This window comes from Agelaius tricolor, unplaced genomic scaffold, assembly GCF_023055355.1.
Source record: "Agelaius tricolor isolate 1412-34295 unplaced genomic scaffold, bAgeTri1.0.p SCAF_14, whole genome shotgun sequence".
Classification (NCBI taxonomy): Eukaryota; Metazoa; Chordata; class Aves; order Passeriformes; family Icteridae; genus Agelaius; species Agelaius tricolor.
The window spans coordinates 11,892,547-12,024,587 of record NW_027269274.1 but is presented as its reverse complement, the minus strand read 5'-3'; the positions used below and the strand labels follow the sequence as shown (position 1 = coordinate 12,024,587).

Genomic DNA, 132,041 nt, shown 5'->3' with positions numbered 1-132,041 from the left:
GAAAATCATTACATGTTTGACTCAAGTCGCCCTGAGAGAAGCAAGCACAGCCTGGTCCCCACTGAGCAGCACAGCAGGGAGGTGATATCACATCTGTTGGGATCACGAGCCTGTGTGGGACACCATTGCCTCCCAGCACAGTGGGATATCTCATAAACCACAATTAAATGGGTCCCTGCTTAGCTCGGGGCATGCAGGACCCCACGCTGGGTGGAGCTGTGGGTGTGCTGGGACAGAGAGTTTGGGGTTTGCTCTCTGCGTCACCAGCCCAGGGGGGTGACTTGTCTGTGGTTTCTGCCCAGAACATTGGCAGCTGACAGCTACTTTTGTGTGTTCCCCCTCCCTGCTGTGCCCTGGGTGCTGTGAGGGTGTGGTATGTGTCCTGGGGGCCCAGGCTGTGGGCCTTGCTCCCCTACAGATTTCTTCCCCTGTGTTTTCTGCAGAGGGCTGGAGGCTTTGAATTGCTGAAACTGGCACAGCTGAACCCAGAACTTGTTCCTGCCCAGTTGTGTATACATGAGAATACTGGTGTGGGGACGTGGGCAGTTGCCTCCTCTCCCCTGCAAGAGCCCTTGCCACTGGGCTGGGAAAGGTGTATTTCCTCAGGCATATTCTAACCCATTAATTATGTAATGGACACTGTGGGTTGAGGCTTTGGTTTCACCCACTGTGATATCAAATGGAGATCAGGCTCTTGGCTCATGCCCTGCCCTCATTTAAGGGCTGTGCTGGCTGTGGCTGTTGTGAGGCCAGAAGGGCACCTCTGCTGCATGCCCTGTGCTTGGCATGGGCAGGTGCTGGGGCGTGGGACTGCCGTGCATGGTGTGGTTGTTTGTGCTGCAGCAGCTGCTCCTGGGCTCTCGAGGATGCTGAAAGAACACAGAGGGTCTCCAGGACATCCCCCAGCATTCCAGTTCAAGGCATGGGGGGCTGTGCAGAGGTTGGGGTGACCCCATGCTCAGGGTGTCCCATTTTTGCCAGATGAGGGAGGTGGCACATGCTGTTAGCTGGCACAGCAGCAGGATGGCAGCACTGGCTGCAACCCCTCCCTGATCCCAGCAGGCCTACAGCTGTTTGTGCAGCCCAGAAACATTGCAAACATTGCATTCCCTATGCCACAGGTTAGCAAAAGCTCAGGCATTAACTAGAGCATCTTCCTCATGACCTGGAAAGGTGCAAGGAGCCAAGGGCTGGTGCTCATTAGTTCTTGGGGACCCAGACTTTTCCCTGGGATGCAACCATGCATAGCCACCCTAGCCTGGATGGAGGAGATCCATCTGCCCTGTGAAGGCTCATTGCATTGCTGCCAGTGTATCCACTCACCCTGCAGCTCTCCTTCTCATTTTAACATGCTTTTCTCATCTGCTACACTGTTATTTTGTTCTGAAAGAACTTCAGGGGATTGCTTTGTGTCCATCCTGCTGGGAAGAAGCAGAGCCACCCCTCTGCTCTCCTTGCTCCCCGGGGTAAGGAGGCCTTTTCTTTTTCTTATTTTATTTTAGCACTTTGATGTCACCATAATTTATTTTTGCAGCAGAGTTGTTTTCATGATAAAATGGAAATGTTTCTCATGGGTGGCTTTAGAATGAAAGGCTGAGTGAAGAGGCTAAAAATAGCATCACTCTAGCAGTGTGAGTGACTAGGCTGGGCAGGGGCTGCTTGCTGAGCTGGTGAGGGGACCTGGTGGTCCCCACGGCTGTGCCCAAGGAGACCCCTGCCAATGGTTAACCCTTGCTTCACTGGAGCATGTGGCTGGTTCACCAGCCAAGCTCAGGATTGCTTTTCTCTGGAGCTAACCTTGGTCATGCTGCATTAGGGGCAGAGATCCCCTCTCCTGAAATGTGATCCTCCTGAAATGTCCCTTCTCCTTGCGTGAGCTCTTGATGGCTGCATGAGGACACAGAATCCCCACAGGAACGTTGCAAATGGCATGGGTGCACAAGGCAGGGCTAGCCAGGGGATGCTGGAGCCCCCACCTTCTCTCCACCTCCAGAAAGGAGAAAGTCAGGAGCTGATGAGCAGGAGGAAGCTAAAGAACCATAACTGAATAGCTGGGTCTTCCCAGCTCCTGCCTCTCTCTCCAGAGGTGCATCAGGGGCTGCCTCTGTGGGAGCTGGATGTGTCCTGAGCAGGATGTGGCTGTCAGCCTTTATCCACTGGGAGTAATGCTGCTGGGGAGAGCTCTCCCAGTAATGTCTCTCATTACATGATCTGACTGCCCCGCTAGCAGGAAAGTTCATTCCTGTTTACCCTGTTGACTCATCTTGCCTTTCATCTTCTCTCTCAGATGTAACTTGTTATATAGTGCTATAAATAGGGTTTGCTCCTGATTACAAGTGCCCAGCTCTTGCCATTTCTTGCCCTGGTGTGACGTCTGCAGAGAGCCTCCCGGCATGGTTGTGTAACGTTTTGTTAGGGTTCTGGGAATGGGAGTGGGTGGGTGAGCTTGTCTGGGGCTGTCTCCTCCTTTTATTTTGGATGATAATAGCTCTGAGGGTGCCTCTGACCAAATCTCATCACAGCATCCCTTTCTGTTGCTCACTCATCTCTTCTGACCTCCAAAGGCTGACCCCAAAATCCCATTGCTGTGTGCCAGGCCCCACTATCCTGGAATTGCAGAGCAGAACCATTCAGGCTGCTCCACAGTAGCTGAGAGCAGCTGGGCACCATGGCAGATCCCTGTCCTGGTGGACAGAGCCAATGCAGTCACTTGGTGTCCCATGCTTCAGCTGCATATTAGCAGAATCCAGCATATTTCCTGAGTGTGGCTTCAGAGCCTTGTAAGCGTGTCGTGGATGGCAGGAAAACCATCCCAGGAGCTTTTTTTGCTGTGTAGGTGCACTGAGTCACCCTGCAGCCATCTCTGATGAGGAGGTGCCAGGCTGGCTGGCCTGGCACAGCAACACTCCCAGGAAGCGTCAGCACATTGCTCAAAGGCGTTTGATATAAATAGCTGGGCGGCTCAAAGCGAAAGCTGCAATCAGGACGTGCCAGCACGAGACAGGAGTGGGTAAACACAGGTGGCTGCTGTGCCCGCCAAACGCAGCTCAGTGACACCACCAGCATCTCACAAGTGTGGCCCAGTGACATAAATATCCTCAGCATGGCTGCGAGATGGGGAGCAGGAGGAGCAAAGCCCACAGCTCTGATAGGATGGCAGAGTCAGCAGAGATTATTTGGCCTCCTTTTACTCCATACAAATCCACACCTGGGAAGTTAAGGACATTGAAAATGATGGCATGGATTGAGCTGACCTTGAGAGTGAGCACCATGGTGCCAGGATATCTGCTTGGTAGCAGTGTCTGCAGAGTTTGGGGGCTGGTGGTGCAGCTCCCAGCCTGAGGCACAGTGAAGTCAGCTTTTTACTGAGAAATTACTTTCAGCTGCATGCAGGCAGGGTTAAATTGCAGATGAAAGTCAAATATTTACAGCATTCAAATTAGCCCAGTGATCTTCCGGGTTGGGAAACCTTGAGCACCGATTCCTGGATTCCTGTGTTGAACAGAAATGTTGGCTAGCTGGTGGCTTTGCCCTGCTCTGGTCTTGCCGTGGACAGTGTGGACCAGCTAGCATTGTTTCCCAGTGCTGTCCTTGAGGGATATCAGTTCCCTGTGTGTTTTTGATGCCAGTCTCAGTGGGTGAAAGTTCTGGGGTGTTCTGCCAGGTTTTTAAGGCCAGGAAGAACAATGGTCTCCATTAAGTGGATGTGTTCCATAATGGGGGCTATTGTGACTCTAGCATTCCTTGGTCACCATTTGGGTGGTTAATTACCCTTGCTCTTAAGTAAACAGATAATTGTGCCTTATTGAAGAGAGGATGCTTAAGAGACAAAAGATGGGGTATGGGCTCTGCTTATCTCAACTGCAGTAGCTCCTCATGGACCTGTCTGCCAGGCATGAGGGCAGATGGCTGATATAACAGGAATGAATTATGCTGCATCTCCAGGTCATGGGCCGCCCCTGAAGCTCTGCCTTGAACCTCCTACGACACTTTGAGGAGCCTGTCTCTATGGATCTGGGGTGATTTTTGATGAATTTGCATGACTCAGTGAATAGGGAATTGATCGCTTGCCAGCAGGGCTGGCGTCACCAGCCAGTGTGAGAGAAATTTGATGGGAACAACCAGTATTTATTGAGGTGGTGGCACTGGAAGGGAAGCACCCTGGTGAGACCCCTGGGGAAGAGGCTAGGACTGGAGAGCCTGGGTTTCCCAGCAGATTTAGGCAGCAGGATCTGGGCAGCCTCAAGCTGGTAGAAGCAGAAAACCTTATTGCCCTTATGACTGCTGTGCCATTGTTCCTAGTTTTGCTTTGCATTGATGGTCACAGAGTACTGGTTTTAACTGAGATGCTGGAAACTGCTCCAGTGATAGGGAGTCTGTCAGGGCAGAGATGTGTGAGCTCATGCTGTGATGTCCCCACTTTGCCTTTTCCAAAGCCCTCAGTGATAAGAAAGGCAGGAAAATGAAGAACCACAAATTCACACTTTGAAGAACTTCTCTGTTCACCTAAAATAAGGGGCAAAAAAGCCTGAGTGTGTTTTCCCATCCTCTCCAGGGCAGCCCACAAGAGCGAGGCTGCCTTGAAGCTGCCCCAGTAGAGATGCAGGATTTGGGACTCTGCAGGGGGTTAAGGAAAACTCTCCTGTGTGGGTACCTGCACAGGACACAGATGCTCTGTCTGTGATGTTGATTGGCTGTGGATTGCTTCTGTGGTACCAGTCATGGCAGGGTGGCACAAGCTGTGCTCCAAAAGCTTGGAGATAGGGCAAATAGGACTGGAGCTGCTCCAAGAGGGCTGCAGCCCTGACAGAGCCACACAAACTGTGTCCCTGTGGGGTGACAGTGACAACAGGTGACAACAATCCCTGCCAGTTATCAGCAGAGGTGTGCCGCAGGCTTCACAAGCAATCTTGAAGTGAGCCTCTTGTCAGCTTCCCAGGGATGGGAAAGCCAGTGTCAGCCCCTTTGGCTCCCCGTGGCTCCCGCACGTGTGCACGCCATAGGCCTTGTGCCTCCCCATGGCACAGAGCCAAGCTGCTTGCAATGAGGGAACCAAAACACAGCAGCCAGGAGGATTTTGCAGGCTCTTTCATTAACCTTGGCCCAGATAGAGTTTGATTTAATAATCCATGCACAGATTGCCCAGATCAGGGCAGCATTTGCCTCATCTCTGAGATGAGAGACAGAGAAAATCATCAGGAATGTTTTTTTCGGAAAACTTCATCATCTCCATGACCCATCTGACAGATTGGCCTAGGAAGGGGGGCAGCTGCCTTGCTCCATGCCAGACACAGCTCACATTCCTCCCATCTCCAGCACAGCTGCTGCGCTCACTCAGCTTATGAGGCCTGCCCTACTTTGGATCAGCCCACAGCATCTTTGATTTTGAGGTCAGTGACAGCTGCTGGCTTGCCTGCACGCCCTTATGCTGTGTTTGCTTTTGAAGCAGCTCAATGTAAATTCAGAACTCACAGCTTCCTTGGGCTGTTTAACTGTTTCAGTATTCCTGCAGAGGAACTTGTTGTGAATTGGGATGGGGTTCAAGCCTTCATATAGCTTTGGTTTTGCACTGAATGAGGCTTCAGTTCTTCTGCTTAATTTTGGGTTTGATTATTGATCCCTCAGTAATAACTGAAGAGGAGACTGGGGGGCTTCATTGTGATCTACAGCTTCCTCTCTAGGGGAGGCAGAGGGGCAGGCACTGATCTCTTCTCTGTGATGACCAGTGACAGAACCCAAGGGAATGGCATGGAACTGTGTCAGGTGAGGTTTAGGTTGGATATTAGGAAAAGGTTCTTCACCCAGAGGGTGATTGGGCACTGGAACAGGCTCCCCAGGAAAGTGGTAAGGGCACCACAGCTGCCAGAGATCACAAAGTTCCCAATCCAATGCTCTCAGGCACATAGTGTGACTCTCTGGAGTTGTCCTGTGCAGGATCAGGAGTTGGACTCAATGATCCTTGTGGGTCCCTTCCTCAGGGATAGTCTATTATTCTATGAATTTGTGATAATTGCTTTATGTTGGGCTCACAAATAATCTGTAATCTCCTATTACTCCTCTGGGAAATGGAGAGGATCTTTGCAGTTTTCTGATGACTTTGTACAGCCTCTCCCCTTTGGGAGATGTTGAGCTTTTCTGGTGAGGTGTTTGCTCCAGTCCTTCTCCACTGGCCAAGCCCTCCTGCTGCCTCACTGGGAGAGCCTTAGCCCCGTGGTGACAGCAGCTGGAGAGCAGCAGGAGGCCAGCAAGTTGTCATCTCTGTTCTGGGAGAACATGCTGTTCCCTTCTGCAAATGACTCGGGAGGAAGGAATTTAACTCAGAATTTCCTCCTTAAGAGCTCCAGCCCTTGTTCTGGCCAGATGCTTCTGGGAAAGGGATTTTGGCCAGCTGGGATGCAGGAGGAGGGCAGAGAGGGATTTTAGGGACGGGATGTCCCTGGCTAAGGGTGCTGAGAACTTGAATCCCTTTATTTCCTAATTTCTGCTGATGGCTCTGGCACAGATTTCTGTAGCTGGCTACCAGGGAAGTTCTGAGATGGGGAGGAGAGATGTTAAAACCTGTTGTGGCTCAGGCATCCCCTGCAGGGCCCCAGAGGTGCTGGTACACACAGTGACAGTGTCAGCATGCCTGGGAAGGCACGCCAAGCATTTGCAGCCGCTCTGGCATGCCAAGGGCTCATGGAGATCCCCTGCCCCTCCTTGCTGCCCCAGGCCTGTATCGCTTGCCCTGGGCAAGCTGCCCACAGCTGTCCACGCAGGGGCTGCAGGGACCTCCATGTCCTCTTTGCAAAGAGGTGCCAGCTGAAGCTTCCTCTATGCCACGTGGCTGCTTGTGCCACCTTACAAGCTGAGGCACCCTTCCACGTGGCCGGTCAGCACGTGAACTGCTCTTGCCCAAAAGCATGAGCCAGCTGCCAGGCTGGAAATCACGACTTCCCTGTCGTAGCAGCTCTCTCTTTTACTTGCTCCAGCGCCATGATGTTCTTGTTTTGGCTCAGCAGTGGTCTGGGTTCTGTGAACAGCTGGCATAATTAGTGCTTTTGGTGCCACTTGCTCATCATGGGCATTGAAACCCTTTGCAAATTTCTCTGTAAGAAGTAGGTCAACATAAACGCTGTCTTTGGAAAGAGGAGAAGCACAGAGAATTAATTAACTTGCTTGGTGTTGCAGAGCTAGGCAATGGCAGTGCTGTCAGAAAGCATCCCCTGGTCCTGAGGGAAGCAGGGGCTCTTGTGGCAGGGGGCAGGCTGCTCCTCCTCCCTGCTGGACACGATGGAGAGGCTCCATCCAGCAGCTGGCTGGTGCAGTCTGCAGTCTCTCAGTCTGCTGCCCGAGTGATAAAGCTCCCATCCTTACAACCTTACAGCTCGCTGTTGCTGATGCCTGGATGTTTGCAGCCACTGCCTGTTTCAAAGCAGCAGATGCTGGCAGTGATGTAACCAGGTACTAAAAATAGCCTTAGGAAGAGTTCCTGAAACAGCATGAGAAACTGCAGGGAAGGGATAGATGGGAGGACTGAATTCACGAGAAATTACGTTCCCAATCAGTGCTGATTCAGTCTATCCACTTGGCATTCCTTGGAGTGCTGCTGCAGCAGGGGCCATGGGCCAGGAGCACTTGCTGCTGCCAGCTCCCTGGGTCCTGCAGACCTGATGGAGCTTGTTCATCTCAGCTGGGAAACAGCTCTGCTCGTCCCCATCCTTCCCAACTCTCATATGGGTCTTCTGGCTTGCATTCTTATCCATGGAGAGCTGGTGGGGAAAGCTGGTGGAGAAAACCATAGCTGGGTGGTAGGGAAGGACTGAGAGTCTTCAGCAAGGGACGGGAAGCTGTGAGGCACAGCCATGGACACACACATTACAGGATTTTTTGGGACTGGTCTGCTAGTGAAGTGAGTGAAGCAATCTGCTTGGGAAGCCCCCATGAACTAACTGTGGGACCTGCAGTAGTTCAGCCCATTCTTCCATGGTGCCCATCACATGAGGCTGAGCTTCCCTCCATGGCCATGGCCCCAGGGGGACTCATAGCCCTGGAGCTCACAGGCACTGCCAGCCTGCCCTGCAGTACTGTGGGCTCTGCCTTTGGCACCATCACCTCTTCAGAGGGAGCAAATCCATTGAAGGGAAGGATTGTGGTCTTCCATGACTAAAGAGATTTAGTTGTGGTTTTTTTATATGAGCTAGACCTCCTTGTTTAGGACATCCTGGCAGAGCTTTCCCCTTCAAGGTGGGATGAAAATGCTTATCTGCAAAGTTCAAAGGGACATGTTGATGTTCTGACTTCAACAGCATCATTTCCTCCTTGATGGCTGCAGTAACATGCATGACTGCTCAGGGGGAAACCAACTGGAAGAGCAGGCAAGGGGAAGGAACAGGAGGAAACCCACATCCAAGCTCCTCCACAGGAGATAAAATGTGAGAGCAATGTGGGGAGTGCCTCTGGGGCACACTGAAAGGTGGATGGGAAGAGGAGAGAGGCTTTGGTTCCTGCAGTGGGGCATTAGTGCCAGAGTGTCTGCACATGAGCCTGTGGTTATTTGGTTCTGTGGACTTGGTGGGCGGGGACAGAGCTGCTGATGAGTCTGTGCTGTCACAAACTGGAGCCACACTTGATTTCTGTGAGGAAGGAGGCACTGCAGACAGCACCTGGCCCATCTGCAGCAAGATAGATTGTGGTGAGTGAGGTCAGAAGCACCTTCCTTCCTGCACGAAAGGTGCCCTGTGACGTGTGAAATACAGACAGTCCCCTCTCAATTGCTATTTCTACCAGCTTTTATTTCTCTCATTTGACTTACTGGTGCAAAATCTTGCAAGCATTAAGTCTGTTGAATGGGGATGAGAAGTTTTAACCCGTTCTTCACCTGAGGGACTCAATGAGGGATGTCTGCAGCTGCTGAGACAAAGCTTTTGACCTTCTCTTGCCTGCAGACACCTCCCAAAAGGTCTGCTGAGACCAGCTCTGATCCCACAAAAGTGGGAGCAGGATTTGTAGTTTATGTCTGGGCAAAACCAGGCTGTGCAAAGTGGCTGCAGAAGTGAAAATGGCGTTCAAAGGCCAGGGGTGGCAAGTTTAAAGCAGCTTAAGGACAAACTTATCTTGATTGATGTTTATATCTGAACTAACTTAGCCCTGCCCTAAATAGCCTGCACTGCTGTGCTGCACTGAGCAGTGCTGGTGACATTTTGGCAGTACCAGGTGGGTAGGTGTGGTGTGGTGAGGCGTGTGTCTGCGGGACACCAGCCAAAGCCCAGTATCACCCAGCTTGGGAAGTTCCCAAAATGTTCACTGGAGGAGTTTCAGCTCTTAGTCATGCTGCTGTGCATGCTGGGGAGGTGGGCCTGTTTTGCTGAAGGCAAAATCATGAAATTGTGACTCTATAGAGGGCAGGGAGCAGTGCTGCAGGGCGAGGTCTGGGTGCCCCAACCAAGATTGAGGTCTCTGGCCAAAGGCTGGAGCAGAAAGTGCAATCCCAGACACAGGGATCTGGCCTTAAGCACACCCATTATAAACATTAGTATTCCACAAATAATAATACAAATGGAGACAATTAGTCTGGCCTGCTCAAACAGCCTTGCACCACTGCCTGGCCCTGTGGGATGGAGAAAGGAGCAGAGGGACTTATTCACCAAGGAGTGCCTAAGGGAGGCTCAGAAGAAGGAGAATCAGCCAGTGAAGCTGCAGGAGATCAGGCACTGGGGGACAGGGCCACTGCAGCCTACAAGCACAAGAAGAAACTGAAACTGCCAGTTCTTTCTGTGTTCAGCTGAGATGGTCACCCACGGAGCACCACAGCACTGACACGGGAGGCAGGAGTAAGGAGCTGAGCCAAACCTTTGTGTATTTGGGTTTTCATTCTGGCTGCAGTCTGCTGCCCCAAACACAGCCCCCCATCCTGACAGATTCCCAGTACAGCCTCCCAATAGTGCTGGAAGACCATGTGTGGGTGATGTCACTGTGCCAGGGAGGCCGTGGCTGTGCACCTCCAGTGTTACCAGTGCCCACCAGGAGCTGGGGTCCTGTCTGTGCATTTAAAAGCTTTGCCTTGCCCAGCAGGAAAACTTAGAAAAGATTGTATGGAAAAAACCCTCTGCCCTCTCCTAACCTTTGGGAACTTGCTATCTCTGTATTGTTCTTTTCATGTGTTTTTTGGCAAGTTGTTTTATCCTACAATAGCACATGAATTCTGCCGTGACAGCAGATCACTAGGTAGGAGTCCCACTGGAGAGTTACAGCCTGGGCAGGCAGGACTGGTGAAGGGAGGGCAGTGAAGGGGCACAGCTGTAACTGGCATTTTGTTGTCAGGAGACCAAGACAGATCTCTGTTGGCAGCCCATGGACACTGTTTCCAGAGTGATGTACAGCAGATGGGCAAGACAAGCTTTCTGAGGCTGGGGATCTCATCTGAAACCCACAGGAGTGGATTTGAGAGTGGATCTGTCAAGGGTCCTTGCTCTCAGAAGAGGCTGAAGATCTCCTGTGTCAGGCCAGGTAGTGGTTTGCATGTGTTGCTGGCTCAGAGGCAGCTCTCTGTTGCTGCCCTCTTTTCTGATTGCACTCTTTCCTCTTCCCTAGGAGCAGAGCAGGCTGCAGCAGGACGTGGGCACAAACAGGCAGTTCAGACTCCTGCAGAAAGCCAGCAAGCACATCTCCTGGGCTGTGACACTCAGTCCCTTGCCAGCAGGGCACTGCTGCTGGCCCCATTACCAACACAGGTGGCTCACAGGTGCTCCCTGCTTGCCTGAAGCACAGCCAACAAATTAAACCTTAAACCATAAATTACAGACGGTTTTGGCCTGTGGTTCCTGGGTCTGTTTAGATCAGCTGAAAGGAACTTGGGGTGAAGAAAACCCTTTGCTTTTTCAGGAAAGCACTGTTCCTTCGCCTGCAATCCCTCACGCCCTGCCTGGTGGAACAGCTGCTGTCAGCTCTCCATCCCTGTAGCTCTTGAGAAATTGCAGAGCTGTGCTCTGTGCCAGTAAACAAAGTCCAGTTGTGTTTTTCTTATGTGACCCATCCATCAACATGTAACTGCTCAGGAGTAACAGAAAGTGCCTGGCAAAGGACGGGGTTGCCCAGAGGATGACTGAACTGCTGGGGCTTTGCTGGCTTTGCTGCTGCCCCATGCCAAAAACCCAACCCACTCCTATCCTTCTTCTCCTAGCTCCATTCTCATAATTACTATTTTTGACCTTGGGAGGACTGAGGACTGAGCATGGAATCTATTTCCATGCAAGACACCTTTAAAGCATGATGTTTCCCTGCTACTTCATTAAGCACTGTCCTCCTTTAGTGGCCTGGCTTTTTCAATCCTGAATCAGACACATCCTCTGATGAAATGTTTTGCAAGTAAATAATAACTAGAACCATGTGCATTAATTTCAGCTACCACAGGCACATAAAATAGCACAGACCACACCATGCAGACAAAGCATGGATTAAGATTGTTGGTGAGGAATATGCGTTAGAGTTAGAACATTGTAAGGGGTTGAAACTGGGTTGGTAAGAAGTGGTTGAATTTTGGGAGATTTATAATTATTTGATTCAGGGTCTTTGTTTTCATATAAATGAAATTTTGCAAACCTCACATGGTAAGAATAATATTGAATTAGGGAATTTTACACCAATCCAGTGCTCCTTGTAAAAGGTTCAACTCTTAAATCCTTAGCAAGAGAGATGAAAAACTAAAAATGCATTAACTTTATGCTTGAAGGTGTGTCCTCTGGATTGTGAATGTGACAACCCAAGAGGGAGAAGCTTACTCCGCTGCTTCCTGTACTGTACCAGTTCAGTAAATAACAGGAAGTGCTTGTTCTTTTAAACTGTCTGGCACTTAATTGTACATATGTGTATATTTACACAGTGTACACAAGGAGAGGAAGGTGGAACATTTGTTGCCTGTTTTGTGAATGCTTTAGGCAGTGGGAGAAACTGCCTGCATGAGCAGATCCTCACAGGCTTAAATGCATCTCCTTTGTCCCGGGGATGAGGAGGAGGGCTGAGTTGCATTGTTATTGCAGTGACTCCTGCAGCTAAAGCTCCTTATGTTGGCCTCACGCCATTGCACGCCAGGGGAAAATGCTCAAGAAGCGCTGTGGGGTCACCTGGACTGTCATGCAGCCAAAGGATCAGCCCTCCTCGTGTGTCTAGGAGCACAGCTAGCTGGATGCTCATCCTGGACCTGATGGGATGGGGGGCTGGAAGTTTAGGAAGTGACTCTAGGACGTGTGCAGGCAAGGGCAGTGTGGGAATGAAAGGCTTGCCAAGCTAAACTGAATGCTGACATCTTATTACAGGCATGAACTGTATCAGGGAAGCTGATCGTGGAGGAGGTAGGAGATGCCAAGTAACTCGAATAGCCTGGAATTACTCCCCCGCTAATTAAGAGGAACGCAAAGAAGTGCAGCGAGGAGCGAGGCTTGAGGAAACCTATTGCTGCTGCTGATGTGAGCGTGGGGGAGTGTTCCAGCCTCTGGAGGGCTCATGAGCCACCCACTGGGGAAGGGTCCCACGGTCACCTCAGATCCCCTCTCCCTGTGGCAAGGGAACATAAATCAGATGTGAGCCTGGGCTAGCTCTGGACTTGCAAACACAGATTACAGCTAGTAGCATGTGTCAATACCCTCCAGTCATAACTGCCAGTCAGATTTCTTCAGTAAATTACAGACCTGCCCTCTCAAGACCAGCTTCAGCCCAAAGAGGCATAGATTTGGAAAAAAAAATATAAATATCTAAGGGAAGTCATCAGGTTTAAATGGTGAGAGACACACACAAAACCAGATTTTTATATTAAGCTAATCATGATGGCACCAGCCAGATAAATGAGAACACTCTCACCAAGCAGGCCTGCTTGGCTTTGACTGTCAGTCTGATGAACAAGAGGCGTATTTAATGCAGTGAGAACCAAGGGGTATAATTGTCTCTTACACAAGACTCTAGCCATGCTTTTACTTTAGAACAATTAGAAACCAGAGATCTGTTGCCCTCTAAACCTCTTTGGTGAACCAGTGCTCACCTCTCCAAACCAAGGAGCTATTCCTGAGCCAGAGAAGCCCGAGGCCCACACAGGCAGGCAGTTGGGAAGCAGAAGTGGAAGGCTTGAGCAAGATGCCCTACGCAGCCCTGCCTTGGCAGCTCAGAGCTAGAAAGGCTGGGTCCCCTCCAGAAAAAAAGGATGCCTGTTGCTGGGTGTGTTGTGCAGCAGAAGTGTGGTGGCTTGTGTGGCTTTTAGCTCTCTGACCTCTATTTAAATGAAATGCAGAATAATTTGTATCTAAGTGGAGTCGTTCTGTCTCATTAGTGTGATTAAGTAGATGGCAGAGCGTTACTAAGTTCATTGTCAGAGAGACTGTTGCTTAGTAATTTAAACTGCTATTATCTCATTATTCTTTTTTCCTTACAATGATGGTGGCTGTTGTTACCCGCAGTTCACTTTGCATTCAAACCTTGACGACTGTGATTGCATTTTGAGCATCAGCCACTGGGCCGAAAAAGTCATCCAGGGTAAAGCTGAGTGGGGAGAGCCTCCAGGACCTTCAGCCGCGTTCGCCTGAGATTTTTGGTGAATAGAAACAGAAGCACAGGATGCGCAGTGAGCTCAAGCAGACAGCCCTCAGCGCCTCCTCAGCGGGCGAGCTGTGCTGGAGCCCCGCAGCCGTGCCCTGGGGCCGTCCCAACTGAGGGCAGTGTCGCACACCAGGGGACAAATGGTTTTCTAGCAGGCACTGAGGGCAAGTGACGGAGAGCCCTGTCCATGGCTGCGGAGGTGGAATCGACAGGTCAGGGAGGCGAACGGGACAGGCCCCAGCCTGGGAGTGCCTGGCTGCTGCCTCACAGCTCGGGGCCACGACCGGCTGCCCAGCACCGGCCCAGACACCCAGCCCTGTGTGTGCCTCGCGGAGCGTTGGCAGGGCCCGCTGGCAGACCCGGAGGGGTCGCTTGTGCCGCGGCCCCGCTCCCCCGCGTTCCCCCTGGAAGGGAAGGCGGCCGGCCCAGGGTGTGGAGGAAGGCTACGGCCCAGGCCGCCCCTTCCTCGACTCCCCTGGCAACAGCGGCGCTGGCAGCGCCCAATCAGCGCGCGGCGGTGCGCGCCCAGCCAATGGAGAGGCGGGCGGGAGGGCGGGGCGCGCCGGAGCGAGGAGGGCCGGCCACGCGCCGCGCCGCCATCTTGACGTCTGAGGAACAAAAGCGCTGAGGCCGCCGCCGGCGCCGGCCCAGCACCAGGTAATGGGCGCGCCCCGCTCTCCCCGCCGCCGCTCCTGCCCCGGGGGCGGTCGTCGCTGAGGGAACAGCTGCAGTTCCGCCCGCCCGCAGATCGGTGCCTGGCCCGGCGAGGTGGGGATGGGCGGCTGCCCGCAGGGGATGCTCGGTGGCGGCCTCGGGGCATCGCCGGGCTCGGCGGGCTGGGAGGGGGGCGCTGGCCTGGAGCCACCCTGGGGATGCGGGTGCGGCCGGGGTGGGGACAGCGTTCGCGGAGCATCCCCGGCCGCTCAGCGCTTCCTGCGCTCCCTGCGGGGCTTGCGGTGCGGGGGCTGCCGGGCCGGGCTGGGCGCGGGGGGGCCGCGGTGCCGCTGCCGGGGCTGCTGAGCCCGGGGCTGGTGCTCGGCTCACGCTGTTACTCAGCAGTTCTGGGAATCGGCAGACGTTGTCTGTCCGTTTTGTCCGGGTGATGGGTGTGCTGCTGCTGCTGTTCTGACGGCTGCTTGGTACGCTCGGTAATAGTTCTAAATGAAAAACGGGTGCTGCGGGATGCGTTGCATAAGTGGATGTGATGCTCAAGAATACCCGTTTTCTCTGTAAACTGGAAGTTCTGGGTGATGCCTTGTTAAGAACTATTTGGAGGATGACGATTTTGTAATACCTTTTTAACGTGGCTTGGGAGCTGCAGACGGTTTAAACAAAAACACGGTTGAGGCTTTGGAAATAGTCATCCAGCTTAAAAAAATAAATGTTATCGTTGTTGATAGAATAACAACTTCTTGGTAGTTACACCCTGATATGCCCTTGGACTTAATTCCACTGTGAAAACTACGCATGTTTAAGACTGATATCTTTCCTGATATATGCTGGCATTTAATTGCCCTCTACTTCTAGGCTGTCTTTTTTTTTTTCCCTCTTTTTTTTGACACAGTGCCTTATGTGTCCCATATACTCGGGTGTTTTAGAAATGCATCCAGTGCCCCTGTGCTTTTCATGAACATCGAAGGGGACAATTTTGTTTCAAATAATTAGAATTTTGCTTTAATACTTGGTTCTGGAATATTAATGTTTGGTTTAACTTCTTAGTCAGGTGACATATTATTGGTCATTACTCAACGTGCAGCACTGAAATGGTAGTAGAACAGATCTGACACTTGGGCATAACAAGGTCAGGGTTGTTTTGGCCAAGAATTGGCCTCTTTGCTCATAATTTTTCTCATATATAAGACAAAACCAGCTTGCAAAGTTTTCTTTAAGTTGAATGAATTTGTGTGTTTTCAGGACTTATTGGTAACATTTAGGAATGGAAACTGGCTTTATACACATGCATCCACACATAAATATGTGTGTTTTAAAAATGAACTGATTCATTTGTTTATTATTGCTGATTTAGCATCTTCTAGATTCCTGTTATATTTTTTTCTTTAGTAAATAAGGAAGAAACTAGTGATTTAACGGCCAGAATTCAGGAAAATTTATTTTTTAAAAAATTCTTAAGTGTTCAGAAGTTAAGGATCATGGGAAGGATTACAGCCATTCACATGTACCTGTTTCTAAGAAATTCCAGACATTAAACTTGGCTGTGTAGCTTTTCATAAATTTACATTCATTTAATTGAAAAACTGTTCTTCTGCCTTTCCTGTCTTTGATGTTTATACTTTTCTGAATTAACAGTTTGTACTTCATTTATACAAGCTTTATGTTGCTATTCCTTTGGAGGAAAGGTGGATCAGAGCTGTCACAGCCATGTGGTGGTGGTGGAAGTTTGGAAGCAGCTGGAAAACTGGACAGTGGTCAATCATATGAATCATGGGCTTTGTACTTACAAAAATTCTTTCCCTACCAGTTGCTTTGAAGGAAGATTTAACATTTGTCAGTCATGAGGTTTTGAAAAAACAGGATAGGAAAAGATGTTAAAGAACCTCTTTGCTGCCTGTCAGTGGTTGGGCTTCCATCCAGATCAGTGGTGTTGGTGTTGCTTTAGTTGTTCTCCAGTCAGCTGGGTGTGTGAGGGTATTTTGGGGATGTTTTTAATTTTGAAGGCTAGAGGAAGGATGCAAACCTCGAGGCACTGGGGGTGTCTCAGTCTGTCAGCAGTGGTGACACACAAATGTCTGCCCTTTTAGGTTAGCTGGAGGCAGGGAAATGTCTGCTGTCAGGTTGGTGGTGAAAGATCTACTTCACTAGTGACGTGGGATATCTTTGTGGAATTTACCTACAGGGATAAATTAAATAGAAACCATTCTTTAGAAAGCTCTAGTTCTTTACTGTCTGAGTATTTTGAGTGAATTGAACTAGATAAGATCTAAGGAAATTCTGGAGTGACTGGTATTAAGTGTCAGTTCTTTTCAATGAAGCTTAATTTGATGGTCTTTAGAAATTGGGAGATAGCTGGGGTGTTTCTGAGGTCGGGAGTGCTGCTCCTGCAGCTTGGTTAACACCTGCCTGAGCTTGAGAGCAGGTCCAGGACCAGAATAGGCAAAATAAGTGTCTCCTCTCTGACATCCCTGATGCTGGCCTTCCTGGCCTTCCTTCTCACTTCCAGTGCTGCAAGTGAGAAAGGCTGGGGGCAAAGGCTGCTTTAGAAGTGAACCAAGATTTGATGTGGGTTTTGGTGCTAAGCTGGGGTATAGGTTCTTCCTTTTTGATGAAATTCACTGGTTTCCTTAATGTTTCTGCACCCTTGCTTAAACACAGAACTTGTTTAATGGGTAGGAACATGTTCCAAAAGTTCACATACCACATCCAAAGATTGAAAGGGCAGAAACTGAGGTGCAGCTAAAATTTTTATCTTGTGTGTGGTATTTACTGCTCTAGTTGTACCCAAAGTGTGGGGGAAAGAGCCAAATATAGAGCAGTTTGAAGTTTTCTTAAGCTGACATTTTACATTCATAATAATTCTTATTTATCTAGTGAGCATGGGCTAGAACCATTAGCTGAAAGCTGTCAGGTTTTTACACTGACGTGTGGAAAAACCTTGCCGCCTCTCATTCAGTTCATCCACTTATCAGCTGTTGAGTTTGCTGATGCTTGGCTCCTCCTGTTGGCAAGAAGCTGCCGTTGGTCTCCAGGCAACGCAGGTCCGGCTGAGCATCTCTGCCTTGCTTGAAGAGATGAAAATTTTCCATTGCAGGGAGAGGATTTTTCCTCTTGCTAATTCTTTTATCTGGCTTGCTGTCTTGCCCAAGGTCGTTGCATCTTTGAAACAATACAGGGATAGTTCACAAATATCCAGAAGTTATATTTTAGGGATTTTAAGGGATAGCTGCAGATAGATGTTTCTGTAACTTTTGTTAGAAATATCTCATTAGAATGTTAATTTTGGGCCTTTCATAGTAATTTATTTTATTGCAAAGCAGTTGTTTCTTTCCTGTTTCTGTAAAAAGCTGTATGACAGTATATCACTTGCTGCAAGCAACTAGAAATTTCTCCTGCAAAATCTCAAATACTGGAAGGCATAATGGAAACAAAATTGTTCAAATGAAGGTCTGTCATTGGTTGTGTTTAATCAGATGTTCAGAGCTTGAAATCTGAAATCTTCTGCAAATTCTTGGCTTGTGTGGCACAAAGCCATTGCAGCCCTGCCTGTGTCTCTGAAAGACAGGCTGTGTCAGAATAAGGGAATGATAATCTTCATAATAGGTACAGCCTGTACCACTCTGCTGTTATCAGCTATCAACGTGCAGCCTTTGACCCTCTGCCTGCATTGCTCCTGCATGTGCAGGATTCTGTATCGGAGACAGCTGGAACCAGTTACTGCCCACTTTTGCCTTTTTACTGGAAAAAGAAAGGCTTGCTCATAAAATGGATTTGAGCACTGAGAGTCTTGCTTTGTGTGTGTGCCATGGTGGATGGTAGGGCAAGAGGTGGCACAGGCAGTGCCTGGTTTGGAGCTGGGCGCGTGCTCACCAGCCAGTTAAGGGCACAAACAGATGAAGGAACTGCTGAATTCATACAGGAGCCATTCAGCTGTACTGCCTCTCTTGGTCCCTGTCTTCTCTCCTGCTGTGCTGGCCTCCAGAAGGTTGGAAGGAAGGGGGAAAAAAATAAAATTGGATGACTTGTTTAAGCTGGTTAATAGCATCCCAGGTTGTTGAGACTTAAAATGAACGGACTCAAGGACAGAAGATACAAATGTTGAGGTTATTTTTCATTAGAAAAAGCAAGGGTTTGGGGGGTTTATGCCAAAGTCTGTATTGGAATGAGTACAGCAAAAATGGTTTTACTTTCTTGAAGTGCAGAGGGCTTTAAGCATACCCAAATAGCTGTGCAGTGCTGTGATGCAGAAATTTTCTACACTGCCTGAAACCTTATCAGGAATTTTGGGTGCTGCTTAATTTCATGCTTATTGAAGATGACCTCTTTTCTTTTGACATTTGCTCTTTTCCCTTTTCATATATTTTTCCAGAAAAATGGCAATTTATTTGCCTTGTGCTTTGGATATATGGAGACAGTGTGATGGCAATGGATTTTTTTTTAATGACATAATTTAGTATCATGAGGTTACAGAAATGAGAAGTGAAACTGCCTGACATGATAGGCATAATCTTTACCTTTCTGAGGTGTTACCACTTTCAGAAGGTTGATTCAATTTAATGGAAGATAGAAGGTTAAATTGATGGGTAGGTGTGTTCCTACTAATATAACTGTCATTGCAACTGGGAATCCGTTCAAGATACCTTAGGAAAATTGGTTCTGGCTTAATAGAGCCAGTCAGTTTTCTGAAGAGACATCTGTGAGTATTAAAGTTGAGGGTATAGTTCTCGATAACCCTGACCAAAGTTACATAAGAAAAATTCAAAAGTTGTGGCATTTCCAACAAGGAGGGAACAAAAAGGTTGGAACAAAATTTGGAATTTGTGGAGATAGATAAGTAGTCCCTTGAGTGTGAAGGTAGATGAAGTAAATGCTGGTGGAGCTGCAGTGAATTGCCTGGTGAGATGATGACCGACTTCAAGTTGTTCCATTAAACAAAGCCTCTGACGTATTTAAACATAAGTGCTGAATCATAATTATGTCTTAAAGTGCAAATAATGTTTTAACATAACTTTGTGCAGCGTTTGCTTTCAAAAAATAAAGTGCTTTTTTCATAAGCTTGACTTCTTGAAATATTTTCTCCCCCTCATAATGTGCTGTTTTTTGGAAATGCAGAGTTGGAACATCAGCACACTCTGGATGGTGGTGCTATGTTGTGGAATTTTGAAGACAAAATAGTTTTTTGGCAGTCGTCCAGTCTGCTTCTTCCCTTTTTGGTGAGTGATGATTTCTCTTTGAAGACAGTTGTGCAGTGCACACTTGGTGGCTGCTATAAAAATTGCCTCTAAAGCAACAGATATTTTTAAAGGAATAAGACATCCTCCAGCTGTATCCCATTGCCTGGGCTGCTTAAACTAGCTAGCTCTTGTGTATCAATAAATGTATTTCAGCCTGCTTCAAGGATAGGAGCAATACAGCCAAGCTCCTGATGAAGCTTCCTTTTCTAGATTACTGAAATTGATAAGATTTTTTTCAAGTGGTTTTGTATTGCTGTTTGAATATGTAAACTGTATGAGATTAAAATGGATTAATTCTTTGTCAGTGATTATTATGCTAAGCCTGTAATTGGCCCCAGATGGTGTAAGGGGAGGTCACTGAACAATGAAACATGAAATACATAAATAATTTTTAAAGCATTTTTAAAGTATTGTGCAGGTGTACTTGCAGAAAAGGTCCTTTTCATGGGAAGAAACTGTTCTTGGAGTGAGTTGCATTTACTAGGGGAAACAGTCTAGATTTTTTCCCTTGGTTTTGTTGTGCCTGTGAGAGTCTGTCTTGTAAGACTTCTCTCCTGTCTTTACTTGCTCTCATCCAATCTGCTGCAGTTAAACAAGAAGAACATGGAAATTATTCTACTGTATCTTTTGCATTTGAACGTTGGTAATTGCACTGGCAGCCCTGCAGGGAGTTGTGTTCAAGGTCTTAGGTCCCAGTTACTTTCAGCTCTTTAGGGAAAGAGCCTGTAGAGGTCACTGAATCATACCAACTCTTCCCTTTAAGATGCAAATCTGGGTTGTGTTATCTGAATTGAGGTGTGTTCGCAGTAGTTTGAGATGTTTTGAAATGTAAATACAGTTCTAAAATATATATTAAATGCATTTCATGAATGTGAGCTGTTCTGGAGCACAATCTCCATTTATCTTAGTCATCAGAAGTATTCTTGGAACCTACATTTGTAGAACTGCAGTTAAAAATGGGGATGGGTATTCCAAAACATGACAAAACTGTCTCCTTCTGGGCTACTTTTCAATCATTTTTCCACATAAAGGGAGTAAACATTTTAGGGGTATTGATGGTATAGGTGAATATACACATAAATGATATCCATTAAATAGGTTACTGTGCATTTAGGGTACCACTCTTCCTATAATAATGTATTTGTTAATGATCTTTGCTGTTCATTCCTTTGGAAATTTTTGCTCAAGGAGTTAGCTTGGATTGTAGGATTTAGGCATCAAAGCTTTAATTTAACAATCTTGTCCTTTGGGCCCCTAGTGCTTATGGTATAAAAAGCATTAGAGGTTGGGATTTCTGAAGCAATTACAGGGAGAGAAAATCTTTGTGTAGTTAAATGAGGGTGGACTTTGAAAGGGACTTGACGCTTGTCCTGTATGAACATTATTTTTCTTATCATATTTGGCAAATGGGTCACAGCTGAAGGGCTGGTCACAAAGATTCCGTGTTCTTCCATTGGGTGACTCGAAATACAGTTCCCAGACTGCTAAATTCATGGTAATGAGAAAGGCACAGCCTTGGATTTATTTTCATCTTAATGCTGGAATTTCTTGAGGGTGTTGGTGTCTTGAATAATACTTTCATGTGTGTAATCCACACAATTTAGCTCTTGCTGTCATATTTTCAGAAGATTAAAGGCTGAATGCTATTTTGATTTCTCCACGACAAAGGGTGGTACTGTCTTTTTGTAGCAACTGGTGATTTTGGCCGCTGATGCCAGAACACCATTTTAAGATGGATCAGTTTCTAAATAGGAAGTTTAAGTAGCTTAGTTTTGGTGGTTCAGGTTTCTTAGTTTCCATGGTATTTTTACTTGGAAAAGAGACTGGTTCTTAAATTACACAATCCCTGAAAAAAATACACGGGTCAGAATTGCATGCTCTTTTCTGTCTGAATATGCTTAGTAACTTGTAACTTGGCTTTATTTTAGTTCCAGAGAGACAAAATAGCTTTACTTGAGAGGTAAAACTGGCATTTTTCCAGAACTCTGTAACTGTAGGAGTTAAGATTACAGATTACAAATGGTGTGGGGAAGGCTGAAAGCTGCTGCTTTTTTTAGATGTTAAAATATCAATTGCACAGGGCACATAACCTCCTTGCTGAATTTTAAGAAATTGCAGCTGAGGGGATGCTGTGCACACTAATGTGAAAAAGCTAGAAGTTCTTGGAGATGGCCTTGGTGACTTGTCTTGCTTTCCTAGACAAAAGGATTGGGGAACTGAGTTTCTCCTAATACTGTAGACCTGGTTTAAGGAAGATAGGAATAATAATTTTGCGTGAAGAATAATAGTCAAAGAACATTATGCAACTTCAGATTGGTTTGTGTTTAGTTTGCTCCCTCAATATGTTATGCCTAATGTTTCATAATTCTTAAGTTTTATCTGTTAAAGCTGTATTCAAAAGTCTTTTTGGTATAGGAGGTGGCTCTGTAGCTATGGTGTTAAATATACAGGTATAAATACATGTGGCAGTGTTTATGTCTGTGTTTGGGTTTTATTTAAAGGAAGACAAAACTAGAACTCCCATGTTTAGGGACTAAAAGGAGATAGGATAAACATGTTGCTAATTAAAAAAGATGTTTTTCCTTGAAAGATTCCATCTTTATACATTTTCCAACATCTCAGTGTATGGTATTTCTGTATCACAGACACAAATTCATAGTGAATAGAAAAGGCTTGGTGCTCTGCTTACAAGAAGGGATATCTCAGGGTGCTGTCTGACACTCCTGAGAAACAACAGAACAGGACTTTAATGTAGCACTTGTGAGTCCTTTGCCATTGCAGCTGCTGTTGGACTGTCCTCTCCTTTTAGAGTGGATGACATACCTAGGAGTAGTACTTGAGATGTGACATCCTTAGAAAAAGCTAAGGCATTTCAAGGTATTTTTGGCAGTTTGAAAGCAGAAAAATGTGTTCTTCCTTGGTGGGAATCTTCTGTTTGCTAATGTTAAATGTTTGCTAGTATTTTTAAAGCTAATGTTAAAAACAGGATTGGCTTTCTACCTTGATGGGCCAAGACTACTGTGGAGTTGTCATGTTCCCAAAGGTTTTGCAAACATTTTTTGTAGGAATTTTGTGCACAAGTTCATATATAATTCTGGGTTTCTAGATTCCATCTGTTATGCATGATTAAGTAAATTATGATCCTTGTGGGTCTCTCCTGAATCAGAATTTTCCATGGACAGCCAGTATGTCTGCAGTGCATAGCCCTTAATTTGTGAAATTAATCCAAGGCACTTGTTTCCTTATTTATCTGGAGATGTTACTTAATTTTTCTGAGCTGCAGCAATGTAGTGCTGCAGTTTCCAGCCATTTAGTAAAGATAAGTTAAAAAAAAGAAAGCCATTATATCAGCATTTTTAAGAAGCAGGTGGCTGCTTTTATTGGTCTAGCCCAAGCGCACGGCGTGCAATAAAAAAATTTGCTCTTTCTTGGCTTTTTGTGACTGTAGGTGGTGATGATAGATGTGCCACTAGAGTGTGTGACTCCCAGCACCCTCATGATTTACCACTAAAAGCTGTAGTAAAAGTGTTTCTGCTTCCAAAGGGAATGCACACATAGACTGAGTATGTAGGTCTGAAGGAGCTGGTTACTCTTGAGTTTCAAATGTTCTGCTGAGTCTTTGTACAAAACATCATGCTTACTCATCCCTGAGTACAAGTCGTGTAACTTAATGATCATTACATTGATTGATTTGCTGCAAAAGAGCTTAAATAGCCTTGGCTTGCATAGGAAGTTACAGCTCAGCATCATTTTGTCATCACAGCCCCGGTTCAAGTTGTACTTAATGAGAAAGAAGGGGGTTTTCCTCCCCCAGTCTTTCTTTTAAAGAAACACTCTAGTCTAATCTCCTCCCCCTTGATGCTATGACACTGTCCCTCTACTCCTCATGGTATTAAAGACTATTGACTACTTTATTAAATTTGAATTATTTGCTGCTTATAATACTTTTGTTTTTGTTTATAAATAAAAAACTGAGAACTGACAATATCAGTGCACTTTTCTGTCAAAGATAAACTTTTCCCTCCAAATTAATTACCAGAATAAATGTTGCTTTTTGTAATCGTGCAGAATTTAGGGCTGTTCTTAAGACTTTTCCCAAAACTGTAGGATTAATACAAGCATATTATTATGTGGGCTCTGCATTTCTGTCTCAATGAGTTAAAAATTATAAACTATAGCTTTTACTACTTAGTTATATTAATTCTATTGCAGATAGAGAAGGCTTCAAAAAGTATCCTAATGTGGGATTTGCATTCTATGTAGAGGTACAATGCATCCTCAAAATCAGGAATTGATTAAAACAATTGGTAGTAATTAATGCAGAGCTCATTTATCATAATTGTTTTAATTGTGATAAAGTTGTGTCCAGCTGAGTGGACACTAGAGAATATGAGTATCTACATTCTAATCCTAAGAACTTCTGAAAACAGAACACACCAGAGGGACTTCAGTTTCTGAGCCAAGCAGTAGCTAGAGTGAACGTTAGAAGCAAATCATTACTCATGTTACTCTGGGCATATTTGCTAATAAAACAAGGGTTTTGTGTGGAGGAATGGCATTGATTTTCAAAAAAATTAAATCACAAGCTGTGCAAGACCTTTGAACCTGAGCATGTTTAACATACTACTGCTTTTAATACTCTAAAGTTGCATCCTCTGCTTTCTTTGATTGAAGGAATGTACCTTGCTATTTGTAAAGTACCACATTATTAGTAATGGAACAAGTAGTTGAATCACATGAGGATTTGGAAAATTCCTGTAACCATTCTTGGTTTATAGATGTATTATTGTAGGCTCTTAAGATGTGTTTATCCTGTTTCAATTGTGAAAAGTCATTCTCTTTGAGCAATGTATGACTTATCAACTCAGACCTCAAGTACCTTTTCAATGTTGTGCATGAAACAGGTGGAGGGGTGGGCTCTCAAAAGCATACCATGTATTTTTCACCTTGTTATTTGCATCTTTCTGTGCCCAGTCTCAGTTTTGTTGTTTCTTCCTGAATGTTCTTTGGGCTGAAGCAGCTTTCTCTTTGGCTGATCTAAGGTCACTGATACTCTTCTATCCTGTTGGCTCACTGTGCCATTCCTCTGTTTCCTTGTACATTGGTTTTGCATGGCCTGGTTTTTGGTAGCAGGGGGACCACAAAGATTGCTCCTGTGAGGAGCTGCTGGAAGCTTCCACCATGTCCAGCAGAGCCCATCTCTGCTGGCTTTGAAGATGGACATGCTGCTGGCCAAGGCTGGGCCAATGAGAGAGGGTGGTAATGCCTCTGTGGTGACATATTTAAGAAGGAAATCAAAGTTATGGAGTTTCACTTCTGGTCAGAGAAGAGGAGGAGGTAAGAACATGTGAGGGAAACAACATGGAGACACCAAGGTCAGTGGAGGAGAGAGGGAAGAGGTGCTCGAGGCTCTGGAGCAGAGATTCCTCTGCAGGCCATGGTGAAACAGATTGTTCCCCTGCAGCCCATGGAGATCCATGGGGATCCAGAGATCCACCCTCAGCCCACAGGGGAGCTTCCCATGGCAGAGCAGGTGGATGGCTGGAGGAGGCTGTGATCCAGTAGAAGCCCCAGTGGAGAGAGAGGGCCCTGCTTCCAGGCTGGAGCAGCCTGTCCTTGGAGGGCTGCACCCCATGGGAGAGACACACGTCACAGCAGTTTTGGGAGGGCTGTGTGCCCGTGGGGGGAGTTCACCTTGCAGCAGGTGCTGTAGACCAGCTGCTCCTGAGAGTGCACCCAGGCCAGAGAAGTTCATGGGGAACTGTCTCCCCTGGGAGGGACCCCAAGGCTTCACAGGGGAAGGACTCCTCTCCCAGAGCAGCAGAAGAAAATCTCAATGATGCACTCACCCAAAAACTCCTGTGCCCTGTCTCTCTGTGCTGTTGGTGGGAAGGAGGGAGGAGCTAGGGACAGAAGGTGTTTTAAGGGCTTATTTTACTTCTCACTATCCTCCTCTGATTCTGTTAGTAATAAATTCACTTTGCAACCTTATATTGAGCCTGTTTTGCCCTTGAAGTGTTTCTCCTGGTCCTTAGCTCAGCTTGTGAACCCTTTGTTAATTTTTGTTTTCTCTCCTCTGCCAGCTGGGCAGGGTGAGTGAGCAACCCTTGTGGGTGCCTGGTGTTGTGCCAGTGTCAAACCACAACACCTTGGAACCTTGGGAAGGGGCTTTGCTTTGTCTGCTTCATCACCCTGCAGCAGCTCTGCTCTGCAGATCTCTACCCTGTCAGCTTCCTCTGCACTCCCCAGTGAACTGAGAAAAAAGGACAGGCAGAAAGCTTTGCTGCCTTGCTATTTCTGTCCCTGTAAAGCTGATTTATGGCTGTGTGAAGTAGAAGACGTTAACCATCCAAAGCAAAAAGCCTGCACTAGAGAGAACCCAGTTTTAACAGATTCAACAGAAGGGCAGTTCTGCATCAGTAGTTCCATCATTACAAAGTTTTGGCAGGAGGTGATTACTTTTCAGATTGTTATGAAGGAAGAAGCTGCTGCTTAATTGAGACCTGTGCTCTCCAGAGGATGTGTTCATTAATGCAGTTACGTGTGGGACTAAGTTGAGAATCTGTAATGACATGAAGTACCTTCCAAAGAATGCCGTCACCTGAGATTAATGTTAAGAGCCTGAAAACATGAATTCATTGTGGTATTCTTTTGATGGTCATTGTCACATGTGATGGGGATTTGATGTCTATAAATGTCACTTCTGGTTTGCAGGTTTGGGTTTTAAACATCTTTTGCTGCTTACTGTAGGAATGACATTGCTCAAGCAAATGTTGCTGTGTCTAGGCACATGTTTATTTGCTCCTTCAAGTTATGTCAGATTTTTTTCTTAAAATGCTTGACATGTGAAGGGTTAGTAAATCTGCTTTTTTGGCTGATGTGTTGTTTGAACAAAAACTAGTCAAAGGCACTTAAAAGCACGTAGGAGGAAAAGGGCAGGGTACAGTGAGCCTGCATTTGCTATCTGGGAAGATTGCCTAAAACCAGCTGTTCTGGGCTCTTTCTTTCCCAAAGAGTATTAAGAACAAACTGGGTGTAGAATCAGAGGAAAGGCAATGAAAAACTGCATTGTGCTTGTGCTGATCAACATCAATGCCGCTTGAAACTCTTGGTCTTAGGTCAAAGCTTTTATTTGTAAGGAAGTGCAACCAGTTTGGCATATTGTGAGGCTGTGTATGGAATTAAAGTATTTATAAATGAAACAGTGCAAAGCATTTCTGATGGGCATTACAGTTGTGGTCCAGGCCCTGTTAATCTGAATGGCAAAATTCCAAATATTAAGGAGAGCCAAAATGATAAACAAATCCTGATTGTTAGTAATGGTAATGTTAAGGCATGCAGCAGAAAAAATGTAAGATCTTATTCAAAAAACCTTTTTTCAAGTGAGAAGAATTTTATTGGGTGAAAAGAGAGTGAATTTATTACATAAACAGTGCTTCTTGAATGGCTAAAATATGTTAATTAATCAAAGTGAAAACTAAGGCCTCATTGAAAACCTAAATTGTTGACAAGATCACCTGGTCTTGCTGCTGTCTTCTTGAGCATTGTTAGAATGTTCACATCAGTCTGGTTTAGGTTCATAAAAAGGCACTAAGTTGCCTTGCACAATTAAGGAGCTCAGCTAAAGGGTTTATAGCAAGAGCTCCTTGCTGATGCTCTGTTCAGCAGTCCTTGCACACAGTTTCTGCTGCAGAGCTGTATTAATAGAGCTTTTTCAGCAGGGATATGTACTACAAAAATTCAGTCATAGAAACGGAATATGGGGGAGTTGTGCTGTAGTTTTTGGACGATAAAAGCAGAAGCAGAACTTACTAATCCAGGCACAGTAAACTCATCTTCATTTGTGTGAGCCTTCGCCTTTATTTCTGGTAGTTTCACATTTGTCTTGCGGTAGTGCTGACTGGGTACACTGCACTGGGTACACTGTTGGACTATGTACAAATGTTACCAATGTTTCTCTCAAAAAAACCCCACCCGTATCTAAATACTGCCTAACTTATAATAACTTATCAGATAATTTGTATAATACCAGAGCATGAAAAAAACTCTTTCTTTTTCCTCCATTGGGAAGTTACACTGTGTGATGTGCTGCCAGATATTACTTGTTCAGGAAAGGGTGAAGTACAATGAGTAGTCCTGTCCAATTCTGTGCTTGGCAGTTCCATTGCTGAGTGCAATCTGCATACAAGTATTGTCCAGACCACTTGGGCATCCATGGAAGCAAACAAGTTGAGCTGCTACTAATGAGCTCCCTGAAGATGTGTTGGGATAAACAAGGTGTAGATCATCTGTATTGGAGATGATGTTTGCTAGAGTCATTTCTATGGCATAAATATTTTCACGAGTTAACTCCTGATGCAACTGTAATGCAGGAGGACTGGGACAGATTTAAGTGTTTGAGGTTAAAGGATGTTGCAAGGTGCTTTCTCAGTCTGAATCACTGCAGTTGGCAATCAGTGTATCAGGAGTAATTAGGAAGGCAGCCACAGAGTGGTGATGCCAACTTGGAAAAAGTGGCTCTTGTACTGCTGCTGTTCTGCAGGGCTGTTAAATGTGGCTGTGCCAGTGTAAAGCTTTGGCACTGCAGGATCATGTACATGTGAAATGCTTCTCCAGTGAAACCTGGCACACTTCTGGCTTTCCCTCAGAAATTCCAGAGGACCGGAGGCATTATTGCCTCTAGAAAATCCTAATGAAAGCTCAAGAGTTGTAAAATTACTGGTGCAGTATACAGACTGATGCTTATGATTTCTGTAAGGTAAATGGAAACATTTCTCAGAGTTTACTCCGGAGGTAATCTGGCTTGTCAAGTGTGTGTTTGGAGACAGCTCCAGGCGTGTTACACGTGTGCTGGTAAGCCAGCTTGCAGGTGAGCCTTATTGAAGAGCAGTGTGGCTCTGCATGGAGTGGGTGCTACTTTGGGGAGCCATGGAGAAATAAATCTGTGACTCTGGAGCTGTAAGAGTGCTCCCTTCTGACTGTGGCACCTGAAGAGATACATTGGACTGCCCGGGACCTGGGGACAGGCCATGGTTACCTGGCATTGCCAGGGCACTCCAGGGTTGCTCAGCTTGGTGCAGTTGGGTTTTTTGAAGTGGCTTGTGTTTGGGGTGTAACTGAGATATATGTGTGTCTCTGAGTTGTCAAATTGTTGATGCTGAGGTAGGTTAGAAAATTCTGTGGTGATGCAGTAGCTGCATTAGAAAAAGAACACTAGGAAATTAAAAGTAGTACAAAGAGAAATGAAAGTTTATTGATAATGCTCTAATCTTAATAATATAGGTTATCAGAAGACAGTATTGTTTCTGGGGAATACTATTCCGCAGAATGAAAGGGGGAAAAAAAAGAAAAAACAACCTGATAATGTTTTGTCAAATAAGGCACTTGGAAGAAAAGAGGAAAAAAAAACCAACACCAAAAAGCCCCACCAAAAAAACCACGTTCAGCTCTTATTGACCTGTTATCCTTAGGCACAGGTAAACATTCCAGGACCTGGAGTTCATTCAGTTGATCGATCTGTTGTTTCTTTAAGCAGTTTAGTTGTTTAATTCAATTAATGCTCTTATGTCCAGGACATGCTGTAGGCGTATGTAGTTCTGGTAGTGCCGCTGCTTTAAGCCTGCAGGTCTCTGCTTTTCCAGTTAATGTAAAGCTGTTAAATATCTAAGGAGGACAAATAAAAATAGACCTGTGACCTAGAACACTTTGTAGTCTCTTTGAATTAAGTGCATTATTGTCCGTGTAACTATCTTCAGGCAAAATGAGCATGAGGTTGTTTTTAGCCACAAAAAGTTAATCATTAAAGCTTTGGTCTAAAATTAGAGTAACTCAACTTAAAAATTTACTGGAAGGCAGAGAACAAGACAGTCATGTTTCAGTTTTCAGCGTCGCTCCTCTAATTGCTCTCTGAAGTGCAGGTTGCATGAAACTGGTGTTTGGCCAGAACCGAGCAGTGTGCGGTCACAGGGTACAGCAGCAGATCTTTTGGGTGCAGCTGGCACAGGCCACTGCCTTCTGCTGAATGTAGGGAAAAAAAGCCTTCTTGGAAAATGGCACATTAGCGTTATGGCTTGCCCGTGAAGAGCTTGCATCTGTGTCATATTTTCGCTATCTGACATGTTGTGAATGAACCGGTGCAATACACGTCCCAACCCTGGACGTTGTTTGGTTGCTGTCCTTGCTTGAAAGGGGGGAATTGTACCCTCGGTGTTAATTCCCGGTTCTCGGGCTGGCCTGCGCAAGGGGGGCTGTCTCGGCGGTCGGGGGCTGGGGTGCGGCAGGCGGGGCTGGCCCGGCTGGGTTTCCTTAGAGGAACGGCGGGACTGGCCCGGGTGGGTTTCCTTAGGGGAGCGGCGGGGCTGGCCCGGGTGGGGTGCCTGTGCGGGCTTGGCGGGGCTGGCCCGGGTGGGTTTCCTTAGAGGAAACGGCGGGGCTGGCCCGGGTGGGGTGCCTGTGCGGGCGCCGCGAGCCGCTCTGGCCGCCCCGCTCCTTCTGTTGCTGCGCGCGTGCGCATGGCGTGCTGGGCGCCCCGCCCCCCGGAGGCTGCCATTGGCTGCGGCTCGGCGGGGGCGTGTCCAGCAGAGCCTTCCTGGCTGCGCCCCGCACTCGGCCGCAGTCGCCGCAGTCCGGGGCGGGAGGTGCGCGCTCGGCTCGGCTCGGCTCCGCTTCGCTTTCGCCGGGCTCCCGGGGCATAGCGCCCAGGCACTGACCGCCGCCACTCTCCTGTGTTTGCCTTAACAGACTTTTGAATCAGAGTAAACACCTGCGGGGCTCGGAGGCTTTAGGCTCTGAACTGCCTTTACCACTGCCGCCGTCTTCTGTCTAATGTGCTACAAGGATGAGCCCAGCATTTGGAGCAATGGAAGTGGAGCACTATTCCAAGGGAGTCTTACTCGAGCCTTTTGTCCACCAAGTTGGAGGGCACTCCTGTGTCCTCCGGTTTAATGACAAGACCATCTGTAAACCTCTTATTCAGAGAGAACACCAGTTCTATGAGACTCTCCCGACAGAAATGCGTAAATTCACTCCACAATATGAGGGTAAGTTACCAAACCTTTGAATGGGGTCGAGCTTTTCGTTTCTGTTAAATGCGAGTGTGCTGTGCTCTCTGTTCTCTCTGAAATCTCTTCTGTGTGGAAGAGATTTTAGGGTTTTTTTTCATGTATTTTGATGTTGTCTGAGGCAGGCTGTGGAGATGCAGGGTGGAAATGCTTGCCAAGTTGGTGTTTGGGCTGACTAACAGCATTAGAGTAGAGCAACTCTGCTGGTGATAGCCCATATATCTCCCTTAGGCACAGGTAAGTAGCTAACAGCTTGAGAACATTTTCAGTAATTATCTGCCCTTTTTTTTTTTTGTGGATTTTTTTTTTTTGGCCACTTGTTTAATGTTTGTTTATAAAGGATTTGGTAAGGATGGATAATAGTGTTTTGTGTAAGCTTAGTTGTGGTTTCTTTTGTGCTTTGATTTCTCCTCTGACTTTCATTTCAGTTGCAATAAGTATATGCCAGAAAGGTGTCTTGTTGAATACTTGCAGTGTTATTTCTGCCATTAAGGAAATGAAAATTCATGGCATTTAGGTAGGCAAGGATCAAGTAGCTGTGATGAGGCTGAGTCAGAAGTTATGTAGGAGTGGAAATTCCAGTTCTCCTAAGAACTGAACTAGTTAACAGGAATACTTCTTTTTCTTTCTTCTATTCCATTAACTGCTGTCTAATGATTAATATGTCTGAAGCACTTTTTTTAAAATGCAATTGCTTTTTAAAGCACATTGATTTTAACAACCATGATGGTGATGAAGTTTTGTGTTCTGTTTGTGAAAGTGATGGAAGACTTCAGTGATGTTTCAGAATTAATAATCTCTGCTCATTTACAGAGACTTTCTGCCATGTCTAATTACAAGTTCTGTTGGACTGGAAGAAAATCTGATCTTTGAATGATACTTTTCAAAATGTAATAGAGCAATTGTACTAGTGTATGTGGCTTTCTGGGAAGTATGGGGAGGGATTTAGAGGGAAGGGGCCTCTCCTGGTCCACCTCTGATTTTTTTTTTTTCCAGAGTAAAGGCAAAGAAGCCATTTGTTAGCTGGCTCCCCCACCCTTTTCCCCATTGTCCGTTCCTTTGTGACATCGGGACAGTCAGAGGTTCTGTACTCCCTGCCCCAGCCCTGCAGGTCTGGGAGCTGCCTGCCCAGCCTGGGAATTCCAGTCTCTCACCAAGACCTCTCCCCAGCTAGTGATGAGCTGCAAGAACTGTGCAGACTGATCTGAAATAGAGGACTGGAAAACAAAATACAAAACAATTCAGATAATTGTCATGGCTCCTCCATTAACTCCTGAGACTTATTCATGTGGTCCTGGGCACATCTGTCAGTGCTCCACTAAGACTCTTAAAATACAATGCAGTGCTCTAGAGACTCCTGAGGGGAGGATAAGGAGAAAAAAATGCTTTTGAGGTTCACCATGTTTCTGTACCACAAACAGATTTGCTTTGTATTGCATTTTTGTTACTTATTCCACAAGATTGCTGCATAACCAGTATCAATAAAATATATTCCAAAAAATAGACCACAATGTATAATTAAACATGGTGATTTTAAGTGGAAGCTTTTGGACTAGTTTCTGTTGTAATGTGACATTTCCCTTGTTTTGCTCTCCTTGCACATCTTTCCTTTCCCTTGAGATCTATTAACCAAGTATTGTTCGGAGAACTGCTTTTTGCTCTGCTGTCATGCAAAATTTAAGAAGTTTTTAGTGTGAATTTTTACTTTGTGCAGGTCACTTTTCACTGCAAGATGTTAACAAATGTTTTACATATCACTTAGAATCAGACCAGTCAGATTTTTTTTAATTAATAAAAACTTTTATTAATTGAAATTGTGTCCTGTTATTATTTGATTGTTACTTGACTGCCTCAGAGAGAGAAAATGATCTTTTGTATCATTGTTGTGCCAATATGATAAATTGTCTTTTGTGAGGTGTCACTTTTGTCTAGCTCTTTTGATATTTGTTAGGTTGGCAGATGAGGTTTGGCCTGTGGCAAGATAGAAACTAAGGACTGGGGTAAGAGAAAAAATAAAGTTGCTGTATTCTTAGTGTAAAAGAACGCGTTCTAAAAGGCTTGCTTGTCACTTGAGCAGTTCATAACTGTCTGGGTCCTTTTTCTCTTCAGGTGTGGTATCAGTGAGCTTTGAAGAGGATGAAGATGGAAACTTATGTCTAATAGCATATCCGTTAAATGGGGACCACGATAACTTAGAAAACTTAGATAACTCTGACTGTGAACCCAAAAGTAAACTATTGAGGTGGACTAACAAAAAAACAGTGTTGTTAGAAAATGAGAAGATATCGAAGGAATGGGTTCGGCAGCACAGGAAAGAGGAAAAAATGAAAAGGTAAGTTTGACTTTTAGCTGTCAAATTCTGTTCTCCAGAACTCTGGAGAACTCCCTAGAACTCTTTTCACTTTCATTTTCTTTTCTTGTTTCTTTAGTTTTTCCTGACCTCTTCAGTGCAGACAGGATCACTAGTGAAACTAGTATGTCCTTAGCCCTCAGTAAAGGCTAAGTTGAGGCTTTTTTTTCTGCTGTGGTCAGTTGGAACAGGTTTCCCAAAGTTATTTTGGACACTTCAGAAAGAGAAAAAAAACACAAACCAAAGAAACATAACCACAAAAAAGCACCTCTACAAACAAACAAAAAGCATTCACTCACCTGCAAAAGAACAATAGTTAAAAATAAACCAACCCTAAACATATTTAAGTGCTAATATGTATGGCATGCTTTGTTAGGAATCCTGCTTTATCCCTGCTAGTGACGTTTTCCCCCGTGTTCATTCCTATTGATTGTGCCCACCGTAAACTGTAAGCTGTGATGTGTTGTGGTAAAAACAGTGACCTTAGCAAAGATAAACCTTAAAGTGCATTGCTGCCTCTTGCATTACTTCATAGAAGCCATGCACACAGGTAAAAGATATATAAGTATATAATAAGGCTATATGCTCTATTATATTAGTATGGAAGTGGCTTTGTAATGGTTGAAATGCTACTCATGGGCATCTTGTTTACATATACAGAGAGGAAAATAAAGATTTTGCTTGCTGTTAATGAAGTTGAGCAAAATAGGTTGTAAAGTTAAATCCATTGACAACCCCTCTTCAAGAGCTTATTTTTCCTTTTGACCTGTAATTTGTTACTTTGTTCTGTTTTTCTAGTCACAAACTGGAGGAAGAATTTGAGTGGCTGAAGAAATCTGAAGTCTTGTATTACACTGTAGAGAAAAAAGGAAATGTCAGTTCTCAGTTTAAACACCATAATCCTTGGAGCATGAAATGTCACCAGCAACAGTTACAGCGGATGAAGGAAAACGCAAAGCACCGAAATCAATATAGTATCCTTTCCTGAAAGTACCTCATAACAATGGAATGAGTACGGCTCTGCCTCTTATTTCTTGAACGTTCCAGATAAGAGTGCAGAGCAGGCTTAACTGCAGTCCCAAGAGACTCTCAGAAGCCATGATTTATTTGCTATCTTTGAAGGGTTTGCCAGCACTTCTTAGAAATGCGCTTTTCCAGCACGTAACAAACTACCTAAGCTGGGAAATTCAGAGAGCTGAATTGAAATCTTCACGTTGTGGCTTAGTGGACATGTTTTACAGCATAGTGTGTTTGGTGTCTTCCACAAAACCAGTTTCTATTGAGAGTTTTCAAAGCAGATGAGTTCTTTCACTTTTTATTACTGTTTTGATATTGGTGATCTTAAAAGCCCCTGTCCTGTTCCTCTTTTCATCAGTTTCTTAAACAAAGAGGATGTTCCAGTGCCTGGAGTTTCTGCTTCTAGTAGCCTCTTTTTGATGAGCTTTAAGAAAAGTTGAATATAAACAGTCATGTAGGATTGCAGCATGAGGAACAAAAAACTGACTGAATCCATGAAGGCTGAAGCACGTTGGTTTTGTGCTGTGGATTCATAGGCAAACGTCTCCACCCTGAGCATTCTATCAAAAAAGGATCTTGCTGTAGGCTTGGATGCAACTGATACATCCTGCAAAAGTAGTAGTATCTAAATACTGAGGTAAACAAATTTCTCAGTGTGAAGAGTTTCGGTGATGGATTACTGAAACATTTATGACTAATAAATTATTAAATTGATAGGATTTTTTGGATGGTACCCTCACCATTTTACTAGATTGTTATTCACTTGCCTAAAAAGTGTGTGATATCTTTGGAACAGTAATAATACAGTTGTTTTGAAGTTGTAAAGATAGTGTGAAAATGCTTCACTGGTTTTGAATGGTAATGCAAACACATAAAATCTTCACTTCCCACAGAAAAAAAAAAGGTCTCTTGCTAGACAGGAAATATGTCATAAATTCAAAATCAGCTGCCACGTTATATTTCTGTATAACCCTGATTGGTTTTGGTTTTCACTTAATGTGGAAATTCACTAGTCTCTCTAGACCAGTAAAACTGGAACTGGCTTAAAACAGAGAGGGCATCTTAAGTTTATGTAACTGTAATTTTTCTAGATTACTTTATACTAGGCATATTTTGAATATCCTTAAAGTTAAGAATGAGGCACTATAAAATCCACGGTAATGTTTTTAAAACCTGTATTCCTCATTGTGAGCCTTGTTCCTTAACTGCTCAGAATTCATATTGCTGGAGAACCTGACGTCTCGCTACGAGGTCCCGTGTGTGCTGGACCTGAAGATGGGCACCCGGCAGCACGGCGACGACGCGTCCGAGGAGAAGAAGGCGAATCAGATCCGCAAGTGCCAGCAGAGCACCTCGGCCGTGATCGGAGTGCGCGTCTGCGGCATGCAGGTGAGACAGAGCGCACACGTGTGCCCAACAGGTTCACACCCCTGTCTCTTAGTGGAGTTTGGGTTTATGCAGGCATCTCACCATTGTTACCCTTGAGCTGCTGTGCTTTGTTTCCCTCACACAGGGGAGTGAGGGTTTTGAGTGTCGCTGATCAGTTGGAAGTGGCAGCATCTGCAGCCCACGCTCTGCATCAGTGAGTGCAGGCTCTGAACACACAAACAATCTCCTGCACCTTATCAGCAGTTCAAAACTTAAAACTACTGATTCAATTAAGATTTCAGGATAGCATAGAGAACAGTTAGAGAAGGGGCCATTTATATGCATTTTGAATTAAGGGTGTGGAAATTTGTAAAAATATAAGAAGCAGTCAGTTCTGTTGTATAACTTTGAAAGCCACAGATCTTTCACTGCTTGAAGTAGACTTGTTGCAAAGTGCAGGCAAGAAGTGCTTGGTAAATGTGATAAGACTTGTTGCCAGATGAGGAGACATTGTGTGTACTTTCACCTGAATTTTTTGTTTACTTGTTTCTGTATTCCTAGAGTGACAAATGGGAAACAACATGTTTGTGTTGGAGTTTTTTCCTGAAGCTTCTCTCCTCCTATCCAATAGATTCCAGGAATGCTAGCAGTGTTTGCTAGGACTTGTTCCACAGCAGGGCTGTTGGCATGTGTGGTGTTCAGCTCACTGTTCAAATTCAGAGAAAAACATGAGGCAGAAACGAAAGTGTGGGAGCTGCATTTCTAACCACAGTGTGCTGGGATTTGAGCAGGGAGGGCATTGCCATTGTTCACTTTACAGTGTTGACCTGTGTTGGAAAACAGAGAGGAACTTTGGGAGCGCCTGGAATCCTTTCTTGACCCAAATGTTTAGGCATTATTGAGCTATCAGTTGTATAGACCACTCTCCTGTGCCTTCCTGCAGGAAGGCATTTTTCTGTAGGAGCACCTCTGACTTCTTCAAATACAGATGATTATGGGGTACACCTTAGTTTTGTATAGGAATGTTTGCTGTCACTCAGTTCTCAGCATGCTGAGAATGAACTGGTACATCCTAGAGCAGCGTCAGGTAATGAGCTGGGTGAGTGGCTGTGGTACAAGTTGTAGCTTGACTTTGGAGATCTTGGCTGCAGCTTTCCTAATCTCACTTAAAGTCCTTGTTCTTACATTCTGGGTGGAAAAGCTCAAATCTAAACTGAGGGAATTTTCCACTTCCTCTGAGTTGCACAGGCGCTGCTGGATCAGTTGATAGCAATTCCTATGATTGTGCAAGAGCAGTTTTAGAGATTAGTATGTCATCTTGTAAAAGCCTTAAGGAGCATGCTTTTTTAGTTTTTAATTTTTTTTTCCCCTCTCATGGCTTTGGTATCAGTGTGCCAGCAATTTTAACTATTCCTTTTTTCTTGTCTTGTGTTTGTACATGCAGGTCTACCAGGCAGGCACTGGCCAGCTGATGTTCATGAATAAATACCATGGAAGAAAACTCTCAGTCCAAGGATTCAAAGAAGCACTTTACCAGTTCTTTCATAACGGCAAATACCTGCGCAGGGAACTCTTTGAGTCTGTTATTAAAAAACTCACTGAACTCAAGTCTGTGCTGGAGAAACAGGAGTCCTATCGCTTCTATTCCAGCTCCTTGCTGATCATCTATGATGGGAAGGAGAGGCAGGAAGTTGCCGTTGACTCGGATCCAGAGGACCTAGAGGACCTTTCAGAGGAATCTTCAGATGAGTCGGCAGGAGCCTATGCCTACAAACCAACTGCCAGCACTGTCGATGTCCGCATGATAGACTTTGCCCACACAACCTGCAAGTACTATGGAGAAGATTCTGTGGTGCACGAGGGCCAAGACACTGGTTACGTTTTTGGACTCCAGAATTTAATAGATATTATTAAAGAAATAAGAGACGAAAGTAGTGAATAAACAGTGTGAATGCACATCAGTAGAAAGCACTATTGTGACTCTTTGTATTCCAAAATTATTGGCCACTTTCTGGTGGTAGGAATCTTTACAGGCTCTGCAGGGATAATCCTGTCAGAGTCAGACTTGTTCAGAGGGCATTTACTTACATTGGTGCTGGACCTAGCACTGGCAAAACTTGGTATCCTTATTTATTTTAACTTTCTTAAACATTCCATATTTGATTACTCAGATACCTCTGTTATCCCTGTGTGTATATGTTCCAATAAAATTCTTTTTGTTCGTTGTAAGTGATGCTTCCATTGTTGCTGGTGGCTGAGGAGGAGATGAAGCTCAGATCTCTGGTCTCTGGTGTCATGCAGAAGCATCATTTGAACAGCAAGGCTTACCTGTCTCATGAGACCACCTCTGGGATAGCACATCTGTCCTGGACCTCCTGTCAAGAGTAATGAGCAAGCCCAGCAGAGCCACTGTGCTGGCAGGGCCCAGCACCTGCCCTTTGAGGAGAGGCTGGGACAACAGAGCCTGTGTAGATGGGGTAAAGACAGCTTCTGAGAAGCCTTCAGAGGTCCCTTCCAGCCAGAATGAGGACTGATCAGTGAGAACTTGCTCTTGAAATCAACAACCTATTTCTTGTTCCCGGGTCTTGTAAGTAGGTCTTATGTATCTAGTAAGAGGCTGTGTAACCTCTTTCTAGAGAGCTAGAGATGTTATTGAACCTAAGCTGAGGCATAATGTGTAAAACTTGTACAGGAATAGCTGCAACAGCAGCAACCAGGGCAGAGCTGCCAGGCCTGAAAAGAACGTTAAGTAGCTTAAAATCTTACTTGATACAAACCTACAGGAAGGAAGCATCAGAAAGTGAGAGGGTAGTGAGTAACTGAAATAACAGGGTAACTAAACCAACGGTTCTGGTACAAGAAGCATTTATCTAACCATTTTTAGATACAGGACCTACGTCATGATAGTGCCAAGAGAAAAATGGGTGTGGAAGTGCTGAGGTAAGGCTGGGAAAGTTCCTGTTACAGATAATCAAGATGAAGTAGTCAGTTTGTGCAGAAGAGTCAGGTGAATCATCTCCCTGGCCTGTACTTTGCCTGCAGGCTTGCTTAGGAGAGGTGGGATGTGACAGGAAGGCTGCAGCTCTGCTTGTGGAAAGTCATCCTCTTCAGCTGGCTGTAGCCCTGTAGCTTCAGTTTCATATTCCCCAGCAGTTGCTATCAATTTCTCCTGATCAAAATCTGTATAATGGCTCTTCTGTGCTCCTTTGTACTTTTTAAAGAAGTTTTTAACCTTTGCTTGAACATGAGTTTGCGGGTGGGCTTTTATTGTTTGGGTTTTGTTCGGGTTTGTGTTGTTCCAGTGTTCAGGCACCAACTGATGTTGGTTTTGAACAGGTATTTTTAGATCTTGCAGTGGCCTCAATATTTTATGCCAGTACAGGGGCTGCTGTTTCTGGAGATGGGCTTGTCCAGCATGAACAGGCAGTATGTTGCTTCTGGGTGAGACTCCAGTGGTGAGTGCAGCTGACAGGGCCCTGTGAACCACTCCTGACACTGGCTGCAAAAACCCTTGGGCAAGAGGGGAGGATGGGGCTACTTATTCTTGGCATCTCAACTGCAAAATGCCTTCAGCATTGATGAGCAGCACTCCAAGATGCACTCAGCACAAGGAGAGGGGCCATGGCTGCAAGGTGATGTTTCCTTTTCAGTTCTCCCTTTAGGATGTGATGTCCTCTGCTAATGAGCTAATGACGAGTCTCTTGGCAGGCACTGTAGTCCCCTATCATTGCTGCTACTTATGAATAAGCCTCCCTGTGCAGATTCATCTGATACATGGTTTGACTTTGTCGTCTGAAATTAGCAGGGATAAAGTCCCCTAATGTACTTGTGTTACGTAGGAACTCTGGAGGGAATTCATAAAATCCGATGAGAACAATCGCCTTTGCTCTGATGCAAGCTGCCTCCAGAACAAGCCTGCAAACACGGCCCTGGGTACAGGCAGGGAGCTGCAGAAACCCTGCCAGCAGGGTAAGCTCAGCTAGACATGCTTTCAGCAGCAGTTTGGTGTCAGCAGCCAGACCTGGAGCACTGGGGGGTCCATGCAGAATAATAGCAAACCCTCAGGTGCAATGGGTGCTGCTGCAGGAAGGTGGAGGCACCTGTGGCTCAGGCCAGCACTGCTAAAATCTTTTTGCCAATATTGTCTGAGGATTAAGAGATGCTGTGCCAGGGCTCCACAGCAACAAGGTGGTTGCGAGCTTCCTGGGCTGCAGCAGCTGGGAGGGAGGGAGCAGGAACAGAGAAGACCTTTTTCCTTAGTTACTTCGAGTTATGTAACAGCAAACCATCAAGAGGAAAAATCCCTTCCTTGAGCCACATCCTTGAAGGTTAAAAAAGGGGTAACCCCTGTGCAAGTACCTAAATCGGATATTATCTTGCAAACTTCAAGAGCAGTTTCTTTCTTTCCTTCCATGCTGTTCTGCACGTACCCCTCCAGGCAATGCCTTATTTGTGGAAAGGCAATTTTGTAACTGCCACCATGCTGGGGTGGGAAAGGGGTTCCCACAATCCCTGTAAATGGCTCTCCAGCCCTGTGCTTGGGCTTCTTGGAAGACAGAAATGGGATGAGCAGGATTTGGTGTGGCTGTTTGTGGTCTGGTGGTGGCCTGTTGGACCATGGCAAAGGACAGAGTGGTGGAATAATGGGAGAGCAGAGAGCAGTAGTTATGCTCGGGAATAGACTCAAGGGCTTTTATGGTTTGTGTGCATGCTCTTGAGCATGGCTCCCCACAGCTCTGGTCCTCCCTGGACTGTGAGCTTCCCTCTGTGCTGGATGTGCCAGAAAGGGCACTGGGAAGGGGCAGCTGGGCTGGTTCCCTCATGTGTCCTGAGAAGCCCTGCACCATGGGAGAGGCACCTCCACAGAGCAGCCCTGCTGCTGGGATGGGGGACAGGAGCTGGAACAGCCTGTGCCCTGGCAGGGAGCCCCCATTCTGTAATTTCTGCAGCCTCTGCTCCTGTGGAGGACAATGCTGCGTGCACGTCCCTGTTCCTCAAGGCTCCCCTGTGTCTGGTCTCCTCCCTGTCTGCTTCCTGATGCTTGGAGAAGACCCACCTTTTCCTGCCAGCCCTGCCCTAGCAGGGCCATTGACCAGGGTGGCTGCAGTGGGCTGGCTCTGACCCTGCACTGATGGCTTTGAGGGGGTGCGTGAGAGACAGCCTGAGTCCAGCCTGGCAAGGTCCAAGCCCCTAGGCAGCAGCTCCTACTTTCCTATGGCTGCCCCTGGAGGGTGCTGCACCAGGCCCAGGCTTGTGGAGAGTTTGCCTTACATAAATAGGTCACTTCTAGCCCAAAACTGGGGTGGCTGATGGGAATTGCCATGCATCAGCTGGCTGGAGATGAAACACATTCCTGCAGCTGGCACTGGTTTCTCCAGTGAATTGAACTCTGCTTTGCTGGCAGGATACTGGGGACTGAGGTGGGGGGTGAGCAATGCTGCTTGGTGGACCTGCCAGGATCTTTTGGTAAGTAGCCTCCCTGGCACTGGGGTTAAGTAGAGCAGAAGCAATAAGAGGCAGGGGACAGGCCCTGGCCTTGCTGGAGGAGAGGGCACCTTTGTCCCTGCACTGTCCCCATCCTGTGCTGCTGCTTCTTGAGTAGCTGCTGGACTTCTTCCCCTGAGCTGGGCCTGTGCCAGTGGGGAGGGACACACAAATGCCTTTTATGGAGTGAGAACAAAGTATTTCCTTGTTGCCAAGAGTGACATCTCACAGGGCAGCAGCCCGAAGTTGCTGTGCTCCCTGCCCAGGGAAGAATGGTTCACTCTGTGGCCCTGGGGCTGCAAAGGGCTCAGACCCGAGCCACTGGGGACACGGTGGTTCTTAGCACATGAGGGCGGAGGAACCCTGTGCCCTGATGGCTCTGGGGCACTCACTGCTGGAGACAGTGGCTGCTGTGTGTGGCCCTGCAGCTGTGCCTTTCCTGTTTCTAATGGTGGTGGGCTTAGCTGGAGGCTAACAAAACTAGTGATGCTGTAGTGAGGCTGGGGGCCAATGTCTGTCCATCCTGTGCATGGATCCATCCTTGGCACAGGGTGAGGGTCCTGCACAGCCCTGTGGCCATCTCCAATGGTGCCCAAGCCTTGGAGTCATGTAGGGCAGGGCAGAGGGGACAGGGAATGAATGGCTTGTGTCCCTGTCTGGGAGAAAAGCCACCTTCTTTCAATGGTATGGAAATGAGGGTTGGCTAAGCGCCCTCCCCCAGCCCTCTGTTGCCTGGCCTTTGTTTGAAGCTTGTAACTCAGACACCTGAATGAAAGCAGAACAAACCCTGGAGACGGCCCCACCAGGCTGAGCACCGTGTTCCATTAGTGGGGATCCCCATCCCAGCACCCTCACCTGCTCACCAGGGCCCTCTGCATCTACCCACCAGCCCAGGGCTCCTCCTCATGGGAAGGATGTAAGCAGGGCCGTGGTCCCTGTCCCTCCTGCCTCACAAACCATATGGCCAGCAAAGGGTAACCCTTGGAAAGAGCCTCACATGGTGGAGACTGCTGCCTGCCATGCTGGGCTGCCAGCTCCAGATGAGGTGATAGGCTCTGTCTTCTCTTTCTTGGGTTTGCACTATAGCAGTGTCCCCACCAGTTCAGCTGTGACAAGCTGCATTGGCCCTGTGTGGAGTCGTTTCAATTTCTCTTTTAAAGAGAAGCAGAGGAGCTCCTGCAGCCCACAGAGTCAGGATCCACTGCTGCACCCCAGGCAACCCCTTGTTTTGCAACTCTTCCCACATGCAATGAGACAAGGACGTGAGCAGGGTGGTGTTGGGCAAGGCAGCATTGGCCTGCTTGGAGACAGATGTGAAGCCAGGAGTGCCCTTCACCCGGCAGCCCTGCAGCTGGAATGACAGCCTGGGGAGCCCAAGGAGTGGTGTTCTCGGTGCCAAGCACCTTACCCTTGTGCCCCACTTCCCTCAGCCTCCAAATGCCTTCTGTCTGGCTATTGGGCTGGTGGCAGAGAAAGTGGCACTGTCCTGAGCCACTGTTTTCTGCAGCATGGCATTGGAGGCTGCAGAGCTGCCCCGGCAGGGAGAGCTGGGAAGGAGCAGTGCCGGCCCACAGAGTGCGTGGGTTGGAAGGGGCTCAGCTCTGGACGTGAGCAGAGTTTAACAAAGAACAGGGAGCTGTTGTGTGAAGCCAAAGAGCTTGTTTTCCTGAAGAGAAGCTACAGGGCAGGCTAGGCTGTGTGCTGCTTGCCTCGGAACCCGCAGCGCCCCAATCCTCCCCGCAGCATCCCCCGGGCCCCCCTCCACCATCCCTCAACTCTCTCGACCTTCTGTCTTCTTCGTTTCTAGGAAGTGCAGCTGTTGGCAGGCACTGGCTGCTCCTTCCTCCGGCCACAGGAGGGGTCTGGGCCCCAGCCAGCCCCGGCTTTGTGCAGGACGCGTTGCGCAAGGAGCCCTGCGGGCACCTCGGCCCGGCAGGCAGGCGGAACAGAGCGGGCCCAGAGCCACCCACTGCCCCGGCAGCTTCGGCTTCTCCACATGTGCTCTGCGGGGAAGCGGCCGTCAAACAGCAGCGCCTCGCGGGTGTTTTCGGGCTCAGCACGGATCGCTGTGTTCCTTGCAAGGGGCAGGAGCAGGGCTTGCTCCTGCCTGGCGGAGCACCCTTCCCAGCTCCCTGCAGGCAGCACAGGTTTGGGGGCTTCTCCCGTAAGGGAGCAGATGTAGCTGGGGAGGTGAGATCTTCTGGAAGTGATACTGATGTATGCAATTCGAGGGTCCTATCTACAGCCTTTTAGTGAGGTTTTCCAGGAGAAAGGGCCATCAGGACACTGGGAAGTAAGGACATGCCTGGCCATCCTGGCCTTGGACACCCCAGCCCCTGCAGGACACACTGAAGACACTGTCCCCAGAGCTGTGGGCCTGGGGTCCTCACAACACCTCACATCCCTACGACTTTTCACCCAGAGAGGGTTGGTGGGAGTGCAATAATATTTGTATACCTAAAAGTAGAGCGATTGATCCCACTGCTGTTTTGCAACGTGTTGACGAGCAGACGGTGCAGAATTATATAAGTGTATGTGGAGCTGGCAAGTTTGTGTTCCAATCATATGAGTGCTGTTGTGCAACACTTCCCCTCCACAGCTCTGGAGGAAAACAGGAGTGTGGGGGCTGCCACACACACACTGAGCCCTTCATGGCTTACAGTGATCCCAGTCCCCCAAGGCTCTGAGGGCAAGGGATGCAAGTATTATTTTCCCGAGGTCTCAAGTTCAGCTTTAAAAGTCACCTGCAAGTGACAAAGCAGGGTCCTTGTTCATTGCCCCTCCCTGGCCAATATAAATCACCTGGCACTTGCAATTCAGAGCTGATTACTCAGCAGCAGGAATTTGTCCTGGGCTCTGCATTCTAGCCAGATGCAGAAGAAGGGGCCCTTTACAGAGAAATCCTTCCCAGCCTCTCTCTGGTAGAGCTGGGATGCGGTGCTGAGCACAGGAAGAGACTGGGGTGCTGCTGCTGCTGCTGTGCATGTGGGATGTGGTTGGTGGGTGCCTGCATCCCCCTCAGCTGCCTCTGCCTGCCAGCACAGCCTGTGCTGCCGACTTCGTGGAAACAAAGCGCCGTTATTCCAGCACAAACAGCTGGGCTTGTGCCAGGGAATGGCCAGGGCTCACCTGGAGTGGGGACACAGAGGCAGGGGACAGAAAAGCAGAGAATTCTGTTCCTGTGGAATAGGGATGACTCCACAAATGGGAATGTTTTCTCTCCTGCAGTGGCGATCCCTGGCTGCCCAGCCCTTGCCCACTGTCATGCTGTTCCCTGCTGGGCATCTGGAAGGGACAGTGACCAGGCAGGAAGTTCAGACCTGAAGGGCTCCTGAAGGATTCAGCCCTGATTACATCTCACAGTTGTCAGTTAAAGCTCCCCACTGTTTTTCCAGCCTGAGTGTGCCCAACTCCAGCTCATACACCGCAGTGATTCCCGGTACCCGCCGCAGTGGGGGAGTCTAGGCAACCGCTCACTCCCACTCCATCCTCCATGCCTGCGTAACCAGGATCAGAATGAATTATCTCATTGCCAGGGCTGGGAAAGTGAGGGCCTGGGTGGGCTGTGCTGGGAGCAGGCAGGGGGTTGTGGCCACTGCAAGCCTGGTTTTTATTGTATTACCACTGGTTGGATTGGGTTGTGAATGCTTTCTGGATGAGTTAAACCCCCCTGTAACTGTGAGCAGGGATCTGTGGACTGTTCCTTCTCTGCATTCTGGCAGGATGGCAGGGGTGGGCAGCATGGATGAGAGGTGTCTGTGGTGGGCTTGGCTGCAGGAGTATGTACTAGTTCCACTGGGGTGCTGTAACCAGGTCCCCAACCACCCTGCTCCTAGGCTGTCTGTGCTGGCTTTGTCAGGTGGAAAATTTGTCTTGTTCCTAGGGCAGCATGGAGAAAGCCCTGTCTGGGGAAGAGGGAGGGGGCACCATGCCCTGCAGGGCTGCCACCCACTCCCCTGGGACAGCGAGAAGGGCTCAAATCCCTGGGAAGCAGGGATCAAGGGAAGCTGCTGATGCCTCGGGGAGCTGGGGCAGCTTGCAGGGGTCTCGGGCTACTGGGGGTAGTGTCCCAAAGGGTTGTTCTCCTGGAATGGGACAAGGAGATGAATGGGGCTGGGGGCTGCTGTGTCTTCATGGAGAGCTCCAGGCCTGATGGGCTGTGTCCTAGGTCCCCATGGCCACCTGCCAGGTCACTGTGTTCGCTGCGGGTCAGAGCCAGCCCTGGTTGTGTTCCCGATCCCATGCTGGGGAAGTGGTGGGGAACGGGACTGGCCCAGGGGACCTCACCGGGGGAGCCCTCGCGGCCCTCAGGGTGGGACTGGCGGGCACACAAGGACTTGGGGGGCTCAGTGGTACCGGGTGCTCCAACACGGCATTCCGAGAGGAGGGCTGCTCGGGGACACTGGCCGGGACGGGCGGATTTAATGGGGAAGCGATGTGCCTGGGGCCAGCTGGGCCATGGCGGGGGACAGAGGGGCCAGGCGCGGGTGGGCGATGGGCGGGGGGCGGGAGCGGTGGCCCCAGGAGCCGGCAGTGACCCAGGCCGGTGTGTGATTGAGGAGGGACACGAACGGGCGGGTGCCGGGAAAGCGCCCGTGCTTCTGGATCCTGCCAACGGCCCCTCGGGGGTCGGTGCCGGGGGTCATCCCGGGGTCACTGCCCGGGTTCCGGGGGTCTGTCTCATGGCTTAGTCCCGTGGGTCAGTTCTGGGGGATCAGTCCCGGGTGCAAGTGCCGGGTCGGTGCTGGGGTCGGTGCCGGGGTTGGTACCGGAGTCGGTGCCGGGGTCGGTGCCCGGGTCGGTGCCGCCTCAGGACGCTGCGCGAGCCGCTGGCGCCCCCTGCCGCTTCGGGCGGGCGGCGCGGGGCGGGGCCGGCGGGGCGGGGGGAGTGGCGCCGCCGCGCCGCCAGGGGGCGGTACCGCGCGGGGGGCGGGGCGCGGCGGCGGCGTGTGGGCGGGGCCGGCGGGGGCGGGCCCGGTCCGGTCCGGGCGGGCGGAGGTGCCGGTGCTGCCGGTGCCGCCGGTACCGCCGCCATGTACCGGGCCCTGTACAGCTTCCGCTCGGCCGAGCCCAACTCGCTGCCCTTCACTGCCGGAGAGACCTTCCTGCTGCTGGAGCGCAGCAACCAGCACTGGTGGCTCGTCACCCGCGCCGGCTCGGGCGAGACGGGCTACGCGCCGGCCTCCTACCTCCAGCGGCTGCAGGTGGGCCGGGCCGGGCGGGGGTGGCTCTGCCGGAGGTCCCGGGGCTGGGCGGCGCTGCCCTGGCCCCTCGCGGGCAGCGGGGCTTTGCTGGCCGTCCCAGGCTGGGTTAGTGCCGGGGCGGTGGCAGAGCCCAGCCCCAGCCGCTCATGCCCCTCGCGTGTGTTCTCCGGGAGCCGCTGGCCCAGCTGGGGAAAGGGGTGCGCGATTTCTGTGGCCGTGGCTGCCCCTGCCGTGTCTGCGGCAGGCGGGAACGGTCTGGGACACCGTGGGATGGGAGTCCCGTGGTGGCAGGGGGGCAGGAGACATCTCCCATGGTGTCAGGTTTGGGGAACACCAGCCTTGCGGGGCAGGGACAAAGTGAGAGCTCAGCACGCTCATCCCTAGGAAGCGGGTTGGATACGGATCTCCAGGGCCTGAAAGTCTGACGGGCTGTTCACTCCTGCAGAACTGGGAGAGGAAGATGGGAAAATCCCTGGGAGATGCTGAGGGGGATTTTCCTCCCCGGAGTAAACTTGATTGCAGGTAAACCGGGGTGTCCCGGCCAGCAGCTGTGGTTGGTGTAAGTTAGTGGCACTCCTATGGCCCTTCCCGTGCTGGCTGTTCAGCCTGGGGGCTCCGTGTGTGTGGTACCCCCACAGTGAGTAGTGAGGGATGATTGTCCTCCTTCCACTAACACAGCACGACACCCACAGCACACCCCTGCTGTCCTGGGGGCCTGGAGAAGCCCTGGCAGCACTGACAGCCAGGCTGGTGATACTGGGCGTTACCCAAGGTCCGAGCACCTGCTGTGGCCCTAACTGGGGTCAGAGGATGGAGTGCACCTTTTACTGCTGGGTGTGGGCACTGTGCCATGCAAGAGCCAAGGGAAAGAGGTTACATGGGGCTTGTACAGTGCAGGGGCTGCTTAGTGGGAAAACATTGCTTCTAAAATTAGAATAGGCATTTCATATAGAATTAATTCATGGAGGGGGCCATGAATTTTGGTACTTCTGGGCTACAGGATAGCTGTGGGACCTGGATACTGAAGACTCTTTGCATCAGTGAATGGGTAACTGCACAGAAATGCATGTGAATGTTACAAAGGGGCCTTTTGGAGTCTGTCTGAAAATGGTGACAACCCTCTTTATTGTAGTGTGCTGCTGCTGCTCCTTCAGATGCCATTGAATTTCTGATTAGCAGTAACTGAGGCTGTAAGTAAGTGTGGGTGTGGGCTTTGCAGAGCACTCCAGTGAGACAAGCATTAACAGGAGAGTTTGTATGTGTGTCAGGGCAACACCAAGTCTCTTTGATGGCCACTTGGTCCATCCATCCTGTGAAGCTGGGGCTCTTCTGCAGCCTGGCAGGATGGCCTGACGGAAAGGGACATCTTGTGTATCAATAAGCCCTTAATAAGCTCTTTACAGGAGCTATTTAGTTACAGAGCAAAGACCTTATTAACTGCTAGATTTTAAAACCCCACAGTGGCATAGCTCCAGGTTGCTGCTCATGAGTTTCCTCTCTGCAGTCTCTTGCTTCATTTGCTTGTGTGGCATGACGTCTTCTCGCTGCTGTGGGTGCAGGAGCCTTCTTCTAGGCTGCTCACTCATACCAGTTTTTCTTGCAGGTACCTTGCTAGTATGCATCTCAAAATCTTACAGGAAAAGTATTTATTCTATGACTTTACATTCTTTTCTAACATTATATTTTGCTGCAGCCCCAACACAGCTTGCAGCCTGCCAGGCTAACTCCTGACATGTTAGTAATGCACTGATATTAAAGCAGCATTGCTGGTGACTTTGTGAGCATTCCCTCTAGCTCAGCTGTAACTTTCCCAAATGCCTTTAGACCTTGTTGTGGGAAACAGTCTTCCCTGCATCTGCTCAGCTGTGTTTTGGCCATTAAATTTCCAGCACCTGAATTTGTTGATGATGTGTGAAGCAGCAGGATCTAATTTGCTGCTCTGCAGTTGCAGTCATCCTGCGTGTCTGTGACTGACTTTCTGCTGTTACATCTTGCCAGCTCTGAAGAGCTGATGTGAAGTCAAAACATGTGTTTATTCATGGTAGAAAGCATCTGCTCACCAAGAATGTGCTTGAGACTGTTTGCTCAATGTCCAGGAGGAGTGCAAACATTTGTCGCCCAGTTTTGTTTTAATAAGGGCACAGAGACCAATTAGTGCCAGTGGTTCGGGAGGTAATTAATGCTGCCCCAATCACAGCAGGGAGAAGCACCGCTAATGATTGGTGTTAGCAGGGAGAGAGCGTGGCCAACAGGAGTCACCATTGTAAAGGTAAGCTTGGCCCTCCTCAGCAGTGCAGTGAGGCTCCAGGTGAGCAATAGGTTGGGAACAGTCACAGCCCCTCACAGCAACCTCACAAGGGAGGCTGGGACTGCTCTTGCTGCTGAGCACTGTTAGGAACATTTTTTTTCTTCTGAGCTCCTCTTACGTTTCAGGGTTGTTTTTTTCTCAGCTTTCACAGATATGGGATATTGATGCCTTGGCTTCTCTAAGAGAAGAAAATAATTCCCAGTTATTTTTTAATGCTTATTTTTGTCTGATGTCTTTTTGCAGGATTTTGTATTGAAATCCTTGTGGCTCGGTATTGCTGTTAAAGGAGAGTTAGTTGTAGGGGGGGAAAAGCTCCACCAACAAATCCATCTTAGAATGCCCCTAAGAAACAAGTTGGGGCCCAGCCAGAGCACCAGAAGGTACAGATGATGTGAAGTTAATTTGAGTCAATTAGAAACGCCCAACTTCAGCTGATATTCCTGCTGATTTTACTCTTCTGTAGTTCCCTTTTAGCTCCTATTTGGGTTATTAAGAGTCATTTCAAGCTGAGTGCCATTCTGGGGGTAGATGCTGAGGCCATAAAACAGCGAGAGGGGAGGATTGGGCTGTGCTGCTGAATGGGGCAGCTTGTGGACTGCACACAGAGAGAGTTGCTTGTTGAAACAGTGGCCTCAGATATGGCTTTGCCCTGGCTCTGCATGCCCTTGGTGGAGATCTTGGGAGGCCTTGACACCAGCAGGCATGATAGTGCCCAGCAAGGTCATGTACTCAGGGGCTGTGGGTGCTGCTGCCAGACAAGTGAAAATGTGTTCCTAGCACTGTGCCAGTGACAGAACGAGGATAGTGGCCTGCAGCTACTGGTGGAGCAAGAAATGTGCTAATATCTAATGCCAGGTGAATACTGCTGCAGCAAAACTGTCTGCTCAAGTGCCAGGCCTTCCTATTGAACAGCAAGGTGCCCGTCAGCGTGAGGTTGGTCTTTAGTCTCCAGCTGTGTGCTGATGCTTAAGTGATGTATGAGTGGCTGAAAAATATGGAGATTAAAATGGAGCTTAGGGTGTCCTCTGGAGTCAGACAGTCACTCCAGAAGATAGGCTTTTCAAAGCTTTATGTGCAGCTGTAAAAGATTCAATTTGGAAAGCTTGCTGAGGCACAGGAAGTTCACTCAGTGTCAGAAAGGGACAAATGCTAAGTCTAGCAAATAATAAGATTCCTTTCTGTGGGATAAATAGCTCTATGTTGATAGAACCTGGAGTTTTGTAATGGGAATGTGGAGTTATTATTCCAGCTCTGGATGAAGATTTCAGGCTGTGGCACAGCAGCACCAGGAGCACGGAGGGAGTGTTTGTCCTGGAGGATGCTGAGTGTGGGTGACACTTGGCCTGCCAGGAAAGCTGATCTGCTCCTGGCAGGACAGGGGCTGGCCGTGGTGCTTTGCTCCTGCTGTGGGACTCACATTCAGGAGCAGCAGGGCTACTTCAGCTTTGAGCTTTGCCTGGCACCACAGCTGATCTTGTCTCGTCTCGTGTCTGCACTGACCCAGGCTGCATTGTCCGTCAATGAAAATGTTAACATTAAATGCTGGGGAGGGCAATGGCAGCTTTAAAATGCTCTATTGGTAAATGTCAGGGGTGCAAAAATAAGTGCTAAGTCACAGGGAGATGTTTCCTGATGAAGTGGGAATGGCTTAGCCTGCTGGCTGTTACAAATTAGCTATTCCAGCTGTATTAAGCCATTAGGAAACAGCTTTGAAATTATTATTGATATCCTTTTCAAAATTACCTTAAATTTATTTGGAATAACTGAAAAATTGTTTGTAATGTGAATTTTGAATTTCTGTTCATGCTTTCACATGGTACCTCTGGAGGAGCAAGAAAAGGTCTGTTTGGGTGCAAAGGTGTGTATGCTGATGGCCAAGAAGCTTTGGACTGTTTGGTGAGAAAATGGAGCCAAGCATAGAGTGTAACAAGCATTTTGAGGATGCCTTGGATTGCTGTTTGCAGTATCTTTTTCTACAAGAATAAACAGACATGTGATAAAAATAAGAGACTGCTTTGTGCAGCCTAGCAACAACTAAAATCCTCCTGCAGCACGAGCAAGTGCATAGTGGCAGAGTACAGGTAGTCCTGATCAGGCAGGCACAGGAGTGGTGTGTCACCTCCCCAGCTGCAAAGAAGACAGGTTTTTGTGAGGGAGTGACATTTGAGCACTCTTTGTTTACCCAAACCATTCTGCCCTATTTCTTGTTGTAGCATTGACCTGTGTTCAGGACAGAGTGAGTGGTGCAGAGTGAGGTAGCGTAGGAGCTGCCTTTTCTTGCAGACCAGGGCATGCCAGGGCTCAGAGTGTGGGTCTCACAGCTCATGGCCACTCCTCCAGCCTGATCCCACATGCTACACCCAGCCCTGCTGTCCAGCCTTCCCCTAAGCTGCCTCTGCTCTTGTGAGCCCCACTCTCAGTTAATTCAGTTCACTGGCTTGCTGGAAAACTCCTTGTTTGTAATTGTGTTGCTTCTCTGCCAGGATCTCATGTGCATTGGTTCAGGGATGGAGCAGCAGTGCCAAGGCTGGTGCTGTGTGGGATCACTGTGGCAGCTCAGGTAGTGTCAAACCTTCTACACTGCCATGGAGACAATGATGGTTGTGGAACACAGAATCGTAGAATAGCTTGAATTGGGAGGGACTTCAAAGATCATGAAGTTGCAGCTCCCCAGTTGGTTGTACATTGTCAATCACAACATAGTTTGGGTTGGAAGGGACCTCTGGAGATCATCCAGTCCAACCCCCTGCAAAGGCAGGGCCACCTGGAGAGGTGACACACAAACATGTCCAGGTGGGATTTGAATGTCTCCAGAGAGGGAGATACTACAACCTCCCTGGGCTTGCTGGAAACTAAGTTTTGGCAGTTGTTGTTAGCTTGAGTTTCTCCCTCTATCTGCTTAAAATCCATCTTTAACTGTGGTGCTCTGTCCCTTGGCAGAGCTGCTCCTGTTGCTCCTGAACAGGTGGTGACTGTGCAGGCTGCTGTACGGACTGTCCCCTGCGCTGGAGCCTGCAGCGTTGTTTGTCATCTGCTGCAGGTTTGACAGAGCTTTCAATGGGCGTGAGAGCTTAATTGCAATACTCACACAGATCCTGAGTAAGTGCTTAGGCTAAAAATAAAGTTTTATTTTGGAGAATGAGCAGCTGGTAGTGCTTTGTAGCTGAGGCTGCGTTTCTTGATACATGCAAGAAAGTGAAAGAACGAAGCATTTTTCTCTGGGGTCTCACCATAGCAGAGATGCTGTTGTGTCAGAGCTGCTTGTGCTTTGAGATATAGTTTTATTCTTGAGACTAAATTACACAGTCAAGGGAATTATAACCATTTCTAATTACTGTAGCTAAACACTTGAAATTTTAGCCAGAAGATCTACAATCTTTCACGGTCCAGAATGATTAAAGAGCTATGGTAATGATCTTTAGTCTTGGCTGTGAAGACATGTTCTTCTCACTTTTACTCCAATTAGAAATAGTTAGGCTTTTTGATACCAGATAAAATTTGTCTTTGTGGCCTGGACACCCAGGTATGAGCAGCATTGGTGGTGTGGTCTCATCACTCCTGTGTCAGGGGTGGAGTGACACTGGTGGATACATGGATGGCTCTGTTGGGCTGGAAATATTAAGCCTGTTTGAGTTGAACAACGTGAAGGCTGCTTTGGTCAGAAGTGATCAGGCAGTAGGGACATGTCTGAGAATCCTTGTCCACTCTTGAGCCATGTGACTGCAGCTCTCTTTGCCTTGGAAGAAGGGCGAGGTGAGGGGACAGACTGGAAAGAGGAAATGTGCCATTTTCTTCCCAGCCTTTGAAGAGGCACTTGCCCAGAGCAGACAGACACAGATTGGTTCCCAGCTTCCCTGCAGGGTCATAGTGTCTGCCAGGTCATTTGCACATCTGCTTTCTAGTGCTGGGCTGTGAGCATTTCACAGTGTTGCACAGGTGATCACCTGCTGTTACTTTGCAATTTTACTGATCAAATCTGTGGTTTTGGGGTTTTTTTTGCCTACTGTATGGTTTTTGAATGTTTTTCATCAGGAGAAGATGGCTAGGCTTTCTTTCCTTGTTTACATCTGGATAATGATGAGCTTTTTATTGCAAGGGGAAGAACTGCCAGCTTTGAACTAGGAACATCCTGCTCTGTTTGTGCTGCTTCATCATTTCTCACAATCCCACTCTCATGTTTCCTTTGAGGATTTCCAGCATCGCATCAGGTGAGCTCCTATTAGAAAAAACAAACACAAACTGCAAAAAAAAAAAAAAAAAAAGGAGGAGAGATTTGTATTGAAAGAAATATGAAACCAATAAACCAGAAAGTTCATGGAAATTGATTTTCTTGTGATTGTTGCTCTGTGTGAAGTACAGAGAGAGCAAGACACTGAAGAGCAGGGAGGAATTAATGTTGCTTGTCTTTGGAGAAAAATGGACTCTGTTAGTGATGATGGGAAAACAATGTGAAGAGTCCTCCTCCTTGCAAGAGAAGAGTAACCTCCATGCTTGGAGCAGCCTCTAAATGAGGAAAGGCTTTGACAAAAGCAGACTATATCATGGTCACTGGCTGACCTAAGGTGATCCCTTGCAAGGCCTTGGGCATACAAATGCCTATGGGGGAGGTCAAATCCTACGGTGTAAAGTGGTATTTACATCTGCCAATGGTTGAAACATAAAAAACAGCTGAACCTGTCTGTTGAGGAGAGCTTTGGAGCAGAAGCAGCCTTCTTTCTATTCTGTTCCTTTTGTATTTTAGCTGTACATAAAAACAAACAGAGTTTATAAGAGCATCCCAGATTTGCTCACTCATGAGCAATTTAAACTTTGTCATTTCTAGACAGGATTATGTATTCAGTGTGTGAGCTGTCAGCCTGGGTATTGGAAGAAGTACGAATTCCAGAAGGGTTTATAAGGAGAGAAGTACAAGCAGCCTTAGTATGCAATTATAGCATTGGATGGTCTGCAAGAAAATTAGACTTCACAGATACTAACATTCTATGTGGCCATTGCCATAACCAAAATTTTTCAAGACACAGGTTCGAACAGAGCTCTGTATTCAGAGATTTTTAAATTAAAATGCATGTGCATTGTGTTTCTTCCTGAGACAAAACTTAAATTGAGGCTTTCATCTTGGCCACATCAGTAAGAGCTGACTCCATTTATTTCACTAAAGAAGTGTATTTCTGTGCAAGCTTGCAGGGGCTGTGAGGGCTGGTGATGTCTGTCTCCCAGAGTTGCTACTGCTTTGTGATGGGTCCCAGCTTCTAGTGGGAAGGAGGTCTTGCTTCCAGGCTGACACTCTCCAGAGAGAAGTGGGTGCTGGCACTCCTGGAGGACCCCACTTTGTGCTTTTTCTGTGAATTGGCACCTGGATCTGAAAAATCCTTGTGGTATTTATAGGAGAAATTCTCATTTGAAATGGCAGGTCACTGGAATTCTTTCTGTGGACCCTGACTGACCTCATTGCCTCAGGCCTGAGTCACAGCAGGAACTGTGGGTCCTGGTCCTGCTTCTGGAGGAGCATCACTTTCCTTCCCCAGCCAGTGGCTCACAAATCAAATTTTGACCTTTAAAAGAGGGTGTTGTCAAACCTAATTTGTCTTGACTTTTTATCACATGGGAAAACCTTTGATTTTAAAACCAGGGTTTTGAAGCTTGTCATGTGAGAAGTGGAACAGAAGACACAATTCATGACTGCAGCTGTTTGTCTTTGCTCCCCTTTGCATTCTCACCACAGGGATATTGAGCACAATTCTGTGGAAATCTCTCAGTGCTAACAGACAAATAGAGTCTTGTCCAAAAGACAGGACCCACCACCTTGGGAGAGGAGGCTCAGCTTCATGTGAGATCATCTGTGTTCGTGCCCTGCACTGCAGAGCTTGTGTGGCAGAGCTGTTTGCTTCCCTTTCAAGAGAAGTAAAACTTGTCCTCTTTTAGCATGAGGTTTAGGCAGGAAGGGGAAGTAAGAGTTTGTCAGCTTTTTAGGATGAAGTGGGAAGTCCATGTTTTTTTTTTTCCCTGGTTATTTGCTTGCCTGGTGAAGTTGTTTAGAAGAAGTTGTCATTCCTATCCTCCTTAGAAGATGCTTCCTCCTGTCCATCTGGACCAGCTAAAAAGGCAGTGTCATCCAGCTGCAAGTGCAGTGAAGCCATTCCTCTGACTCAGGCTGCCTTTCATGCTAGTGGGATGGGCTTTTGAATAGGGATCTCCTGTCATGCCATCGGGGGAATGGGGGGAACATCTGTGCTGCTTTGTCTCCCTTTGCTGCTTAGGCTGGGGTGGTGTGTGTGTGAAAGTGGTCTGCAAGGTGTTGATTTTTTCTGTAATCTGGAAATGCCACCATAGACTGGTATTTTAGGTTGTTCAGCTGCTCAAGAGTTATAATTAAAATTTTTTTTTAGAAAATCAGGCTGTTGGCATGCTAGATAATTCAAGGCTGTGGGTCATTTCTTGCTAAATCACAGGTTTAAAGTTCAGATTAGATATTTTCTAAGTATTAACTACTAATTATTTCTTGGGGTTTTTTGTAGTACAAGTAGGGACAATGCCTTGTAGTATGGAAACCTTAGGGCAGGCCTCAACTCCAAAGCTTCTATTATATTGAACAAAAACTAAAGGGTTAAGGGAGAGGGTGAGGCAGGAGCTGCAGAGATAGACACTCACCCACAAGGAGGCAGGAATTGCTGGGATGATGTCTTGAAAAGGTCTTTGAATGCCTGTCCATGAGGTTTGTGCCTGGGGCCATACCTCCTCAGCTACTGAGGTAGCTGGGATGTCATCTCCCACTGTTCCTACTGCTGCTCCCCCTCCACTGCCCTTGAGCTGACTGGCTGGGAGGCTGAGCTCAGCCTCTGAGCTTCATCCTCTTTCTCTGGAGGTGGGAAGAAAGCCTTGAGGGACCACACAGGTGCCTCTCACCCACTTGCACCTGGGGGATGGAAGTGGTTGGGCATATTTTTGGGATGGAGGGCTCTTTGTTAGCAGAGTTCACTCAATGTCTGTGTGCTGCAATAAGAAGCAGGGCAGCTCCTGTGGAAACCAGATGGCTGCCTGGAGACATCAAGTTGAAGCTCTCCACTGAGCAGACAAATGCAAACCTCCGTGGCCTCTGAATCTGATGTGGTGACAATTCCTTTTTGTGTAAACGCGGTGAGTTCTGTGCCCTTCCAGATTGTCACTGATGTTGGAGACAGGCATGCAACAGAACACATTGTCAGCCAAATTCTATTGTTGGGCACCCCCTTTTATAGGGCTCTGTGCAGGCAACAAGGGAGCTGCTGTGGGACCCGTGTGGTGGCTTGGCATGACTGCAGGGCACTCTGGTGGCAAAGCGGCGTGCCACGGTTTCGGGGTTTAGTGCGGCTGTCTCACCTGTCCCCTCTCCCACGTGCCTGTCTCACCTGTCCCCTCTCCCACGTGCAGTGCCCATGCCTCCTGGTGCCTCACCTGGTGCCCTGTCCTCGCTGTGTGCCTTGGTGGGAGGCACCCAAGGTGTCCCCACCGCCGTCCTCGTGTCACACTCGGTCTTTAACTGCCTTAGTAAGTCTGTAATGAGCCCTGGGAGCTGGGAGCAGCTTTTGCACATGGGAAATGAGCAGTCTAACAAAGGCAGGTTTTTTTGTTCACTGCCTCGGGAAGTGAGGAAAAAAGGATTATGGCTGTTTTGCTGCCCGAAGCACATTGTCCTATGAGGACATTCCCCTCCTGTCCCCATTTCTTTGTGTTTTCTGAGGAGTCTGTGCTAGTCTAAGCTGCAGAAGGAGATGGGATTATAAACTGCAGCTAAAGCAGAGGCTGGTTTTCTCCTGAAGATAGTGTGGACACTAATGAATTGCTTCTGTGACTCTTACTTCCTTATAGGTGAAATGTCAGCAAATCCAGTTCAACCCTTTAATTTTTTTTAAGATAAAAAGCTCACTGAACAAACCCCAGAATTTGTTCTAGAACTGAATCTGGAGATAACAGCAAGTTAGCCTTATTCCTTTGATGAACAGAGCTAAACTTGCAATTCTCAAGCTACTTTTGTAGGTCAATGGAAACTGTCAGTCTGCTGAAGTTTTGCAGCACAGAAAAGTAGTGTTCTGCTGTCTGCTAGTCAAAAACAACTGCAGGATCTTTAGTTCAAGATTTTCTGGGGTTTATTTTGGCTTGTGCTGTTGTCTTTATGATCACACATGTAATAGTGTAAGACACTGCTGCAGATCTCAGTGGTATCTTCACTGTTTTTGGGGTATGAATTAGCTTTAGTTTTATCACTGTCCCCATAAAGCATGATTGCATTGACTTGCTGGATTTGGTGAGAGTCAGGAATAGAAACATCAGCAGAAACCCAACCTACTTTAAGGAATAAATGTGCGTGCAGAAGCAGCTCTCAGCTAACAAGGATGTGTGCACACTTGGGTATTTTGTCTGTGACCAATTAGCATGATCTCCCTCTTGACAGTGCGATGTGTATGGAGTTTTCAACCCCTCTGATACGTCCTCCATTGCTGCCCTACACCTGCACCCTCAACAGTCTGTAAATGGCTTTGCTAGAATTAGCTGGCACACCTAACTTGATGGAATTCTTGTCTGTAGCACTGATAAGCCAAAAGCACGAATAACATCCTCTGTTCCATAGTGCTACTCTGAACATGTTAAAATATATAGCCACCAAAACCCATGGCACAGGATCCTCTTTTGGAGGATATTCCTTCTTGCCATAGCTTTACTGTGGCCCACCTGAAAGCAAATGAGCATGTGAGGGTTATCTTTTACACAGAGTCTGGTTGTTACATTGTTTAAATCCCAGCATGAGTAATTTGTACCAGTCTAAAGTCATGAACAATCCTAGCAGCTGGAAGAAGCCCGCTGGGTCTGGACATGCTGTTCTGCATAGGTGGAGGACTTATTTGGGATTCCCATGCTGGGAAATACGTCCCCACCAAAGGGGAGATGTGTTTGCTCAATGCTGGTGGGAGCTGTTCAGTACAGCTTGAAAATGTTGGGGAGAAGCTGGTTGGGTATCCTGGGGTTTCCCAGTACTGATGTTTCAAATCTTTGTTCCTGTGACCCAGAGGGAGCTGTGGAGAGAAGCAAGGTTGCTTGTGAGATCCATATTGTGGGAACATTATATGGGCATCTGCTTTGGAGAAACCTTGTCAATATGTTGCTGTCTTGGGTCCCTGACCTGAAACATGATTAGCAGGAGAAGTGCTCAAGGACCTTGGTTTATCTTTTGTGCTTAGGGGTTGTGTGAAGGGATGATAGTAAAAGTACTGTTGGCAAGTGATCCCTCCACCTTCAAATGAGTTTTGCTCCATGAGAATGTGGAGCTGCTGTCTTTGAACAAAGGGGCAGCATAAACCCAGCCATTCTGTATTTGCTTGGAGCCATTTTACTTCTGGTAAAAAAACGCTCAGGTTTTTCCATATGGTGATCTAAGGGTCATTTTATTTCAGAGGAGGTTGCATGTGTGATCTGATCATACAACTTGGTAAGTTGAGTTTCAGGTAGGATGCACCAGTAATTTGAGGAAAGGAAATGCTCATTACAGAGGAAAATGCTGGGTTTTCTCTATAAGTTAGTGTGTTCTGCTCCTGCCCTGCTGGCTTTCTCTTTATTTTGGGTGTGTGTTACGAATGGATGGGGTTTAGATAAGTCCTTGCCTTTTGCCCAGGCTTCTGGCAGCAGGCAGTAACTTTATTGAGGTAACCAGCACCCCAAAATCCACTCTCATTCACAACTTCTTTAATAATGGGTGATTTGGTCTATTATATATATTATTTATTTAATAGACACAAAACTAACAGACATAAGACTTAAACTAATACTAGAGGGGAATAAGGACAAAAAGAGACTACTAGTAGATATGTACAGCTTGGAGTTAAAGCTACCTATTAATATTACAGCTAGTGAAGAAATAATATAACTTAGGATTCAGTGTATCTTACCATCCAGTTGTTGATGGGGCATACATTGAGATCCTTCCCCCCAATTCCCAGGAAACCAACCACGGAATCTGCATCCAAACTCTGGGGGGAAGTCTTGAACACTTGTTAGGGTGTGTGTAAGAGGCTTCTTCCTCTGTGATAACTTATATATCTTTTATAGCTTGTAAAACAGTGTCTCTCAGTCAAGAATATTTCTTTTATCTCTTCCCACATCTGCTCTCCAGGCTAAGACATACATTCTCAGCTGAGGCCTGAGCTTTTTTGGAGCCAGAGATGACCCCTTGCTGGGCCTTTCAGCCAGGTTCTCTCTATGCACCAAGTACCTGTGGTAGAGGAGGGGAGGGGTAGATGTCCTGCCACACTGTGCAGGGGAGCTGTGTCCCTTCATGGCAGAGAAAGCCATGCTTATTCTTCATGTAGAGTCCAGAACACAGAAAAATTCTTTTCTATCCAGACTGTTAACTGATCCTGCAGCAGTGAGCTGCCTTTGATCCTCCTGACTAGAATGATCTTTGGGGAGAACTTTCCAGGGCTTCTCTCAGGTTTGCTCACAGTAATGCAAGACAGGTTTTCATCTCACAGTGACAGCTTAGCAGAAAAGAGCCTGGGCTGTGCCAGGTCTGGCAGTCTGATCCTGGTGCTACTCAAAAGATCCTGAGGATTCATGTCTGGTTTACTATTTTGTGCAATTTACAACTGTCCAGACTAAAACTGGCTGATGACTTTTCTGTGGTAACCTCTTAAGGATGAAATCTCTTCTCCCTCATTGATGGCTTTATTGGAGTACATGTGGTTGTTCATCTAGTGGATACCAGAAAGCAGCACTTGTTCTCCATGTGGCAGACTCCAATTGTTCTTGCCAAACCCACAGGCTCTGCACTTCCTTGGATGGTGGCCTGTGCACCCTCCTTGCCCCTTCTCCTTCTTGCCTGGCCAATGTTCCTGGGTTGCAGACCTGTGCCTGCTGCCTGTCTTCCCATGTTCACTGGGACTGAGACAGCAGGTCCAATTAATTTTGCATTTCCCCATTTTCTGTCTGTATAAGAGACACTTTTTAATTTGCCCCTGGTTTTAGGTTTGGCCAACACAGTTGTTATGCCCAAAGCACATCATAACTCCAGTTTGCTGCTTTCTCACTCTTGCCAGAGTGCTGGTCATGGGACAGGGAGGATTTGGGAAGAAAAGCTGATAAATCATAAATTCCTGTGTGAGATGAATCACGAGTTATTACCTCTTTCTCAAACATGTAACTGCAAGCTGTTATATCAGTGCCAGTCTGTGGCATGCAGAAAGAAAGTCCCTTTTGGTTAACACGTACATATGGGCTCTTCTGCATGTGTCTTTGGGCATCAGTTGAATTAACAGTGTAATTGGATATTTTTCCTGCTTGAGCCCTGGAGACTTTTACTTACTTGATCCTCATGTACTGGAATGTGCTCCAAGGCAAGGGTGATTGGGAAGGGAAAGAGTTCTCTCAATTGTGGTAGAAATCTGAATTTTTTCATCCTAGGTTTTATATAACTGTCACCTTTCTGGCATTTTGCTACAGTCTCTGCCATGGAAATAAATTGTGGGGGGAAACTGAGCTTTCCTCTTTGAATGCCAGAAAAAGAGCCAGGACTTGCAGAGTTTTCCAGTCTTGTTCTTTCCTCTGGGCTTTGACCTTGCTCCTTGTTCTGGCAGCTCTTGGCAAATCTGATTAACTGCAAAGAGAGTTTCTGTGGTTGGATCTTCATCCCACATCCATGTTTTTGCCAACTCAATCAAAACAAAGATGGGCTGAGATTAGCACCTTGCATTCTTCCCAGCACTCTGGGAACTTAGAAATTAGTTGCATTTTTGATCATAATTAATATAGGGGTTGTCTTATAGACCTGTGCTAATTGTGTGCAAGTGATCTTGGAGCTGTGCTGAATCTCAGTGAGCAAATCACATCTGTAGCAGTTTTTTGGCTACAAACTGAAGACCACACAAAGTGTGGCAAAACCCCTTCTGTTGGGCTTTTTTTTTGACTTCAGAGGCTAATATGTCAAAAGTCTTGGTATACTTCTAGTGCTGCCCTGCAGTATGTTTCCTTTCACCTTGATAGATCCTGGTTCATAATCCTGCATTTTCATCAAAGTAGAGGTTATCTACTGTTTTCTTTTTCAGTGTAGATGAAAACTCGAGTATGTGTATGTATATACATTTTATGTTTGTGTATGTATATACATTTTATGTTTATGTATATGTCAGTAGAAATGTAAGTTTTCCTGCACAAATGCCACATTGATGATGTCAGATACTGACTTGACTTGACAATTGTGTGCAAAATGATGCTGAACAGGTGATCCTAAAGAGAGGGGCAGCTCTGTTGTCTGACAGCTGCTCACCTGGGGCAGGCTGAGCCAGGGAAGCCCCTGGAGCATTGAGAGCAGTAACAAAGCAGCAGGGAACAGCAAGATATATAAGTATGTGTTGATTGTTTTATTTTAAAAAATTCTGTCTCTGCTTTTATCCTTTTAGACTGTTTTGGCATGAGACATGTGTTCTGGTTACTGGAGAGTGAAAAATTATGTGGGGAAGGAATCAGTGGCCGATTCTGGTCATTGTGGCCAGTAAACAGGGTCTGAGCGTGGCTGGAGAGACTGAGGATGAAGCATTTCCCCCTCAGGAAGTACAAGCATGCAGTGCTGGGTTGCATGCATTCTGTTGTCCCTCAGCCTGTCTCTGCCCCCTGCTCCCTGACTCCAAGGCTTCCTGCTCTTGGGAGAGAAATTGGTTGAGGTTTGGTTGCTGCGCATCCCTCTGCTGCCTTCAGGGTTCTGTTTGTTCAGAATGCCTCTTGTGCCTGCCCTGTCCCTGGTTAGTGTATCTCTTTGCCAGGAGCTTTGGCTTTTGCTTTAGCTTGATTTGCACAGCTTAAGCCCTTTCCCTGGCTATCCTTTCTTTTCATTTCCCATTTGTGCCGGCTGCCTGCTCAAGCGGCTGCTGTCAGCACACAGTGGAAAAACACGGATCCGTGAGAAACGCGCTGTAGCATATCAGCAGGAATTCCTGGGCTGCTTCTGGGCTGCCTCTTTGTCAGGGGAGCTCAGCCATGTCTTTGTTTTCTCGCTAGCGAGTCAGAGATGCTGCAGGTTTGTTTGGAGCTGTACTCATCTTTATTTGCTCAGTAACCAGGGCAGTTGCCCATTGTTTCACTTGTGTTTTTGTTGTGTGCTTTTATGTGCCGTGAGGCACAATATCTTCATGCTGGCAAGAATAAGTTAATGCATCTCTCTTAGCCAGCAGCCTGAGGACTAAAAATTTCTGATTTGGGCTGCAAAAAGGGAAGGGAAAGGAGCTGAATTTTCCCCAGCAATGCAAAAAACCAAAATTCAGCCCATTTGTTTGAGCTGTGTGGTCCCAAAGGGGGAACTCTGATCTGGCACATCACTGAGCCGTGGACAAAGGATAGTTGATATTTGTAAATTGGTGCTGTGATCATTTCAATCTGGAAGGAATAAACATGCAGACAGTCTGGCGGTGACTGGGGGTGAAGGGCATGTGACCTAAGAGGTGGCGTTCCTCTCTGATTTGTGAAACAAAGAACCAGCCTGTGCCTGTGGATGCCAGCAGGATAAATATACTAATTTCACCAGTGGTCCGTGTCAGTGCAGCTGCATGAAAACTGAGCTGTCACTGGAGACAAAACTTTGTCTGTCCTTTGTTGTCATGTTGTGAAAGCTGGGGCAATGAGATGAGGGTGAAGATGAGCAGCCCTGCCTGGGCACCCCTCTGGCTGCAGAGGCAGCTGCAGGCATGAGGGCACCGATTCCTGCACATGCAGAAGGGTAAATGCCCTTGATCACTAATGAATGGGGAGGTAGGAGGAGAAAAAAAGCTATGTTTTCTTGGATCAGCCCCCTGTGGAGGCAAAGAAAAGCCTGCCATAAGTTAATGGGCCACTTTCATAAATGTGGGAGCCTTGTGCACTGCAGAGTGGCTCAGCCTGTCTGAGCTGATGCAGCTGTCAGCCTGTTTGTCTAGAAAATGCTTTTCTGAAAGGTATGATTATTCTAGACTGTTGAGCAAGTTCTTCTGTGTGAGTGCATTTAAACAACACTAGTGGTACATGTGGAAAGATTACAAGGAGAGAGGGGGAAACATTTCTGATAGCCTGGGGAGGGCAGGAGAGGAGGTTGTTCTGCCTGTACAACAAGGACACCTGCAGTGTCTTCTGAATTGCTCAGGTCTCTCACCAGCCTGTATGACACATCTGTGCAGGTGTGCTCCTTCTGGGGAGACTGCTCCTTTTGGGGCAGTGAGGATGAGAGCAGTGTGAGGCATGGGGATAGATGCATTCCTGTCTCTGCAAGACCATGCTTAGGTACTCACAAGGCATTCTGGAAGGTTACTTCTTAAAAGCTTGTCTTTGGCCCTGGGAAAGGCATCCTTCCCCAACCACCTTGGGGTGTGCAAATCACCCCAAGGCAGTGCTGAGGTCTGGCTCTGTCCTCATCAGGTGGGGAGGAAATTAGCAGCAGGCTCTGGGGATACCCTTTGTTTGCTTCTGTTATTAGCAAGGAGTGAGGAAATAATGATTTATTAATGCTTCTGTGATTTTCCTGCACCAGGCTATGAAGGAAGAAATTTAGTTTCCTGGCTGATAGTCATGGCTCTAATTGAGCAGTACCATGTTCCTGGCAGAGCAGCTGGCCTGTGGGGTGCTGGTGGTAGCCCTGGCTCTCTGATACAGTGCCCATGGCCAGTATGGCCTGTGATCACCAAGGGTCACTTCTCTGCTGTCACCAGGGTGGTGGAGACAGGCTGTGTATAGAGCCCAGCATTTCTCTGCTGCAGTGTTGTTTGATTATACCAGAAATATCTGATAGAAGGGGTGGTAGCCACTCCTTTCTGGGGTGAAGCACCGGTGGGAATGTGTTATCAATACCTCAGCAAATACTCCTTGATCTTTGTGGTATGTTGGGCAGGAGGCTGGTGCCTCTTGGCCACAGCCTGGGCACCATCACTCCCTGCTGACCAAGGAGTGCTCACCCTGTGAGGGCCAGTGCCTTCCACTGCCATCTCTGCCCTGTCCCTGCCACCTTTTCTGCCTTCCCAGGGTGGCTGGCATGGCTGTGCCTGTGCCTGGCAAGCCAGTAAACTGGTGGAGGACACAGTTAACAGCTTGCGTGCTGCAGTGGTTGCTCAGGGCTCTGCCAACCCCCACCATGCAGCATCAGTAAATCCAGCTGAATTCCTGGGCTTTGCTTGGTAGTCTCCTCTGGCAGCCCTCTGTACAGCAATGCCCTTTTCATGCATTCTCTTGCTTCCATGTGAGCCTTAGCTTATGAACAGGGTTTCATCTGTGTAGCCCAGAGCATAGGATGGGGCAGGACTGCAGCACAGGACTCTGCAGGACTTTGGAGCACCCAGCCCTGCCTGCACTCCAGGGCTCTGCTCTTGCTGCCACTTTGTGGCCTCTCTCCTTTGCAGGCTGCAGAGCCATGCGTGGCCAGGGCTGCCTGTGAATGAGTGAGCTGGAGGTACTGCTGAGGACGTGCCTGCCTGTCTCAGCTGCCAGCATCCTCAGGAATGGGTGCTGGATACAGCAGGATTCCCCTGTGCTGCAGAGTGACTGATCTCCCTGGATTGCAGGGGGAGAACAGCGAGGCACTGCCCAGAGTTGCTGTGAGCACGTAATCCCTCGAGTCCTAGGGAGGAGGAGATCATAGGTGAGACCTTGGCAAATCAGACTTTTGCCCTCTTGCAACCTGTGCTCATTTCAGCTGCAATGTGCTTTTTCATCCATCCCCCTTTAAACAAAGCAGTGCCATTTTGATTAACCCAAGGAGCGTGCAGATTCCTCTGACTCACATGATCCATCCAGGATACTGATACTTACTTTTAAACTTTATGACTACGAAGCAGGGGATCCCTGATGGTGGCTGTCCCGCAAATCCAGAATGTGGGGCAGCCCCTGTGCTGAAGGCCCTGCCATTTCCCCAACATGTACCCTCCCAACTCAGCTGAGCAAGGGAGATGGTTTGTGAGCAGCATCAACAATGTCATAAAGTGCAAGTAGCAAGTTAATGCTGCTTCTTTATTCCAGCCCTTTGACAGGGCCTTGTTAATAGAAGGTTGGGAACAGAAACAAAAGGAAAGGGCACAGCAGCTAAAAGCCAGTTGTCACAGCCCTGCTGCATTAGTGTGAAAATGCTGTGTTTTATCAGAAAGGAAGCACCCTCTCCATAATAAATGGCATTGCACAGCAAGGAGCAGCTCCATAGGAGCACCCCTCCTGTGGAGGCAGGCTGAGAGAGTGGTATTGTACAGCTTGGAGAAGGCATTAGGGAAACCTCATTGCCTCCAGTACTTAAAGGGAGCTTATAAAAGATGGACAATGACTTTTTACATTGGCAGGTAGTGCTAAGACAAGGGGGCATGGTTTTAAACTGCAAGAGGCAAGGATTACATTGGATGTTAGGGGGAAATTCCTTAACTGGAGAGTGGTGATGCACTGGAAGAGGTTGCCCAGAGAAACTGTGGATGCCCCATCCCTGGAAGTGTTCAAGGCCAGGTTGGACGGGACCCTGGGCAATCTGGTCTAGTGAGTGACATTCCTACTCAGGGCAGGGGGTTGGAACTAGAAGATTTAAAAGATCCCTTCCAACCCAAACCATTCTATGATTCCAGCCTGTGGATGGATTCCTGTGCACTGTGCTGATGTGCCCTGTGGAAGAGGGCAGAGATGCTGAGCTGTTCAGTAGGATTCAGTGCTCTGTACTGCTGTCTTCCCTGGGATGATCAGACTGGGGGGACTCCTGTGGGAGTGCAGGAGGGCAGGTGGGGTGTGCAGAGGGCAGGGGTCTGTGGCACTTAGAGCAATACTGGCATTCCCCTAGAGACTTCTGCAGTGCTCCCCTTTCCCAGAGAGAGCATGCAGCTTGCTGTAATTTTCTCTTATCTTTTCAGAAAATGAGGTGAACTCGCTGAAATAACTCGCCGTTCCTTCCAACCCTCCTTGGAATGTGTTCAAATACACTTTGCTCCATTTCCTTAGTTCTGTGGTTAGAGGTGATGAAATGCTCCCTAGGCCATATCCCTAGGCCACATGGGGCTGCTTGGAGGTTTCATCCCAAAGCTGAATTCTGAGTGTTGGTTTTGTTCTTGACCTGATACTTTAACAAATTTGGTTTTATTTTTAAAGTTTTCCCCAGTTGCTTTCTTCCCTGTCTATTTTACTTGGGAAAACAAACCAGCAAAAAAAAAAAAAAAAAAGACAACCCTCCTAAATTTTTTAAAGCTGAGTATTGCAGAAGAGGTCTCTCATCCACACCTTGGTTTTTTCCCCACAGTCTGTGGTAGCTGTTAATTCACATTTGCTTAAGCAATTAACCAGGATATAAATAATACATAGGATGTTATCAGGAAACTGCATGCCAGCGTTATGGAGGCAGGCACTTTTGGCCCTGGTGGGGAGGGCTTCCCTTCTGCGCTCTGCAGCCCCCTAAGGCCAATTAAGGTGCATCCTTGATGAGAATCCAGCCGCTGCCTGGCTGGATAAATAGTGGCTCTGATGCACAGAGTGGGGGGGCAAAGCAAGTGAAAGAGGGATTTAGTGTTCAAACAGCTGCAGTGAGCATTAGAGTCTGAGCATTCCCCTCCTCCCCTCGTGCATGACTGAGGCTGGAGCAGTGGGACTGAATGGGTGGTGCTGGCACCAGGGGCAGTTTATGGGAGACCTGTGGGCCAGAGACTCGGTATCGTGTCCTTTGCCATCTGCCTTAGTCCTGTAAAGGTCTTCTCTCCTGTAGGCATATCAACTGTTGGTAAACAAAGCCTTTTGGACTGTCACAAGTGTAGGAACCTGCTTTATCTTCCTGTTCCCCTTCCAGCCTCCTCTGGGAGCCCAGGGAGTGGCGTCTTTGGTGTTTCAAGGCTGCTGTTTATTTTAACTGCAGTAACAAGTGCTAAACCAGCTGGCAGGAGGAATAAATGTTGCTGTGACAGCTTGGGTGGAGATTTAATAAATCCAAGTGCTGAGTCCTGCATTTTGGCCACAATAACCCCCTGCAATGCTCCAGGCTGGGGATGGTGTGGCTGGACAGTGCCCAGGCAGAAAAGAACCTGGGAGTACTGGTCAACATCTGACTGAGCATGAGCCAGCAGTGTGCCCTGCTGGCCAAGAAGGGCACCCTGGCCTGTGTCAGGAACAGTGTGGCCAGCAGGAACAGGGAGGTCATTCTGCCCTGTACTTGGCACTGGTGAGGCCACACCCTGAGTGCTGTGTCCAGCTCTGGCCCCTCAGTTTGGGAAGGACCTTGAGACACTTGAGCGTGTCCAGAGGAGACAACGAGGCTGGAGAGGGGCTGGGAACACAAACTCTGTGAGCAACCACTGAGGGAGCTGGGGGTGCTCAGCCTGGAGAAAAGGAGACTCAGATGTGACCTTATCACTCCCTACAACTCCCTGAAAGGTGGCTGTAGTCAGGTGAGGGTGGTCTCTTTTTCCAGGCAGCACTGACAGAATGAGAGAACACAGCTTTCTTAAGCTGCACCAAGGGAAATAAAGGCTGGATATTAGGAAAAAGTTTTTTACTGAAAGGGTGGTAAAGTACTGAAATAGTCTGCCCAGGGAGGTGGTGGAGTCACCATCCCTGAATGTGTTTTTTAAAAGACTGGATGTGGCACTTGGTGCCATGGCTTAGTTGAGGTGTTAGGGCTGGGTTGGACTCTATGATCTTGAATGTCTCTTCCAACCTAGTGATTCTGTGATTTGGAAAAGATGTTTCAAGTTACAAAACAAGAAAAAAAAACATCAAGAAAAAAGCGAGCAAAAAAAATCATTCAGAGCAAATGGACTTGGGAGACCACCAGATCTCAGCTGTCACATTCACAGTTATGAATTTGCTCCACAGGAAGGCAGCAAGAGGAGGAATAATTGGACTTGGGATAAACTTGGCTTTGCAGTGGGATCTCAAAACCTCCCTGCAGCAGGCTAAATATTCAAGGCTGCTGCATGATCCTGAAGCTTTGCCTCTGAACTCCCTGTAGGGATCATTGGACTTTGGTGCTTGTAACAGTGACTTTCTTTCCCAAACATAAACTCTTGGAGTTTACTGTACTGTGGTCTCTCCTGCCATAACCTCTGGTGCAAAAGAACCTCAGCTGAAGGGCACAGTAACATGTTGGATGTTGTTTTTCAGGTGCTGGAGCAGGATGTGGTTCTCCAGTCCATTGACCGTGCCATTGAGGCTGTGCACAATGCAGCCATGAAGAATGGGGGGAAATACAACCTGGAGCAGAGAGATGTCCTCCAGTAAGTATGATGGGCACCTGGGAGAGCTGGCTGAGAGATGGAGGGTGGTCACAGTGTCATTCTGTCCATGGGGGATGTTGGATGTTGTTGGTTTGAGCCTCTGTTCCTCAAAGTGCTGCTGCTTCCCAGTGTTTGAGCTGCTGCTGCTTCTCCTGACAACTGTGTCCAGCAAAGGAGAGCTTTGGCCTTGCTCCTCTCTCTCTGTGTATGCCAAGAAGAGGAGATTCTCAGCCACACTGTAGGCTTGGAGGAGAAATCCAAAACCTTTCTGGCTGCATTTTCTCTGCTTTACCAGCCAGGAATTGTAGAGGTTTTTGGCATGTGACACAAGGTCTTTAATACGTTCTCAAATAATTGCTTGTGAGGAGAATTTTTGTTTTCTCTGACACCTCAGACTCTGTGCTGAGGCATGCTGGTTTAATCTCGGTTGAACAGCAATTCTAAAGTGCAGGCAATTTCTGAAGCTTGCAATGCAATATGTGACTCTCCCCCGAGGAAGAGGCATTTTTCTCCAGTGAACTGCTGAATAAATTATGGGCTTTTGCAAAGCCTCTTCCTTCCTCCCCCAGAAGTGCTTCCTTAGTTGTTAATGAAACTGGAGCTGGTGTTCAGAGTAATGTAGCCCATTCTGGTATATATAGCCCAAAAGCAATAAATCATTAAAAAATAATTGCAATGTTGCAGCACGGTCAGTCCCTTGAGCGTTGCCCTTCCTGATGTCATCATTCCGTTGCAGAAAGCTGATCCATCACCGGAAGGAGACTGTGTCCCGTAAGAGCCACTCTCCCACCCCCCAGGGGACAGTGATGACCCAGTCCTCCAGTGACCACCACCTGGATGTGTCCCGGCAGCCCAACGGGGTGTGCAGGACCGGCTACGAGCGGCACCACAGCCTCCCCAACACCGAGTTCGAGGGCGAGGATGAAGGTCTCTACCAGGTAACAGGGGCTGGACACCCGCTGGGTTCCTCCTTTGGTGCTGGGATGTTCCTTGTCCTGCTGAATAAAATGCCTTGGCAGCTGAAGTTACAAATCAGGTGTTTGTGCTGCTGACCTGGGATTACTGCAGTGTGAAGTGCTGGTGTCTAAGAAATCTGGAACAGTCCCTCTGCCAATTTCAGTTGTCATGTTTTTTGGAATCCTTGAGGGTCCATGGCTTTATGGTAACATGCAAAATCCACTCTGTACTGTGTGACTATTTCCTGGCAACTTTCTAAAAGAGTTGCAGGCTCCCTGGAGAATGCTTTGAAAAGCAGTTTTGACATGAGCAGTAGAGCTCCCTCCAAGCCCTCAGCACTGCTTCATTTCCCCCTTGTTATGTCTGCACAAGATCATTGGTCCTTAAGCATTTTATCTGCTGTGGCTGCCTATTTATACTACTCCAAACAAAACAAGGAGCCAAAAAAACCCCAAAGATCCTGCTTTGTCTGAAGGTTGCTTATCATGATGAATTAAAGGCAAATTGCAGGAAATAAGATTTAAAGCAGATCTTTTTTTATCTCAGCGACACGCAGTTCCAAGGTTACAGTGTGGCGTCAGTGAGGCTTCAAAGTAGCAGCCCAGGATGGGGCTGTGGCTGTTGGGGATGAATGATGTGCCAGATTTCCCTGTGTAGGTGTAGCTGGATCTTAGGGCTAAAGGCACCAAGCAAGGATGAGCATTTTATTCCTCCTACAGATGAACACATGCACTGTAATTTTTCTTCATCTCTCTGGACTGAGTGTTTGGAGGTATTGTGTTTATAAGGCACTGATCTGCTGTCACCCCTAGCAGATGAGGTTTGTTTTACACTTGAAGAACTGTGAGTTTGGGGAGATGAAAGGTAGCTCTGGGTGAACACAGCAATTCCTACAAACCCCATTTTTCTCCTCAGCATTCATTTCTGTTCTTTGGCAGTCAAGCTAGCTCTATTCTCAAGCCTGTACATTAAGGGCTAAGCAAATGGGGCACCTTACAGCCCATACTCCATGCTGATTCCCTGTCTTTATCTGGTCTGTGGTTTGGTTGCTTGCCAAAAAGGAGGAAGATGAATTTCCTTGGCTGACAAAGAACTGTTTCTGTCTGGGTGGCACTGAGGATGCAGTTGAAGAGCTTCCAGCTCAGCCCTGTGCTGAAAGGGCTCCTTGAGATTTTAACAGCTCAGTGGATTTCCTGAGTGCTTTGAAAACACAAAGTAGAGGAAGCAGCATTGCTTTCTTCCACTGGTTATGCAGTAGCCTAAGAGGAGACCTACTGAAATCTAAACTTTCTCACTAGCTCCAGAGGAGCAGAGGTCTTGGCATGTGCTTTTCATTGCTTGGGATTTTCAAGTGCATTTACTGTTTGCATCTGAAAACCTAAGCAAAATTTGAGATTTCCTCTCAGTGGTTTTGCTCCCAGGACTGAACTGGCTGCAGTAGTTGGTGAGGGCATTTGTGCTTCAGCTCCTCCACAGTCAGCATAAGGTGGGAGGCTGGGGCTGCTGCCATACCAGCTGCCAAGGGTGGAGGTTGGGTTCTTGGAGTATTTTAGTCAGTCTGCTGCATTTGTGCATGCTCAGTGAGTTTGTGATGCTCATCTCCAGAAACCTTTGCTACAGACCAATGTGTCTGTCTTGGCAGAGTTTGCCTGGAGGAGGTGGTGGGTGGGAGATTGTTAATTTGGTTTATTGTTTTATTATTTTGTTTAAAGGGTACTACTATAATAACATTGCTCCCAGGAGTCAGAGTGGTGATGTTCTCTGCCTGCTTGGCTGCAAAGGGAATGAGAGTGCTGTGGTAAAGTCAGCTCTTGTCTTTGAGCAGCACAGGGAGCACAGCCTGCTATCAGTCCTTGAAAAAGGGTAAAGGACAGGCAGCAGATGTGTAAAATCTGTGGATTTGAGGAAGCTCACAGTGCCCTAATAGAGGCCTGGGGAAAGGGAGAGTTTTAACACAAGCACAGTTGCTTCTATTTAAACCTTTGGTAAGGTCCCTTATCTTTTCCCCTCTGGACAGGTGGGATCTGAACTTCAAGGACTCCTTTATGGTCACCTTGTGCATGACAGCTGCACAGAGGAGGGAGGTTTTCCTTTGGGGATTTTGGTGTTTTACATCCTCCTGTTGGCCCCAGGTAGTGGCTAGGATGTGGGGTGGAGGGAGGGGATGGCCATTGGTTACACCCCACAGCTCCTGATCATGTGGCTCAGGCAAGCACAGGGAAATTCCTGTGATGCTTCATGTTCTTCTTGCAGCCACTTGTACTGTGGTGTGTGGCTGTCTAAACTGGCAGGGGCTGAGCTAGCATTGTCTGTACATCTATTAATTTAAGCACCAGCCTGTGATAACTCTTAAATTTGTGTGGTAAATTTGGAAGCCATGGAAATACTCCAGAATGACCCAACCCTTGCTATCTCCAAACAATGTCATGCATCTGTGCTAAGCTCTGAGCCTGCCTGGCTGCTAAATCCCACTGCCCCAGTAATCATGGCTGTGCCATGCCAAGCAGCTCCAACTCGTGCTGTCAGCTCCAGCACTCTGCAGACAGGGCTCTGCTTTTAGCACAGCTGAGCTTTCTGGATTTGGGGCCAGCCTGCCAACCGTGGCAATGCAGAGACCCCTCCTGATCTGCTTGACCTCTCTCAGCTGTGCAGTCTCTTTTTGGACCAACACAGATAATTTTTGAAGCTGTATGCAAGTATTGGATAGCATTTCACCCAGAGAACAATGTGGGGTGGATTGACAGGAGCCGAGTGTGCAGGCAGGGAGTCTGCAGCAGTGTCTTGTGCTAATTCACTAGCTGAAGGCACTTGTAAAGGGACTTTTTATATGGCATGGTATAAGGTTGGATGTATTTGGTGTTGGGTGGGAAAGGGACTAAGAGATCCTTTTTTAAAAGTCTTTGTGTAAACTTCTGTCTTCACTTGTCTAGTGGATCTAGACACAGGCTGTGAGCACATGGTCAGCTTTTGGCATGGAGTTGTGAATATTTGAGGTGGCTTTTGAAGGTGTTCTATTTATAGGAATATCTTTGCTCCCATTTCAGATGAAGTTTTTGCCCTTCCTGGATCTGGGGGTAAAAATACATTTCTCATTCTGTTTCTGCTGAGCTAATGTAAGATAGAGACCCTTCAGGGGCCGTCTCAGATTTTCACTCTGGGGTGGCAGAGTGGCAGAGCTCTGTGCCCTCAGTGGTGTTTATATAGGTCTATGCAGCAATGACAGGGCACAGAAAAACTTCTCTTCTGGGGCTAAACAAACCTGGAAAATTTTTACTTGTGGTGGACTGAATGTCATCGTAGATTCCAAATGGTTGAAAGCCAGGTTACCCATGGCATTCAGGCTATCACCTCTTTTCCCTTCCTGTGCTCCCCTAGGAAGTTTGGCCACAGACAGTGATTGCAATATCTCATAAAAGCAGAGGCACATTTGAGGCAGCAGGCTCTGAATCCCAGCAGTCCTGAGAGGTCCCAAGCAGAGTCTCCTGGCCCTGAGTTGCTGGGCTGTGGGGACTGGTGTAGTGATGCAATGTGCTCCCACCTAGCTTGGCTGCTGTGTTCAGTGATGCTCTGCTGATTAGAGGTTAACCCTGAGGCTGCACCTCACTGGAGTAACTGTGGGTGAATGTGATATTGGTGATCATGGTGTTTAGATCTGACAGGAAAAGATGAGTGTAGAAGTCTGGGTCTGGGGCGTGTACACTGCTGGCTTGGCAATCCTAGAAGGAGAGACTTGCACAAGAAACCCCAGATGTGGAGAGTTAATGCAACTCCCTGGCAAAGCTTTTCCAAGTGTGTCTTGCTATAGGTAACAGAGTATTACAGAGGGTCAAACCCTATTTTCTCCCTGCATGAGCAGAAATAGCTTTGAAAGCATGGAAAAGGCATTTACATGTTTGCAGTCCTTGGCTTTGTCTTTCTGCAAGGGTATTTGTAGCTGATGTAATGGATCTCTCCAGAAGAGTGTGTAAATACACACTCTGTTTGCAGCCTCTGTGGAGCTATTGAGAGTAATGTGGAGACATGTTAAGTGTGTGGGATTGCATTTGGAATAAAGGAGGAGTAAATGCTTGACAGGTCTACACGACATATGTGCCATGTGCTTCTGAACACAGCAATTAAACAAGGGCTGCTTTGCCTGTCACAGGGAGAGGATGAAGTCAGTTTGAGTCCTGCTTTGTTCTTCTGGGAGGCTGCCCATTAGCATCTGTCCTCCTGAGAAAACTGCCCCAAATGACAAGAGAGATGCAAGGACAAATCTACACATGCACATGAGAAAGAAGCCTTCATAAAGAGAATATCTTTATTGTCAACCTCCTTTGATTGCTCTGCAATCTCTCCTTACAGATCCCACCACAGGCTCATCGTGCTGCTCCTGTCACCCCCCCACCTCCAGAGAAGCGCAAGAACGCACAGATTGCTGCTCCCATTAAAAGTAAGGACAAGCTGCTCTCCAGGTCTTGGGCATGAAGCAGACACTGGGTGATGTAACAGCCATGAGGCCTGAATGCTTCTGCTTTGTGCTTAGATGAGCATCCATATGCATTCCTTGAATTCTGATTATGGTTTATATCCTTACAAATATATCTATGAAATGTATACAGCTTGATTCCTATAGGTTTTAATGCTACTGGTCCTGAGCTGGTGACCAGTGCTCCTTCAAGCCTGTTCTGATTTGGGAGGGTCTGAGCAGCTTGTAGATGGGTACCAGGTACAGCATCCCCCTGTTCCTTCAGTGCCTGTGGCTCTCCAAGGAGCAACTCTCTGCCTGCTCATGTGGCTAGTCTGGCTAGTGCCCTGAGTCAGTGGTTTAAGATCCCTTTTTTCCCACAGACACCATGGCTGTCTCCCAACAAGGCAGAGGGAGCATGCCCTTGCAGTGTGTGGTACTTTACCAGGGGAGCTCACTGGCTTTTAATGCAGTCTCAACTTCCAATCTGCTGAGAACTTTCCTTGTACAGTGGTTGGATTTCCATTAACTCAGTGTCTGGTACCTGTAAGGAGCAGTAATAATACCAGGGACACATCTGCCTATGTGCTGCCCACAGGCAGAGGAGCTGCTAGTGAGAAACACTTGAGGGCAGGACCGTGGGGTCAGGGCTGGAGCTTCTCCATCTTCAGCGTGGTTGGGCTGACACAGTAGTGCTTATCCTTCTGACTTGCTGCCAGCTTGCCCAAGTGCTCTGCTGTGCTGTGACAGTGATGCCATTGGTGACACTCAGCCCATTTCAAGCCCACTCGTGTCCCCTTGTGTGGAGCAGGGCAGAGCTATTGACTTGCAGGTAATTGAGACCTGGGACTGGCACCAGCTTCCTTAATGGTGCTTAATGGTATTGAGCCATTTTTCACTGGAGTGGTGGGAATTTGCAAAGGTCAGTTTCCTTCAACTCATTACTTAATGAAGCATAGGGGGAGCTATGAGTCATGAATGATCCTCTGTGAGGAGGAGGAAAAAGGGGGATGCTGAACCTGTGTGGGAGTGAAGGGCCCAGTTTTTCTGCCTAGGTGGTGTTTACTTTGGGAGGAGTGGTAGATGGACTGCTGGAGGGCTCCTAGCACTGATGGAGCAGGAAGGGTCGGAGTTGCCTGTGGAAGGGGGCAGCAGAGGCATTTCACATCAGTCCCACTGCTTCTTCCTTTGGGCATGTGTGTGGGTAACTGTCCTCTGTGAGAGCTGAGCTCCTCAGCAGCTCCTTCTGGGGGACAGCTCCTTCTCTCCCAGCACTAACACCAGCTGCTCTTGGGAAGCTCCAGCTAGCCCACTGTTTGTCCAAGTAATTGTTTTCATAGTCAGGGAAGAACTCAGATACATTTCTGCCCTCTAGAAACTAATGGATAAGGTTAACCAAAACTATATATAACACCAGGTTAAAGGAAAGAAAAATCTTAATATCTCTTTGCTTGTTGTGGATTTTTTCCCTTGGAAGGTGGGACTCCCACTACTAGAGCTAGTCAAAACTAGAGGTGAGGGGAGAAATACAGTAGAGCAGATAGTGTGGAGGCTAGTGAAATCAGTGGGTGCCAGCAGGGCTGCAGGGCTCATGATCAAATGCTGGGAGAGTGCTGAAAGGGAGGGACTAAAGAGGTTGTCAGTCAAGGGTTTCCTCCACTGTCAGTGCTAAGCATGAGGTCAGTGCAAGAGGGAGGTGCAGGCTTGTGTGTGAAGCCTTCTGTGTCTTGCAATTCTGAGGCACCATCTTTCAAAAGTGAGGGCTTATGTCCTTAACACAGAGAAAGCCTAACCCAGGGGGAGAAGACTTCTGTCCCTTAGTTCTGTCCATTTCACCCTCCCTTCCCCTGTGTAAAACACTAAGCCCTTTGAAGGGTATTCATCTCCGCAGAGTAGCTTTCCCCTTTCTAAAGAGGTGATTGTGTGGGTATGCTCCAGAGAGAACTGGTAGAATTTTGCTTTGAGATAAGGGAGGCAGGAAGAGGAGTTAAACTGCTCTGGTCGGATGCACAATGAGCCTTTTAATGGACTGTGCTGTAGCAATTTGGGTTTTTTCTCTTTTCCTTTGATGCTGTTGCTAAGGCATGTTTAATTGTTCCCTTTCAGATGCTGTTGAAATTATTCCTGGGTCAGCTTCTAGTGCCTCCTCTATAAGCACGACATCCCTGGATACCTTGTACACTGCTTCTTCTGTGTCCGAGAGCGCTCTCCCCACAGCCACCTCCAGTCCTGCCAACACCCCACCCCCTGTCCCGAGCCGGAGCGTGCACACCACCATCACCCGCAACCTGGACAGCGGCTCCGTCTCCCATTCCCGTTACGGGACCTCCCCAAAGGATACCAGCAAATCTCCCCAGTCCAAGAGGAATGCCCCAGCTCCGCCAGCCGAAGGGGGGACCCAGAGGTCCCACAATGTGGATGGGGAGAAGACTTCTCAGGTAAAGAAAACTGCCCCGGCCCCCCCTGCAAGCCTGGATGCCTTCAGCAACCTCTGCCTGGAGGATAAGAAGGCAGCTGGGGTGGAGTCGCTGCCAGCAGAAGCCGGTGGCCTGGTGGCCTCCGTGCCCAAGACAATCGGTGCGGAACTGATCGAGCTGGTGCGCAGGAACACCCACCTCAGCTACGAGCTGTCCCGCGTGGCCATCGGCATCGTCATCGGCCACATCCAGACCTCTGTCCCTGCCACCAGCAGCATCATGGAGCAGATCCTCATCTCCGTGGTGGAGAGTAAGGTAATGTGTGTCAGGCTGGAGTGGGGATGCTGCTCACCACCTCTGAGCATCAAGGATAAGGTGTCATGAGCTCAGTGAGCTCCGGATGTTTGGGATGAGAAATGCAGTGAGATCCCAAATGGAAAGGTGCTAGAGGGGGGTAAACATCAAGCCAGGGGAACCAGGAGTTTAAGCCAGGTCCTAGTACTGTTAGCAGAGAAGTGGAAAACAGGTGAGTTTATTCCCCAGGTGAGCTGCAGATGTACAACATAGCCTTGAGTTGGAGCAGTATCTGGAGCTTGTTCTAAATAAGCCTTATGTCAAAATAATCCTATCTTTCTCCTTCTGCATCAGTCATTGAAATGGTGAAGTGCACCTGGGCAGCCCTCTGCTTTAGCTGGAGGGATAATAAATTTCAGCTCCCACTTGCTCAGTGCAGCCCTGAGGGGTGCACATCTTACAGACTTCTAAGATTGGAATTCCATTGCTAAGAGCAAGATTATAATGAACTGTTTGGAGGCATTTGAATATGGAGGACTAATGACGTTCAGATTTTACATCAAATCATAATCTGGTTGACTGTTTGTACTGAATAGAGGGCCCTATAAGCAATCATCAAGTCTCTGTGGCCATAACCCAGTGGTTAATTGCTTCCTTCTCCAATAACAATGCCCTGTCAATGTGTGATCTAGATTCAGCAAAAAAATTTAGCTGGTTCAAGCAAATGTTCTGGCTCTGTCTTGCATGGTGAGAAGTTCAGTTTTCTGGTATTTGCACCTTGTCCAAGATTTGAATATTTTTTTTATCATTCATACCTGTACTCAGGACACAATAAGAAGTAATTCCACAGAAGTTATTTAGTGCCAAGTTTCTGCAGAGGGGATTTGAAAGCCTCAATTTCATGGCCATTGCTGCAGACCAGCCTGAAAAGGATGGGAAGAAGGTGATGCTGGCGCAGGGAATAGTATGGATCTTCTGGTAACTGATATGATATCTGTCATCTAGGAGATCTGTGGGATTTTAAAATCACCAATAATATATGGAGACACAGCAGAAGATTCTCTCCCATCTCATAATACCCTGTCATACCTATCTTGAGCAGTACTGCTTTCAGAAGGAGAGCCTGGATGGGTTTGCACAGTGCTCAGGTGGAAATGTTGTGGATGTGGGGTGCATTTTTTCTCAGTGTCCCAGCCAGATGATACAGCTCTGCTGATAGGTGGGGGCCTGGTCCCAGGTGAGGTTGTTCACCTGGTGCAGAAGACTGAACTAGCTCTGACAGCTGGAAGGGTGCTCATGTGTGCTTGTGGGGTGGCTGCACTGCTGCAGCTTCACTAGTGTGGTTTAGTGGTACAAATTATTATTGTTGACTTTGTGTTGTTCGTTATACCAAATCATTCCACAGTCTCAGGGGTTTCTGTGTAGAATTGTTGCTGAGTTGTCAGTTCTAGGTCAAGGAATTTTTTTCTTTAATTTGTAGCTTTTGAAATCCCTCTACTCCCCAATCCATGCAAATACATGGCAACTCCTCTCTTGCATATTTTTCAAGGCTTTTCTTCTACTCCCTAAAACAGGGTGAGATATCAGCTTTGATTTAAAGCTTTGGTCTGCTCATAGTAGATACCATACCTGCTTCAACCTTTTGTATCATGTTCTTTAATTAGCTATATCCTTTCTATTATTTTGCAGTCTTAATTTAAAGTCAGCTCACTGGTTGACTAAATCTGTTCCAGAATCCCTTACCTCTCTTCTATCCCCAGTGCCTTCTGAAGGTTGAATAGTACTTCCATCTTATTTACCTTGCTGCTCCTCCAATGTGGAGTCTGTACAGGCACGTGGTTTTTTTAGAGAATAAAAGATGCTGGGACAGCATCCTGCTGCTGCTTTTTGAGAGGTAATGTGAGACTAAGTTGGGGGAACAGCAGAGACCAGGAGGGTGCTGAGGAGCTCACACCTGAGGAAAGATACTTCAGAGGTACCAAACTATTTGGGATCTGCAGGAGCAATCCTGGCAGGTTGCCTTCCCTGTGTCAGCATCTGGCCTGGCCTTGGAAATGGTCCCTCTTCTTGTCCACGAGCTAGCTCCTGATAAATGTCACAGTGACTGGGTAAGATGCACAAAGGGACTGAAACCTCTTTTCCAAGGCAGCATTGCAGTGACTGTCCAAACTGGAGCTGGCTTTCATGGGAACTCACTGAGGAGCGTGGAGGTCTGCATGTGTTGGGTCCAGTGTTAGCTGTCTGGTTTCTGTGGATAATGTTGTGGGAATGGTTTGCTGCCCAGAGGACAGAGCAATTCCCAGAGCAGTCCCCATGAAGTGTGTTTGAAAACCTGCTGTATGATTTTGGGGCTCATCTGGAGGGAAGGTGTGTGTACCCATGGTACTGGTGATCCACTGCACTTGCTGGTGGGGTATGGGGGGAGGGAGGCAGGGGAAAAGAAGGAATGGCCAGGACAGCAGCTGGGTTTGCATGGCAGATGTGGCCACCTCTGAGCAGTGTGGGTATGATAAAGTTCCCAAAATGGTTTTGGGCTGCTAAGGAAGAATGAAATCCCTGTAGCAGCTTGTTCTGCTGGGCTGGGGGCAGGGAACTATTTGAAGCAGCAAGATAATGTAAAGTGGCATTGTTAGAAATACTGAAACCTCCCTCTGCTTATGGGCTCTCCAGCAGATTCCTGGAAATGGCCATATGATGATGCTGCATGTTGTAGTAGCTGCCAAGATGTTTAATAAGCAGAGACCTGATCCTGGTGATGGGAGGGCTGAGAATGGTGCTGAAAGTGCACTGAGACAGTGTGAGGTGTAGTTACATGGTCAGATGGAATAGCTTGTTAATGGATTGATCTCATCCAAGTCCATCCAAGCCTGATGCTCAGTGGAGTCATTAAGGGCTGCAGATGAAGGAGAAAGTAGATTAGTGGTAAGATGCTGAGTAGAGGGATCATTAAAATGAATACTCATTAAAATGGTCATCCAAAAAGAGTCCCAGCAGTGGATTGAGGTGGGACTGGCCCTGCAGTGCTCCAGTGAGGAGGATGTAAGGCACATAATGGAGAACCCTCTCCCAAGCAGCTGGGACACTTGAGGACAGGCAGGTGACACTGAAATGCTGTAGGGCCTCCTAAGGAGAAGCAGGGGGGTGGCAAGATGAAGCAAGTCTCTTAATGTATTTGCTTCTGATAAATCACCATTCAGAGGGAAATTCTTATGCTTGTACTCAGCTCCTGAAAGCTGTTGTGCTCTCTTACAGCTGGCTATCTGCTTTTCTGCTAGGCCACCCACAGCTTCCCAAAATTTCAAGTGTGGACAGAGACTTGTGTTAAACCTGCATGCTTCTTCCTTCATTACCTGCTTGACAGAAATTATATAAGAAGCAGCAACAAGAAAATGTCTTTATTTTATGACTGAAGCATGGACTTGAAGTCCTAAATTAGTTCATATCCCAAAGCAAATGACTAACAAGTCTGTCTCTAATAAAGCAGGCAAGACATTAATGTTAAACATGGAGTGTTTCCCAGAGAGGGCTGGAGGGTGGGGACAGGCAGGAAGGGTGCAGCTCCTGCACTTGGCCATCCATGTGCAGGTGTCACAACTGGCACAAGACATGGGCTGTGTCTCTGTGCAAAATCCATCTGCTCTGCTCCCAAAGTGAAGTCTGCCTAAAGGCTTGTGCCCCTGCCTGCACAGCCAGCCTGTTGGAAGGACTAAGACTTACCTGAGGTTCCAGGTTCCTGGATGGTAAGTTGTAAAGGCCTTTTCTCACTGAGTGATCATGACTTGTTGCTGTATGTGGAAAGACAGCCTCATCCAAAATTTTTTAGGAATTTGGTCTCATTGAGTGGGTTTTCCCTGTTGTTTGAATTTCTCAGTTTGGTTCTCTTCCACCTCGCTGATCTCCTGCTGCTTGTTGTCACTGCTGCCAAACCCTTGTGTATGTAATTTAAGCTCTTTCACAAATTAGTCCTTCCTTCTCTTAATAGTGCCTGGGCACCTCACCTGTGATCAGCTCAGTTCCATGTACTGAACCCCCCCTTCTTGCCTTGCTTTCAGGAAACCAAGTGATTTCATGTGATATACTTAGGTCCTAGAGGCTTATCCCAAATCCCAGAGCACAGCGGCTGTTCAGGTGGGTTAAATGCACCCTCACCACTCCCCTCTTTCTTGAAGGAGAGGAAGAGCAAAGGAAAGGCAACTGAAGAGTGAGACCTTCATGGCAAGGGTTGTGTGTGAGGCAGAAGTGGTGGGAATGCAGTTGACAGCAGTTTGAGAATGGACTGTGTGCAGTAAGGTTTACTGGGTGGCCACACACTTCAGAGCTGTAGTGAACAGTGAAGCTCTGCTGTTCAGAATGAAAACCAAAGCAGCCCATGATGAATTGGTTCCTGTTCTTGCTGCAGAGGATCCAGGCCTAGAGCAGCTGGCATGGAGAGGACCATATAAGAGCCAAGAGCCAAGAATTCAAGGCAGATGTGTCCCTTTCAGGCTGGAGGGATTGGGCAGCAGAGGGAGCAACTTCTGCCTGAAGGCAGTTGTGCAGTGTGGTGGTCTGCTGTCCAGGACATGTCTGTTGCACTGGGGGTGCTCAGCTGCTGCCTAGCAGTGGTCCTGGCCCACACTGGGCTGGTTTGGCTTTTCCCATTCTCAGGGTGATTTCCAGAATCTACAGAGGGTAGAGGTTCCAAAAGTATGAGATCTGAAATAACATGTGTCATAAACTTACTGGTTCTATACTGCCAGCTCTTGACTGAATGAGGTCAGCTGGCAGTTGTGAGACAAGATTGCAGTGAACAGGCACCCAAACAAGAGCCAGCTGTCAGGGCCCCACTAACCAGTGGTTTTGCTGTCGTGCAGAACCTGAGTGCGGGGCTGCCCTCGGGCCAGATCTGCCATGACGAGCAGCGGCTGGAGGTGATCTTTGCAGATCTGGCCAGGCACAAGGATGATGCTCAGCAGCGCAGCTGGGCACTCTACGAGGATGAGAATGTCATCTGCTGCTACCTGGAGGAGCTGCTTCGCATCCTGGTGAGTAAATTCCTCTCTTTACAGGCAGACCAGAGCAGACAGTGCTGGTGAAGCTCCTTTTTTTTTTACCTCCTTCACCCCTGTGTTGCCACTGGATCTGCTGTTTTGGGGGCACAGGTTTCTTGTGCATCCTTTAGTGTCAGTAAGCCCTACCCTTCCCTGTGGGCACTGCAGTGCTCTTGAGCTGCCTTTACTGTCCATTCCACCTTACAGAGCTGTTCTGAAAAGCATTACTGAGCTGTTCATGGTACTTTTGGTACTTACCTATCACAAGAGGATATAAACCCTCACCTCCAAAAAATCCAACCTGCCACAGAAAACTTGGAAGTCTCTGGTGAGGGTTGTTGCACTCCTAAGCCCATTTAAAACATCTTCCACTTAAGATATCCTCCATTGCTGGGAGGTACCTGTGGGGTTAAGCTCATTAAATGCAAAGAACATTCTTTGGTTGCCTTGAAAGTGAGTTTTAAAGCTGTTTTTGTGAGAAAGTATAACTCATCTCACACATCTCTGCATACAGGAGAGGAACATGCCCATGCTGAGCAGCAGTGGGATTACTGTCCCAGCACTCTCACTAGTATGTACAAGGCCATCTGTGTCCAGGGATGATTTGGGAACTGCCCTCAGTGCAGTGGCATGGTCTCTGTTAGGGGTACTGGTGGGGTTTGCTCTGGCACTATTTTATAGTCCTCTCCAGTTCTGGAGAAAACAGGTACATTTTCTGTAATAAATGCCAGGGTCTTTGTCACTCTGCATACAGCCTGTGCTGCCTTGCTGTGGGCCTGCAGGGCAAGGCTGAGTGGGATTTTGTGCAACCATTTCCTCCTAACTTGGGGATGGGAGAAGGTGTACTTCTCAGGATGGGAGCAGGGCAGGAGCTGCCCTGTGTAACTGTGGGGTGCTCTCAATCAGGTGCTGTTTGGGTTGTGTTTTAGATATTTTCAGCCCAAGGCATGTTCTATGGCAGAAGCATTTCTCAAGAATGCACTTTGATGGTAAAGAGTGATGGTTCTTGACCTGTTTCTGTGCTCTGCCTTCAGTTTCTTTGTGAGATTTTGGGGCTACTGAGATCTGATAGCAGTGGACTCCCTCAAGGCCCTGCACAGGCACCTTCTGCTTTGATGTGTCACTGGGTTACCTGTCAATTCCTTCTTCCAGACAGATGCAGACCCAGAAGTTTGCAAGAAAATGTGCAAGAAGAATGAGTTTGAATCTGTCCTATCCCTTGTGGCATATTATCAGATGGTAAGGTGGCAAAATGCACCAAATGTCTTTTTAAGATTTCCTTGAAGATGCACAAGAGCAGGGTTGGTACAATGAATGTATATAAGCTGTTTCCCTTGGATAGGGCAGTTCTGTGGTCTCACTGAAACTGCAGCATATCCCTTTGAGTGCTGGCTAATTTCAATGCTGTGCATGAAAGCTGTGTGAAAGAGCTGAGGATGCTGGACACTTTGAAGCAGTAGCTAGCACTTGGCAAGGGTAAAGCTTGCTGCTTTTACTGGCCCATTGAGGGACAGCATTGCCATCACTGCTATCTAGAGGAAAGAATTCAGAGGATGCCTTGGGAGATCTGACAGGCTGTGATTGCTCTTCTTTTAATTGATGCAGTCCTGTGCATTGGTAAATAACTTTGATTAGGAAAGTAGGTAATGAGTAGAAACCTTTGGAGTGAGGAAGGAAATCAGTTTAGAGGAAGAAATGGAAGTTTTGCCTTAAACACCTATGCTGTGTTGCTTTGCCCCCCTCCTTCCTGGAGTGTTCTGTTTTAGGACTCCCCAATTTGTCCCTACGTCCCCAGCTACAGCACATCAAGTCTTTTGGCATTTTGCTTTCATGTAGCACTTGTGTGTCTGAACCCAGATCTCAGCACTGGGGGGCTGTAGCATAGCTGAGAGCAGGAAGGCAGGCTGGGCAGTCAGAGCCTGCTGACTTTCACTGCCTGCTCTTCTCTGTCCACAATTCCAAGGAAGCCTGACCAGGTAAGGAGCAGTTGGGTGTCCTGTCCTGGCTGCTGTCATGCCCAGTGCCAGGGCTTGGCTCTCTTGTGTTCTCTGAACCCTGGAGTTGTTGGCTGAGGGTGGAGTATGCAGGTTACCTCAGCTTTAGAGCTCCTGCATGGGAGGAGCAGGCTGAGCATCATCTTTGCTGGAATCCTTGCATGTCCCAAACCTTTCTGAAGAAAGCTTGCAAATGTTACCTTGTCATGAAACCTTAAGGTTTTGTGAACACTGCTCTCATTAGCATGCTCAGAGAATCCTGGCTACCCAGCACATTGAGTCTCTTTGCTGGGGACAGGTATGGGTTGCTGGTGTGTTACCAGATTTAGTGGATGATGTGGGACATCTCAGATCTGAGCTCTGGCTGCCACATGCCCTCTGACCACACGTGCCAACAACCTGTAGCCAGCCCAATTGTGAACATTATTGCAAAGTGATTCCTGTACTGTTGCTAAAAGCTTTTAGAGCTTCTGGGTTCATGTCACCCTGGGGAGGTCTGTGGCTTCCCAACAAAAGGAGCTTCTAGAAGCTGTGTCTCTGCCTCAGAGTGATCCCTCCTGTAGGACATGGTTTGATGTAACCAATTGGTTTTGCAGGAACACAGGGTGCCCCTGCGCCTGCTGCTGCTGAAGTGCTTTGGAGCCATGTGTAACCTGGATGCTGCTGTGATCTCAACGCTGGTGAATTCTGTGCTGCCCATGGAGCTGGCCCGGGACATGCAGACCCACACACAGGGTGAGCCAGAGCTGCTGTTCCCACAGCCCTGGGATGTGTGCTCCCATCACATGATTTGCAGCAGCAGCATGGATCCCCATTGCTTGGCTGCTCCACATGCCTGGGGGGAATGGTGTCTGGTTCTAAAGTTATTCATGTTATTACCTCTGTAACTGGGAATGCACAGGAAGGGATGTTTCAGTCCAATGGTGCCAGGCCCTCCAGCTCTTGAACATGCCATTAATGATCTGTGTCACTTCTTGTAGATGTTTTAAAACACTGTTTTGAGTTGTTCCAGTTTTGTTTCATAATGCTGACAAGAGACACTTGCAGATCTCGAGGAAGATCTCTGCATTTTCTTCAAGAGTTTGTTTTGAGTGTTCTATACCCAATTTTTGTGATGTTTCATTGTGGTGAGTGAGATGTGTGCTGGTTAAAGCAAAGGGCCTTCTCTCCACCACTGTGCCTAGAGAGATGGCAGTGCTGTTGTTAGCATTGCAGTCCTGGTCCTTGTGGGATAGTGCCATGGCCCACGTTTTCCCAGCTCTTTGCTTTCCATACTCTCAGGCTTTGCCCTCATGTTTCTTCTATTTCATCTTCCTCAATTTGTTAGGATGAACTGTCCCTGCTACTAACAGAAATGTACTTCGTGCCCTCAGAGCTCCTGCTTAGCCCAGTGTCCTTTATTTCCAGGCATCCAGAAGGACATGCTGGCAAAAAGCCTAAAAGTAAGGTGAACGTGTAGTAATACTCCTCAGAGCTTCCAGCTCCCCACACATGCCTGATCTTGGACAGTCACAGCTTTGCTCCCCATTTTGAAGCCAACCTGTAGGCTACCAGTACTGGCAGTGGCATATTCCTCTTAAAAGGACATGAAAATCCATTGTCTTATGCTAATTGTGACTCACAATTAGAGTAGCTGTTGAGTGACCACGTGGATCAAATTAGAAGAGCCTGGTGTTTGCAGCCTTGCTGCCCTGATTGCAGTCTGTTAGTTTGTTGTGGCTGTCATGGAGCTGTGGAGGGGTATAATTTGGTGATGAGGCTGTGTAGGGCTTGACAGGTCTGCAGAGAACAGGGGCTGGCCCATCCATTTTATGTGAGCTGAGTAAATGTCCTGGATGACCACTGTGAACGTGCATAATAGACATTCCTGTCCCAGCATCCCACCTCAGATGAGTCCCTGCCAACCTGACTCTGCAGGGCAGCATTAACAGGGCTCATCTCATGTCTGCCCGTGGAAGGGGCTATGGGAGATGAAAATCAATCCTGTTGCAGAAGGCTTTGCACTTGTCTCTGCCTAGATGCTTTGAAGTGCAGGCATTTCAGAGGTGAGGAGGGTGGCATTTCAGGGCAGGGGGAAGGGCTGGTGCTGTGGGACTGCAAGTACTACTCCTGTGCTGGCTGTGCTTCTTCTTTTGTTACTGCTGCTTATAAATTCTGTGCTGAGAACTTACACACTCTTGGTGTTTAATCTGGTTATGCCTGAGAAGCATCTTCTCCAGGCTGAGGTTTTACTGCCCAAGAAGCAAATGCTGCTTAGTTATGGGACTCTGACTGTGCTCCTGCAGCAGCATTTCTCCTGATTTTGTGCTGTCATTTATTGTGCCTCCATCATTCATTCACAAAGACTGTCTCCAAGTGAGCACCCTGTGCACCTTCCCAAACAGGGTTCTGTCTCCTGCCCTGTTCCTGAGCTGTCTTTGTGCAGGCAGAGTGGGCTGGTCACCCTTCTTACTCCTTGCTGGTTGCAGTGATGCTGTGTTTTGCCTGGGGCTGTGTCATCCCAGACAGCACAGCTGATTCAGCCTCTTGGTGGGTGTGGAGCTTTGAGCTCTGACCTGTGTGACTTCTGCACACCTCTGCTGATCTCCAGGTAGGCTGGAGCAAGCCTGTCTCTCAGCAAGTCCTAGTTCTGCTTTGGGGTCCTAAAAGTAGGGCAGTGGAAGTGGGTGAGAAGTGGCTCTACTGTGTCCTCTGGGCTGCCAGTCTGCAGCATTTCCCTTTCCCTAGCATCATCTCAAGGTGAGGATTTTTTCCCCCCTTGCTGTAAGGTGGTCCAGTTGAAGGGTGAAAAGCTGCTCCTCCTTTGCTGACAGACCACTGTGTGGATACAGGAGCCTCACAAATCAGTGTCCTCACCCTGTGCTGCTTTCCTTGTGCTCAGCTTTATGGTAGGCACTTGTGCAATGGCATCTGTGCATCATCCAATCCTCTCAGCCTTCACAGTGGGGCTGCAGGGGGGTAACCATCCTTGGCCAAAATGTGTCTGTCCTTCAGAGGTGTTTCAGGGCATTAGTAGTTCCCTCCTGCCATGCTGGTGCTTTACTGCTTCATGTGCTGCCAGCAAATGGCAAGCTTGTGTGAAAACATGACCTTGAATCCTAGAATGACTTGAGCTCATTTTGGTACTTAAAACTGGGGACTAGCAGCTGATCCGTGACATGCTGTGGAATAGCTAATCCCTCCTGTGGGTGACTGCAGCCGGGGCAGTCAGTGCCAACACTACACAGCTGGGGAGCTGGAACTGGCTGCAGCAGCTCTGTGGGATCCCTCCTGGCTTGTTATTGAAGAGCAGCTGGGGCAGAAGCTCTGTCTGTGCATGCTGGGTGCCTTTGGTGAGAAGGGCTTTACCCTGGGACTGATGCAGGCATGTTGGCTGCTGGCCAGTTCTTCTGCAGATGCTTGGGTCTTATTGCTTCTGGACAGCTCCTTCCTTCTGCTGCAGCTGGCCTGCACATCTGTCCATGTTAGAACACCTTATAATAAGCCACAGCAAGACAGAATTGGCCAGAACAATTCCAAAGAAAACAGACAGGGATAATCCAGCCTACAATCATGACTTTTTCCCTTGTTGCAGCACAGTTTACATGCAAGCCAGCTGTCAGGCTCTTCTCCCCTCAGTCACAGACAATTGTGTCTGCTTCCAGTGCCCACATTTCACACTGTGTTTAGAAGGTGGAAGCAAGGTTTTCGAAGGCCTCTGAGAAATGCTTTTACATTATACATGATTGCAGTTTCTCACCACTATCTCAGTTTTGAGCAATGCAGGCTGGTAAGCAAACAGCTGTATCTCTCCCACCTGTCATGGCTGCTTCAGTGATGCTTTTCAGTCTGTTGTCAGCAGTCCCTCTGCTTCAGGAGAGCTGCATTGATACTGCCTAATTTCTGACAGCCACTGGTGCTGCTCTGTAAGGTAAAAACCAAAAGCTGTGTTTTGACTGACAATTACTCTTCTTCAGCATGGTGAGTCTGGGAGTCTTGTCCTGATGCAGCTGGGATGCTCCCTAAAACTTGTAGAGCCTATGCAGTGTGAGTGTCCTGGGTTCATCTGGATTTGCCCCAAGTTCAGGTTTCTGGCTGGTTTCAGCATTCCTTGATTTGTCATCTCTAGGGAAATAGAACAAGATTTGCCTGCTGGTCATGTAGACTACTGTCAGCCAAGATGAATGGACATCAGCTCATGGCAGATGGACCAAGGAGGTACAGAACTAGACTCTTCCATCTCTAGTCTGTTCCTCCATATTTGCTACTGCCATGTTTATCACTAGCTTCTGGCTCTGTTTTATTTCATTGCTGCTGATGTAATGAGGGAAAATGTTTTGTTGACAAAAGAAAGCCTTTCTAGGAGCATGAAAACAGCAGCTCCCTGTTTCTACTACTGCAGTGTCCTTCCTCTGAGACCCAGCTCCTGTAGCCATGGAGGGAAGAATGAAGAAATCATGTGGTGAACAGTTTGTCAGATCCCTTTTCTGCTACAGTCTGCTTTGGCATTACTGTCACCTTATAGCTGAGAACTTCTTATATAAGAAGTATGAATTATATTGAAGTCATTAAATATCTTCCCTCTCTGTTTACAGAGAGTAAACAGCAGTTTTCAGCCTTCTTTTTCTGCCACATGGTCTACAAACTCTTAATCTTGTTCATACTGTAGTATCTGCTTAAGCTGCAAATGATCTATTTTTACTCCAAGTACTTGGTGATGGAAAACTGAGGCATCGTGTGGAACTGTGACAGTGTGAGTGTGCTTTGAGTGGAGAGGCTTTGCTGACAGAGCTGCCTTTCCAGGGGGCATGGGGCTGGAATGACTCCATAGCATTTTCCCCCATGCTGACAGTAAACCTGAGAGCTGCCAAGTGTTGCAAGTCCTTTGGCCAAGTGCAGGAGTAAGTGGTGACATTTAAGGCATCAGTCTGTGCAGTCAAAGCCAAACTGCAGGGTGCAGAGGCTTAGAGATGATGGCTTTGTGCATGGAGAAGTGAAATATCTTAAAGGGTTTGGAGGGGGCACTGGAACTGGTGTGTATTGTGCAGGGCAGCAGTATGGCCAGGAAAAGCATCATAGATTGAAGAGGCCTTTTTCTCCTCTGATGAAAAGTAGCTTTGGTCAGTTTTTCATAATTACACCTTCAGTTTCCTTGTGCCCCAGGGCTCTTTCTGGCAGATGTAGCTGAACTTTATTTAGCCAGTACATGTGGTAACCTAAGTAATACTCATTTTCCTATTGCCTTCAGACTTGCTGAACTGGACAGAGGCCACATTTGATGAGCCATTAATTAAAATTCAGGAAAGACACTGGCAGGGGTTCTTTGGAGCATTCACATATAGCTGCTGCCAGCAAAAATTGTGTTGGACGAGCAGGCTGTGGGATGTATCAGTGCTGGGGCTGTGTGGCCTGGGAGGTGGGCAGATGCACAGCCTGAGCAGTGATCTGCTCTCCCCAGGGACCTCTCATACCTTCAGGCAGAGCTGAGGTAGCAAAAGTAGAGCAGTGCAGAGATGGTAACAAGCAGCATGTCTGTCTGGGGGTGGTGTTGGTTGGAACAGGCAGTATTTTGGGCTGGCCAGATGGATGCTTTTTCTGGGTTCAATAATTACGTAACTATGGGATGTGTCCTGGGACTGTGCAGGGGAGGTTTTTAATTATTCAGATCAAGTTTGCCCAGATCCTCTGAAGTAGAGGGGAAAAAATAGAGGACTCTTGTTATGATTATTTTTAAATTGCTTTGGAAACACACGGCACAGAAGGCGTGTGCTGTGCTAAAATGGGGACAAACACCCTTACTGCTCAGTCAGTACAGGAATGAGGAGTGTTAAATGTCTCTATGAAATGTGTGACTTCCCAGCTGCAGCTGGGGAAAGGTTTCACATCCTGGGAAGAACTAATGACAGGACCTTTGCCTTGCAGATCATCAGAAGATGTGTTACTCTGCACTGGTGCTGGCCATGATGTTCTCCATGGGGGAGCCCCTGCCATATCACCACTATGGTAAGAGTGGCTGTGCTCATGGCAGAGTTGGTGATGGGATGTCTGGGGCATGCTGGCAGACACAGGAAAGGGGCTTCTCCTGATGGCCAAGGGCAGGGACAGCTCAGTGGAAGGCCCAGCAAGAGTAGGGTCTGTTCTTTACCAATAGAGCCTGGTGGCTGAAGCACAGGGCTGAGGTGCCAGATTTGCAAAGAGCAGCACAAATCTGGGTTAGAGCAATGGAGGACTGAATGCCATGCTGCAGGCAACATGGATTTGCCCATCCTTGTGACTAAGTGGAATTTTGTTTTACCTCTGGCCTGTGTGAAAGCACACACCTCTTACTTGCTTTGGAGACTGTCTGCTGATGAGGCTGAGATCCCAGATCCCTACACAAACACCCACTAAGGCTGTCAGCTGCATAATGTGGCCTCTTTCTGGTCTCTCTTCTAGTAGGATAGTGCAGCTCTCTGTAGTTCAGGCTCTTAGGGAAAGTGGAGATGATTAAGGGTATTGTGGTCAATTACAAAGTGCAAATAGTCTCCCTGTTTTATCCTCTGTCCTTTCATTTCAGCCAGAAAGCCCTGCCCACTTCTTCCCACGGCTGTTTTGTATTTGGGAAATTCTGGGCTTAATTTTCCTAGAAATGCAGTAGAGATTTTTATAAATATCTCGTCAGCAGCTTTACCTTAACCCTGGGTAAACCTGTGCAAGATTTAAAGTGGTGCAGCAGAGAATGGAATGAGCCTCTACACCTCCTGTTTTTCTCTCCTTGTGTAACTCTGACAGTTATTTCCTGCAGGTGGACTTATTTGTATGAGCTCCTGAGCTTTCCTAATAGCTGAATTGAAAACTGGGTTATTACTAATGATCTAGGTTATTAGGGGTTTTTTAAAAGAGATTAACTGAACCAGTGGCCAAGAATGCCAATATCTTCCTACCTTGAAGCCTTCATTGGTGGCATTGGTTCTGCAACAGCTAGAGCAGGATTCGGTGTTTTGTTTACTCAAAAAAAAATATTTCCATTTGGGGTACTGAATTTCAGCAATCCCCTGCACTGTGTCTCACACAAAGATGCTTCAGTGGTCTGTCTAGTCCACTTGAAGAGCCCTTCATTCCCCAGAGGCGGACACTAATGGTTTTTAAGAATAAAAGTGGCTTGGATGGTCCCTTGTTGCTTGGTTTATTTTCACTGTGCTGTAAACTCCCCTTTCTCCTTGTGCAGAACATCTCAACTCCCAGTTTGTGCAGTTCCTGCTGGATGTGATTGAGGACGGGCTGCCCTCGGACACCACTGACCAGCTGCCTGACTTATTTGTCAACGTCCTTCTGGCCTTCAATCTCCACATTCCAGGTTGAACTGCTGCTGCTCTGCCTTGGCAGGATTTCAGTGGGCTGGAGTGAGAGTGTGAAAAATGGGGAGGGAGAATCTTACTGGGTCTTGATGGTGCTGTAACCACCAACCAGCTCTCCTAGTCTCTGGCACTACGCTGGGTTTAAATATAGTGCAACACCCTAGAGGGAAAAATGGTCTGAGAGCCCCTGCCCAGCAGCTCTGGGCAGCTCAGTGGATTTGTCACTGGGCTTCCACAGTGCCCAGTCAAAAGAGTTATTGGGGTGTACTGGCAGAGCATGAGTGGGGTTAATTTATAGGCATGGGTGACCTGGGAGAGAAGATGCTTCAGTGGGCATTTCTCAATACTAGCTCACAACAAAAGTCCTCTGCCTTCTGCAAGTCTTGGCAAAGCTTCTACTTCCCTGTCCACACTGTCAGAAGCTCATTCAGTGCCAAGCTGTTGAGGCCAGGCTCTTCAGCATTGGCCTGAGATGTGCTCTCTCCTCTTTGCCCTTGTTTCTCTCCTCCCTGCCCTGCTGAGCTCCGTGAGGACAGACAGCAGATCAGGTCTTTAGGGAAGAGCATCTTCCTTCTCTCTGCCTGCACATTTTGAAGCCTGTTGGAATATTGGAGTGTAGTTCCAGGTCCTGCTAAAAGAGGCCATTCCTTAACCCAGTCTCCTGTTGTTCCAATTGTCTTTAGTTAATTATTTACCCTTGATCTACTTCATGACATTATCCTTGATTTTTTGGAGAGAGGGGAGGATAAAGCAGCAGCAATATGTCCAGTAATTTACCTCTTATTTTGGGTTGTGAGTCATTAAAATGCTTCTAATTTCCTGTGAAAGTTGAGTGCACAGAAACTGATTAAGTATATCTCTGCTGCTTTCATTCATTACCCCTTCCCACACTTACCCATATCCTTGCTGGCTACTGTAATTAGGCAGTAATGCATGACAGGCAGTGTGTTTCTGGGGATTATTGCCCACCTGGGGCATAGCTGAGAGCAGTGACTTGTTCTCTGATGCTAAGAACATGTTAAATGATGTTCACATTGCTTATTGGTGGATTGAATTTTTATCCCTATGTCTTCAAGATTCATCTGTCATGCAGTTCAGTCGTACAGCATTAGTTCAAAACCTCTCCTAAATGCATATTATATTGATGGCCTTCAGGATCCTGAAACACTCTGCAGCCTGTGAAATATTACAGGCCACAGAAATAGCCACACTGAGCTGTTTATGTGATTGAGTGTGCATACTCACACACAAAAGCTCTGCTAGGGTAAATGTATTTTTCAGCTAATCACTCCCAGACCAGGCAGGGGGAGAGTTCCTAGAAGTCTTCAGCCTGTGGCCTTGCACAGTGCTGAGTGCTGGGAAAAACTTTTCTCTTCTGTGTTGCTCCTGGGACCCTTCTTAGGAGAACTCATAAGACTCTAAGTTCCAGAAGGGTACTGCTGGTAGGAAGGAAGAAGGTACCAAAGAATGGAGCCCTTGGCTGCAGAGGGTTGTGAGCAGAGGTAATGTTTGACAACATAAAGCCTTTGCAAGGTATTTTCCCAGTGTTTGGCTGGCAAGTTGGGAACCCACACATGAATCAGATATATGGAGAACCCACCAAATTGCAAGTGTTTCATGTGCTGTTTCCATTTTATTTCCCTTCTCTCTCCCTGCCCACCCACTCTGTGGCCTGAAACTTTTTGTAGCCCTGAAAGACTCTGGTTCCCCAAAGCACCCCAGAGTATTGATGTTAAATAGGGGCCACCCATTGTGTGTTTTTATCACCATGGTCTTCAGGAGAAAAGTGAGAGGCTGAACAGGTTTCTTTTTTAGTTCCAGAACACAGTGTGATCATGACTACAATAAGCAAGCACTCCAACGTGAAGACTTTCACAGAGAAGCTGCTGCTGCTGCTGAACAGAGGAGGTGAGAGTGTGTGTGTGTGTGTGTGGCACTGTTACATGCCTGGCAGGGGGTGCACAGAGATCCTTGGGGATACATGGCCATGCTCCTTACAGGGTAGGATGTCAGGGGTGCAGGTGGCTGAGGAGCTGTCAGCTCAGGCTGTGCTGTGCTGCTTCTTGGTGAGTTTGTGAGGGAGACAGTCTGCATTGCTGAGGATGGAGCTGCACAAGGAATAAGGTAATGGCTAATGGCATCCAGGGACAGAGGAGGGGCTGCCATTTCCATACTTCTGTGTCAGATCAGCTCCATCTCAGAGCATGGACCAGCTGCCATGGGCAAGCTCTTGTCTGGGAGGAAAGCTGGTCCTGGGCCACTTCTGTCCTTGGACAGGCAGAGGACTCAGCGTGTGCTGGCATAGAAACCTCTGCCTGTGCTGGCAAACATCTGCCCTGGGGGACAGATGCAGAGGGAGCTTTTGTCTTCAGAAGCGCTGCTTGGAGTGGAACTTTCCATTTCTGAATTGCCAGCAGAGGGTTAGCCTTGTGTCTGCTTCAGGCATGGAGTGAAATCCAGTGTACTTGTAGAGCTGTTGCAGAGCAGATTGCTGGAACGCTGGAGATCTCTGCAGGAAGAGTGGTGCCAGATCTTTCAGCCTGTGCTGCAGGCCACTATTGTGCTTGCTAATACCTTCTGGAGCACAGGAGCTTTGCTGCCTGAGAGAAATCATTTTGTTGAGCTGCTGGAAATAACCCATCCTGTGATGCATGCAGCTCATCTTACTCTGGCTTTAGTTCTCTTTGGGGCTGCAAATCACTGTCTCCACACTATATCAGCTTGAGGGCAGCAGGCACCTCGGTGCTCTTCTGTCTGGCCTCCTCCCAAAGCCTTTGTTTAGCCCTTTCCCTGCCAGATTCCCTGCAGAGATCACCTTACAGTGAGGAGCTGGGAGAAGAAAAAGGGGGGCCACAACCTAATGAAGATGCTTCTGTTTTGCCCGCCTTCCTGACAACTGCTGGAGGAGCTGCCATGGCCCAGAGCCTCTCTTGGAGTCTGCAGGGATGTGTTTTGCAAGAGAACAGGATGTGGTGGCTCATTTCAACCTGGAAGTGTTTCTTTTCTTGCTTCTGGAACAGTACTAGCCTGGTCTCTGGTGAAAGCTTGTTTTTGGTACAGGCTCTGATGGGCTTTTCAGAGAGGTTATTGGACCCCTCTTAATAAACCAGGGAGAAAATGAGTGGTGGCTGTTGAGCAAAAACAGGAGATACTGAGAGGCAGTGTGCTAATGTGCTCTCACCTGGGATGGTCAGTGAAACATAAACAGTGATTAATGCTCATCGTAATGAGTTTGCTCTCATCTTGGTAGCCTGCAGAGCTGCCATCCTGATTACACATCTTTGAGCACCAAAGCTATCCATGGGCAGGGAGTGGCTGGCAGGGCAGCCTCCTCTCTAAAGGGTCTAATGAGGGGAAGTGCACTGAGGATGGAGCAGAGGGGCAGCAGGGAGCGTGTGGCTCAGCACAGTGTCCCTGCCTCCCCCAGATGATCCAGTTTGCATCTTCAAGCATCAGCCTCAGCCACCACACTCAGTGCTGAAGTTTCTGCAGGATATCTTTGCCAGCAAGGATACAGCCAGCATCTTCTATCACACAGACATGATGGTCCTGATCGACATCCTGGTGCGGCAGATTGCGGATCTCTCCCCCGGAGACAAGGTGCTCACAGTAACTCACAGGCACTGGGGAAGGGAGCACAGTCCCAGAGCAATGGTGTTTGTCCTGGCCCCTCATGGGGGCTGCTGGTGCAGGCAAGAGCAGAGTTCTGGGGTGGGCACAACATTTCTGGGTGCTTAAATCAACCTTGGGAGCTGAGAAGGAAGGGAGGATTTATCCTGCCCAGCACACCAGCATAGCTGAAGAAAGATCTGCCAGGCTTCTGGTGGTCTGCACACTTCTGACCAGGGACCTTTGGGAAGAGAGACCCTCTGTGAGTAGCAGTAGGAGGAATCTCTTTTGTTTGCTGTTGCAAGAGGTGGGGGATGTGCACGTGTTCAAGGCCAGGGGAGGAGCAGCACTCTTGCTGTGGGAAAAGCAGAGTTTTCCATAGTTACTAATGATACTTAAGGAAAGCAGGTGCCTCTGGAGTTGTGCTCTGGTTGATGGTGCAGCAGCAAACAGCTGTTTTCCTGTGCTCATGCTGTCACGGATGCTGGCATACTTGTTTACCTCACTTCAAATCTTTCACTGTGCTCTGTGTTTTGTCTCCCCTCCCACTTGGCAGTTGAGGATGGAGTATCTGTCCCTGATGCATGCCATCATCCGCTCCACGCCCTATCTGCAGCACCAGCACCGCCTCACTGACCTGCAGGGCATCCTGCAGCGCATCCTGGGCGAGGAGGAGGAGGACCAGCAGTGCCAGATGGAGAAACTGATCATCTTGGAGATTTATAAGGAGTTCCCAGAAATCTCTTCTGGTACCAGCTAATGCTCCTCAGCTTGGACTGGAGTCTGATCCACTTGGATGGACTATGTCTTTTGTTGACACTTTGTCCCCATTCCCTCCCAGTACAGCTCATACCTTACATCCCTCTGTGTGAGGCCTAAGGTTGGGACAGTGTTCTCCAGCCCTGTGGAAGCGCCAGTGGCAGAGAGGGTGAGGGGTGCCCCCGGGGCCTGGTGCCTGGGGCAGGGTGGGCGCTGGCACGTGGTTTGCCTGCAAGACTCAGCAGGAGCTATTTGGGCAGCTGGTGTTGGTGGGAAGGGCAGAGAGCTTGTGGGGGCTTAGCAGCCAGCATGGGGGGATGTTTAGCTGCACTGGTGTCCCGAGGTCCTGAAGAGAAAGGCCTTTGCCTTAGAGTATCACTTCTTTTCCATGTGCGTCTCTCTCCCCGCAGTGACCAAGTGGAGTCCGCTGGTGCTTGGAAGAAGCTTTTGTAACATCTGTTTTGTTTCCTGCTGCTAGTGCCAATGTGCTGCAGCCCTGCCAAGGGAAAGTAGCTGCTCGCTGTCTAACGCCTCGTCTAGTGAGCCTTTTGCTCCCTCCTAGCCTTCAGCTTTGCCTCTGGGCAGCAGCCCACCTTGGGTCGTGGAGGTCTTACCCCAGCAGCTGCTTTTCAATCTGCTTTCTATAGTGATGTTTAAATCTGAATTTCTTGCACACTGTGGCAGCCTAGAAGTAAGAGCCACGTGGATGACACTGCCCTTAGGAAGCCCTTGGCTGGACACAGCACAAAGCCGTGTCCTGCCAAGTGAAGCTGCCCCTTGCCACCTCTGTTGCAGCATTGCCTGGAGCAGAGGGGCTGCCCTTGGGCAGGCGCGCTCGGGTCGTGCAGCGCGTGCATTTCCTGCCTTGAGCTTCGTAGTAGCTCTGCCTCGCTGCCCTCCCTGTCCCCTGGCAGCATCAGAGGCAGCGTGAGCCTGGTGTCCAGTAGCTGTTTGTGACTATGCTAATTGTGGGGAACCCTTATTTTTATTTCCTCTAGGTTTCTAGCAAACGGGATTAACCTGCTTCCCTGGTCCAGATAGTCACACACACTAACGTGGGTCTCTTAGATATTTGTGTGCACAGTGTGGTCACTCCCTGTCTCCAGGTCTTCTTTTGCAGTAGCCAGTGTAGGAGCTGTGAAACTGGAAATACTGAGCACTGTATTTACTTTAATTACTTTTTTTTGTTAGCTTGAGGGGATGACACAAGCTCTGCAGGCCTGGACTGGCCACTAGGGCAGTGATGCTTTGAGAAGAGAGGGTGTTGGCCTGGCAGCCAAGGGGGGGCAAGGAAGTCAGCCTGGGAATGCCCAAGCTTAATAACCACCCTAGTAGAGAAACCTATTTTTTCCCTGTAAAAATGTATGAATGTCAAAAGGGATCCTGTATTTTCTTAAACACTAAGTGTAACCTGCAGAAGAATAAAAATGTCTTAAACTGGACTTCTGTGAGTGTAGCCCTGCCTGCCAGTCCTGTTGTGGGGGCACCAAAGCATCAGGAGTGGTTGGATGCCTGCTGCCCACAGAGGCAGAGCAGTAGGTACTGATCTCCAAATGGGGGTAATGCAGTTATTTTCCCTTATTCAGCTTCTTGCCTTGTCTTTTGCTGCCATGTTGCTGGCTGACAAGGAAGGGTGGAGGGCAGCAGCCCTTGCTAGGGGCACAGCCATCATTCCTGGGGCCTGCCCAGCATCGCTGCTCCACATGAAGAGTTTGGCAGAGCTGGACTCACAGTTCACTTCCCACAAGGTACATGCAGCCTCAGCTGGCTCCCAGCAGAGCTGCCCCGGCAGCCAGCCCGGGCAGGGAAGGGTTTAATGGTCTGTACCAAGTGTAATGAATCGTGCTTTGGCTGTGGATGTGTACTCCCAAAGCTCAGCCCGTGCCTGCAGCGCTGGGCTGCTGGGATGGCAGGGGTTCTGCAGGGGAGGATAGCAGGCACGGGGCAGAGCACCAGGTTGGCAGCTGGAAACTGATGTCTGCTCCTGGCTCTGTGCCAAGGGAGCCAGCCAGGCCACGGGCACAGCCCTGCCAGGGCAGGGGTGTAAGTGCCAGGTGCAAGCTGTGCCACTCCAAACATAGGGATGGCATCAAACTCAGCTACCTGCAGAATCAGGGCCAGCACTGTCCCAGCTCCTGCCTCTTTGGCCTGTGTCTCCAAAGTCCCCAGGCATGTGGTCTTGATGGGTGCAGTTTGCACACCTGGCTCAGTTGTGACACAGAAGGGCTGCCAGTGCTCACTGGTGTGTCCCCCAAGGTGGCTCTCCTGTGCCCCATTGCTCTGTGCAGCACATGGTTTCACGTGCCCCTGTGCCAGCCTCGGCTTGCTTCCCAGTGCTGCTGGGGCTTGTTGTTGGCCATGATGTGCTGCTGTGGTGAGATGTTCACCTGGCACTTGCCCTCAGTGACACAGCACAGGCTTTGCTGTGCCAGGCAAACCCAGCAGTGGCAGGACCCGTGGCTTTGTGTGCCAGGAGCCCAGACTGCAGAGCTGGTGGCTCCCATTGGCATCCCCGAGCCATTGCTGTGCATGGGGTTGCTCACCCTGTCCCAGCTGCACAGTAGCGTAGCACCTTCTGCCCCAGCACCCTGCTGCCACCGCAGCCAAGGGCTGGAAGAGCTGGGGGCAGCTGGCTGGGGAGTCCAGCCAGAGAGATGCACCTGCTGCACAGGAGAGGCCTTCACCCATCACAGGGAATCAAACTGCAGCATGTGAACTCACTGTCCCCAGCCTGCTCAGCAGATCCTGCTCTCCATGTAGGTGAGACGCTTGAGATTGTTGGCTGTAATAATGCACAATTAGAGCAGTGTCTCCTTGTATTGGTGTTTTTATTGTGGTGCAACACTGAGGTGTTGGTGGCTGGCGCGGGGGGAGTGACACGTTGCCTGTGACCTGCGCTTCTGCTTTATTGTCTGGAATGATTCAATTACAACTATTTTGTGGCAGTAATACCCTGATAATTTTCTCCTCCTCCCCTGAGCTGTCAGCTGGGTAATTAGAACAAATAAACTTGAAAGCCTTCATTACTTTTAAGAAGTATTGCCTCTCTCCTGATTTGGTTTCCTGATGGCACAGCCCCAGTTTGAGGAGGTGTGATGTATGATCAGCCAGCATGTTCCTGTTGCACGTGAGTGATGAGCTGCTCTGTTTTAAATGAGGTTTCTTGGGTGAGCTGTGTGCAGGGCCAGGGCTGCTCTGGCACTATTCTAACAGCACTGAGAGGGCTTAAGTGGATAATTAAGGGTCTGTAGAGGACAACATATATCCCCCAAGAGCACAGTATGCCCATGGCTGGTATGGCCACAGCCCTGTCAGTGCTGGTGCTCACCACTGTGAGCACCAGGTGTTATGTTGTGGTTCAGGAGTTAATCACAGCAGCTTACCCATCCTAAGGAGCTCATAAATTACCATGTTGGCTTCTCCAGGGGTTAGACATCCACATTCACTGGGTGTCAGCCTTGAGCATTGTCTAAGCACCAGGGGAACTTCTCTGTGGCACATGCTGAGCTGCAACTGGCCCCCACTTTAGGGAATACCTGGTACGTCCTGTCATGTCCTACAACACATGGTCAGCACATGCAACAGGGCAAGGACAAGCCCTGCCTGCTCTGCCCACCCTGTGGCTTCCCCAGTGCTGGCCAGGCCTTGGCTTCTGCAGGTGCTGGGAGGGCCTCTTTGGAGCTAGGATGTGCATGGAGGCACAGTGTGTCCCATGTATGCCCTGCCCTTCCCTGCCCCACCCTAAACTCCCCCCATCTCCCAGATTTGCTCTATTTTCCTCCCTGACATGGTTCTTTCTTCCCTAGCATTTGCCCCAGTGTGCCCTCTCCTTCAGCAGGACGTGGACAAGGATGTCCCTCTACCATGGCATGCGAAACACTAATGAGGACCTAAAGCCTGTTATGAGCTCCAGTGGATTAGGATGAGATATTAGTTGATTGAATCAAACCAACAGCTAAATTATGAGGATGATGCATTAATGAATCACCGTAATGCAAGGGCCTCAAACTGAATTTTCCTCGGAAAAATATAAGGTTGGTTGTTGGTTTTTTTTCATATCGGGGATGCAGGAAGCAAAATCTGCAACTTTCCCCCTGGTGATGGTGCCACACCTTGTGGGTGTTGGCAGCTGGGGTCTGTGTCAGGGAAGAAGAGTGGGATAGCTGAATTTGTACCATGCACTAGGATGCCCATGGGTGGGGAGCTGGGTGGCAGGGGCTGGGCTGGGACACCGCTTGCACCGCCTGGAGGAGGGGGACACAGGAAAGCCCATCCTTGCAGAGATCCCCAACGTGGTGCTGCTGCCTGATGGCCATGGGGGGTGGAAGGGGCCCGTGGGGCTGCCAAGGCACGGCAGCGCCTCCCGCCCGACCTGCCTGCTGGCACTCTGCTGCCTCGCCCTTTGTGCCGCCGGCAGGGCAGCCGTGCCCGCGGGCTCTGCTCGGGCAGGGGGCGCAGCCTGGCCCTGGGGACGCTGGCGGTGGCACGGTCCCGTTCTGGCCCCGGGTGCACCAGCAGAGCCGCAGGGTCGGTGGGCTCAGCAGGTGCGTGCTGTATGCACGGTGTCTCGGTGTCCGCGGGCGCTGCAGCTTTGGCAGGGATGCTCCGGGAGCCGCTCACCCGGGGCCGGGCGGTGCAGCCCCTCGCAAAGACCCGTCCGGCAGCGCTGAGCCCGCGAGTTTGCTCGTGGGCGGCACACGCCGCTCCAGGGCCGGCGGTGGCCTCCCCGCCGTGCCCGGCACGGAGCCGCGCGTTCCGCCCGGAGCGCCCGACACGGCCCGGCCCGGCCGCCCGCGCTCAAGATGGCGGCGCAGGGCGGGCGGGGGCGCGGCGGGGCGGGGCGGCGGGAGCCATGTTGGGGCTGCGGGAGGAGCCGCCACCACCCCCGGCAGCAGCGGCGGCGGCGGCGGGGCAGGGGGCGGCCATCGCCGGCGCGAGCGGGGGCGGCGCCGAGCCCATCGCCGTGCGCCCGGGCCGGGCGGCGGCCGCCGAGGCACCATGGCAGCGGCGGAGGAGCCGGTGGCCGCCCCGAGCCGCTCCTGCTGCCGCCGCCGCCGGGAGCCGCCGCCGCCGCCGCTACTGCTGGTGCTGCTACCGCTCCTGCTGCTCCCTTTGTTCCCCTCCGGGCTGGGGGCCACCGCGCCGCCGCCGCCGGCAGGCTGGGGACCGGCAGCCCGCTGGGGCTGTCCCGCCGCCGTGCCGTGCCGGGCGCCGGCCGTGCCCCCGGGGCTGCCCCCGGCGCCGCGCCGCCGGTCCCCGCCGCGCTGCACGCCCCGCGCCGCCCAGCCGCGCCCGCTGCCCTCGGTCCCGGCGCCGGCCCCGGGGCGGCGGGGCCGGCGCGCAGCACCGAACCGCCACCCGCTGTTCCCCCAGTACAACTACCAGGCGGAGGTGGCGGAGAACCAGCCGGCGGGGACGGCGGTGGTGGCGGTGACGGCCCAGGACCCCGACGGGGGCGAGGCGGGGCGGCTGGTGTACTCCATGGACGCGCTGATGAACAGCCGCTCGCGGGATCTGTTCAGCATTGACCCGCGGGCCGGGCTCATCTCCACCACCCAGGCCCTGGACCGCGAGAGCATGGACCTGCACTATTTCCGAGTGACGGCCACTGACCACGGGGCACCGCGGCTCTCCGCCACCACCATGGTGGCCATCACTGTGGCTGACCGCAACGACCACGACCCCGTCTTCGAGCAGGGCGAGTACCGGGAGACCATCCGGGAGAACGTTGAGGAGGGATACCCCATCCTGCAACTGCGGGCCACCGACGTCGACTCCCTGCCCAACGCCAACATCCGTTACCGCTTTGTCAATGAACGGGCTGCCCATGACATCTTTGAGATTGATCCCCGCTCCGGCCTCATCACCACCAGCGGGCCGGTGGACAGGGAGAAGATGGAGAAGTACTCGCTGGTGGTGGAAGCCAACGACCAGGGCAGGGAGCCAGGACCCCGCTCCGCCACTGTCAAGGTCTACATCACGGTCCTTGATGAGAATGACAACATCCCTCAGTTCAGTGAGAAGCGCTACATTGTCCAAGTGAGGGAGGACATACGGCCCCACACCGAGATCCTGCGTGTCACCGCCACAGACCTGGACAAGGACAACAACGCGCTGGTGCACTACAACATCATCAGCGGGAACAGTAGGGGCCAGTTCTCCATTGACAGTGTCACTGGGGAAATACAGGTGGTGGCCCCCCTGGATTTTGAGGTGGAACGGGAGTACGCCCTGAGGATCCGGGCTCAGGATGCAGGGCGTCCTCCTCTTTCTAACAACACTGGCATGGCGAGCATCCAGGTGGTGGACATCAATGACCATGCCCCCATTTTTGTCAGCACCCCTTTTCAAATCTCTGTCCTGGAGAATGCTCCCCTGGGCCACTCTGTCATCCACATCCAGGCCGTGGATGCAGACTACGGCGAGAACTCCCGCCTGGAGTACAAACTGACAGGGGTGTCGGCTGACACACCCTTTGTGGTGAACAGTGCCACGGGGTGGATCACAGTCAGTGGGCCCTTGGACCGGGAATCGGTCGAGCACTATTTTTTTGGGGTAGAGGCTCATGACCATGGCTCTCCGTCTTTATCCGCCTCGGCCAGCGTCACCATCACTGTCATGGATGTCAACGACAACCGCCCCGAGTTCACCCAGAAGGAATACTTCATCCGCCTGAACGAGGACGCGGCTGTGGGCACCAGCGTCCTCAGTGTCACGGCAGTGGACCGGGACGTGAACAGTGCCATCACGTACCAGATCACAGGGGGCAACACACGGAACCGCTTCTCCATCAGCACGCAGGGAGGGCTGGGGCTCATCACTCTGTCTCTGCCGCTGGACTACAAGCAGGAGAGGCGCTATGTGCTCACGGTGACGGCCTCTGACCGCACCCTGCGTGACAACTGCCACGTTCACATCAACATCACCGATGCCAACACGCACCGGCCTGTGTTCCAGAGTGCCCACTACTCCGTGAGCATCAACGAGGACCGGCCTGTGGGCAGCACCGTGGTGGTGATCAGTGCCACGGACGATGACGTGGGGGAGAACGCCCGCATCACCTACTACCTGGAAGACAATGTCCCTCAATTCCGTATTGACCCAGACTCTGGGGCCATCACCCTCCAGGCACAACTGGACTATGAGGACCAGGTCACCTATACATTGGCTATCACTGCCAAGGACAATGGGATCCCCCAGAAGGCAGACACCACGTATGTTGAAATCATGGTGAATGACGTTAATGACAATGCCCCCCAGTTTGTTAGCCCTCTTTACCAGGGCGTGATCTCTGAGGATGCACCTCCCTTCACCAGCGTGCTCCAGATCTCTGCCACCGACCGGGATGCCCACACCAACGGGCGAGTGCAGTACACCTTCCAGAATGGGGAGGACGGGGATGGAGACTTCACCATAGAGCCCACCTCGGGCATCATTCGCACCGTGCGCAGGCTGGACCGCGAGAGCGTTCCTGTCTACGAACTGACTGCCTACGCTGTGGACAGGGGCATCCCCCCTCAGCGAACTCCCGTCCACATCCAGGTCACCGTTCAGGATGTGAATGACAATGCTCCTGTCTTTCCTGCTGAAGAGTTTGAGGTCCTGGTGAAGGAGAACAGCATTGTAGGCTCTGTGGTGGCCCAAATCACAGCTGTTGACCCGGATGAGGGACCCAATGCCCAGATTATGTACCAAATTGTGGAAGGCAACATCCCCGAGATATTCCAGATGGACATTTTTTCTGGGGAGCTCACAGCCTTGATAGACTTGGATTATGAGACAAAATCCGAATATGTGATTGTAGTGCAGGCCACCTCTGCCCCTCTGGTCAGCAGAGCTACAGTCCACATCAAACTCCTTGACCAGAATGACAACAGCCCTGTTCTGAAGAACTTCCAAATCCTGTTCAATAACTACGTGTCAAATAAATCCAACACCTTCCCCTCAGGGGTCATAGGGAAGGTCCCAGCGTATGACCCAGATGCATCTGACCACCTCTTCTACTCCTTTGAGCGGGGAAATGAGCTGCACTTGTTGATTGTAAATCAGTCGAGCGGGGAGCTGAGGCTGAGCCGCAAGCTGGACAACAACCGTCCGCTTGTGGCCTCCATGCTGGTGACTGTCACAGGTAGGGAGTGCAAATCATTGAATCTTTGGTACAGTACCTTTGGGGGGCTCTGCGAGGTCCCTCTGGGGCAGCCCATTGTGCATTGGGGGTGGGGACTGCTAACAAGGTTTGGACTGGGGGTCCATTCCAGACAGAGGGTTCTAGTGGAGTGGTGTGAGGAGTGGCATGGGAGGCAGGCTGCTGAGCAGTGCTCCGTAAAGGGGGCAAGGCTGGAAATGGTCTGCAAGAACAAAGCATCGTTACTGAGCTGTGAGATCACTTCTGGCTGCTAGTGAGGCACCTTTGGAGGTGTTGTAGCCAGCCAGACTGTGTGTGTCCCATGGGGTGCTGGCCCATGAAAGAGGCAGTTCCCAGGATGGCCAGGCTGCTGGCGCAGGGGCTGGTACACTGCCTTGCTCCCAAGCCCAGGTGGCTCTTCCCTCTGCCGGGACTGAGTGCTTCCCTGGCTCTGCACAGGAGGGAGGGACTGAGCTCATTGCAGAAGGAGCCCTCTTAAACACCCATCTGCCCGCAGCAAACAGTTCAGTCCGGACTCTGGCTGTGGCACCTGCCAGCACTTGCTTTGCAGGGTGGCTTCTGAAGCCTAGTACCACCTTTCTGCAGCCAACTCAGTGTTTAGGGGACAGCTGTGATAAACCTGAGTGCAGTGCCTGGAACTCTTGCATAGTGTTTTGTGTTGGGGTGTCCAAATGCAGATGCTAGCTGTAGCTAGGGGTGGCTTTGTGGGGTGTCGGGTGCCCTCTAGCCATCTGAGCTCAGGACAAAGATGGACCATGGGCAAGCAGGGTTTGGACCTGGAGCTCCCAGAGCCTGAGCTTTGCCTTCACCGCTAGCCTTTCTTAGCATGATCTGAAATGGAGGCATCTGTCCATTGCTGAACCATGGAGTGGCTGCAGGAGGGAGGGCAAGAACCCTCTCTGGAGGGGCCAGGAATTGACACTGAATTGCCAGGAGTGCCTGGGGAGCCGTGCTCTAAATTGTGATGCTCCCCTGACCATCGGCTACCAGCTGCCTTCCCTTTTAGCTCTCTCAGTCTGGCTTATTCTGTGAGAGGAGGATTTCTTTCAAAAGATGGAGTGAGGGCTCTAAAAGGAGACCTGTCCAAGGCAATCCTGCATGAGCAGCAGCAGCCTGGCAGTGGGCTGGGGCTCTGTGGGGGTAATTGTAGCCGCAGGGCTGGCTGAGAGCGGCTGCAGCCCCTTGCTGGAGGTGGGGGTGGTTTTGACCTTTCCAGCTTCTGCCCCAGTATGTTTATGCAAGCCCTGCCTCCTCACACACTTAACCCTGCACAAAGGCAGGAGACAATCACATCCTGGAGTCCTGTATGAGCCGCCTCGTGGCAAGGGGGCCCTTGCAATTAGAATGTCGTCATCTTCCAGCGGGAAGGGAGAATGGGAGAGGTGTGCTCAAGGAGGGGAGAAGATGGAAGGGGAAGAGCTGTTCTGGCGAGGGAAGTGAGATGCTGGGAAATGAGCCTTTTGTTGGCTTTTATATTGGCTGTGAGGTGGAGGTCTAGTTTGGTTTTTCAGCCTTTGTTGTTGGAAGCCCCCCGCCCAGCTGGCAGCTCCGCGGCCCCGTGCTGTCGCTGTGTGCAGAGCAGGGTGGGTGTGCAGAGCTGGCAGCCAGGACAGTCAGCCCTGGCTGCATTGTCTGCCCCAGACACTGCCTGACAGAGCACCTCCCTGCTGCTGGGAGACAGCAGGAGCAGCTACGTGGGTGCCCCAAGGGTCAGCATCCTAGGAGGCCACTGAATCCCTGCCTTAATGGTGCATTTCAGGGAGGCTGAATCCCCCTAAAACACAGGGCAAGGGGCCATTTTGCCTGCCTGTGAGCTGTGTGTATTCTTAGCTCAGCCCCTTGTAGGAGGCAGAAGACTTGGGCCATCACAAACCAGTGCCTTTCCAGCAGGGCTGATAGCCTCAAAACTGACCTCAGCTTCTCACAGGACACTTCTGGCTGCTAAAATCTGCTCTTGGCTGCTGAGGATGCAGGACAGTGGGATGGAGGGGCTGTCCATGGCCAGCAGCACTCTGAAATCGGGGCAGTGTGAGAGACTGACAACATGTTGACTTCAAACCATTTCAGACTGGTTTCTCTGGGCTTGGTGGCAAGTGTGGAGGCTCAGGTGTAGGAGAATGGCATTCATCTTCTGTGCTGGGTGAAGGTAGCCTGATTTACTTTCAAGATCTCTTAACTGGTAAAATATTATCAAAATGTTGAGAGGTCTGGCAAAGCCCTTCAGCAGCAGTGAGGAATGTTCACTATACTGATACCCAGCTCTTTCCTGGCTTCTCTGTCTGGAAGTGTTTTAGTGTTCCTCACCTGCAAACATGAAAGTCACCCTGTCTGTCCCCAGAGCACCCTTGGGTGCACTTCTGGGGTGGCCATTTCACTCAGAATAGTGGCTTTTGCTCTCTTGGACACTGTTGCTGCCACTCAGCAGAAGAGGGCATGGAGCTCTTCTTTAGCTTCGTTGCTTTTAAAGCTGGTAATTGTCATTCTTGGAATTGCAAACACAATGGCTCACTGCTGCCCAGCACAAGGGTTAGAGCCCCTTGTCCCTTTTCCTTGCTTCATTCCCTGTAGCTGTGTTTCTAGGACTCCTCACTCTGCTGCATGAATATTCACCAGGCACCAGCTCTGCAGCCACAGGATTTAATCAGAAAGGCTGAGCATTCGTGATTAAAATGCCTCCCATGGGGGGTCAGTGCCTCCAGCCAGCTTTGGGCTTTCTTCTGGTAGCTTTATTTTTTTTTCTTTCCCCATTTGCAGCGGGTCATTCTCTTAACCATCTGCTTCCCTCTGCTTGGAGGGGGGAGGCAGCCTTGGGTGTGATGCTGAGGTGGGACAGTGTTAGAGGAGGGTTTACTGAGGAGGCCTGTGGGGCCAGGCCTGGCTCCACATTGCTCTGGGGAACTGGGAAAGGGATGCTTGGCTGTCCTGCCTTGGGCTGGGTGATGCCAAAGACATCAGGTACCCCCCAACTCACTTTCTCCCCAGGCACAGGCTCCTTGCTCCTGTGAGGCATTACTGGCCTCCAGCCTGCCTCAGGATGCCCTCAGCATCGTGTGAGCCAAGGCTTAATAGCAGCCATAAATCAGGCAGAAATCTGCTGGGCTCTGAGCAGCCCCTGGGGAGAGCAAGAGCTGTCCCCAGGCCTTGTGGCTGCTTCTGGGTGAGCTGGGAGCTGGAGAGGAGAGGGGAGGGAGCTCATGCTTGCCTTGACCAGAGAGCCAACTGAGAGGAGGGGACAAAAGGAGAGGAGAGGGGAGAGAGCTGGGACACGACCCAGCTGTGTGGAGAAGGGAGCTGGTGTCAAAGTGATGGCATCACCAGGTGGCTCCTCAGGGAGAGCTGCCAGGCTGGTGGTGGCTTGGGGAGCATCTTATGCCCAGTGTGACTTGTGGCTTTCCTCACACTCCTGCCGCCCAGGGTCGGGGTGGTCTCAGCAGCCCATGAGCCTCTTGCAGAGAGAATGTGCCTTGGGGAATGGAGGTGGTGATGCCAGTTCCTTGCCCTGAGCCCTGACAGATCTGGATACCCTGGCATGTCCAATCAGATGCTGAGTGGAGCTATGTTGTTGCTGCTGCTCATGCTGCCCTCTGTGCCAGAGCAGGCAGGGTGTTTTCACACACAGACAGGTGCTTTCTCACCTTGCTTCCATTTGGGCTGGGAGCAGTTTGACTTCAGAGAGAAGCAGCCCCCCTTTCCTGCAGGAGATTAGCTCCTGGGTGACTGCACTGGCACTGGCTCCCCCAGCCTGGAGCCAGCCTTATCTCCAGAGCACCAGTCCCTGTGTGCAGGCTGCTGCTTGCACAGGAATTTGCAGGGTCACTAGAAAGCTTTCACCTTCTGAAGAGTAGAGAGAGGTGAAAGAAAGAGAGATGTTTCAATTTGTAAATCCTCCTGCACTGCAAACTTCAAACAGGGCTGGGGGAAATCAAAAGGCTTTGCAGCACAGCAGCCAAGGGAAGAGAGGAACAGTGAAGGCAGCTTTGTATGTGAGGCTTGGAGCTGGGGCATGGATGAGTGATACCTGATCCTGGTCAGGGATGGGGCTGGCTGGGGTGCCAGGAATCCTGCTGCTCCTCCTTGCACTGGGTTGGAGCAGGTGAAGCACAGAGGGGAGGTTACAGCAGGGCTTGGCATCCAGGATTAGTCATGGCGGTCACTGTTGAGATGTGCTGATGTAACTGTTGTGTTGGTATGATGATGGAGAGCCAGTTTTCCAAGGAGATGTGGGGGTTTAAGGCTCTCAGGTGAATGTGGGGTGGGAGGTGGGAAAAACAGGTGGCAGCTGTGTGCTGCTAATGCCCATGGGGCACCAGCACTGGGGTGCTGGCAATGGGCTGGAAGGTGAATTGCTCCGTTTCAAGAGCAGTGAGGTTCTTGATGAGTCCCATTGAACATTTCTGGGGCCACCAAGGTTGGCAGAGTCTTGCCTTGCCATGCTGAAGTCTGGGTCTGCCTGCTGGAGCCTGTGCTGGAGCCCAGAAGGAGGGGACCAGGTGATAGGAGGCATTCTCCTGGGGGTCAGCAGACAGGCTTCTCCCAGCCAAAGCTGCTATCAGAGGTGTCTGGGGTATCCTGGGGTGTCAGGATCCACTGGGTCTCTGAGAGCTGGGTAGGTGGGGTGGGGCAGGGGCCCATGATCACAGATCTGCCAGGATGGAAGCTGCAGCACTGCCCGTTTGGGCTGTGCTGTGGTGCCCCTGCAGCCTGAGCCGCTGGCCGGGAGTGCAGCCGATGTGCCGTGGGTGAGCTGCTGCTGCTGCTGCTGCTGGCCAAGGTGCTGAGAGAGGAGACAGGCGTGCTCCGAGTGTCCCTGCACGCTGCCCTGCTCCTGCCTGCGAGATTGCTCATGTGGTGCGCGATCCCAAAGGGAAGGAGTTTGTTTCCAAGGAAAATAGAGATTAAAGAGAATTAAACAAACCAGAGATGGGCTGAGACAGGAAGAGATGCAGAGCAGATGGTGAGAAGGGGGGAAGCAGGGAGACCAGCACAAAAGCTCGGGAGAGCCTGGAGGAGAGAGGAAGGAAATGGCAGGAGAAGAGCACAGGAAAAGGCAGCATGGGGAAAGCAGGCAAGGCACAGCAGGGAAGCAAAACACCCCAGGCCCTGGCATCAGCTCCTGTGTTTGCCAAACCTCCTGCTGGGACTTCCTTCTGTTCCTGAGCACCTTTGTTCCTCAGAGCTCAGTTTGCTGCCGAGATCCAGGACAAGGAGAAAACCTGAGAGTTCTTTCAGTGGAGAGCCTGATGGGGGGGAGAAGGTGCAGCCACACCGGCCACTGCCCCTCCATCCCAGGTGGCTCCCTACGAGCCCCTGGGGCTGTGGCTCCAAGCTTCCTTACCCAGGAGTCAAACAGTGGGGCGCAGGGCTCTGCCCTGGGCTGGGAGGGAGGAGACCTCCAAGAGCAGGCAGAGACCTGCAGCATGTTCCTGTTGCCTCCCACAGACGGGATCCACAGCGTGACAGCTCAGTGCGTCCTGCGCGTGATCATCATCACGGAGGACATGCTGGCCAACAGCATCACCGTGCGCCTGCAGAACATGTGGCAGGAGAGGTTCCTCTCCCCGCTGCTCTCCACCTTCCTGGAAGGAGTGGCCACCGTGCTTGCGACGCCCAAGGAGGACATCTTCATCTTCAACATCCAGAACGACACGGACGTGGGGGGCACGGTGCTCAACGTCAGCTTCTCAGCGCTGGCGCCCTGGGGCGGGCGCTACTTCAGCTCGGAGGAGCTGCAGGAGCAGCTGTACATGAAGCGCATGGTGCTGACAGGCACCTCCATGCTGGAGGTGCTGCCCTTTGACGACAATGTGTGCCTGCGGGAGCCCTGCCAGAACTACATGAAGTGCATCTCCGTGCTCAAGTTCGACAGCTCGGCGCCCTTCATCGCCTCCCGCTCCACCCTGTTCCGGCCCATCCACCCCATCGCCGGCCTGCGCTGCCGCTGCCCCCAGGGCTTCACCGGGGACTACTGCGAGACAGAGATCAACCTGTGCTACTCCAACCCCTGCCTCAACGGGGGCATCTGCACCCGCAGGGAGGGGGGGTACACCTGCGTCTGCCGCCAGCACTTCAGCGGTGAGTGCGGGGCTGGGCCCTGGGGGAGGGCTGGGAGCGACCCTTGGCACTGCTGTCACCATGGCAGGTGCTCTTCCCACCAGGGCAGTGGGTGTCACAGCCTCTCTGTGCCTGCAGAGTCCAGCTCTGCTCCCAGCTCTGTGTTTCCATGGTGCTGCATGTGCAGGGCTGAGGTTGCCATAGAAATCTGTCTGGTAGGGAGTTAGCATGGAGGACTCTTGGGGACCCTGGCCACCCCTTGTCACAGAGCAGGAGGACTAAGCTAGACTAGGCTAGGCTGGGGCACAGGAGGCTTCTTGGCTGTCCCCCATGCTAGGGGGGTGATGGGCTCTGGGACGATTGGAGTCCGTCTGTGGTTTCAGCCTGTGCCAGTGTTCAGCTGGTCTGGCAGAGGTGTGGAGCCACACTGGCCCCATGTGCAGTGGTTGAGCTGCAACACACCCAGAACAGAAGGGGAGGCTGGGCCCAGGTGCCCCACCAGGCAGGATCTGATCCAGGCAGATCTGGTCCTGGCTGGGGGGGCTGGCAGGGGAATCCACAGTCCAGCTAGAGTCTGGTTGCCACAAGTTCCCAACAGGCTGTGGAGAACTGGCAACTGGGGGATGAGGGGAGGTGGCCTCTGGCTACTGAGGAGGGAACCCCTGCCTTGCTCTCGCTGTCAGGAGGGAGCATGGCAGCAGATGGCTGCCTGGAGCTCTTCTCTAGGTGGCTCCTGGTGAGATAAGCAGAGTCAGTGGTAATTAACCTCCAGCATTTGAAACGTGAACAGTCATTAGCAGAAGGGTTAATGAGCTCATTTGCCTGTCACTTCATGCTGTCTCCTCATCCTCCTTCTGTATCACAGAGCAAGTAATGGGAGCAGGGCCTGGGGCGTAGGACTTCAGCTGAGTGGTTCCCTGGGTTCTGTGGGAGTAGCACAGGAAAAGGGGCTGACAGGTGCACTGCACTGCACTGTTGAGCTGGTGTGGGGCATCCCTGTTACCCATGCCAGCAAGGTGCCAGGGTATTTGTTGTTCTCCATGTGGTTCCCACTTGCATGCAGTGTTTGGAAGCTCCCGGTGCCATGGTGGTATTTCTATAGCTATTGACAGGAACTCGGTGGCACTGGGCTGTCCCCACACCCCAGAGACAGGACTGAGATGCCTGTCCCGGGTTTGTGTGGTGGCAGGGCCCAAGAGGCACTCTCAGCATTACCAGGACTTCCCTGGCTTGCTTCTCCATTCTTAGGACTGTGCAGCCCAGCTGTGGCCAGTGCCCTCCTGTCACATTCCCATGCTGATTCGGATCCAAAGTTGTCCCTTCAGCCAGACTTGGCATCACATCCAGCCCGGTGGCTCGTGCTGGGCTGGCAGTGCTTGCTAGCTGACTGGCTCCTGTGGGGGACACCTGGGTAACACTTGGGGTGTCCTATCCTTCCCCGGCCCCCAGCTGCTCCATAGACTCCTTCCCTCAGCTACCCTGTCCCGAATCCAGGCTGAAGTCTGCATTCCCAGGACAAGGAGCCCGTGGGTGGCTGCTGTGTGTGGTCCCAGCCTGTGGCCTTGCCCCTGCAGGGGAGCACTGTGAGGTGGACAGCCGTGCGGGGCGCTGCGTGCCCGGCGTGTGCCACAACGGCGGCACCTGCACCGACGGCGCCGACGGCGGCTTCCGCTGCCAGTGCCCGGCGGGCGGCTTCGAGGCGCCCTTCTGCCACGTGTCCACGCGCTCCTTCCCACCGCGATCCTTCATCATGTTCCGGGGCCTGCGCCAGCGCTTCCACCTCACCCTCGCCCTCTCGTGAGTGCTCTCTCTCTCTCTCTCTCTCTCTCTCTCTCTCCTCCACTGCACAGCAGCGTCCTCAGTTCACCTGGCCCTGCTCTGGTGGCTCTTGTGCACTGACCTCCAGCACGCTGGGCCAGTCTGGGGGCTGCCTGATACTCTCCACACCCCTGTGTCACTGGCTTTGCTCCTCCATGGGGCTGCCATGGCACCTTTGGCCAAAGGGCTCTGAATCTGCACTGGCATCAGCTCATGCCTTCCGTCAGTGCTGCCACCAGCTCTCTACCTCCATGCCAGGCCCCCGTGCTCAGGTCTTACTGTCCCTGTGCTGGGATGCTGGTGCATGCCACAGGAGACAGGGGATCCCCACGTGCTCCTTGCACACACCCTGCTCTCCTTCCTACCCTGCCCCAGGTTCAGCACTGTGGAGCCCGGCGGCCTCCTGCTCTACAATGGGCGTTTGAATGAGAGGCACGACTTCCTGGCAGTGGAGATCATCCAGGGGCAGGTCCAGCTGAAATACTCCACAGGTACTCTTGGCCCTGCCTGCTGTGGGATTTGTGTCACGGGAGCTGAGAGAAGGCCTGTGCTGAGTGGGAGGAGAAGAGTGCTGCCCTGGATGGAACCTGTGCTAAGGGAAGCAGGGTTAGGAGGTATTGGTGAGCATCAGTGGATAGCGCAGGAGATGAGATGATCAGGACTCTCCCTGGGCTTAGGAGTGCAGTTTGTGAACACAAACCAGGACAAACCCTTTTGGTGTCTCTGCCGCCGTTCTGTCCTGTTGTGTCACTGTGAGCTTCACAAGTCCATCAGCAGCACAGTGGGTTTGGTGCCTCAGGAAGGGTGGGAACACCTGAAGGCTGTCTGGCTCCCCTGAGGCTGCCATCATCCCTGTCTCCTCAGGAGAGTCCAGCACGGTGGTGAGCCCCTACCTGCCGGGGGGTGTGAGTGATGGGCAGTGGCACACGCTGCAGCTCCGCTACTACAACAAGGTATGTGTGCCCCAACTGGCCCCAGCGCTCATGGCTCTCTCTCCCCACAAGTGAGCAGCTCTGGCTCTCCTGTTTTCTGCCTCTGTCCCATGCCAGGGGCTCTGCAGAGAAGGTAGAGCAGGTTGTCAGCCCTTGGGGATGGATGCAATGGAGCAGACAGCTGGGTGCAGGACAGATTGACACCCAGGACCTCACTTGGAGGCTGCAGGAATGTGCTGCACGCAGCGTCCTTGTCCATGTCCCTCTCTGGTGCTGCTTGCTGGGCTTGGCTGGACGTTTCCCTCCTGCATTATTCACACCTCCAGGAGCACAGCTGAGCCTGGGCTACTCAGGCCTTTCCTTACTGCTGTGTGAACCCTTGGGTGCTTGGGTCTGGGGCATGTGTGCTGCTGACAGCCTTCATTTGCTTTCAGCCCAAGGTCAGCACCCTGGGGGTGGTGCAGGGCCCCTCCAAGGACAAGGTGGCCATCTTGACAATAGATGAATGTGATGCTTCAGTGGCCCTGCAGTTTGGCAGCGAGATTGGAAACTATTCCTGTGCTGCAGAAGGTGTGCAGACCAGCTCAAAAAAGTGAGTTCCTTGGAACTGCTGTGGTGGGGAGGGTGGATCCCTGTGGAGCCAGGCCGTCATGTGCAGGACCTTGGCTGTGTGTGCCTGTCCCTGAGGAGGTGCTTCCAGCCCTGTGCACTGGGGAGCTCACTGAGGTGAGGTCACTGTACCTCTTAAAGCCCTGGGCTTCTGATCCTGCAGGTCCCTGGACCTCACAGGTCCCTTGCTCCTTGGAGGGGTTCCCAACCTGCCAGAAAACTTCCCCATCACTCACCGGGACTTTGTGGGATGCATGCGAGACCTCTTCATCGACAGCAAGCGCATTGACCTGGCCTCCTACATTGCCAACAACGGAACTGCTGCAGGTACCAGTGCCTCTGCTCCTGCCAGCCCTCCCAGGGAATGCATTCTGCTTCTCACACAGCACTGCTGCTGGGCTGTAACAGCATCGTGGCACCACAGCTGGAGTTGAGCAGATTCTCACTGGCGAACAAGGCCTTCAAGTCCCCCTAAATGATCCAATGCCCACCTCAGCTAATGTTCTGGGAATGTCCCCTGATCCCAAGTGCAGAGCCTGTTGAGCTGGCTGATCTGGGAGATGCTAGATCATCAGTCCAGCTCTACAGTATCATTGTTCTGGGATAAGGAGCACCGACAGCCTTAACCCTTATCCCTGAGCAGGCAGGATCTGGGTGGAGACACTGAACAGCAGGGCTTGCCCCTCTGACAGCCTGGGGAAGGGCCAGCAGGCAGCAGTGTCTTTCCTTTTGGCTGGGGGGAGCTGGTGAGCTGGTTGAGGCTGATACAGGTGGCTTTGATACCTCCAGGTTGTCATGCCAAGCATACATTCTGTGATTCCAACCCCTGCAAGAACGGTGGCACCTGCTCTGTCAGCTGGGGGACCTACTCCTGCCTCTGTCCTGTTGGCTTTGGGGGCAAGGACTGTCGCCATGGTGAGTGAGGGGGCACTGCTGGGCATGGGCAGGGTGGGGTGCAAGGCTGTGCTGGGGTTGCTGTGGAGGCAGAGCGATGGATCCATGTGAGATGAACTAACTCTGCTGTCCCTGCATCTAGTGCTCCCTGTGAAGTGCCCTACCCTTCTCCTCACCTCCACTTTCCTTTCCAGCCATGCACCATGCCCACTATTTTCAGGGCAACAGTGTCCTGACCTGGGACTTCAAGGCAGATGTGAAGATCTCAGTGCCGTGGTACCTGGGGCTGGCGTTCCGGACACGCCAGCAGGATGGGGTGCTTCTGCAGGCCCACGCGGGCCAGTACACCACCCTGCTCTGCCAGGTATGGCCACAGCCTCAGCCACAGCACCGTGGGCCAGCCTCTGCTGCTGTCTGCCCCAGGAGGGCATGGGGACCTTGTTCTCCCTGCTGGCTCCATCCCAAGCAGAGGGTGGTTGAGGGGAGAGGCATTTAGTAGGGATGGATTTCCCTCCCCACGATTTGATGGAGGGTAGGCTGGAAGCAGCCAGGGTTGATGAGGTCTTTGCTCACTGGTGGCATTGCTGTTCCCTTTCTGCAGCTGGTTGGGGGCCTGCTCTCCTTCATGGTGAGCAGGGGGTCAGGGCGCAGCACCAGCCTGCTCCTGGACCAGCTGCAGCTCAGTGATGGGAAGTGGCACGACCTCCAGCTGGAGCTGCGGGATGTCCACAGCGGGCGAGACTCGCGCTACGTCATCACCCTCACCCTGGACTTTGGGCTCTACCAGGTAGGTGCTGCTTAGGACCCTGGCACCAGGACAGGAGCTGTGGGGGATGCTTGGCAAACGCAGGCAGAGCTGTGCCTCTGCACCCCCTGAGAGGGCTGGGCCAGGGCTGGTGCCCATTGCCTTGTGTTGCTCCCTTCTGCAGGACACGGTGGTTGTGGGAAATGAACTGCATGGCCTGAAGGTGAAACACCTGCATGTGGGGGGAGTCCTGGGCTCTGGCGAGGTGCAGAATGGGCTGAGGGGCTGCATACAGGTGAGTCCATTGCTCTGAGCCTTCCCTTTTCAGCAGGTCAGAGCTCTCTCTCTGTGGAGAGTTGGAAACACAAGTCTGGCAACTGCTGCCAGCATCCATCCTGCTGGTGTCACTGTCCCTCTGGGCATTCAAGGCTCTGAGGTGCCATGGGGTAGCGTTAAATAGGGAGCGTGGCGAGTGGCTGCTGCTGGGGGTTTGTGGAAGGCAGGAGAGCTGGAGCCTGGTGTGTCTGCCCTGGCTTCACTGTGCGTTTGTCACCTGCACTGCAGGGTGTGCGCCTGGGTGACAGCGTCACCGGGATCGTGCTGCCCAAGCCCAACCATGCCCTGCGGGTGGAGGCTGGCTGCAGTGTCCCAAGCCCCTGCGACTCCAACCCCTGCCCAGCCAACAGTGTCTGCAAGGATGAGTGGCAGAGCTACTCCTGTGTCTGCCAGCCAGGTAGGACCTGCAGCACCCTGCCACTCCTCTGCTCTCGATGCCTGCTTATCTTCTCCTCTGCCCCTGTGACTCCCTCCTGGCCTGTGACTGCTCTCCTGTCCGTGCCTGGGGCAAGTCACATCCCTGTCAGACACTCATCAGTTTTTCTGGAGGGCAGAATCCCTCCTGAGCTCCCTGAATTCACTCCTTGGTACTCCAGCACCTCTCAGGTAGAAGGTATTTGCTTACCTGGTGGTGTCTGTCCCCACCTCAGGGTACTACGGAGGGGACTGTGTGGATGTGTGTCACCTGAACCCCTGCAAGAACAAGTCGGTGTGTCGCCGCAAGCCTGGCTCGCGCCTGGGCTACATCTGCGAGTGCAGTGAGAACTTCTTTGGGCAGTACTGTGAGCACAGGTGAGATACAGGGCAGGACCGTGGCCTTTGGGCCTGGCTCCATGCTGGCCTCTCATCCTGGATGTGTAACCAGGGACTTCTCAGTGCCACCTTCCTCCTTGGAGCTGCTGACTGGTGGCAGAACAAGGCCCAGGGAATTTGGTTGTTGTAATATCAAAGATATTTCTCTCCCTAGGATAGACCAGCAGTGTCCAAAGGGCTGGTGGGGAAACCCCACCTGTGGGCCCTGTAACTGTGATGTGAACAAAGGCTTTGACCCTGACTGCAATAAAACCAACGGGCAGTGCCACTGCAAGGTGAGGGGCAGCTGTGCCAGTGGGGACATGGACCATGGCTTCTCTGAAACCCTGCTTGTTCTTGATGCTGTTCCTTGTCCCCCCACAAAGGCCTGGCAGTTGCCCAGGTCCTGCTTTGTGTGTCCATATCTGGGTTGGATCCCTGCTCACCTCCTCTGTTCAGCCTTCCTGGACCAGCATGGTGGTGATGGGCGCAGTGGGGTGCTTGGAAATCAGGAATGCCTTGACCTTCTCTGGCTCCAGGGGTTCCCCAGCCTGCTTCCTATTGGGTCACTATGATGACTGTCCCCATGTCCTCGCAGGACTTCCACTACCGGCCCAGAGGCAGTGACACGTGCCTGCCCTGTGACTGCTACCCCGTGGGCTCCACCTCGCGCTCCTGTGACAGGGAGAGCGGCCGCTGCCACTGCCGGCCCGGGGTCATCGGCCGCCAGTGCAACAGCTGTGACAGCCCCTTCGCTGAGGTGACACCCAGCGGCTGCCAGGGTGAGTGTGGGCACGGCAGGGGCAGCTGCTGCCAGGGGCTTGGTGCCAGTGGGCTGGCCCTGTGACCTGTATGTCCCCACAGTGCTCTACGACGGCTGCCCCAAAAGCCTGAAGGCAGGTGTGTGGTGGCCCCAGACCAAGTTTGGCTTCTCGGCTGCAGTGCTGTGTCCCAAAGGCTCCTTGGGTGAGTGGGGACGTGATGGAGAGGGGAGGGGGCAGTCTGGCTGTCCTGTAGCAGCCCTGGCAATATCACTCTCTTCTTGCGCTAACCCAGTCCTGTTCAGCTGGGCTTGAAGTTTGGGAGAAGGAAGTTGGAAGAGAAAATGTCACAGCCTGGGGAAGAGCAGAGAGCAGAGGGTGCTGGCCATAGCACTGGGGTTGGGTAAAAGCTGTGGGGTGTAAGACCCATCACCCAGTTATGGGGCTGTGCTGTTCCCTCAGTCTTGGTGCCTGTCTTCTTCCTGCTGCTCTTTGGGTTCACCAGGCTTGAGGCTGAGGTCAGGCCTGGCACGGCACCCTCAGTGCCTTGCTGTGACTCCACCAGCCCCATCCCTGTGTGCCCTGCCAGGGAAGTGGGGCACAGTGTGCTGTCAGGTGAATGCTGGGTAGGAGCCAGCATCCTGAGCTGGAGGAGGCAAAGCTGTCCTCAGTGACAGAAAAGGTGTCAGCAGGGTGTCTGGGAGTGTAGGGCAGTGCAAGCCCCAGGGGACAATACAAGCCCTGTCCTTCCCCAGCCCTTCGCCCCTGGAGGAGGCAGGTTTGGCTCCTAACTGTTGTCGCTTCTCTCCCTGGTTCTCTCGCCCTCCGTGCACAGGCTTGAGGGGTGCAGGTAAGGTTGCTCCCATCTCCTTCCCCCTGTGCTCTAAGGGCTGCACCACACAGCTTTCCCTCCCTGCTCCCTGCCTGACACCCTGCACACCCCTGCGCTTTCCCTGCTGCTTCTGGAGCTGCCAAGGGTCCTCCCAATGCTTTGCCTGGTCTCCCTGCTCCTCCACAGTGTTCCCTGCTCCCAGCTCACTAACCACACAAGCCCAGCTGCAGCTGCATGCAGCCCTTGCCACCCTGTGTGCCTGGCCTGCAGTGTTGGCTCGGGCAGGTCTGTGCTCTGCTCCCTGGCTGGCATGGATGCTGGCTCTCCTGGATGGCACTTGCTTGCTTAGCCTGGGAGGGGAAGGAGCTGGTGCTGAGCAGTGGGTGGCGAGGCCAGGGAGGAATGGCTGTGGGGTGGAAGAAGGACAAACTACTTGAGTGGGGAGTGGTAGGATGGGAACAGGAACTGATGGGCAGGCACAGCACAAGGTCCTGTTCCTTCTGCCTGGCTGGCAGGGGAAGGCACAGGGACCTGAGGGTCAGATTCTGCCCAGGTCTGAGTCAATCTGTTCTGTGCAAGGGGAATGCCATCAGTATGGAGACTTCCTGTTCTTCCTGCTCCCTGCTGCAATGGCACTGGTCCCTGTGCTCCTGCAGCTGGGAGAAGGGTGGCTGGGAGGACTGCTGGGAGCTGGAGGTGGTGGAAGAGCTTGTCCCTGGGGCTTTTCTGATCAGTAACTGGAGTCTGCTCTAAGCTTCCTCTCCCTGCCCTCCCCTGATACCCTCTCCCAGCCATGGGCACCTGGCTGGACTCCTGTGCCCTGATGCTGAGGCTCCACAGTCCTGCTGGGTACACTGGGGTTGCCTGGTTTCTCTTGCTCAGAGTGTTTGTGGTGACACACCCAGCTGAGAACACTTTTCTTTGTGTTGGCTTTAGCAGTGTTTTTTGTGGTGGTTAACATCTCATCCCATTCAGTTTTGCAAACTCCCTTGCTGCACACAAATGCTTGGGCTCCAACCAGGGACTGGGGGCTGGCACTGGGTACTGAACTCACACTGCTGGATCCTCCACGCTGGGGTGCACCATCCCACTCCTCCATCCCCCTTGAATGAAGGGCTCATCTCAGGGGCTGGTTTTCCAGCCCAGCAGCAGGGCTCTTGTGCTCCTGGGGTGGCTTTGCCCTGTAGAGAGAGCAGGACCTCAGCAGGCATTGCAGGCTGTCAGCTGGGGGATGCCTAGAGCTGCTTGGGCTTCTGTAACTTGTGGTCAGATGTGCCTAAGGACACAGTCATGTCCCCTTGGGCTTTTCCAGCCTGGGTCCTGCCAAATCAGTCCTTTTTGCAATCCTGTGTGATGGCACCTGGCCTGATGCAGCCCCAAAGCACACATGGGCACGAAGCTCCTGGAGGGAGGGATGGCTGCAGCTTGCTGAGGTTTCACAAACCAAGAGCAGAACGGTTTGCACTGGTGCAAAGCAGGATGATGGCCCTGGGGTGTAACAGTGCCATTCTTTGGGATTAGCTGGTGCAGAGGATCAGCCATGTCTCCTGTGCTGAATTTCCAACAAGCCCTTCCTCCTTGTTTTAGGTGCAGCCATCAGACACTGTGATGAGGAGAAGGGCTGGCTGGAGCCAGATCTCTTCAACTGCACTTCGCCTGCCTTCAAGGAGCTGTCTGTGCTGGTAATCTTCTCAGCTCTGCAGCCCTGACAGAGCAGGAGCCCTCTGAACAAGGGCTCACAGCCACAAAGCACTCAGCTCTCCAGGGGTGCCTGGGGTATGAGAGGGCCTTGCCACAGTGCTCAGTCCCTTTCTCTTCTCACTTCCTTCCCCCAAATCCCTCCTGTGGGAGCAGTGGTCTGAGCTTAAATTCCTATGGCTTCATTTAATCTGTGTCCCCCTCAGAAATTAGTTTGTCCTGCCAGAGTATTTGAGGGAAAAATAAATAACCCTGAGCAGGGCTGAGTGGTTTGAAGCTGCTGGGATGTCTGCTCAATGAGACCTCTGTAGCCCCCCGATTTTGTCAGGGACAAATCCCTTTGAAATATCCAGGCAAGTGTATTCAACACTTACATGTCATCTAGGCTGAATGCCATCATGTCATCTAGGCTGAATTGAAACTGAAGCCAGGAGAGTTTCCAGGGGAGTATTGCCAGGGCCTTGCCCTGTCCTTTCATCTCCTTGGCCTCTGTTGTGTATGGCACTGGTTAGCCAGGCCAGTGCAGACCCTGGTGTGTTACTGGAGGCTGGTTTTCTGCCAGATGTTCTCCCTGTTCTAGAGACCACCACTGCGAGTGTCCATGGTTTCTGCTGTGGCTTCAGAAATAGTCTCTGTGCCCAGCAGGGCCTGCAGCATCCCTGGTGAGGAACCTGCTGAATTGTTTAACCCTCTCTTTTCTCCCCGCTGACAGCTGGAGGGCTTGGAGAGGAACAAGACTGAGCTCAACACGATTGAAGCCAAGAAGCTGGCGCACCGTCTGCGGGCCGTGACAGACCACATGGAGCACTACTTTGGCAACGACGTGCACATCGCCTTCCGCCTGCTGTCCCGCCTCATGGCCTTCGAGAGCCGCCAGCACGGCTTCGGCCTCACCGCCACTCAGGACGCCCACTTCAACGAGGTCAGGCCTGCCCACATCACAGTGCCTTCTGTGCTGCTGCTCTGAGCAGCCACCCTGTGTTTCTGAGGGGATTGAGGGTGTGGTGGGACCCTGTCAGGAGCTCTGGGCTCCTCGGTTCACACCAACAGTGTGGGAAGCAAGGCCTGCGTGGTCAGGGCTGGAGTAAAAAGTGGTTGAGGAGAGGCAGAGAGCTGGGTTTGCTCAGCCTGGGAAGGCAGAGGGAGGTCTTACTGCTGCTGGCAGGTCCCTCATGGCAAGGGTGGAGGAAAGGTATCTCTGTAGGGCACTGGTTGATGAGAATTGAGGGGGGGAGCCCATCATAGTAGGAAGTACCTCTCTTCCTAGAGCCCTTGTGCAGAGAGCACAGTGCTGCAGTCTGGGGGTGGTCAGGAGAGGCCCAAAGGCCACGCTCACCCTCTGTCCTCGCGTCTCTCCCATTCAGAACCTGCTGCGTGCAGGCAGCTCTGTGCTGGCCCCTGAGAACCGGGAGCACTGGGCCATGCTGCCCCACGGGGAGCACGGCAGCGCCAGCCTCATGGAGCAGCTGCGCGACTACTCGGGCACGCTGGCCAGCAACATGAAACTCACCTACCTCAACCCCGTCGGTGTGGTCACCCCCAACATCAGTGAGTAGGAGCTGCCTGGGGTGCAGAGACACTCCTCCATCACACCTGGTTCCCTTCTCACCTCACTGCACCTCAGGGTAATGTCCTTGATGGCTCTCTCTAACATGGAGAAGCATTTGTGAGAGATGTCCTGGTCCCATCCCTGCCTGGACTAGCTGACCTCCAAGAGCTAGCAGAGCCCAGAGTGTGCTGCCTGCTCACAGTTACTTTCCCGTCTCTAGTGAAAAAGCAGCTGGCCGTGGTGGCAGGAGTAGCCTGCCCTATGGCAGAGCAAGGACCCGGGCTGGGAAGGAGCGCTGTGGGTACTGAGATTTAGTGTCATGCCCAAATAGAGGTTATAGCCCCAACTCCCTTGGCCACGGACTTGAATCCTGGGGTGCTCTGGAGCACAGTTGCTCTCCAGGTTTCCATCCTCGAGCTGACTTTGACTGCTCCTCCGCAGTGCTGAGCATTGATCGCATGGAGAACCACTCCCACGTCCGCCGGCGCTATCCCCGCTACCACAGCAGCCTCTTCAGGGGCCAGCCCGCCTGGGACCCCCACACACACGTGGTGCTGCCACTGTCGGTGCTGAGCCCTCCAAAAGCTGAAGGTGAGCACGAGAGCATCACTCAAGGAACAGCATGGGGGGTACAACTGGCAGGAAAGATGTAGAATCATAAGAAGGTTTGGGTTGGAATGACCTTTAAAAGCCATTTAGTTTGCATGTTCCCTACTGAGACATGTCTCTGTCAGAGGTCTGAGAGCCAACTTTGAGATCCTGAGCTTTACAAGTATTCACCACATCCCAAAGGCTCCTGATGGCCTCGTGAATTGTCTTCAGAGCAGCACGCGCTGGCGTGTGTGTGTGGTTTTGTGTGTGTGTGGTTTTGGGTGTGTGTGGTTTTGTGTGTGTATGTTTTTGTGTGTGTGTGTTCTCACCACCCCTTTGTGTGGCCCAGCTGTGCCCACAGCAGTGCCCACGCTGGCTGGGGCTGAAGGGAACTACACTGTGGAGAACTCCTCCCCGAGGCAGGCGCTGCCAGAGCCCGAGCCCACTCTCACTGTGGTCATCCTCATCATGTACCGCACCCTCGGGGGGCTGCTGCCTGCGCGCTACCAGGTGGATCGCCGCAGCGTCAGGTACATCCTCCTCCCCTGTGCCCCCACAAGCACCAGGGCACCGGGGCTGGCTGGACTCTGTTCTGTTCCCTCTGGCACTTGCCAAGTCTGTCTGCAATGGTGAGGGTTTGATTCCCAGCCTTGGTGCTGCTCTGTGCCATGTTTCCCAGCTTCATGTTGTATTCTGAGCAATTCCTTCTGAGCTGTCAGAGCAAGGATACCTGAGAAGTCTCTGGGGGTCTGTAGCTACCGTCACAGATAGTGATGGTAGAGCTCTGTTGCTCCTTGCAGGCTCCCCAAGAATCCTGTGATGAACTCCCCCATTGTGAGTGTGTCTGTGTTCAGCAATCACACCTTCCTGCAAGGACCCCTGGACACCCCTCTTGTGCTGGAATTTTACCTGCTGGAGACAGCCAACAGGAGCAAACCTCTCTGTGTCCAGTGGAACCACTCCAACCTGTGAGTTGAGCATGACTGGGCCACTCTCTCTGAGCTGCTTTCCCCACACACCTCCTCGTACCCCAAGTTTCCCTGAGCAGCACTGGGATGGGGGGGGGGTGCCGCCCTCTCCCATGGGATTTGGTGTTTTTTGGAGGGCACAGCAAGGTCAAAATCATTTAGTTTGGAAAAGACCTTTAAGATCATTGAGTCCAATCATTAACCCAGCACTGCCAGGTCCACCACTGACCCATTTCCCTCTGTGTCACATCCACACTCTGGCTCCCATATTTCCACTTTAGCAGAGCAGTTGTATCTGCTGGCAAAAGAGCCTTGTCAGTCACCCCTCTTCTCTGTGGTTCCTGCCCCCCACACACATTTGTGTGTCTTCTCTCCTAAGTGCACTCTGCTTTTTGGTGGCTGCAGGACCAACCCCTCTGGCTTCTGGACAGCCAGGGACTGCGAGCTCGTGTACCGAAACACCACCCACGTCCACTGCCAGTGCTCCCAGTTTGGCACCTTTGGGGTTTTGATGGACAGCTCACACCGAGAGGTAACCTCAGGCCTGTGGGACTGTGGGTGATGGTGGGGACTGTTAACAGCTGGGTCCCAGCACAGACAGAAAATGTCCTGGGCACAGGCAAAAAATTCCATGTGGGACACACACAGTTTGAGAGTTCTGCAGCTTCCTGTGTTTGCCCCTAACCCTGCTATTTGCCTTTGGTTCTCTGCTGCTGCAGCAACTGGAAGGTGATCTGGAGACATTGGCAATTGTCACCTATTCCTTGGTGTCTCTCTCCTTGGTGTCTCTGCTGCTGACCTTCTCCTTTCTGACCTGCCTCAAAGGCCTCAAGTCCAACACACGTGGCATCCACTCCAACATATCTGTCACCCTCTTCTTCTCTGAGCTGCTCTTTCTCCTGGGTATCAACCGCACTGAGAACCAGGTCTGTGGGCTTGAACACACTGGGGGTGAGGTGTGGACGATGCCATTAGCCTTGGCACAGTGGGACCATCTCTAAGTCACTCTTGTCTCCCCAGTTTCTCTGCACTGTGATTGCCATCCTCCTCCACTGCTTCTTCCTCTCCACCTTTGCCTGGCTCTTCGTCCAGGGCCTCCACATCTACCGCATGCAGACGGAAGCGCGCAACGTCAACTTCGGAGCCATGCGCTTCTACTACGCCATCGGCTGGGGTGTGCCTGCCATCATCACTGGTAGGAGCTGCTGGTGCTGCAGCTGTGCCCAAACCAGCCCTGCTGCTTCTCAGCAGTCCCTGACCACCTGGTGTTGCCCAGCTCATCTAGGGTGGAGGGCTGAGGGTGGGCTTGCTATGGTCAGCAGTGCTGGCAGCAAGCAGTGCTGTGGTGGTCAGGGACCACGTATCAAGGGCTCTCATCTTGCCTCCTGAGGAGAAGTAATTTGTTAGCACATCTCCTCAGGTATTCTAGTTAAAGTCTCTTGGTTTCCCAAGCCTGCATACTTGGGTGACCTGTTGTTGGCACTGAATGCCTCTTGGACTGGGCTGTGTCAGGAGGAGAAGGAAATAAAGTCCCTGTTGCTGATTCTCACAGTCCTGACTCCTTCCCCCTGTGGTGGGGAAGCCTATGCACATGGCAAGGAGCAGGGAGAAAGCCCCTTCACTGCTGACAGTGCTGGCATGGGATTGACATGGTTTGGACAAGTCCAAGGCTGCTGGGTGTGGACCTGACCTCTCCCTTCCTCCTGCAGGGCTGGCTGTTGGCCTGGATCCTGAGGGCTACGGGAACCCTGACTTCTGCTGGATTTCCATTCATGATAAGCTGGTCTGGAGCTTTGCAGGCCCCATTACTGTCGTCATTGTGGTAAAACCCTGTCCTGTTTCACCCACAACCCTCTCCTGCCTCCCTTCTCTGCACCATGGGCACTCACCCCTCCTTGGCTGCCCACTGCCTGTCCCATTCTCTGTGTCCCTCTCCCTCAGTTAGAGGCCCTCTTTTTGTCCCTCCTCAACTCTAGCCAAACCTGGGGGAGGCCACAGCTTGGGCATGAAGGGGAGAGGAGGGGATGTTTGCAGGGCCTGGCGAGCCTGGAGTCTGCACTGGGGAGGTCAGGTCAGAGCCAACCCTTGGCACAGCTTCTAATCAGTGCCAACACTTTCAGATGAATGGGGTCATGTTCCTGCTTGTGGCCAAGATGTCCTGTTCCCCAGGCCAAAAGGAGACCAAGAAGAAATCAGTTCTGTGAGTATTAGTGGCCAAACTCCCAGCAGAGCTCTGGCAGCTAGTGGATTTTAGCATTTTCAGTGACCATCCTCCTCCTCCTACCATCAGAGGGCCCTTCTGTGCATCTGTGTCAGCCTTGCAGCCACTGTCCTCTCCCACACCTGCCAGCCACATTAACCCTTCCTAAACTTTATCCTTTCTAGTTCCTATGTCCCCACTATGTTCACACTCACCTCCCAGCTAGTCCCCTTTCACCACCTGCCCTCACAGCCACCTCTTGTGTCTGCTTGGGTTCAGCACTCAGCCCTTGTCAGCTATGAACACCTGTTTCTTCCTCTCCTACATGCTCCTGAGACCTTTCCCCACTCCCTCTGAGCCAGCCCTGGAGCATGGCTGAGCTCTCTGTGGCTCAAAATGACCTGTGTCATTTTGGCCCCTGTGTTTGCCATGTGTGATCCAGAAGGGAAGGCCTGGCATTCAGGGGAAGCTGGGCCACTGTGCAGGGATGTGCCTGCAGTGCTGGGCACAGCAGGGAGGTCTCTGCAGGAGCTTTCCCCTCTGGATCTCAGTGAGCACTAGCCTGTAGGTTAACAGTACGCACTAACCTCTCAGTGTGTGTCTATGTCCCTGTCTGTCTGTCTGTCTCTCTCTCCAGCATGACGTTACGGAGCTCCTTTGTTCTGCTTCTAGTTATTAGCACTACCTGGCTCTTTGGCCTCTTGGCTGTCAACAACAGTGTCCTGGCTTTCCACTACTTCTACACTGTCCTCTGCAGCCTCCAGGTAACTGCCCAGCCTCTGCTGGGGAGGGCAAGGGTCAGCCCAGTGGAGCATCCCTGTGGTCCCCATGGCCATCTGTGGAGAATGGGTGCCCTGTGCTGAGCTCCCAACATCTCACCGAGCTCCTTGTCCCTTCTGCTGTCACCTTTGTGGCACTGAGTGACTCCTGCCACTCCTTGCTGCTGTGCCTGTGGTGAGCAGACACAGAGAGCAGGAGGTGGCTGCAAGGCATTTGATTCAGAGGTAACATCCAAGGGATAGCAAGTGCCATCTGGAGGGAAGGCACCTCCATGTCCTGAGAGGGTAGAGTAAGAGAATGTGATGGAGGTGTTGGACACTCAAAATATGATTCATGGCAGCACCCTGCCAACCTTCTCCCCCCACTGGGGCTGATGTTGCTGGAGGGGACCCTGCCATTTGCTTCTTGGCCACTGCCAGACAGGTGGACACCCCACCTGTTCCTCCCTCATCCATGGCCACTATGGGTGTTAGCTCTCATTGGTATTTGGGGTTTTTGGTGCATCCTAGTCCGATGGCCTGGGAGGAGCCCGCTGCTGGCACTGTGGGCAAGCAGGTGAGCTGGCAGTGAGGGGCTGTCTCTCATGGCATCTCTCCCCACAGGGCCTGGCAGTGCTGGTCCTGTTCTGTGTACTGAATGAGGAGGTGCGGGAGGCATGGCAGCTGGCCTGCCTCAGCAAGAAGGGGCAGAGCGAGGAGGCCACGAGGAGCACACAGGTGGGTGAGAGCCGAGCAGCCCAGGGGGCTGGGCTCAGGCTGCATGTCTGGGACAGGAGCTGACAGGGATATCCCCACTTTCCCTGGGCTGCCGTGGCAGCTCCTTAACAGGGCACGTGCCCTCTCCCTCCCCCGCAGGGCCCCAATGCCTACAACAACACAGCACTGTTTGAGGAGAGCGGGCTCATCCGCATCACCCTGGGGGCCTCCACGGTGTCCTCGGTGAGCAGCGTGCGCTCTGCCCGCACCCACTCCAGCCAGAGAGCTTACCTCAGGTAGGAGCAGCCAGGGTTCAGGGGCCAGCAGTGCCTGGGCAGAGCCACAGGCTCCTGCCACTGTGACAGTTTGAGCCTCCTCTCTTTCAGAGACAACGTGGCAGCACGTCAGGGCTCAGCCCTGGATCACAGCCTGTTGGCTCACACCGGCCCCACAGACATTGACATGGCAATGTTCCACCGTGATGCTGGGGGAGGTAAGGCTCAGCCCTGTTCCTGAGCTGGGGGAGTTCTTCCTGGTGCAGGCTCTGGGTTTGTGGTTGCATCTTGCACCCCATGTTCAGCTGCGACTTCCAAACGTGTGGTAGATAGGAAGGAGAGGCAGCCATTGTGTCATTTAGCACATCCTCCTCCTGGACAGATGGCAAAGGGCATAGCCAGTCCCCAAGGGGGTAGAAATGGGGGAGGCAACACAGGGGACATGGGCTGTTGTGGGATCTCTGGGGGCACTGGACTCTCCAGTACAGCACAGACATTTGACTCACTGGAGCTAGACAGCTGGGGCTGGGGTGTGGGACAGGCAAGCAAAGGCTAAGGAACGTGGGTTTACTCAGCCTGGAAGAGGAGGCAGAGGGGATCTTAGTGCTGTTTGCAGCTGCCTTACAGGAAGGTGCAATGAGATGGAGCTCAGCTCCTCTCAGAGGTACCTGGTGATAGGGCTGAGGGAACTGGCACAGGCTGCTGCTGAGGGAGGGGCAACAAAGGGCAGGGGCAACTCACAAGTGTGGTCAGCCTGGGGTGGTTCTGCCTTCCTGGTGCTGTCAGCAGCAACCTCTCCCACCTTCATTCCAAATGTCTCCCCAACACACCATGTTCCTCCAGACCAGGACTCGGACTCAGACAGTGACCTGTCTCTGGATGAGGAGCGCAGCCTCTCCATCCCATCCTCAGAGAGCGAGGAGAACGTTCGCCTGCGGGGCCGCTTCCAGCGCCAGCTCAAGCGGGCGGCGCACAGCGAGCGCCTCCTCACCAACCCTGCCAACACCACTCCCAAAGGCAAGGCCTGGGGCTCTAGCAGGGAAAAGAATGAGCTCAGCTCCCTGGGGGGTCAGGCCATGCATGTCTTGTGATGGCTCAATTGCTGCTCATGGAAATATTCTCTCCCTCTTCTCTGGGGCCTGATTTGCTGTGTCCTTCATCAGATGTGGATGGCAATGACCTCATGTCGTATTGGCCAGCTCTGGGCGAGTGTGAGGTTCACCCCTGCTCCCTGCAGAAGTGGGGCTCCGAGCGGAAGCTGGGATTTGACATCAATAAGGATGCAGCCAACAATAATCAGCCAGACCTGGCTTTGACCAGTGGGGATGAGAACTCCCTCACCCAGACCCAGCGGCAGAGAAAAGGTAACAATCTGGAGCAAGCGGGCGAGGGTGGCCTTGCCTGTCTCAGGTTGACGTGACACTGAAAGCTCAGAATCAGATCTGTGTGGCCCTGCCCTTGAGGAGGCGTCTCCCTGGTTTTCCTGCTCTTCTTGCTGCTGTGCAAATATTTGACTTCTCTTTCTGTCTGGTGCAGGGATTTTGAAGAACCGCCTCCAGTACCCCCCAACTCTCCAGGGCTTGCCATCCGTTGGCAGGATGACCAACGAGCTGACGTGGTACAAGACGTCCACGCTGGGTCACAGGGCTGTCCCTGCTGCCTCCTATGGCAGGATCTACTCTGGGGCTGGCAGTCTGTCCCAGCCAGCCAGCCGATACTCGTCCCGGGAGCAGCTTGACATGCTGATGAGGAGACAGATGTCCCGGGAGCAGCTGAGCAGGCACAACTCAGGAGAGTGCCTGGAAGCTGTGCCCAGTCGGCATGGGTCCAGAGAGGAGCTGGACACTATCCCCAGCAGGCATGGATCTACTGAACACCTGGAAAGTATCCCAAGCAGACATGCATCTAGGGAGAACTTGGATCTACTCGCTGCTAGGCCCAGTCAGAGAGATCACGGGAACACGCTGCCCCGGAGGCAGGGCTCCAGAGACTGCCTTGATGCTTTACCCTGCAGATTTGGGTCAAGAGAGCAGCTAGACTGTGGGCCAGTAAGAGAAGTCTCTAGAGAGTGGCTAAACACATTGCCAAGTAGGCAAGTGTCCAGAGACCAAATAGACATGTTGCCAAGTCGGGATACTTCTCGAGAGCAATTGGATTTGCTTTCTAGAAAACAGCCTTCAAGGGATCTGCTAGCATCAGCTAGACAAGCTTCAAGGGAGCAGCTGGACTTTTTGTCCAGAAGATCCAATTCCAGAGAGCCTCTGGACACAGTGCCTAGCAGGCAGCCCTCACAGGACAACCTGGGCAGTCTCTCTCGGAGGCAGCTGTCCAGGGAAAGCCTGGAACCGCTGTCAAGGAGACAGCATTCTAGGGAGAACCTGGAGGCCATTCCCAGCAGACATCCTTCCACTGAACAGTTAGATATCCTTTCTTCCATTCTTGCTTCTTTTAACTCCTCCGTGCTGTCCTCGGTGCAATCTTCCAGCACGCCTTCAGGCCCCCAGACCACCGCCACCCCCTCTGCCATGCAGACCTCGACGCCCTCTGCAGTGTGTCCCTCAACACCTCATTCTGCCACCTCCCACAGCATTTCAGAGCTGTCACCAGACTCAGAGTAAGTGGTTTCCTTCCTTCCTTAGCCAGGTCTTGTTCAGCTGATCTTGTGCATTGTCCACCTGCCTGGCTTCTTTCCAAAGGTGTTTAGTTTGGCAGGAGAGGGCTGTGTAAGGGTGAGCTCCCTGCATGAGTGGCAGGTGTCTCCTGGTCCTGAGTAGTGACTGGGCAGGGAGAAGCTTCAGGTGGGACAGCTCCAGATGCTTGTAGTGCAGCACAAGCAGAAGCCTCTGTGTATGTGAGTCTGTCCCCTCTGCCTAAGGGATGATGGCCCTTGCTTGTGGCCTGGGGGTACTCAGGGAAGATGCTCTGTGCAGCTAGGCTGGCCTCCTGGCTGATCCCTTGGTCAGTGCTGGCTCTAAGTCCCAATGGATGTATGCAAGGGCCAGGCTGGCTGGAGAGGAGGGAGCCCAAGTCCTAGGGAAGCCCTGCCTTCCCCAGCCACATTTCTCCCCAGGCATGCTGTTCCAGTATGTCATTTTCTCCCTCTTGCTCTGCTCCCTGCTGGTACTGCTCCCACTCCACCCCACCCCATCCCTCCTTCCCCCTTCCCTTATCTCAGGGACTCGGAGACAGTTCCTGCCCTGACAGAGGAGAGGTTTTCTGCCCTGTCCCCATCTGGTATAGTGGGGAAAGGGTGCTGGAGACCAAGAGAGATGCCATGGCTTAACACTGTTTTTCTTTCCTCTGAGAAGAATAATGAGAAACGATGGCCATTCCTGAGGAGCTGAAACGGATCACAAGAGAGATGGAAGAAGCAGGGCTCTTCACCAGGCACTGCCAGCTGAGGTTTGGTATCCCCATGGAGCAGGGGCCAGAACTGATGGTTGTCAGAGGCCCAAAACCAACCCTGCTTTCCCCTGCCCTGTGGGCTCAGGGGCCAGCAGCCCACACCACCCACTGCCAGGAGCCTCCAGGCTCTCAGCTGCCACCATGCTCTCCATCACCTGCCTGGTGTGACAGGTAGTACTGGGCAAGGGTGGCATCTCTGATCCCCTGGGGCCAAGGTCTTTCTCTGCGAGCTGTTTGTGTGTGGGGTGTGCCTGTGTGTGTGTGAAGGGTGGGCAATGGCAGGGGGACAGAAATGGAGCCTAGGATATGGGGGCAGGGAGGGTTTTCTATCCTTTTGTATCTTTGTAATCAGAGAGAAGAGAAATTTCTATGGTTATTTTTACGGACGGTCTGTTCCCAGGACCTGGAGCATTGGTTTCACCAACAGCCCCTTGCCAGTTTCCCTGGGGCTACGAGAACCACGATCCCAGTGGACAGGAGAAACAGCGCCAGGCAGTCCTTAAGGCTTTGCTGGCAGTGCTTTGTCCCATTCCCCCTGCAGGGCAGCTGGCCCTGTTGCCCTCCCTGCCCTCCCACTGCAGCTCCAAACTCTGTCTCTGCCTGCCTGGTGTCCCTCAGCCCCCTGCAGCCAGGCCTCCCTCTGCCCTGCCATGGCACCACCCCATGGGGCTGCCCCTGTCTGTGAGCTGGGGCTGTGCCAGCGTGAGTGGGGCAGCAAATTCATCACTAGGAACCTGCTGGGGAGGAGACAAGCTCTGCTGTGCAGTCCTGTCCTGTACCAGGGTGGTCCCAACTCTCATCAGTGCTGGTTTCCTCGGCTCAGCAAGTGAGCACTGGGTTTTTACCCACTGGGTGTTGTGCTCTTTAACCTGCATGTTACAGAACAAACTTCTGTTGGTTTGTGGGTCTGGTAAAGGAGTTGGATGACCCTTGCCCTGCTGAGAAGTAGGTTTGGCTTTTCCCAGAGCCAGTCCTCACTCTGCAGAGGACTAACATCCACAGGAGCATGATGTGGCTCCAGTTTTAGGGTGCAGCATTGCCCACAAAAGTTGTATCTAGCTGGTTCCCTGGGGCCTCTGTGTACACCTGCTCTCCCCTGAGTAGCAAAGGACTCCAGCTCAGAGTGGCCTGAATTTTGGGAGATGGAGATAAACAGCACTTTGCCCTCTCTGGAAATTCAGGCTACCCAGATGGTTTCTCTGCTCAGCCTGGGGCCTGACCCCTGGCTGTGCTGTGAGATGGCACCCCTCTGTGCCTACCTCAGGCCAGGACATTTGGCTCTGCAGGGCCAGCATGTTCCCTTTTAAACCCCCCAGGTGCTCTCAGGGCTGCATGACCATGTGCTCTTTACTGCCTTACTACCACACTGCCGTGGCATCTTACTGTAGCCCAGCCTGACATGTTTACAGGAGAGGACCCATGCTGCTGTCCTCGTGCCTCTAGGGAGGCCAAGGCCTCTTGGCTGCCTCCCCGAGTCAGTGGGGAGAGTATGGAGGGAACAGAAGGGTTGGTGACTGGGGGTGCCCTGGGTCCCCAGCACAGCCCTGATGAGGCAGGCTCACTGTCATCCTTTTCCGAGGGATGAGGAGAGAAAGGCCTGCTGACATGTTTACATGCCATTTGGGACCAGTGTGCAGAGGGAAAGCCTGCTGGCCCCACCTGCTGGGACAGCCAGGCACCTCCACGCTGCCCATCTTTGCCTTTGGAAACAAGCTCGTTTACAAGTTTCTCTCCAGAGTCCTGGGATCCTGTCCCTGCTGCACTGTAGGGCCCATGTTCCTGCCAAGTTGGGCACAGGGCTCTTTATGCTGCTGCCAAATGGAGAGCAAGTGTCAAGTGCCAAAAAAGAGAGCAGCAGAGATGGTGGCCATCCCTGCAGGGCTGGTGGCTGTCCCTGTAGAGCTGGGCCAGTCAAGAAGCAGAAATCTGCTTCTTGCAGACCAGTCTGCAGCTTGATCCCTGATTGTAGTGCTGTGACCTGGGCTCTGGGGAGCATCCTCCTTGAGTTTGGATATTTTCCTTTGGGGGATTTGGTTGGGTTTTGTTTCCTCTCTCTGTCTCCTGACTCTGTTGGCAGGGAGTGGGGAGATGCCCACACCCCCCTTTTGGCTGTGTAAAAGTGTACAATGGAAGCGCCAGATTTGGAAATAAAAGTCTATAAAATGGTGCTGGCCTCTGTGCTGTCTCTCCCTCTGCTGGGGATTCATGGCTGGGGCTGTGGATGCAGCACCTGGGCTGGAGCTGGTGTTGGGAGGGGGCTTGGGCAGGAGCTCACAGCCAGTTCCTAGGCTGCCTGGGAGTCACTGTGCCCTGAGGCAAGGTGACATTGGGATGGGGACTTGAGGTGAGGTGGTTGAACTGGGCTGTGTGCAGGCTGTTCACCCAGAGCTGGGATTGCCTGTGGTGCTGTGCAGGGGCTCCAGGCCTGGCTGGCAGGGCTGCAATGCCACAGTGGCTGTGGTGAGCTGTGGGGCTCGTGCCTGGCAGCTGCCAGCACCCCCAGCCTGACCAGGCTAAGGGAAGAAGATCCATTTTCCAAAGGCTGCGTGACCTCAGCAGGGTCAAGCTGGCTGCCAGCAAGGAGAAGGAAGTGTGGGGAGAGAAGGCTGAACATGATCCTGGTGCCCTCTGTCCTCCCCTCCTGTTGAAGAGGAAATAGCAGGTAAGCAAAGGGCAGCATTGATCCACAGCACCCTGAGCAAGGGTCACCATCAATTGTCATCCCTTTGTCCCCTAGGGGCTGTCACCTGAGCTGCTGGGAGGGAGTTCAGGGCAGCCTTCAGGAGTTGTGCTGGCAGTGCCAGGAGCTGTGTCCTGCCCTGCAGCCCTGCCAGAGGCTGGCTGGGGGGTGAGGGCCAGGGAGAGCCATTGGGGGGCTGGAGGGGTGAGGGGGGCCACAGGCAGAGAGACCAGCCTGGGGTGCACGTGGGGGACTGGAGGCTGGAGTGAGGGAAAGAATGGCATGGGCGGGGACAGGGAGCAGTGATAAAGAGGCAATAAATGGCATGGGGTGTTATCTGCTTTGGAGCAGGAGCCCTGTGATAACCTCTCATGTGCTGGGGGAGTGAATAAATGATAAGGAGTGGATAAACGAGGAGGCAGCAGTTTTATGTGGGTGCCTGTGTTGGACATGCCTTTACCTGACCACTGATGGGCATGAGGGTGGACAGGGAGGGCCAGGGATGGGTTGAGGGAAGAGGCTCAGCCTCACTGAAAGCTGTGGGACTTGGATATTGCTCACCACAGAGAGAGCCAAGGTGGCCACAGGCTGCCCCCACAAGGCACCAGGGATGGAGACAAGTTGCTCCAGCTCCAGAGATTGTGGTCCTGGATGTCACCGCTCCTGCTGCTTCTCAGCCCCATCCCACCATGCCGGGGACCCAGGATTCTCTAATGCCTGGCCCTGCCCACTGCCTTCACATCACACCTTGCTTCCAGTCAGAAATCTGAGCCTGGATTTCCGCTGCCGTGTCCCCGTGGGCCTGGGCCAAACGTGACTCAGAAATTCCTGGTAACCAATTCTACATTGTGATAGAGCCCGGGGAGGTGTGATGGGTTCAGTGGGACTATAGCGCCCGCGGGGGACCTTTGGAACAAGATAACAGCTGGGTCTGTGCAAATTGTGTGAGACCAGCGTAGTCCACAGAGCATAGCACACCTGTTTCCAGCAGGTAAGCAA

At 50.6% G+C, this 132,041-nt stretch overlaps 3 protein-coding genes across 11 annotated transcripts; all 3 read left to right on the top strand.

Annotated features, from left to right (window-relative positions):
- The first annotated feature begins 14,069 nt into the window (after positions 1 to 14,069).
- Positions 14,070 to 37,493, top strand: IP6K2 (inositol hexakisphosphate kinase 2). Of its 4 annotated transcripts, none has more exons than XM_071439689.1 (7): positions 14,070 to 14,220; positions 19,348 to 19,448; positions 30,210 to 30,508; positions 32,639 to 32,861; positions 33,678 to 33,853; positions 35,110 to 35,285; positions 36,709 to 37,493. In XM_071439689.1, exons 3-7 carry the CDS (start codon positions 30,307 to 30,309, stop codon positions 37,204 to 37,206), a joined length of 1,275 nt encoding a protein of 424 aa, XP_071295790.1. In that variant the 5' UTR covers positions 14,070 to 14,220; positions 19,348 to 19,448; positions 30,210 to 30,306; the 3' UTR covers positions 37,207 to 37,493. The 4 variants fall into 4 exon arrangements, with proteins under 4 accessions (XP_071295790.1, XP_071295792.1, XP_071295793.1 ...); XM_071439690.1 differs by having other exon boundaries at positions 14,178 to 14,331; XM_071439691.1 differs by lacking the exon at positions 19,348 to 19,448 and having other exon boundaries at positions 14,090 to 14,220.
- An 8,195-nt stretch (positions 37,494 to 45,688) lies between these two features.
- On the top strand, positions 45,689 to 95,727 carry NCKIPSD (NCK interacting protein with SH3 domain). Its single transcript, XM_071439687.1, has 13 exons — positions 45,689 to 45,952; positions 67,350 to 67,462; positions 68,199 to 68,400; positions 72,764 to 72,851; positions 74,973 to 75,598; positions 80,431 to 80,601; positions 81,760 to 81,846; positions 83,198 to 83,336; positions 88,503 to 88,583; positions 89,788 to 89,916; positions 91,733 to 91,825; positions 93,345 to 93,517; positions 94,083 to 95,727. The coding sequence occupies exons 1-13, from the start codon at positions 45,782 to 45,784 to the stop codon at positions 94,284 to 94,286; spliced, it is 2,277 nt and encodes a 758-aa protein (XP_071295788.1). The 5' UTR covers positions 45,689 to 45,781; the 3' UTR covers positions 94,287 to 95,727.
- Positions 95,728 to 99,201: 3,474 nt separating this feature from the next.
- Positions 99,202 to 130,529, top strand: CELSR3 (cadherin EGF LAG seven-pass G-type receptor 3). 6 transcript variants are annotated; one of them, XM_071439685.1, is made up of 36 exons: positions 99,211 to 102,413; positions 107,871 to 108,503; positions 110,057 to 110,279; positions 110,676 to 110,791; positions 111,165 to 111,253; positions 111,667 to 111,824; positions 112,005 to 112,168; positions 112,631 to 112,756; positions 112,930 to 113,099; positions 113,337 to 113,522; positions 113,665 to 113,775; positions 114,045 to 114,213; positions 114,467 to 114,608; positions 114,784 to 114,904; positions 115,207 to 115,390; positions 115,473 to 115,574; positions 116,205 to 116,219; positions 117,789 to 117,883; positions 118,612 to 118,821; positions 119,264 to 119,447; positions 119,890 to 120,039; positions 120,389 to 120,569; positions 120,840 to 121,007; positions 121,413 to 121,539; positions 121,727 to 121,933; positions 122,028 to 122,202; positions 122,717 to 122,790; positions 123,128 to 123,207; positions 123,845 to 123,971; positions 124,590 to 124,703; positions 124,842 to 124,978; positions 125,069 to 125,175; positions 125,801 to 125,974; positions 126,121 to 126,321; positions 126,494 to 127,571; positions 128,266 to 130,529. In XM_071439685.1, the coding sequence occupies exons 1-36, from the start codon at positions 99,284 to 99,286 to the stop codon at positions 128,291 to 128,293; spliced, it is 9,456 nt and encodes a 3,151-aa protein (XP_071295786.1). In that variant the 5' UTR covers positions 99,211 to 99,283; the 3' UTR covers positions 128,294 to 130,529. The 6 variants fall into 6 exon arrangements, 3 of the variants coding, with proteins under 3 accessions (XP_071295786.1, XP_071295784.1, XP_071295785.1); XM_071439683.1 differs by having other exon boundaries at positions 122,717 to 122,829; XM_071439684.1 differs by lacking the exon at positions 116,205 to 116,219 and having other exon boundaries at positions 122,717 to 122,829.
- The last annotated feature ends 1,512 nt before the right edge of the window (positions 130,530 to 132,041 follow it).

What these genes read in the sequence shown, in the direction of transcription:
- IP6K2 (XM_071439689.1), top strand. Translation starts at nt 30,307, where the DNA reads ATGAGCCCAGCATTTGGAGCAATGGAAGTGGAGCACTATTCCAAGGGA. An exon ending in AAAGAGGAAAAAATGAAAAG is followed by an intron (nt 32,862 to 33,677) that starts GTAAGTTTGACT and finishes CTGTTTTTCTAG; the next exon opens with TCACAAACTGGAGGAAGAAT. An exon ending in TGCGCGTCTGCGGCATGCAG is followed by an intron (nt 35,286 to 36,708) that starts GTGAGACAGAGC and finishes TTGTACATGCAG; the next exon opens with GTCTACCAGGCAGGCACTGG.
- NCKIPSD (XM_071439687.1), top strand. Translation starts at nt 45,782, where the DNA reads ATGTACCGGGCCCTGTACAGCTTCCGCTCGGCCGAGCCCAACTCGCTG. An exon ending in AGGATGAAGGTCTCTACCAG is followed by an intron (nt 68,401 to 72,763) that starts GTAACAGGGGCT and finishes CTCTCCTTACAG; the next exon opens with ATCCCACCACAGGCTCATCG. An exon ending in GATTGCTGCTCCCATTAAAA is followed by an intron (nt 72,852 to 74,972) that starts GTAAGGACAAGC and finishes GTTCCCTTTCAG; the next exon opens with ATGCTGTTGAAATTATTCCT.
- CELSR3 (XM_071439683.1), top strand. Translation starts at nt 99,284, where the DNA reads ATGGCAGCGGCGGAGGAGCCGGTGGCCGCCCCGAGCCGCTCCTGCTGC. An exon ending in ACACCACCCTGCTCTGCCAG is followed by an intron (nt 113,100 to 113,336) that starts GTATGGCCACAG and finishes CCCTTTCTGCAG; the next exon opens with CTGGTTGGGGGCCTGCTCTC. An exon ending in AGCCAGAGAGCTTACCTCAG is followed by an intron (nt 124,979 to 125,068) that starts GTAGGAGCAGCC and finishes CCTCTCTTTCAG; the next exon opens with AGACAACGTGGCAGCACGTC.